This window comes from Mustela erminea, chromosome 2, assembly GCF_009829155.1.
Source record: "Mustela erminea isolate mMusErm1 chromosome 2, mMusErm1.Pri, whole genome shotgun sequence".
Classification (NCBI taxonomy): Eukaryota; Metazoa; Chordata; class Mammalia; order Carnivora; family Mustelidae; genus Mustela; species Mustela erminea.
The window spans coordinates 10,927,013-11,071,191 of record NC_045615.1 but is presented as its reverse complement, the minus strand read 5'-3'; the positions used below and the strand labels follow the sequence as shown (position 1 = coordinate 11,071,191).

Below are 144,179 nucleotides of genomic sequence, written 5' to 3'. Positions count from 1 at the left end.
ACGACCCTGAGATCATGACCTGAGCCGAAGGCAGCGGCTTAACCCACTGAGCCACCCAGGCGCCCCTTTCATCCTACTCTTAATCTTAAAAAAAAAAAAGTAGCATTATTCTCTTTTTCCTGTGTATTACTTTGTTGTGTATTTAATAGTTTGAAGACGGTAGATCTTAGAGCTGGGAAATATATATGTATTTCTTTTCAGGATTATGTCCACATTTTTTTCAAAAGAAAGAGTCTTAACAGCATAGCAAAGAGCTGAATGGTTAGCTGAAGCTGAACCATCTCTGGCATGGGAGCAGGAAAGAGAACTTGCTCACTGGAGTGCAAACTCAGAACATTCTCAAGTTTGCTGGGAGCGAGCCAAAACACTCAGGCATGTTTCTTTTAACCAATGACAAACTGTCTCTCTTTTTCCTCCCATGTAAATAAGGTTCACAAACCGGAGGAAGTGTAATCATAACCCATCGGGAGGGAGAGCGGACATAGGGATTGAGTCCAAGATTGCTGTTACCCTGTGGAAATGAAGGGGCATTGTTCATTTTTGGCATTTTGAAAATAACTCGTAAGACAAGACTATCTGTACAAAGCTTTATATCGATCAAAGTATTCTCACGTATATTATTTAACTTTCACAACCTTGATGTAAATAGCAAAGACAAAATTGAATCAGTAAAATTAAATGCACAGCAGAACTTTGGGTTCCATTTTGCTTTCTAGGAAGCTCTGAATAATCTTTGAAACAGAATTGCTGTTCTCTTGGATAACACAAGAAATGATTGTATGCATGCAAAGAAATAAAAAAAGAGTGGAAAATTATATTAGAGTTAACCAAACAGATCCACTTATATGCAAACAGCAATCAGCAGAACAAAGTAAACTTCACTGGCAAATCTTACGACTCATTGTCAGCACTAAAATGTCAGGCAAATGATATACAAACCTGTATTCTTGATCTCTTAAATTAAATAGTTCTACTTTCCTGAAGGAAAAGGAAAGGTTACATTGCCTGAAGAATTGAGCTCTCATTAACCCTTTCCTCTAGGTAAAGAACACCACCACATATCTCTGTCATAAAGTAAAAAGTAGAGTCAAGTCCAGTTAGTGAGAAAAAGAGTATGAGAAATATTTTTTTTAATTTTTTTTGAAGATTTTATTTATTATTTGACAGAGATCACAAGTAGGGAAGAGAGGCAGGCAGAGAAAGGAGGGAGACAGGCTCCCTGCTGAGCAGAGAGCCCGATGTGGGGCTCCATCCCAGGACCCTGAGATCATGACCTGAGCCGAAGGCAGCGGCTTAACCCACTGAGCCACCCAGGTGCCCCGAGTATGAGAAATCTTAAGAAGAGAAAAAGAACGAGGAGAATTGGCAAATGTTGAGAAGGTTCAGGAGAGGTGGGTGGAGGGATGGGTGCACTCAGCGAAGGAAGGGGATTACAAGTACACTTACGCTGATGAGCACTGAGTAACACAGAGAGTTGTTGAATCACTATATTGTACACCTAAAACTAGCACTATATGCTAATTATAGTGGAATTTATTTTTTAACATTTTATTTATTTATTCATTTATTTGTCAGAGAGAGTGAGCACAAGCAGGGGGAGCAGCAGGCAGAAGGAGAGGCAGGCTCCCCACTGAGCAGGGAGTCCAATGCAGGGCTTGATCCCAGGAGTCTGGGATCATGACCTGAGCAGAAGGCAGATAGCTTAATGGACTGGGTCACCCAGGCGTCCCAATTATAGTGGAATTGAAATTAATTAATTAGTTAATTAATTTCTAAAAAATGTTCAGGGGAATGTGGTACTTAAACTCTGTATTGAGAAATGGGTAAAATTTAGATAATCAAACAGAGGAACAAACAAGATGTTCCAAGTAAAGGGAAAAGCATGTCTGGGATACGACTAGTAAACCAACTTGCATGATGTGGAATGATCACATTATGGACAAATAGACATAAAGTTACCTAAGCCTGGACAAGCCAGAAGGAACCACAAGGTCCTAGACAAAGGTGAAGTTAAAATTTTATTTATTCTTTTGAAAATGGGGAAGTTGAGACGCCTGGGTGGCTCAGTCATTAACCGTCTTCCTTTGGCTCAGGTCATGATCCCAGAGTCCTGGGATGGAGCCCCATCTGGAGCTCCCCGCTCCACAGGAAGCCTGCGTCTCTCTCTGCCCCACCCCTGCTTCTGTTTCTTCTCTCGCTGTGTCTCTTTCTCTGTCAAATAAATACATAAAATCCTTAAAAAAAAAAAAGGGAAAGTTATTGATGGATTTTAATAGGAAAATGACATCATTAAAGGCATTGTTTGGGAAAATTAACCTCATACTGGTATGCAGTCTGAATGAGGGAAGGGTGAAACCAGAGGCTGGAGGACTAGTTAGGAGGTTACAGCAAGTGTCCCCTTAGAGGTCAAGGTCTGACCTTAGCACAGGGAATGGGAGTAAGAAGGCAGGAGGCTGACTGCGGATTGGGACTGGCACCCAGCGTTTACAACGTGACGCCACTGTCTGAGTTTCATCTGATCCTCTTAAACTGCCCTGTGAGGTGAACACGAAACAAACTGCCCAAGGTCAATGTACCAAGTATTTGATAGGTGTGTCACATTGAATACACCCTCTGTACAATTACCTCTGCCAGAGAAGCTTGAATAAAGATCAAGGAGGAAAGAAATACGTTTTCTTTTATCACCAGGAGATTTAGCCTGGCCTGTGAGCAAACTCCAGACAGAACTCAAAATTCCTGGATAACTAGGCTACCCATACACCTGTTGAGGCTGGTCCCTTTTCTGAATTACTCAAAGAAGTATTTCTTAGAAATTAAAAAAAAATCATAGTAAACATTTTATTATAAATATATTGAAAGAACAAATCCACTGAAATTTCTAGATGGCCTTACATTTCTTTCTGTACTCAGACCTTGGTTCTCATCATTCACATTCTGTGTACACAGGCATCTATCTCATGTCTCTTTTACTAATAAGAAAATGAAGCCTTGGGAATGCAAGCAACTTATCCAAGGTCAAGCTGGTTTGTTATAATGATCTAAACAAAATTACCATTTTGTCAATTAAGCCCTAGATTATTTCCAGTACACACCACCAACTCATGCTATCTAGAGATCATTTATTTTTACTTAGAGAAAAAGAAAAAAGAGTGTGGCTGATAATAATGAACTATCTCTACTATTTTATGCTTATTTTGCTATAAGCACTTCTGAATATTGAAATGTCTTCTGAGAGTTCCTCATCAAACATTTGATTTATCATTATCTGAAAGAAATAGCTTATTATTTTTCGCTCCATATATCAACAGGATCATTTTCCTGACTTTCATTATCATCAAGGGGCCCAGGCCTCTGTTAAAATCAATGATGCTCATCTCGTTAGTCATGAAGACATTGCACAATGCTGGATTCTTCAAGATGTAAGGGTGAAAACAATGTATGTGTCTTTCTTTCCCCATTAAAGCTTAAACCACTCATTTTATATATCTGCCTTTAAATACTCAATTGTATAGGCAATTTGAGTTCTAATTGTGCTAAAGAAAAGAGTTCAATAACAATGGATTATTCTCACCACAGGGAGAGGATAGAAATGAAATAGAAAAGAGCTAGCAAACTCATGTTACCCACACAGTTTCATGGAACTATGAATTTCTAGCCACAGAAAATTACAATATTTATCATACAGCAGAAACTGTTAAAATTAATGAATGGAATTAATTGAAGGGCTAAATGAAGTTTCTATAAAACTGGAATGAGCAAACTGGTTGCAAAGAAGTGTGTCTATAATAAAAAGAAGGAAAATTCTGTCTCCAGTAATCAGTTCACATTTACTTGTGGTTTGCAAGATCCCTAAATTATGAGATAGAACAGTTTCTGTAAAGGTTTACTTACAAAATAAATGTTCTGATAAAAATAATGTATATTTCAAATAATTCTTGCAGATTAAAAAAATTTAAAAGCTTGATCATTTTGATAACTTTGGAATAAAGTCTGCTCTAGGGGTGCCTGAGTAGCTAGGTTAAGTGGCTGCCTTTGGCTCAAGTTATGATGTTGGAGTCCTGGGATTGAGTCCCGCATCGTGCTTCCTGCTCAGCAGAGTGCCTGCTTCCCCCTCTGCCTCGTGCTCTCTCTTTCTCACTCTCTCTTTCTCTCTCAAATAAATAAATAAAATCACACACACAAAAAAGTTTGCTCTATTTAAGAATACCACCCTACTGCCTGGTTCACAGAAAGATGATGAAATAAACTAACTTTTATTTGACTGACACATTGTAAAAGAAGAAATTAATGATATTGAGGGACTCTTGGAGGTCTGACAGTTGTTTTTCTTTTTTAATGTTTCTTGGGAGTTGCATGTACAATGTAAAGTAGACTTATTTTTAAACAAAGAACAGATATACTCCCAGTAACACTCTCACATCTAACTCGATCTAATTATCAAATTGATTGACAGTTTATATTAGGATACAGTAGGAGAGATTCCTGAGGAACATGAGCACAAAACCATTTTCTCATCTATAACTTGATTTGTGAGTGTAGCATTGGTGTTACCAAATGGAAAAATGTGGACTTTTCCTCCATACCACATTCAAAACTTTACTGACCTGATACTAGACACATCAAAAATTAAACTAGAACCTCAGACAGATTTGATGCTGACTGGAAATCCATGATATAATCTTACCAACATATGAGGATCTGTTGTACAGGATGCAATCTCAGAGTTTAACATCAGCTGCTCAAATATTTGCTCTATAATGACTCCTCCCTGCCCCAAACCCATCTTATGAGCATGAGTCAACCAGGATATGCTGTCTGTCTCCAGTAAACATCTTCTGGGAGTGGCGAGGAGCCTTCAGGTGACACTGAGGGTGTAGGACATTTCACTGCAATGTCAGTGCATGACTACGCACAGGTAAAATTTGCTTCCATCAATAAGGCTGACATGATTGCAGCTGGCTTGGTCTGGATTTGCTCTGAATGTGAGCTTCTCCCTCACTTCCGGTTCAAGTTACAGAGACCACCAAAGAAGGAATCAGGAACCTGGAGCATAATTTAGTTGGGGGATCTCAGAGAAGAAAGGATGAAGCGGTCAAAATGAAGGACATAATGTCACTGGATGCAGGAAGAAACTTTTTCTCTGAATGAAATTTTTAAAAATGACACTTGACTTTGTAGTCAAATTTGCAAGAAACTCAACTGCTTTAAAAATACTTGTGTGAGAAGAATGGTTTAAAAATAGTTTTATAAGGCACCTCCATTTAAAGAAAGAAACTTACATCATCATGATCTCTCGTAGGTGAGAGTCATTGAGTATGGAGGCACAGTGATGTATTTGATTTAGGAAAAGTCAAGACTGAGTACAGATAAACAAAGATGATCTGGAATATTATTAGTTTAAATTGAAGGATTGAACTGAAGAATTTTATTACAGATTAAAAATAATAGCACACTAATTGAGTGAACTTTGAAACAATGTGAACTTTTTCTTGTGTCTTTACAAATTGGTGTTAAGTCCTGTGCCTTACCAGAAGTCATATGACCCTTAGTGGTTTAGATAAAATTGGATTGAAGCCCATATTTCCATTTGCTACAGAGGTCCAAAGGCACACCATGATTGTTGGCTACTTTCTGGACAGCTTACTACCTCATGACTTCCTCTGCTTCTTGGGTTCTTGTTCCACACATACTGACCGAGTTCTGCCTAATCTCACCAGGGGTATAGAACAGCTCCTCTAGTGTGTCAAACCAAAGCATTATGAGCATATGTGATTTTACTGAATAAAAACGCATCAGTTATGGTACTGTCCTCTCCCCTAAGTCCATTTTTAACTACTTACCAGAAGTTTCTCTCCTGGCTTTTTTTCTCCACTTTTCCATTTTGTTGACTTAGTAAGGTTTGTGTATATAGTCTGATCTTGGTGCGGCTCTCTATCTCTGGCTAGGTAAGAGTTGCTCTTCTCATTATGGCACAGGAGAGGGAAAATCTATGGCCTGCTTTTCAGGAAGGAAGAGGGCTCTTCTTACATTCCCTTTTTCTCAATTGCCTTCAGCTCAAAATAATCAATATGCCATGATGGCTTATTTGGAGGTAGCAAAGATATCCTGATCTCTTTCACAAACAAGTGAGGCATCTTTCTCCCTGCTTTACAGATGAGGATTCTAAAACAATGCTAGGAAACCTCCTCCACGTGACTCTGGATTAAGTGGGGAGGCCCATAAAAATACTCAGTTCTGGTGGCTCCTACTCATACGTTTCACAATGCTTTCTTATATGGCAGCCAAGAGTCAACACAATTCTCTGAACATCTATAATATGCATTTTGAAACTTGACTATATATCATTTTGTAGTATTTCTTAGGAGCCTTTTCTCCCTGACAAGAGAGTAAGATCTTCTAGGACCAGCACTAATTAGTGAACTTCTCCTCCTCTATACCCAAGATTAAGAACCAGTCACCATATTTAACAAGCATTTTTAAATTTCTTTAAGCTAGTTTTACCCTTCTGTGAATAATAGGATAAAACCATCCTGTACAGGGGCACCTGGGTGGCTCAGTGTGTTAAGCCTCTGCCTTCAGCTCAGGTCATGATCTCAGAGTCCTGGGATCAAGTCCCGCATCACTTCGGGCTCTCTGCTTGGCAGAGAGCCTGCTTCCCCCCTCTCTCTGCCTGCCTACTTGTGGTCTCTCTCTCTCTCTCTCTGAAATAAATAAATAAAATCTTAAAAAAAATCTTGTACAGATTTTATAATACATATGGCTTTATTGGTATCTTTAAACTATCAGGAACAGGATTAAAACAAGAGGAATACACATTTGAGCAAATTATTTGGAAGCATCATCACTCAGGATTAACTTTTAGCAAAAATTCTATGAAATGCAGTTTCACATACATAAGTCAGAAAATCCCATATTCCCCTTTTTGTCATTTTGGAACATTCTGAGGAGTTCTTTCCCCAAGGATACCTACAGTGGTCATCAGGAGCCCAGGGGCATATTATGGCCCCTCCCCCCACTTATCCTTCTGAGTTATTAGTCAAATAAAACTATTTAGTTGAATGGTATTAAGAAAGAAAGAAAGAAAGAAAGAAAGAAAGAAAGAAAGAAAGAAAGAAAGAAAGAAAGAAAGAAAGAAAGAAAGGAAGGAAGGAAGGAAGAAAGAAAGAAAAAGTGGGAGGGAGAAAGGAAGGAAGGGGGAAAGAAGGAAGGAAGGAAAAAGGAAGAAAGGAAGGCAGGCAGGAAGGAAGCAGGGAGGAAAGAGAGAGAGGGAGAGAAAAAAGAAAATAGGTTGAAGATAACAGCTATGAATATTTAACCACTCATGATGTATCTTATGCTGTTTCTTTTATTTATATTCTCTCTCTCTCTTTATCTGGGAAAAGGGAAGGGGAAAAGAGGGAGTGGTTAATAAGAGAATGTTAGAAATAATATAACACAGTTAACTAGAACATTCTTTGGCTTTTATTATGTCTTTTATGCCTCCTTCCTCCAAGCAGGCTTAAAATCTTCTATTTCAGAATTTATACTTTTTAGTGCTTTTAATGGGTTTAGACATCTTCCTCTGCCAGACTCTAATCTTTAGCACAATTGATAATTTTTTCAAAAATATTTGTGAAATAATGGATGAATAATTACCAAATCGAAGGAAATTCCTCAGTTTTCCTCTGTAGTTTATCCTAATATTCGAAGTAGTTGGTTCCATGAGGGAGAGTGTGGGTATTGAGTCCCTTCAAAGAAGGCAGGGTACTTTCTCCCTCATTCCACAGGGCACCTGGCAATACCTGGGCTATTTGGATGCACTGTGACATTCCCTGCAAACAAGAACCAAACAAAGCCCTCTTATCTACCGAGTCTTTTGAGTTATATCCTAACAGTTGCAGAGAGGTGATGAAAACAGAGATGCTGTGTGTGCAAGTTCTAAAAGTTGGTTAGAACTTGCACACACAGCATCTCACAACACAAGGAGAGCTCGCCCTCCAAACATCACCTCCTTCCCAGGAGAATCAGCTGGCACAGCCCCTGGTGTTCAGGGAACCCCTCAAAGAGTACAACTGGGAAAAATCAGAATGAGATTCTGATGTTGAATTTGTGTTTCATTGAGTTTGATTGCCTCTTTCCAATGCTGGAAAAGACAACACAATAGAAGGCTAAATTTTCCTTCCTAGGATTTCTCTGCTACACTTTTTCCTTCCACAGAGACAATTTTACAGTCAGCCTAATCCCAACCTCAATTTTTTTTTTTTAAGTGTGGAAAGGCTGATCAATCTCTGCCCCTGAATAACCCTAATAGATACACCAACATGATAGGCAAAATTTAGGATAAACATTTGGATATGCTCAGCGAAGGCAAATCTGTGGCAACTGGCTGACAACTTCTGGTCCTTGGGAGAAGCTGAGGAGTTCAAGTGAAGGGATGAGTTGTAGGATGAGGCTTTTGTGCCTTTGACACAGGAATGAAGGGGATCCTTCAGAGCCTGGAGGAAGAAAAGCATCGTATGATATGGCCTCGAGTGCCCAGTTATGGCAGAGCGAGACACGTGGGTAACGTATTGCCCCTCAAGCGACTGGTCTCCAAATGTAGCCTTTTCATAGATGTTCCAACTGGAACAGCTTTCATTTTATATACTTCTTTAAGAAGAGATCCATTGTGATTATCTTGAAATGGAACATCAGAAACTCATCAACTTTATGTCTTTCACTCACCTGGAGTTCAAAGTATTGTAGCAGCTCTGTTTCTTTTCTGTAAGGAACTGCTCCAGGTTGACCCCGAGTTTCCCTATATGAAGTAAATTGAACAGTTAGGGGTTTACGAGATTTAGCACATGAACCGAACGTCTACATTAAGCACTGTGTTGAGTTGGAATTACTTGCTGTTGGAAAATGAACTGCTATAATAGTTCAGAGTGAACACTGAGTTTTGTCAAAAATCTGTCACTTTCAATGACAATGAAAATTACATTTAAGGAAGAGAGCTGTTTCTGGCTTTGCAAGATGTGGTTTCCTCTGTCTCATATAAAATGAATCTGGGGAAGTAATCAGGGAATGTCAAATGCCCACTGATGAAATCGGAAGGTTACTTAAGAATTACAAGTTGAGGGCACCTGGTGGGTCAGCTGGTTAAGCGACTGCCTTCGGCTCTGATCATGATCCTGGAGTCCTGGAATTGAGTCCCGCATGGGGCTCTCTGCTCGGCAGGGAGTCTGCTTCTCCCACTGACTTTTCTCCACTCATGATCTCTCTCTCTTTCAAATAAATAAATAGAATCTTAACAACAACAAAAAAAAATAGAATTGCTAGTTGATTTCTTTTTGTTTTGTAGTCACTTTTTAATTTCATTTCTCAGAAACAATGCGCATGACTCTTTCTGTGAAAGCACAATTACCAATCGAAACTGCATTAGATTTTTAAGCTGTTGAATTGAATTTGGTGCTTTGACACAGTCGTTTACTAAACAGTTTAACATCAAGCTATGGCAACATGAAGACACTCTTAGTGGGTCTGTAGCAATAGCAAAACTACCTCAGCTCGTCTGCAAATAGCAAATAGCTCTTGCTCTTTGTAAACAAAAATATTTTCACACCTGGTGTAATGTTGCCTTTTTTGTTTGTTTGTTTGTTTTTAAATGTACATCTTCATGAAATAAATATGAGACCAGAAGGCTCTATTTTAGCGAAAGAGGCCATCAAACCAGGTCTAGCTCCTGAGGTGGAAGCATGGAGGTCTCATTTTCTCAATTCCTTCCCTTCACCCACACAGCGTTCTTTTACCTAAGAAGGGCGGTCAGATTTTATGAACATAAGAAGGGCAGTCAGATTTTATGAACAAAACAGGAGAGGGAATTGAAATTACTGAGCCTAAAGCAATAGGATTTTGGACAGTGGAGAAAAATCGCCTGGGAAATATTATAGCCTTGTTGTCAGAATCTTGGGGTCACAGAGGAAGTTGAATAAAGAGGCCTACCGGGACCCATAGATAAAGTAGGGATAGAAATAACATATGGTAAGAGCGTGAGAGGAATCTGTCTGCCTCTCAAATAATTACTGTCATTTTATGCACACAGGTGGACAAAAGAGCAACAGGCAACCAGTTAGTCTAATACACGATGAAGACCTTTACACAGTTGTAACAGTTACCAAGCTTCTCAATTACCTCTATGGTGCTGAGTATAAATATTTCATTTCAAAAATATTTTTTTCAAATGTTTTAAATCCTCTGTGGGAAAAGGAAGAAGAAAGAGGAAGGGGAGGGGGAAGTGGAGGAGAAAACAGAGAACAGCAAGCTAAGCCACTAGAGGTACAAAAATGTACAGAACTCGGTCTGCATACATGAGGAATTCAGCCTTTGAAGGAAAGTATTATAGATAGGGAGATGGACAGATCAATTACAATGTAGCCTGGTAAATGCTATCACAGAGCTGGGAAGAGAATGCTCATGGAGGGCAGGGCAAGTACTTTTTCTTGAGGGAAGTCAGGGTTCTCACAGTATGTGAGATGGAGATTGAAGAAATAACAGCAATTTGCCGAGGAAGGTGGGGGAGAAAATTCAAGTCACGGGGGACAGTGGGAGCAGCTGGGTGACTCAGTCCATTAAACATCTGCCTTTGGCTCAGGTCATGATCCCAGGCTCCCTGCTCTGTGGGAAGTCTGCTTCTCTCTCTCTCCCTCCACCCATGGCCATGCTCATGCTCTTGCTGTCACCGCTCACTCTTTCAAATAAATAAAATAAAATCTTAAAAGGAAGAAAAAAGAAAGAGAGAGAGAGGGGGGAAGGAAGGAAGGATGGAAGAAGAAAAGAAAATGCAAGTGTGGGATTCCAGTCATGAAGAACCGTCCTGAAGTATGGCGTTTGCAGGATGAGCATGGAGTTCATGAGAAACACAAATTTGGGACAAGCTTCAAAGCCCGGTAGCAACCAGAACTAAAAGGTTCTCCTTGCCGTCTGAGGCAGTGGTTCAGAATCAGAACCACCTGTTAGGAGGGCTTGCTAAATCACAATCACTGGACTCAAGGGTTGTGTCTTCCCGAGGTCTAGGGTGGAGCCCAACACTTTGCCTTACTAACAATTTCCCTGGAGAGTTAATTCTGCGGATCCAGGGACCACCCTGTGGGACAGAGGGAGAGAATCTGATTTCATCCTGAGAGCAGTTGAGAGGCAGTAATGAGAAACGATGGAGAACTTTATGAGAAAGACATAGAAATCACTGGCTTTTGTTTATAGTGTGAGATGTCACTAGTGTATGGAAGTCATAACAGGAAAATAAACTAAGTATTATTAAATTTTCTAATTGAGAGATAAGTAAGAGCTTTCTACCTGGTAGAAACTGGAAGAAGAAAAATAGCTAAGAAATATGTCTTAGGTAGAAGGAACAGGTTTTGGCATCCTCTTGGATTTGAGAGTTGAGAAAAAGAAAGAAATGAGGAATGACAAAGGAAGTCTACGCTTAGGAGAATAGGAACTTAATGGGATTTCAACTGAAGGATCCGTTATAAAACACTGGAGCAGATCTCAAAAAGGAAGGTTAGCATGACTTCTATTTCTAGAAATATTGCTTTATGGATGGATACTCTTAAAAAACATCCCCTACAGTGCTGGATTAAAATACAAATCCTCTTTAGTGCAGCAAAAACTTGATGATATTATAAATGGTGGTTATGTGTCATTATGCTTTTGTCTGACCCAGTGAACATACACCACCAAAAATGAGTCCTAAGGTAAACTATGGACTTTGGGTGGTTATGATGAGTCAATGTACATTCATCCTTAGTAAAAGATGTACCATTCCAGTGAGTGATGCTGATACTGGAGGAAGCTGTGCATTATGGGGTAGTGGGGGGAAGGACAGATAGCAGAGAATGGGTGGGGAATATGTGGGAAATCTCTGTATTTCCCTCTCAGTTTTGTTGTAAACCTAAAACTGCTTTTAAAAATTCGTTAAAAAAATCAAAAATTTGATCCCGGGGTCCTGGGATCGAGCCCCACATTGGGCTCTCTGCTATGCAAGGAGTCTGCTTCCTCTTCTCTTTCTCTGCCTGCCTCTCTGCCTACTTGTGATATCTGTCTGTCAAATAAATAAATAAAATCTTTTAAAAAAATCAAAAATTTGTGACATAAGGGAGTAACATACATTTCAAATGCTATACAGAGCTTAAATAGGACATGGGACAAAAAAAAAAAAAAAATACCTTTGGATTTGGTCAGAGGTCATTGTTTTCCAGGAAAAAAAATAGTTTTCCTCAATGAAGAGAAGATAAGCTAAACTATAATCAATTGGGGAGTGTATAGGAGTTAAGAAAATGGGTACATAAAATGTGACTGCATTCTTTTTTTTTTTTTTTAAAGATTTTATTTATTTTTTTATTTCACAGAGAGATCACAAGTAGGCAGAGAGGCAGGCAGAGAGAGAGGGGGAAGCAGGCTCCCCGCTGAGCAGAGACACTGATGCGGGACTCGATTACAGGACCCTAAGACCATGACCCGAGCTGAAGGCAGAGGCTCAACCCACTGAGCCACCCAGGCCCCGTGACTGCACTCTTAAGAACTATGGCATCAAGGAAAAGGCAGGATAGAGGAACTTGGTGGAAAGATCAGATCAAGAGAAATTGTTGGTTGTCATTTGAGGGTAGGAAAGGGATTTTAGCGTATATGGAGGCAAGTGCCAGTGGAAAGAAAACATCCAAAATCTTTAAATTAGATATAACTGATCCAGCAAAGCCCATAAGTAGGCAGGAAGTAATAAGAGATGTCTGCCAAAGAATGTTCCTTTTTCTACTCTCTTCCCTAACAGGAGTAACTAAACAGTTGTCATTACTGACACTCTTTGAGTAAGTATTGGATGTGAATCTGGCTTTAACATTAAGTTGCACCTGATCTCTTTCCTTTTTCGAAATCAATCTCATGTCATTTCTCGGTCCTATCCCATTGTGCTGCTGTGAACCTTAGTCCTTCTGAGAATCTGTCTGTCCAGCCCCGAGCTGTGCTCTGCTTCTGGGGTCACATGAAATGACATCAGGGCTTCTGGTCATCTGCAAAGATCCTTACAATTACCAGAGTTACCTCTTGATCTATCATTGTGGCTCCTTCAGCTTTGGCAGATTTTAGCTCCTCTTACACCATAAAAACTTACCATGAGCCTCCTTACCTTCTCCCTGTCTTATATACATTGACCCAGAAGAGCTAAAGCCCTCTTACATCCATAGTCCCTGAGGACATCTAGTCATATGGCTCTTCTCAACTGCGGGGGTGAGGGGGCGCTGGAGAACATCAGGGAGCCGCCTGACCTTCACCCTCCACCCCCTTCCAGAAGCCCTACAATGCCCAACCCCTTGGGGAGTCTTGCCAGCTTTCCAGGCACTGGCATGAAGAAGGATGCCGACCCCTGTGCTCTCTGGGTCCACAGGCCCCCTCCCTCAGCTTGGGGGACCCTCTGTGTACTCCGGAGGAGTTCCTTTATGGTCTTTTCGAGGCACTCTATCTCTGTCTTCAAATGACACTCCACCTTTTTCCTGCTTCCTGCAAAACGTAAGTTCTCTGAAAGTTTAAGGCTTTGAAGAACCAAAAGACAAAATGATTTGCAAACCAGTTTCGATTTCTGTCCTGCCCCTAAACTGCTGGAGACATTGAGAAGAAGCGTGGAGGACAGAAAGATAGCAAAGTATGGGGCCGGGGTTGGGGTGGACGAGATACACATACACATCCCGTGCCAACATGTCTACCACAAGTTTTACCTTTATTGGCTCTTTTAATACTCACACAACCACACAAGAAAGACAAGATGATTTTCCTTTTATAAAGGAGAAAATTGGGTCTTAGGGAGATTATTTGTCCAGCGTTTAAAAAGTAGTGCATGGTAGAACTAAGAATTCAGCTAAATAAGTTCTTATCCCCAAATCCCTCCAATTAATCACTCCACCCAACCTCTGCCTTTATTTTATAAAGACAAAATAATGTGGACCTTCACACACATCTACTGAAACAGCGAAGACCTCATACAGTCTGCCTTTTACTAATGGTTATGTGGATTTTAAAGACATGGGTTAACCTTATTTCCCAAAGAAATAAATAAAAATGAAACTGAATATATTTATTTGAAAATCACTGTCTTTAGGCTTCTTTTAAAAGTTTTATTTTTATTTGAGATTTTATTTATTGTCAGAGAGAGAGAGTGAGCTCAAGCAGGGAGAGCAGCAGGCAGAGGGAGAAGCAAGCTCCCTGCTGAGTAAGGAGCCCAATGCAGGACTCGATGCCAGGACTCTGGGATCGTGACCTGAGCTGAAGGCAGATGCTTAACTGACTGAGCCACCCAGCCATCCCTGTCTTTAGGCTTTTTGAGGACAGGATTAATACTTCTATTTCCCACCACCCTAAATGCCTAAGACATTTCCTAAAAAGAGTAAATGATATTTAGTAATTTATATTCCCACCTATAAATATAGCTGGACCAATACTCAGGAAGACACACTTCATGCTAGAAGGCTGCATGTTGACATAGAGAAGGCAGACTAAATGTCCTGGGAAAGCAGCGTCCCTCATTATTGCTGCCAGAAAATGATGTGCTTATCTTGAGACACTAGCACTTTTTTTATTTTAGGAGCACTCCCAAGGGTATTACCCATTCATTGTGTGGCAGGGTCGGCTATCTGATACCTACCTCTGAAAGGCAGGGATAGAGTTGGAAAGCATAGAAAAATCATGATAATGACTTAGGGGAAAAAAAACATATATGACTATATGCGTCTTCTTCTTCTTCTTCTTCTTCTTCTTTTAAATTTTAATCCCCTTTTACTCAGTAACTCAACTCAACTTTGAAAACTGAATCTGATGGCCTTTAATGTGTCAGCTTGGCTGAGCTAGGTTCCCAGTTACCCAGAATCACTTACCTAGGTGTTGCTATGAAGGTATTTTTTTGATGTGATTAAAGCCCCTGATCAACTGACTGTAAGAAAAGGAGATTATAAGACCACCTGAGTGAGCCTTATTCAGTTAAAGGGACCCAGAAGCAACTGAGGCTTCCCAGAAGGTGAAATTTTGCTTGCTTTGGATGGAAGTTTCAGCCGATTCTAGAGAGTTCCAGCCTACCCTTCCCGACAGCCTGCCCTACAGATTCCCCACTTGCCTACCCGCCCTCCACAAACACATGAGCCAGTTTCTTAGAGTAAGTCTCTGAATGTACATCTGCTCCCGGTTCTGCTTCTCTGGTTGAACCCTGACTGATAACTCTTAAGTAAGAGAAATAATCTGAAATTAAATAAGATGCTCACTGGAGCATTTTCATAATGGCAAATTTAAGTGTGCAGTATTATGAGATTAAAGTAATTATGGTACAGTCACTGGATAGGTTTTTAAGTTCTATGCATGAAATTTTGGTAATATAGAAAAAAATGTTGATGTACAGGATATAAATTATATGGAGGATGGTCATGGTTATGTAAAAATGTATAAAAAAAAAAAACAAAACCTAGAAGAAGACTTGTATTAGAAGTTGTCTTTGGGAAGTGGAAGTATTTATAATATTTTAATATTTTAAACTGGAAAAAGGAAATACTAATCTTTTAAAAAACTGGCCATTTATATAAAGCTGCACATTCCTTCAGAATTAAGGACATTTCCAAGTATACATAATTTTAAAACTACTTTTTTAAAGTCCCTGGTGATTTTTCAAAGAAGTCTTGTGTCTTGATCATTAGAAAAATAAGTACACAACAGTAGAGATAAGATTGTTATTATGATTCTGCTTAGTGAAGAGGTACCTGAAATTAGATTTTGAGCTGGACATGTTTCCATCAAAACGAGCCAAAATTTTAGCAGTTGTTATAATAGGCCTAGATTCTAACACGTTGGTTTCTGTGCATAAATATTACCAGTTCTGGTCACATCCCCATCTGTGTGAGTTCCTGCTGCTCCCTGTGTGTGTATGTCAATACGTCTCCCTCTCATAAGCTGACTCTGAAAATCAACAGTTTAAAAAAAATCCACACTTTTTGTCAGAAAAACTGTGGGGAAACGGGACAAAGAGACAGAGGGGGATCAGAGCAACAAAGCCACGAGATTAGTTAAGTAGATAAGTCCATCTAATGTGGATGTGTAGGAACAAGGTATAAAATGAATTTCCCATGTTCTAGGATTTGTCCAATGAGGATTAAAAACTCAGTCACATACCTTAGTCCTAGCTGCCATATTCAGTCGTTTACCATCTAATCTATTATCACTTCTTAAGCATGTTTTATACATACATTTAAACAGACATGAAATCTAAAGCAGATACCTCTAGAGCAGAACCCATTGTTTTATGTTATTTTATGTTTCATGTTGTGTAAGTACCTATTCTATATATCACGAACAGATTTATTGTACACATATGTGTTTATAATAAGAATATTGATATTTCAATTGGTTAAATATAAAATTATATATGAATTTTTATATTTAAAATCATATACTATATGTATGTGTGTATATACATATGCATATATGCATGTGTGTGTGTGTGTGTGTGTGTGACATATATATGACATGAAAATGTGGATTCCAAATATGGGGTCAGTGGGTATCCTTTTCTTTTTGCTTGCCTTGTGTCTCCAGATCATGCAATGACTCCAGATATTCAGAATTGAAAGGAGTCAAACTTCGGAACATTTTGAGATCCTGCAGCAGGGCTGGGGCTACTGATGTCCTCAGAGGCATCTGTGTACCTCCCTCCCCCAGCACTGCTGGGGGCACCAGCTTCTTTGAAAAAATATCCTGGGGAGATGTGCTCTTTAGTCAGCAACCCTGAACTCTATGAGATCATCATCATAATTTCATACAGAAACTTTGGAAGAAGTCAATAAACTTTGGCAATGTGCTGTGGGCATATGAGCTTGTTAGAGAACACATGTAGTGATCGTGAAGAGTTGATGACAATTTGGGATCTTCTTTTTTGAGGCATCTGTTTTCATTTATATTCAGTTGTTCATCTGCTATTCATTCAGGAAGGCTTGTTAGTAGCTTGGACATATTTAAGCAGTTGACTAGTTGACTCTACATAGAAAACTAAAATACAGATAATGGTCAGAGAAGATTAAGGCAGAATTCATCATATATATATATATATACATATATATATATATATATGTATACACATACACACACACACACACACACACTACATTAGCAATTCTTTTCATTGTGGTCTTATCGTTTTTATTTGCACTGGAGCACATTATGAATAATGTTGTGGTTCTGAGGCAAGTGGACCATTGAGTTCTCTGATTCATAGGCTAGAGCTCCTGTGTTCGAAAAGTGTCCAAGCCTGTGCTGTGGAATGAACGTGGGCCTTTATCCCGGAGCATCAGATAGACTCACTCATAAGTAAGGCATTATTTTTTGTTAAGGCAAGTAAGGCTATTTCATTAAATGGAATTCAAAATTTGTTTCGAAACAGAACACTTGGATCACATCAGTCTCTACACCCTTCCACCTCTATGACTACAGTTTGACTCTTCTGGCCACATTTCATTCACTTGTTCATTCTTAAACAGGACACCAAAAGCACAAGACATAAAAGAAAGTCATTGGTAAATTGGACTTCATTAAAATGAAAAACATTTGTTCTTTAAAAAATACTATCAAGAAATGGAAAGGCAAGCCAAAAACTGGGAGAAAATATTCACAACACAATATGTCATATGAAAGACTTGTATCCAGAATATATAAAGAATTCCTACAATTTAATAATAAGACAAGTAACTAAAAAAAAAAAAAAAAAAAGTCAAACTGTCTGCCAAGATGGTTATAGAAAACCTGCCAGCAGCTTATGAGTGTGATCTCTGGCACGTAATGACAACTCTGTCTCAGAAACAATGGTAGAACACAAAAATCGTCAGAATCTCTTTCCAAGTGGAGTCCACCTCCTTCCACCACCATACTTGAAACCTGGTAGGACTTGTGACTTGCTTTGGCCAACAGAATACACTAGAGGGGCACCTGGGTAGCTCAGTGGGTTAAAGCCTCTGCCTTCGGCTCAGGTCATGATCCCAGGGTCCTGGGATCGAGCCCTGCATCGGGCTCTCTGCTCAGCGGGGAGCCTGCTTCCTCCTCTCTCTCTCTGCCTGCCTCTCCACCTACTTGTGATCTCTGTTTGTCAAATAAATAAATAAGGTCTTCAAAAAAAAAAAAAAAACAAAACAAAAAAAAACCACTAGAAATGAGGTTGTGCTAGTTCCAAGCCTGGGCCTCAAGAGATCATACAGCTTCCACTCTGGACCTTTTGGAACCCTGAGAGTACCCAGAACAAGTCCCAGCTTATAGGCTGGAGAATGAGAAACGCTGTAGAGACGCTCTGGTGTCTAAGCTAAGGCCTTCACAGACCAGTCAGGCTTTGACTTACAAGGACCAGCTAGCAAAGCCCCGCCCAAATTGCTATCCACAGAACCATGAGTTAAATTCAGGGTTGTGGGGCACCTGGGTGGCTCAGTCGTTGAGCTTCTGCCTTCTGCTCAGGTCATGATCCCAGGGAGCTGGGATCTAGCCCTGCGTCGGGCTCCATGCTCCTCGGGAAGCCTGCTTCTCCCTCTTCACTCTCCCTGCTTATGTTCTCTCTCTCACTGTGTCTCTGTCAAATAGATAAATAAAACCTTAAAAATTAATTAATTAATTAATTAATTAGGGTTGTGGTTAGAAGCCATTAACTTGGGAGGTAGGTTGTTAATCACAATGAGTAACTGATACAGACATCTCATCAGTGAGATGGGATAACACAAGTATCTACAAATTGGATTGTTGAGATTTTAATGAGATATGTAGTCTGACTGAGTAAGTAAATACTGCAGTAGGTACAATAGCAATGATTATTGCTATTGCAACTTTTGACAAAGATTGCTTTGTGGGAGAGGAGGCTTTTTCAAAAGGCTGGCACTTCACGGGGCTACTGTATTATCTGATAACCTTTAAGTTTCCATTTTGAAAAAATACACTATGAGCTGTATAGGCTGCAAATGACTCCTGCTGATGAGAGGTAGAGATGCTCTTCTTCTAGATGATGGCTGTTTAACGTAAATACATTGTTGGTGCAGAGAGGAAGAAACTTTACGGTTCTTCTCCCTACTGATCTAACAGCTCATATTCTTCTATCAAATTAAGCTTTTGTCTCATATGGCATCAAGTTGAATCAAACAGATGTACGGGAGGGAGCAGGGGAAGAAGAACGTGAATTAAATATGGTTAAAAAGATAGTTTCCAAGAGGACTACATGGAACAAGCTTGAGCAGAATACCTTGATTGTTGTTTTAACATTAGTTGGGACTTTCAGCTGCATTCCATTAAATGTTATCTCAAACAATCAAGTCATCAGAACATAATATTTAGAATTTTATTCCAATGCATCTTTTCATGCCCCCAAGCCCAAACTATGAAATATATTTCTTAAATATATTCTTAAAAACTCTAAGTGCTGATCAAACACTAATCCTTTTTAGTCTTCTTTTTTTGCATAATTTTAAAATTTTTACAAAGTCTTTCTCAGCAGCAAGTGCATTAACTGTTATACTAACAAGTGTTAATGTAGTTCCTGTCTTTTCCCGAAAGGACTATAAAACCGCAAGGTTTTTAGGATTTAAGGCATAGATATAAATATTCAACCCAGGTGTTTCTAAATCACCTTCCAGAATCTTAAACGATGCTACACTTAATAGCTCTGGCAGAATGTCTTAAGAGTGTCTCCTGTTTGTATCTCGCTATGCTACATCCAGAAGAAATGCATACAATAAAGCAAAGCCTGCTGACATATTTATTTTTAGGATAGTTCTGTCATATGAACTCTATAAGCATATTTGAAAATCCAGCTGTGGAAAGGTATGCATACTAGATAAATGGCTATTGGGAATTTGCCAGACCACAAAGTTAAACTATATGTCGCCAAGAAAAATTCTAAACCAATGTTAGAGTAATTCATCCTTTTAAGTTAAATCTTCAATTAACCACCTAATTTCTGTCAATATCAATATAGCAATCTTTTTTTATGCCTATTAAAAATAAGAAAATAGATTACAGTGTTTTTCTGAAACACTCCTAAATGTGATGTCTTTCCTGGCTTTTAAAAGTCTTATCTAAAAAGTGTTTCTATAAATAAAAATGTCCTCTGTGCCCAATGTAATCAATTTTCCATTTTCAGTAAATTCCCAAGAACTCTACCCTCCACAAGAAGTGTTGGCTCAACATCCTGGTGGATTGTTTCTATTAGCAAATGCATTATTTAGAGAGGAATGTCTCCATGTGTTCTAGATCTCAATTCCAAGAAGGCAGTAGTTCAATCCTAAGCATTATTTCCCTCCAGTTAGAAACAAAATGGCATTTATTCCTCCAAAAATAGAGTGCTTGAGCCAGAATTTATGGATATGTTCAAACTGAATAATTTTCTTTTTAAACTAAGGCACACTCTGATTCTAGCCCTTTGTGTTTCATGAAAATAAAAATTACATCTAAATTATAACATTTATTCTTAATAGCCCATACAATCACATAAATACACATAGATAGAAAAAAAGTTTAAAAGTAGATACACCAAAACATTAACAACAGTTATTTCTTTGTTATGAATTTAGTACAAATTGCTTTGTACTTCTAAAAATTATCAAAATGAAAATGGTCTTCTTGACATATTGAAAAATGAACATGTGGTATATATTCAGAACAAGAACAGAAAAGATTATATATTCTTATATAGCCATTTTATAGAAAATATGAAAGTTGAAGCTAAAATAAGTACTCTTATCTAAAAAATTCAAGTTTACATATTCTTTTTGACCTAAGGTTAGAGGATGTTATTTGTAACTCCTCCAAACTCATCTTTAAAAATTTAACAGGACAGTTCAGTAGTCTGTTTTTACTATAAGTCTATCTTAAGCAATAATGTTGATAACCTGAAGGTTAACATATATTCATAAGCTTTTTTTTTAAAAAAAAAAAAAACAGAACAACATAATCCAAAGTCTTACCCTTTTTTGAACTGAAAACACACAAAAAAACCCAAAAACAACAACAACAACTAACCCTCATGTAATACCTTTTGAACTTTTCCCCTTCAGTTTCTCACAGCATTACGTTTTCAGTTCCCATGAGTAAAGTACATTCTGAAAGCTATAAAGTATGAGAACATTATCCTGGAAGCAAAATGTTATTGTTAAGTCACCAAATATATTTCAACATTGATCATTTCAGAACTTTGAAGATATACCAAAACAATTAAAAAATAGGTCTCCTTCAACTTTAGCTTTTACAACTTAAACAATCCACTAAAACTTTACCATGAGGGAAAAGGCTAACAACTTTTTTGAAAATTCTTGTGATTAACTCTTGTTAAAATGTGTAATTTTTGTGTGTTTGAGCCAAGTGCTTTCCTGGGTATTTTCCTACTCAATCTGATTCACCTTCCTAAGGAAATCAGAAAGTATATAATAGCCATTACTCTTTACATTCCAGTCTTAAATGATAGTGGTTTGTCATAACTTTTTCTACATAACTTCAGATTTAAAAAGCCACTTTCATATGCTGTTAAATGATACTTTGGTCCAAGGAAGTCAAGAGCAATTGATAACCATCTATATAAAACTCAACTGGCTTGAGTTGTAGAATAATAACACAGTACAATAGTTTTGCATGTTTCAAAGTGTTATGGTTAAAAATCATAGTTATTGAATAGTTCTTCTTTGCCATGAAAAAAGAAAGGAAGTGCTGGGGCACCTAGGTAGCTCAGTTAGTTAAGTGTCTGCCTTCAGCTCAGGTCATAATCTCTGGGTCCTGGGATCAAGTCCCGACTTGGGCTTCCTGCTCAGCAGTCTGCTTCTCCCACTCCCTCTGCCTCTCTCTCTGTCCTACTTGTGCTCATTCTCTCTCTCTCAAATAAATAAAATCTTAAAAAAAAAGAAAGAAAGAAAGAAAGAAAGAAAGAAAGAAAGAAAGAAAGAAAGAAAGAAAGGAAGAAGATTTTTCCTAGAAATTACACACAATTTTCTGGATACATCATGATACCCATCCAGTCTCTAACAATAATAATGGTATTTTGGTTCATGTAAATGGAAAGTCTGAAGGTAGATCAGGCTTTGGAGGAAGCTTCCTCTAACAATTCAAATACTACTTTTATCATTGTGCCCTTTAAGATACTGGCTTTTTCTTTGGGTTCACATGGCAGCTTTTCACTCAGGCACAAATAACTATCAGCTCCAGACTCTAATCCTCATACTTCATTGCATAGAATAAGGGAGAATCTTTCCTGGTAACTAATATGGATAAGGAAAGAGGTTTCTCTTTCTCAGAAAGACCAAAATCCTTAAAACAAAACAAAACCAAGCCAAAAAATCAAATTCCTTGTCCACAGTTGGGTTACCTCCTCACCTATCAATAAGTATCTGAGAATAAGTAGAATGAGTTATAATGTAAGAGGACCCGCACCTGAATACATGTCACCTAAACAACGTACCTCAGAAAGGGAAGGCATTGTTGCCCATTAAGAAATATGGGTAGGAGAAGAATCAATGAAACAGGATGGGATTGGGAGGGAGACAAACCATAAGTGACTCTTAATCTCACAAAACAAACTGAGGGTTGCTGGGGGGAGGGGGGTTGGGAGAAGGGGGTGGGATTATGGACATTGGGGAGGGTGTGTGCTTTGTTGAGTGCTGTGAAGTGTGTAAACCTGGTGATTCACAGACCTGTACCCCTGGGGATAAAAATATATGTTTATAAAAAATAAAAAATTAAAAAAAAAAAGAAAGAAAGAAATATGGGTGAAGTCCCCAAAGGAAGAGAAGCATGAGAGCACACAACGAAGTGTCTACTGTATCTATCAAAATTACATAGATTATTTTATATTAATAATTGTTATATTTCCTCACTTTTCAGAGAAAACAACAACAAAAAAAACTTATTCTATGGTCTTTAACTCCATGACCAAAATGAACAATGTACCATGTTTTTGACTTGAAAATAAGTCCCAGATGGACAAATCCACAAAACCTGTGTTTTCCTATGCCTAGAAGAGCAGAGAAGACAGGGGTAGTCCAATGGCATATCAGAAACCATCTTAGGTAGTACTAAGAAAATGCATTGTATTTGCATCTCTTAGGAGAACTTTATGAAACCAATCCCAGAAAATAGGATTTATGCAGAAACAGTCATTCTTTGGGGTAGACATGGCACTAAATTGAGATCAGTTATATAAACAAGACCAACAAATCAATATGTTTATTTAATTATCTGGAATTATAGGTGGGAGGTTATTTATCCTATTGGACACATTTATAGACATAGCTCTTTAAAAGGGACTTTCCAGAAGCCTAATATTAACATTCTTTGGTGCATATCGTCCATCCAAGACAGAAACTTCCTCTTTTCCATAGCCGGCTAGTCAACCATTCTTTGATTCTATTTCCTCACTATTTCTCTTTTCTGTCTCCCTTTTGTCTCCAATACTATTTCTCTGCTGTAGGTCCGTGTCTCTCCTGAAGAGTGTAACCGCTCCCTAACCAGGCCTTGTACCTCTACCTTTGTCATCTTCTCATTTCCCTTCTAAAACTCACCTCGGGGAATCTTTGTAAAAAGAAATTCTAGTCCCTATGGCTTCCCGTTGTTTCGCAAGGTAAAGCTCCTTAGGTTTATATACAAAATTCTATCTCTCCAGTCTCACTTCTCACCAGTAATTACTACCATTTTCCTTTTTTTTTTTTTTTTTAAACAATTTCATGCAATGTGGAACTCCTGGGTGGCTCAGTTGGTTAAGCACTTGACTTCGGCTCAGGTCATGATCCCAGAGTCCTGGGATCGAGTCCATATCAGGCTCCTTGCTCAGCTGGGAGCCCACTTCTCTCTCTGCCTGTTGCTCTCCCTGCTTGTGCTTGCTTCCTTGCTTTCTGACAAATAAAATCTTTAAAAACAAACAAACAAAAAAACAGTTTTATGCAATGTTACTATGAATACTGTAAGTATTTGCTGAGAGTCATGGGGGTCAGTGCTCAGAGCCCCTGGGGCTCCTCTTGGAACCTTTTTGTTTCCTACCAAATCCCTGCAGTCACTTCTGGAATCTCCTGAAGTTCCATGGTGCCCAGTTTGGGAACTAGGGCTGAGGTAAATTTCTCTGTCTAGGGGAAGAAACCAAGGCTCAGAGGTTTAGAACTACTTGCTTCAGGAACCCTTGACCAATGCCATCAGGAAGGAAACTATGGGGAAATATGCTGGAGTGGGATGGGTGCTTAGATGGTGGCCTTGATCTCAGGCTTTGTCCACCTCCAACAAGGCCACTGCAATAGTTTGGCCCCACGGGTATGCAAATTGAGGTCTTCAGCCAGTGTGACATCACACCTGACCTTGTACCCTTGGCATCTAGACTGCCAGCTCCCCTTCTCAATCTCACTGGCTTCACTGCGGATATGAATAACATCGAAGAAGGAATTTGAAGACTGGCATCACTTTCTAAGTGACTCTATTAGGGAAAACCACTGCTGGCAAAGCAGAAAGGGTGGATAAGAGTGGTGTAGAAAACTTGGGTGTGGAATGATCTGGCCCTTCTCCCTGACTGGCAGTTTGAAATCTTTTGCCAGTTGGGCTGAAAGTCTTTCCAGGTGGCATGTGGAAAAAGAGACCCCCTCCGGCTTCTTATGAAGCAGCTAAACAGCTCTCTGGAGTTGGTCAGGCTGGACAGCTTCGCCATAACCTCTAGCACATGCCTCTTGTTAACCCTACGTTTTGTCCTTAGGATCATCTAAATTATGTGAGAGATACAAAGGTGTTGGTTTTAGAGCGGTTAAACCCCTTTAACATCGGCATTTTCTCAGCACAGGTCCAGAGAGTTGGCCCTCAGATACACACCTGGACTTTGGCTTGGTGGGGGTTGGGGAGGGACAGTCACAAGCTGCATCTTCTTCACACACACACTGGCCTTAGCTCCTGTGCCCAGTTCACAGAGTCCTCAGGATTGGAATTCCCACTTGGCTACAACTTGGCTGTTTTCCCTTCCTTGGTGAGATTTCTGGGCCTCTGCTCATCTATGATTTCCTTTACGCATCAAGTCAGTGAGGTAATAAATTCCCTTTTATATTTAAGCCATTATAAGTTAAGCTATTTGTGCAATAGATCCAGGATGCTGAAAATATGGTCAAGTAGCTTCCAGTCTGACATATTTGCAGGGCTACCTTCTGTGTGAACTGCCAATCCTTCAGGAAGCCCCCATCTTTCCAGACAATAATTCAAGTACTTAGTATTAATGTCAAATTTATTTTCTGTCTGTTATGGCTTGTGCATTTTTGCATTTCAAAAACCATTCCCTTACCCCAATGTCATAAATGTAATTTTTTATATCAGTGCTTCTCCAACTCTAATAGGCATATTTTAAAAATTGCAGATGTAGCTCAAAGGTGATGTCGATACTGTTTACAGATCTTACTTTCCTGTTTTTATATCTATATCTTTGATCTACCTGAAAATGATTGTGAATGGTGTAAAAAGAGGCTTTCCCTGCATTATTGCCTATATTGATAGCCATGTATTCCTACAACTATTTACTGAATAATCCATCCTTTCCCCACTGATCAGTAATGTAATAGTTGTTCTATATCTTATTCTACATACAGTCTATTTGGGGGCTCTCCACTCTAACAGTCTGACTGCCCTGCACTACAATTGTTTAAGAATTCTAATCACTGTTATAATTACTATAGTTTTATAAAAGCCACACCCCATTTTTCCTCAAAATTGTCTTAGTTATCTTTGGTAGCTTTTCTTTCTTAAACTCTATTATCTTAAATTCTGGAGGAAAATACTGAAGGTTTTGATTGGAATTAACTGTGCAGAAATTATAAACTGGGTGAGAATGGACAATCTTTATTGAATATTCCTAGCATGAAGATGGTAGATCTCTCCATTAATTTAGGCTTTGTTTTTATTTTACTTAAGTTTTATAATTTTCTACATGAAGTTCATGCATCTTTTTATTACATTTGTACTTATGTACATTCATAGGTATATAAATATATACCTATCCATTCATGGCTCTTCTATAGAAATAAAAGTGATTTTTGTATATAGATATAATACCCCAAATCCACCGAATTCTATTAATTATAAAACTTTGTCTAATTGATTTTAGTTTTTCTACACAGCCTTTCTCATTGCTAAAAATCAGTGATAAGGAGAAATCTTAAGTAAAGAAGCAGAGTAAGAAGATTCCATAAAGGAACAAAGATAAAAATGACAGACTTCTCATCAGAAATAATGCAAAACCAAACAACAGTAGAGAGGCATCTTTAAATTGCTGAAAGGAAGAATAACAAACCTGTTCACCTAAAATTATATACCCAGCAAAAACATCCTTTTCTTTTTTTTACATCTTTTAAAAATGAAAGTGACTGTTTCAGAATTCATCACTAGCAAACTAGTGAGAAGTTAAAGAAATCCCTTCAGGCAGAAGGAAAATGATACCAGGAGAAAATGTGGCTCTCCATAAAAGAATAAATACCAGCAAGGGCAAATACATGGATATACATGATTAAAAAAAAAAATTAAACCTCTTTATTTTATTTTTTTTAAAAAAGATTTTACTTATTTATTTGAGAGAGAGACAGAGCACATAAGCAGGGGAAGCAGCAGACAGAGAGTTAGAAGCAGGATCCCTGCTAAGCAAGGAGCCCGACCTGGGTCTCCGTCCCAGGACTCTGAGATCATGACCTGAGCCAAAGGTAGACGCTTAACTGACTGAGCCACCCAGATGCCCCTAAACCTCTTTTAAAAAGGAGGATGGATTAAAACAAAATTAATAACAATGTTCTATGGAGTTTATACCACATGTAGAGGTAAAATACATAACAAAAAGCTTGAGAGAAAATGGAAGTATGTTATAATATTCTTGTTGTATTACTTGAATTAGTGCATTATCATTTGGAGGTAGCCTGTAACAAGTCAAAGATTTATACTGCAAACCTTAGGGCAACACCAAAGCAAAAAAAAGAAAGAAAGCAAGCAAGAAAGAAAAAGCCAATGAAAGAGGTAAAATAGAAACATTAAAAAATTAAATTAGTGCAAAAAGTTCAGGAAAAGCAGCCAGAACAACAAAAAAGGAACTAAAACCAAATGGGAAACAGAAAACAAATAAGGTGGTAGATTTTAAAGCCAACCATATCCATAATCAAATTAAATGTAAATGACCCAAACACTCCAGAGATTTTCACATTAGATGAAAGAGCAAGACCAAATTGCCTATTACCTTCAGGAAGTTCACTTTAAATACATCCCAGATACTTGAAAAGATGGGAAATAATTACTGTAATAATACTTTCTAAAAGAAGGCTGGAGTGGCTATATTAATGTCAAAGTTGATTTCAGAAGAGAGGGATATTACTAGATAAGCAGGGCCATTTCATAATGATAGTCAATTTGTCATGAGGAAATAGTCAAAATGTTTATATATCTAATAACACATTCCCAATAAATGAGAGAACTAAAAAAATTTTTGTAGCCTCCAACTATAATTACAGTTGGAGATTTCAACCATGCTTCTCTCAATAACTTATACATAAATCAACAGGATGTTATTAAAATTTAGAACTAATGCTCTTTAAAATACATTGTTAAGGAAATGAATGAGAAGGATTGGGAGAAATCTTTACAAAACATGTACCTGACAAAGGACTCTTAAATCTCACTAGGAAGATGACACTAATTAAAATATAGGGAACATGGGGGGCACCTGGGGGGCTCAGTGGGTTAAGCCTCTGCCTTCGGCTCAGGTCATGATCTCAGGGTCCTGGGATCAAGCCCCCGCATCCGGCTTTCTGCTCCGCAGGGAGCCTGCTTCCCCCCTCTCTCTGCCTGCCTCTCTGCCTACTTGTGATCTCTGTCAAATAAATAAATAAAATCTTTAAAAAATATATATATACACACGTGTGTGTGTGTGTGTGTGTGTGTGTGTATGTATGTATATATATAAATAAAACGTATATATATATAGGGAACATGGGGCACCTGGGTGGTGCAGCGGATTGTGTCCAGCTCTTGGTTTTGGCTCATGTGGGGGATTTCAGGGTTGGGAGATCCAGCCTAGAGCTGATTGAATTAGTGCATTATAATGCACTAATAATAATGCTCAGCCCAGAGCTGGGTTTAGATTCTCTCTCCGCCCCCACTGACCCTTCTTCCGGGCTCTCTCTCTAAAATAAATGAATCTTTAAAAATAAATAAATAAAGGGAACAGCTCTGAACCAAACTTCACCAAAGAAGATATATAGATAGCAAATAAGTATATGAAGATCAACATCTTAGAGAAATGTAAACTAGAATTACCCTGAGACACCATTATGCACAGCTTTAATCGGGTCCTTTTCACTGCGCTGTTGAGGGAAAGATTACCACCCTAACATCATGGGGATGGCCCAGCATAGGACATCTAGTACAGGAGAGATGAGGTCAACATCAGTGTAAGTTACATGTACACACAGCCTGGACACTGCGTGCCACCGGCAGGGCCACACATGAGTAACTCCTGAAAACGGAAAAATTAGGGGCTGTGGGAGGTAAGCTTCTTAGCATTATGAGGTGCCCCCTGGTTACCGCCTAAGGGTACGACTGGCTTCTCTGAATAACTGTCTGGCACGAAACTGGAACCTGCTACTCAGGGACAAGCAGGAACTGTGCCTGGTCCCCCTGGGAAGGAGGGTGGTTTGGCAGGGGAACCTCAGCCAGGGCAGCAAAGTGGGGAGAGCAACTAATGACAAGGCCATGTGAGGCCCTCCGCATTTTACCAGATGTCAAGACCGCACATGATTACAGCCTTGCATTCAGTCTTTCATCACATGCACCCACTAAAAGGTTGATGAAACCGAGTGTTGGTGAGGATGCGGAGAAATGCAACTCCTAAATTGCTGGTGGGGAAAGTAAAATGATAGAGTCATTTTGGAAAAGAGTTTAGCAGTTTCTCAGAAAGTTAAACATAACGTTATCATGGAACTCAGCTATCATTCTTCGGTATTTATCCAAGAGAAATGAAAATGTGTATTCAAAGATTTGTATTCAAATGTTCAAATAGCCTTATTCATAATATCCCCAAACTGGAAATAACCATCAACTAATGGCACAACACAGAAATTGGGGTATTTCCACATAGTAAAATAACTATCAGCAATATTAAAGGAATGAACTGCTAATACACATAATATGGATGATTCTCAAAAGCCAAACACTATAGGGTTGCATTTACATGAAATTCTAGTGATGGCAAAATTAAAATGACAAAATACAAATTAGTGGTTGCTAGGGACCAAGGACGGAGGGAGAGGAGTAATTACAAAGACACATGTTGATTAGGGTGATGGTTACAAGAATGTACACATTTCTCAAGGCCTAAACTGGTGAATGTGATTGTATTTAAATTATTCCATGATAAGACGGATGAGAACACATGGGGAAAAAAACCCTCAAGTCCTTAGGATTCTAATCAGCAAAATTACCTCAGGGCGGGTGCTGTTTTAGTCAAATTTGAGACTCTAAATTTTTTTCTCTTGTCTCATGGAATTTCTTCTTATTTCCTGTGATATTTATTGCGATCTTTTCTGTTGAATATTTGATGATGGGTTGCAGGAGTTTTTAAAATTTCTAAAATATCTTGTCTACTATATTGCTGCAAGCAGAAATCTCATTTTCTCAAATTCATTGGCTTTTAGTGCTTTAAATGAGACCTATGTACTTCTGTGCAAAATTTCCTCACCTTTTTTAATGGGAGAAATTCCAACTAGCGCTAAAAAAAAAAAAAAGAAAATTAATACTTAAAATATGGAGAATTTTTTTAAAAGTTGCCAACTTAGAAATTAATGCTACATACTGTATCTCACATTTAAATACATTACCAGATATAGAAATTTAATAGCTAAGTAAAGGTTGATTTTAAATTGAAATTAGTTTAAGATGTTGAATTTAGAAATCAGTAAAAGTTTTCTACGAAATTTGAACCATATAGTAACTTGGGGGTTAGAGGGGGTCTAAGTGTTCATTTATCAAACCACAAAATGAACTGAGAATGCCCTACCAAGCAGGCATGTGCTAAGTGTGGTGGATACATCAGTAAACAAAACTCAGGATGTTTCTCACACAGAGCTTACAGTATAGCAGGGAGGGCAGACCTTATGAAACAATTGTGAATAATGGCTTTAATAATGTACAAACTAAAATGAAGAAAAATCACAGGGTGCTTTAATAGTATGTAATGGGAAGCTTAAAGCATGCTAGGGACTTAGGGAATGTTACCTAGAGGAATTTATGTTTCATCTGAAACCACGGGGTAAGTAGAAGTTCCCTTGACAAGGTAGACAGAATAGGAAACAAAGACTTGGGTTGTGATGCCTGGGTGGCTCGGGTCAGTTCAGCTTCTGACTTCAGCTCAGGTCATGATCTCAGGATCCTGGGACTGAGTCCCTCATCAGGCTCCCTTCTCAGCAGGGGGAGTGCCTGTCCCTTTGCCTCTCTCTGTCCCCCTTCCCACTTGTGCTTTCCTTCCCTCCTTCTCTCTCTCAAATAAAATCTTAAAGAAAAAAAGAAAAAAAAGGAAGGAAGGAAGACAGAGAGACAGATTGGGGATTAAGGAGCATTTCAGGTAGATGAAATAGTGTAAGGTCATGGAAAGTCCAGCACATTCAAAAACTGAAAAAGCAGAGTATATAAAGGGCAAAAATGAATCCTAACCCAAAAGGTAAGGGAAAAAGGAATAGGACATAATGATTCAAGAAAATGTTGCAAAATTGAGAAACAGATAAATGGAATACTGAAATGCTTTTAAATTTTAACCCTTTATTTTTTTTTCTTAACCTTCATTCAAGTCTTCAACTGTGGCATTGTTAGTTTTCTAGTTTGAATGTCAACAGATTAACAATAATCAGAAATTGAAAACACAAGTGATTCTAAACTAGTATGAATCGCTTACTGAGAAGATGACATACTGACTGGGTAAGTTGATGAATGCTTAATGGCTTCTGCCTTCCTTTCCTCTCTACTCAAACCCAGTCTATCGATACTGCTTCTTAAATATATTTTCTTAAATATAAGATGCATTTTTTTCCTCTCTCATTTTAACACTTCTCAAATTGGATTGTACAAAACAGATGTTTTTATTTTTTTTGAAAGTTAGTAAGACCATTTATCACTAAATTTTAATTTAAATGTAAAATATGGACTCCCAAAGTTACTTTCCATATATTCAAAAAGGTGACTCTGGGACATAATACTGAAAAGTTAATATGTTATGCAGAGGAGGATTGATCATTACACTTTGGGCAACATAATTAAGGTAAAAAATTGGGAAACTTCTCAGCAGAAACATACCAGTATCTTCTCAGACAGAAGATACTGGTATGACCTATGCATGTTTAGTGAAGAATCATTTCTAAAGAGACACCAAACACTAATTTGTACAGTTTACGCCTAATTTTGGAAAAAGAAGGTTTTAACACTCACACAAAATTCAACTGAATAAAGAAAAAGAAAAGTGCATTCAAAACCCTAAACTATCCATTTGAAAGGGGAAGGAACCCAAGGTATTAAACATGGGTTATAAAAAGTTGCATTTAGATGAAAGCAATTCAAAAGAATCAGAATTTGAAAGCTTAGATTCAAATGATGATTATGATAACAAAACAAGAGGTATGTAAGGGGAAACTAGTGCTCCTCAAATTCAAGTTACCTACAAATTACTTTGGGGTCTTGGTGCAGTGCAAATCTGATTCATAGATGGTGTTGAATGGCTGAAGACTTTGTGTATTTCATTAAGATTCCAGTTCAGGACCAATTAGTAAAATAGCAGACGAATTATTAATGTAATATCACCCCCCATGCAGATATTAATTGAAGATAGTCCTTTTTTTTTTTTAAACATTTTATTTGTTAATTTGACAGACAGAGATCACAAGTAGGCAGAGAGGCAGGCAGAGAGAGACGGAGAAGCAGGCTCCCTGCTGAGCAGAGAGCCAGATGCGAGGCTCGATCCCAGGACCCTGAGACCATGACCTGAGCTGAAGGCAGAGGCTTAACCCACTGAGCCACTCAGGCGCCCCTTGAAGATAGTCCTTAAACAAGATCAATTTAAATCCAATTTAAGAGTCTTAAATGAGAAGAACTGCACATTCTCAATCCCATTATTTCCCTCCATCTCCACTGTTAGGATAAACTGAGTCAGCCTTACTATCTCTTTGGTAGATGACTGTAATGGCCTTCTAAACAGTTTCTCCCCCTTTAGCTTTGCCACCGCTTACTCATTCTTCAGAATATAGCACTAGAATAAATGATTCAAAAACTCAATCTGGTTAGATATTTTGCTCCTTAATTTTTCCACTAAATTCAAACTGCCCTGGGGCCTCTATGAAGGGACCGCTCACCACTCCCCTCCCACCTCCACAGGATGCAGGCTAGTCTCAGTGAATTTCCTTCAAATGACTTTCCTCTCAAGGACCTGGTTTACACTAGCCCTTTTGCTTAAACCTTCCCTGGCTATCCCTCATTCACCTGTTAGGATTTACAGTAACAGCACAGATTAACAGCACTTCTTAGAAACCTTCTCCCTGTCCCCCACCCCCCCACCCCACCCCCCAGATTAGTCAGATGTATCATACTTCCTTTTAAGTACTTATTAGACATTATTACTTACTTAACTGTCATTTCCTGCTCAGTTTTTAGCTCTGTGAGAAAAGGAACCATGTTTATCTTGTTCTCTGCCTGGGGCCAGTGCCTAGGCTCACCGATTGAGACCCAGTAAACACTTCTATCAACTCTGAGTCTATATCATTCATTAACATATCAGCAAAGTATGATGACCCTTTTCTAGAACATATGCTGATTAGATCTTTCCTCCCTCAATACCCTCCTTCCATTGAAAGGATATAGCACAAGGGGCCAGACTGCAACTTTCAACTTAATAAAATCTTACTTATCTGCAAACCTTGATTATAATTGCATTATAATTTGATATTCATTCAGTCAACAAATGATGACTAAGTACTACTTAGTTTGTAATGAATAAACAAACAAATAGTCAAATGCTAGGCACTAGGGGGAAATAAACTTCAGGGAAAAAACCTGAAAACTGACAGAGCCAATAGAGAGTAGTCACAAACAAACAACTATGGAATTGGAATAAAAATCAAAAGTATAAACATGACACTAAAGCCATAAAGAGATAGGAGCATATAATTTGGCTTCTGTAGTTGAGAAAAGCTTTTAAAGGAAGGTACAGAGAAAAAAGCCTTTTAAGGAAGGTACAGTGTCTTAGAAGATAAGCCAAACGGAGGGAAAATCATTCTCTGCAAAAGAAATAGTGTGCAAAAGGGGCGCCTCGTGGCTCAGTGGGTTAGAGCCTCTGCCTTCAGCTCAGGTCATGACCTCTGGGTCCTGGGATCCCCCCACCCAATCGGGTTCTCTGCTCAGCAGGGAGCCTGCTTCCCCCACCCCCTCTCCCTGCCTGCCTCTCTGCCTACTTGTAATCTCTGTCTGCCAAATAAATAAATAAAGTCTTTAAAAAAAAAAAGATTAAAAAAACAAAACAAACAAAAAGAAATAGTGTGCAAAAGCACAGCTAAAGAGTCCTAAGTATACAGACAGTAGATGTATAGATGATGACTCTAGAAATGTAGATAAGACTTTAAAGAAAGTGAAGACACTGTCCAGGGTAAGAAGTTTGGGATTTGCTTAGCAGGAATAAGAGAAATTTAAAGAACATGTTAAGGAGCAGCGTAGCATAATCAAAGAAAAACTTCAAAAAACACACTTTCCTAGCAGTGTGGCTACATTAAAGGAGGCAAGACTATAAGCAGAGAGATAAGTGAACAGTGCAAACAAAGAACAGAAGTGGGAATGCAGTGGCAATGGGAAAGGAGTTTGATGGGTAAAATAGTATAAAGGGTAGGATTTGCAGTGGGATTAGGAGTAGTCATCTGGCTGAGTGAGATTCTGTATTGTGTTGATAGCAACTGTCACGTTGTAAAGCAAGCAAAAGACGAACCACCTGAATTAGGATTTAGAGAAGCTCATACATATTTTTTTTTTTACTAATACATATTTCTTTACCAAAGTGAGGGATGAGAAAAATAGAAAGTGAGTCAGAAGTAATGTGCCTAAAAATGATCAATCATGGCACCATTTTAATTTGAATGAGTTTTACACTTTTATAATAATCACTAACCAGTCAATATTTTATTTTAAAACTTTTTCATAAATATCCTAACAAGGATACATTCTTAAAGAAACTCAGAAGTTAGTTTCAAAGGCAAGAAAAATAACTAAAGAAGTAGAAGCACTGTCTAGTGAGGACCCAGAAAGAAGGAACTTGGGCGGGTAAATTTTACTCATACACCACAAAAGTGAAAAGCGGTAGTAGATGGAGAGCCCTATGGTTCCATCCATTGGGATGATCAAAAGACATTTAAATAACAGGTATAGAATAATTCTAGTGCATATCCATGTGCATGTCTTTATAATTCTAGTGCATGTCTTTCAGGATTTCAACACCAAAGAAACTGGAGAGCTATACCCAATAATTTCATAAATTGATTGCTGTCCAAGTAGTACAAATCAACTTTAGGAAACTGAATGATTGGGTTTACAAATTAGGACTTAGGCCACGACATTCAGCTTTCCCATGTCTCTAAGTCCCACAGTTCAACTTTCTTGGGTAATTAGTACTGATTCTCTGCTTTTTCTTACCACCTATCCATAATATAAAATTCAAATAATGTACACGTTTGGGATACTTAAGTCTTCTGTTCTTAATTTGAAATGTTGAGTTGAGCATTTTGCATCTAAAACCCTTTTCACAAAAATCAAATTAAAATTTTCTATTAGTTGATTTAGTTGGCTTCAGAGAGAAAAATAAAAATATGATATAGAGTCTCCATTCCTACAACTATTAGCTATAATGAAAACCATTATAAAATTAATATAAACTTTCACCACCATCATCCCAAATAAATTTGCAGTTCTCAGTGTGCTACTGTTGTCAGTACTGGTTTTCCAGCTTCCTCCTCTCTGTGAATAGTATAAGAAACTTGCAGTTCTCACTAGAAACATTAAAACTCAAGTGACACAGCAATTAAAGATTTAATTTTGTAGTTTAACTTTAAAGTTTTACACTACTCCACCTCTTCACCCTTTCTACAACTTTCAGCTTGAAAGAAAGGACAGATGAACTTGGGGATTGTTAAAAAGTAAAAATTAAATCTATAATGTTGTTATTTAAGCTCCAAAAGTGTTGTAGTTTGTAAAATTGACAAGGTCCTTTAATTTTTAATGCTTCCCTAAGTGCCTGTCAATTATATAAAGCTGTATGTAATGAATGTTATAAAATACTGTTCCAAAGTCTTTAAGTTTTATTTTTCAGTGAATATATTTAGTCCACATACATTATGTTAATAATACTAGAATTTAAAAAAAAAAAAAAAGAGAGAGCTACTTTTTCCAACATTTTAATCCTTATCTTTGTCTAGGATTTTCACACTGTTTAAATTTTTTTTTAAGGTTTTATATATTTATTTGACAGAGATCACAAGTAAGCAGAGAGGCAGGCAGGGAAAGAGGGGGAAGCAGGCTCTCTGCTGAGCAGAGAGTGGGGCTTGATCCCAGGACCCTGAGACCATGTCCTGAGCCAAATGTAGAGGCTTAACTCACTGAGCCACCCAGGCGCCCCAGGATTTTCACATTGTTGATGTTACTTTTCTTTAATCTGTTCTAACTAGTATTTTACCTCAACATATTCTTTATGTAACTGTTCCTATATAATCTTTATCCAGACCTATTCACAAAATATAGTACACATAGAGCAGCACACGCTGCAATGTTTTTGTTGGTAGTATAATAAATACATTTTACCCAGGTTATGGGAGAATTAAGGGAATGGAGTTAGTGAAAATTCCAATTAAGACTTTAATAACGTAGCTCCAAATAATCTCTCCAGGATTCTCTTCTCTCACTTTCTCAAGGCCCTCAAGTTAATCAAAAAGGGTTTAAGGTTACAAGCCACTTACCAAATTATGAGAAAAAACTTTTCTACTATTTCTAGAAGAGCTAAGAAATTATTTGACTCTTTCTTCAATAACTTCAACAAAGTTAAAATAGCTTTGTTTTCTGCAAAGATTATGTTGTCAGGGTAGTACTGAGATTCTTTGTAAGTGTAGATGTATAGCGTTAATATGAGTTGATTTATTCCTTTTTGTTTCGAGTTGTTACATAAAAATATTTTTTAATTGGATTCCAAATTTCCACTTGATAATATAAGACATCTTTCACTATATTTCAATAGCTATTTATATTTTGCATACTGTATGTAAGTTCAAATTAAAGTAGTTTCAAATAATCTAATTGTATATACAGTTGACCCCTGAACAACACAGGTGCTGGGGAGCCTACTGTCCATGCAGTCAAATCTGCATTTAACTCTGGACTCCCCAAAAACCTAACTACTAATAGCCTACTGTTGACCAGAATCTTTTCCAATGACATAATGTTGATGTAACACACTGTTTTTGTTGTATGTACCACATACTGCATTCTTTTTTTTTTTTTTAAAGATTTATTTATTTATTTGAAAGACAGAGATAGAGACACAGAGCATGAGCAGGGGAAGGAGGCAGAGAGAGAGGGAGAAGCAGATCCTCCACTGAGCAGGGAGCCCCATGTGGGCCTCCAACCCAGGATCCCAGGATTATGACCTAAACTGTAGGCAACCGACTGAGTCACCAAGGCACCCCATACATGGTATTATTACAATGAAGTAGGCTAGAGAAAACAACAACAACATTATTAAGAACCAAACCCTTTGGCTTTGGTCATGGTCCCAGGGTCCTGGGATTGAGTCTTTCATCGGGCTCCCCGCTTAGCAGGGAGTCTGCTTCTCCCTCTCACCCTCTCAGAGCTTTCTCTCTCTCTCTCAAATAAATAAAATATTTTTTTAAAAAAAGAAAGAAAAAGAATCATACAGACGAGAAAATACATTTACAGTACTGTGTTGTAAAAACAATCTATGTACAAGTGGACCTGTGCAGTTCTGGGCCATTCACACCTGTGTTGTAGAAGGGACAACTGTGTATGTATGCTATAAATTGAGTTTTTCAAAAGAGAAAATATAAAATAAGTTTTTACGGGAAACCAGCTGTTTTAATAGAAGGTAAAATATTGACACATGAACCACAAGGTGGAGCTATAATTCCATGATGGTACTGATAGTTTAGAAGTTAATAGATTTTTCTTTTACAAGAAAATCTTTTAATCTTGATTTCTGTAATTTTTTTTATAATGGAAAAATCTAAGTGGGTTCATTAATCCTAGAAATATTTGCTGAAATTCTACTAAATTTAAGCGTGTATGCTAACTTTTAAAATACATAAATTTTAACGACTAAACACATTAGAATACTAAAAATGCTTTATTTCTACAGCGAATTTAATGTTAATATTAACTTTTAATGTTAGTCTCATGTGATAATATCAAATTACACACAGAATATGAACAGATAATAAATAAGTAAAATGCAATCAGATGATCTAAATAATAATAAAAAAGGGGAAAAAAAAACCCTCCTTTTTTCCTTCCAAATAATGGAATCAATTTTCTTAAAAATTTCTCAGAGCCGTTATTACATTTTTTACGTATAACATTTTTAAAAAGATCATTTGTCTAGTAATGTAGCTAGTAATTTAAAGTGAATTTCATTTTTCTCTTGATTTAACTTCATCTAAGACTTTTATTCTCTCTAGAAAAATATGTAACTTCCCGTCGCTTAAAAGAAAACAAAAAACCATACTGTGTATCTTGTAATATTGGATGGCCACCATCTGTGTCTGTACTGCTGGTCTTAAAATGTGTTATGGAATAGAGCACTAAAATACTCAACACACTTTTCGTGGTGAACTTTCTGACCTGTTGCCAAATACAAAAAGAGAATCAGACTCTCACTTTTTCAATGTTAACTAAAAATGTATTACTGCTTTTTGATTAGCCTAAAATTGTATTTTCATTTAATTGTCAATGAGCATTTTTAACTTTTCATTACAACATATTAGTCAGTACAGATGGCAAGATGGTATGCATGAGAGCCTCCTGGGTACAATACGCAAATCCCAGTTGGAATGTTTCCAACAGGATGTAAACCATGGTCCACAAGGCTGTACTTTAAAAAACATATTACTTAGCACACTGCCAACAAATGTCAACACAAAAACACAGTGGTGTAATGACTTCACTCTCTAAAAGAAATGTACTGGCACATAAGTTTTTCTTAAAAAAGTAAAACCGAGTAAAGAAGTGTAATCATAGCATAAAAAGTATTTATTCAATATTGAAAAAACTCATATACCAAATGAAATTCAAATTCTTCATAAAAACATTGTAGCATATTAAAATTTATAGAGAATTCTTAAAATATACAATATGTACAGTAGCCAAAGTCCTAGAGAAGTTGATGCAGAAAATTCTATAATTAGTGATTTGGACATTTCAGTAACTCTGCGGTTTCTTCAAACCTGCAATACAACAAATAAATCATACTAAGTAAAAAAAAAATTCATAATGAGGCATAGGTTTAAGTGGCTGAAATTAGGCTTTTAACCTAAAATAAATTTCAGTATTTTTCTTATTTAAAGGTATAAACAGTAATTAAGTATATACTATGGCCAGAGGGGAGAAATAGCAACCAAAGTGAATTATGAGTCTTTAATTCTTAAGCCCAAGTTATTTTAATACTTATCAAATTTAAAAAATGATATAGTTCATTAAAGTAGTAGACTTCATAATAATCTTACACAAGTTCATTTCATATTTCCTTTTAATTGCTCTTTAATACCCATTGGTAGTTTCACATTTGTACAAGAAACAAGTATCATTTTTAGTATTGTTTTACCAATAACTGTCTGAAAGACTGGCCATACTCTAATAATATTTAAAATGTCTCCAAACCAACCACCGACATATATTAAATATTTTGCTACATTAGTTATCAAAAGTACATAATACCCTTGATTAACTTTCAACCACAAATATCTTTGCACTGCTTAATCCCACAATTAATTCCATTAACAATGTTTTACATCACTTGTTGGAAACCAAAACAGTGACTCATCTCACAAACACGTAACTGTAGGTGGATTTATTACCCACTGGAGTCCTGAAGGGAATCCCACACCTGATTGAGAGACCTTTAAGGTTTGAAACACACATGCACTTTCCATATATACTGTAATCCTATACAATTCCCTATAGAGAAATGAATTTCTGTTGCCCCTTTCTGTTACTTACATTTTTTTCATCCTTTCCATTTTCTGGATTGTTGTTTCCTTTAATTTAAAAAGCAACAAATTTAGGCAATTTCTCAAAGTAAACCATCATCAAAGATGGACCATGAACATATAAAACACATTCTAAAACATTGCATTAAGTACTATTTACTTATCATAAAGAATTTTTACGAGAGATTAAGATTTACAGTTCCACTATTTTTTCTTGTCAATGGCATCTACAACTAAATCTAATGCTTGCTTGTTCTGACCTTAGAAAGGAAATCATCTAAGCAGTTGCCAGTTTTCTTACCTCTGAATTCTCTTTCAAACCACAGTAACTACCAGCTGAGGTTCTGGGAGTTGAATCTGATGACACTGTATTATAGCCAGAGGATAAAGGAATACTTGTTTGCCTCTCCTCTTTGCTTTTTCCATCTGTGGAGAAATTTATTTTTAGGTTAACTTTTCCTTTCACCGTGGAGTCATATCTAAAAATTTCATGTATATATTGAAGAGAAACAGACATTTTAATATGAAATGACTACTAGTGTAGGCCCAGATAAATTTCTATTATTCTTTTAAGATAATGACTTAGACATAGAGATCTAGATGTTCAAAACAGGCCAATAAAAATGACCAAAAGGTACTATTACCTTTATCACAGCAATCAATTGAATAAATAGGCAAGTTCACAATTTTTAAGTATAAGCTACTGACTCAGGTATATAGTTTTCTTAAAGTGGTGGTAACTATTACTAACACTGACTGTACTTTTTGAAAATCAAGAAACATTGTATCCTAAATATGCATGGAAAAAAAAGGGGGGGTTTACAGATTGTTTTTTTCCTAAAGAACTGAACAACTTTCCAGTTCCAGTATGCTGATACCATTCATTCAATAAACGATGGTAAAGTTTTCCTACAACTCAATCAATTATAAAACATCATAAATAAGACAGGCTGCTATTAATATAAAATCCAGCCCTATGTTTTAGTCAAGATACATATGGCTCCAAAATCAAGGCAAAAAAAAAAAAAGACACCCATTTAAGCTAGTATACATAGGACAATTTATTTTAAGCCTACACAGACAACCTCACTTAGGAAAAAGGTTTTACCACCTGAGGACAGAAACAACTAGACTTTTACTTTCATCTCAAAGGGAGAAAGGCTCTTTTGTCTACTTCTATTACTTACTTACTCCATTCCTCTGCTTGTTTATCAACATGAATGTAAACAAAATGGCCACCCCATTCCAGGCTCAACATCATTTGACTGACTTAGTATCCTAATTCTAAATCCCCAAGGGAGAGAAAATGATCTGGCTCAACACCTTTTGGATTAGTATTCCCTGGGTTGGGTGTTTACTTTTGATCCAGTTGGGTCGAAATCACATGGTAGATTAGCTACCCCCAGGTCTTTTAGCAGGTGCTGCTGGCAATAGGTAATTTCAAGTAATAACTTGACACTAGGCAGGAACTCTATCTACCACTCCCTAATCTTGGGTTATTTTCTATGAATAGAGAGAAGTGTCCTTGAAAGGGCACTTCTGAATTAAGCTGTTCAAAAATAGGTGGGTTTTGAGTCCAAGGACAGGAAATAAAGAGTGGGAAGACAGAGTAGAAGGTGAAGGAATGGCTCTGTCTGCTCTGTTTTCTGGGGCCTAGCCTTGTAGGTATCTATCTAGCCTTCAAGGGTGTACCTCATGATGAGAGAAACATGGTAGTAGGCAGGCTAGGGGGCTATTCAGAGAGCCATATACAGCACTCCAGAGATTACAGGGGCATATACTGAACACCAGCCATATGTGATAGCCAGATCAGCTAAGTGTGTATTACTTTCTGTGACGATTTTTCCTATTGCGTTCCTGAGCCTCTAGTAGAGTCTTCCTTGTACAAAGGTAATGGTTTCTTAGCTGTGCTATGGGAGATTTGAGAAAAGAGTGGTAACTAAGCTCAGGCTAGAAAGCAAAGGGGAGAGTAGTGGCCCCAAAGGGGAGTTTCAGAGTCACCACTAATAGACTTCCGTGAAGAAAGCTGAACTCTAAGATCTAGATTTTCTAGCCAACTCTCGCCACATGACCATTAAGCTTTCACTGCCAACTTTGGAGAATTATGACCTAAATGCATTAAGAGAACTAGTTAGGTCCTTTGCCATTTAACTATACAGGTATCTCCCACTTTGTCAGTTTTCAAATTATACACTTTGCTTTTAACAAAAGACCCATATTAGTATCTATTTGCTAACCAAAAGAAATCAAGGAGGATGTTGACTTTTATGAATAAAGGTGAAAAATGAAAATAGTGTTCAGCATTTGTTTTGCAGCAAGTCATTACAGCGGCCTCACACCCTGAGCAGCGAGAGTGGCCCCGCCAAGCGGCTTCCCTGGAAGCTACACACTCAGCGGCTCAGCACCAGGCCTCCACAGCTCTGAACTGCTCCTGTGAGCAACTGTGCTTTATCACAATTTAACTGTGCTTCCGTTAGCAAGATGTGTCCTTAGGTATCAGAAAAGTCTAAGAGAAGTCATTTTGGGGTCTGGGAATGGTTAAAGAATTTTTATATAAATTAGTGGTAACTGTTTCTTTGTTTTATGCCATTTAGGCTTATGAAAGTTTTCACAGTAATGCTCTTCTGATAGCAGGGAAACCTGTAATTTATAAACTAGTACTTCCCAATCACGGAAAAAATTATGTCCAACTGATTTCTGGATATTTTGTCTTAAGTGTATCATACACAATTTAATATTTTCAAAAGTGAACTCATTATTTTTTCCCAAGCCTTCTCTTTAATTCTCTATTTTATTAAGGATTTTATTATTAATTTAATAAATTATATTAAATCATATTATTTAATATTAATCATTAATTCAATAAATTGTATTATAAATTGATTTTTATTATTTTATTATTAATAATGCTCTACTTTATTAAAGTAACAATTAGTTACTTTGATAGTTACTTGTATAACCAGCCACACAAGTCAAACATAAGTGATCAGTCTTGACTTTTTCCTCCTCCTTCACCACTTCTACTTCAATCAGCAATCAAGGCCTATCAATTCTAACAGCTAAATAAATTACTTCCTCTTTATTCTATCATAGCCTTGGTAGACACCCCCATTATTCTGAAATAAAGATAACTGAAAGACCCTTCAAATTACTCTCCTTCCCAGTGTTACTTTCCTGTAATGAATCACTATTCTGTTTTAAGATGATTTTTCCCTGAAACAAATCTGATCATTATTAGCTTTGTTAAAAATCTACACATAAATATGATTTTGTCTTTCTACTCTTCGGCTTCAGTTTCCTTCATATACCCACATATACCCTTCCTTCTAGTCATACTGGAACCACACTCTTGTGATATCATAACTTTATTTTCTTGGGAGGAAAAAGGCACACACACACACACACACAAAAACCCCAAAGGAAAAACAGAAAGAGCCTCAGTGTCATGGCCTATCTAGTAATTAACAACTAGATCACTGCATCCCCTCCTGAACATAAAAAATTTCACAGAAAATGAACATCATCTGAAGTTACTTCACTACCGTGATGAAACAAAATAAGACTGCTGTCACGTATGAATATAGACAAGGACAGAATGTAAGTAAACACACAAATGACCAGCTATAGTGCTCTCCCAACTAATATGAGTGCTTCTTTCCCACTGAAAATTTCAGCTCTTTTTTTCATTCTTTGATAATTATCAGTCATTAAACTGTTCCTGTTTCTTGACAGCACCCAAACTAGAAGAACCCTTGGCTTCTTTAAACTGTCTCCAAAATCACCCCACATAAGCCCAATCCATAATAAAAACCTCTTCTCACTGATTTTACCAAGACAGAGAGATGCCTACAGCCATGGACACACTATTTCTGATAAAAGGGAAACAAATCAGGAATTTCACAAAACCATTCCCAACTTAATACTAAAATCAGCTTAGTGAATTATTGCTCTCAACTTCTGAGATATGCTTCCATGTAGCATATATATGTAAGGCGCAAAGTATAAGAATTTATATATAAGTTTGACTATTTTAATTGATCACATTTGGATTATAAGCTTTGAGACCAGACATTTACCTTGTTCATAATCTATAACCCATTTCAGATGTGGCCTGTCTGCCCATCAGTCTAAGTCACAGCACAGTGGCTTAAACTTGTATATATTTTAACTAAATGGGCTAAAGCTATGTTCTATAATAACATTAATAAAATTATAACTATGAAAATGCAAAAGCAAAATCAGAAAAGGCAAGGTTTGTCTTTTTTAAGATTTTATTTATTTGTCAGAAAGCACAAGCAGGAGCAGCAGCAGATAGAGGAAGAAGCAGGTTCCTTCCTCGCTGAGCAAGGAGACCCATGCAGGATTTGATCCCAGCAACCTGGGATCACAACCTGAGCCGCTTAACCAACTAAGTTACCATCCCAGGAAAAGGCAAGGTTTTGCAAATAGCAGGCATTCAGGATTCTTTCACTATATAAAAAATTGAGCTCTATTATACACAGATATTGGAGATAGAAATACGGGCCTATTTTCTGCCTGCTAGACAGAATACAAGGTTAAGATCTTGATTTCAAGGACCTCACAGTTAAGCTTTGGAATTTTTTGAATAAATGAATGACAAATGCAAAGAGGAAACATTTTACCAAATCTGAAATGTGTAGTCTAATAAATTTAGTGCCCAAACCACTATGTCATATAGGATATGTAAGCTGGCTTTTTTTATCAGTGCTTGGCTTCAGTAGTCTGTAAGTTCAATACTGTTTTTGTTCTAGGGGTGCCACAGTTTCTAAAAAATAAGGCTTGGGAATATAAAAATTATCAAACACCTATGTAAATCATCCTCCTGAAAACTCCTTGCCATACCACCAATACCACTGCCATAACATTAGAACTTACCAGGACTCAGAATATCCATGTCGTTACTAGATTCGTAGTCTTCATTCATTTCACTGAAGTCTATATATTCATTATTCTAGAATAATAAAGATTAGTATTTAGAATAAAATGGAGAGAAAAATGTACTCGTTTTATATTCTTGCTGTTAAGCATAGATATAAAGATGACATAATGAATGTTTAAACATTTTTAACTGAACCAGAAATTGAAATCCTAAGTAAATAAAAAAACAAATTTCTTAGATTTGATAAGACCATGGCAAATTTGGTTAACCGTTTCTATGAAATTTATAATTTGATCAGAGTAAATGAATAAAAACAGGAAGTCATGATTTTAATTTTTCCTGTCCATTTTTTCTTTTCCCCATAAAAATAGGCCATTTAGGCTATTAAAGAATATAATCTCAAGCTTCTCATAAAAATCAAACATTAGGGCGCCTGGATGGCTCAGTGGGTTAAGGCTCTGCCTTCGGCTCAGGTCATGGTCTCAGGGTCCTGGGATCGAGTCCCGTATCGGGCTCTCTGCTCGGAGGAGAGCCTGCTTCCCCGCTCTCTCTCTGCCTGCTTCTCTGCCTACTTGTAATTTCTCTCTCTGTGTGTCAAATAAATAAATAAAATCTTTAAAAAGAAAATCAAACATTATCCTACCTTATTTTATTTTTATTTATTTATTTATTTATTTATTTTTTTTAAAGATTTTATTTATTATTTATTTGACAGAGAAAGATCACAAGTAGGCAGAGAGGCAGGCAGAGAGAGAGAGAAGGAAGCAGGCTCCCTGCTGAGCAGAGAGCCCGATGCGGGACTCGATCCCAGGACCCTGAGATCATGACCTGAGCCGAAGGCAGCGGCTTAACCCACTGAGCCACCCAGGCGCCCCAGTCCTACCTTATTTTAAATGCTTAGAGCTGTTCAAGTATTAACAGCTCTGAAAGCGGAAGCTAGAGAGTCTTGCTAGGTTATCTTAGTTGATAAAGAGAAAAACAATAACCACAACAGCAACAAAATAGGCTGTATCTAAACAGAGCCTCATTTCAACTAAGTATCCACTACCTTAATATTATCATAATTAGCTTTTCTAAAAAGAATACACACTTTACAATGAATGAAAACTTAATTGTATCTGAGATCCTAGAAATGTTAAGGAAAGAAAATACCTTTTTAGACAGAAGCATTTCTGTTTCAAGAAGAGTGATACGACTTAGAAGATTAGTCCACGTTTTTTCATTTACCATCACTTTTCCTTTCATTTTTTCTTCTAAAGAGTCTAATCTACTCTCTACCAAAGTCAGTTTCTGAAGCTTTTCTTGGCATTCAACAAGCATAGTCTGTAGCGCAGTAATCTCAGGATTGATTTGAACATCCTAAAATGAATAGAGAGGTTAAAAATTATACTACACCAACTAAAATTCCCTTAAAATTCAATGTATCCCATTTTTCAGTGCACTGTGTTATCTCAGTAGTTACAACAGGCAGTATAGTGTGAGAATTGAGTGCTATCTGGAGAGACAGAATGCTCGGACACTGAAACTACCTCATCTGAGGTGTATGACCTTGGGGTCTCAATTTCCTTATATATGTTAAAACAAACAAACAAACAAACAAAAAACAACCCAGTACCTACTTTATGCGGTTCCTGTGAGGATTAAATTAATTTGCATGAAGCTCTTAGAACAATACCTGGTGGTATGAGAAAACTGTCACGAACTTTTTTATAATAGCTCCTAGCACAAAGCTAAGAGGGAGTGACAAAGAAATGACAGTGTATTGAGACTGTTCAGTTTGCTACAAAAAGGAATTAAGCTTCATGACCCTGTGTTAATTTTTATAAGGGACAACTGTATACTGTGATGTAGAGAAGTTATAAGAAAGAGAAGAAAGAAAAGTTTAAGCAGGAGCAGTGCAGATTAGACACTATAACAGACACACACACGGACACTATAATAGAGTCTGTGACAATAAAGTAATAGGAAAGGTATTCTTAGAGTGAGAGAGGGATGATGAGGGCCCAAAAAGGAAAATGAAATGGCATGAGTATACTAGTTTCTCCATTCATTAAGGACAGGCATAGATAAACAGAGAACCCTCACTGTACAAAGTAGTATATTACAGTCTCTCACCAGACTGTAAATTCCCTGAATCAGTAAATTCTTACCCGTAACACCTGGTCCAGTACCCTAAACATAAGCAGCAAATAGTATCTGTTGATCCTATACAGTACACTTATTTATTCTTAAATAATGGTAAAAGGTGTTATATTTTGATTCGTGACTCAAAAGGTTAGAGGCATTCCAAAGTTTAGATGCTGAAGTTATCATGTACATCAAAGTAAGAAATCCTTGCATCTGTTAAAGAAGAACAAAATTCTTACTTGTTGTTCAGACTTGATTTCAGGGAACTTTACTTCAGGAATCTCTATTTCAGTAGTCTTTAAGTTACACACATCAAATGTTTCACTAACATCTGTTACTGTACTTATCGTATCTTCAGGAATGTTAACACCATCTTCGTTATACAGGTGACGGATCACCACAGCTTTTTTCTGCATAAAGGAAAATACGTCAGAGCTGCTTCAATGGTTTCCTCATAAAGTTATTTTAAACACAGACATGATAACTTTTCAGAAGAAATATCTTTCTTCCCTTTAAGATTTACCAAAGTTTAAATAACATATTAAGATATCTATCAAACACTATTGATTAAACTGTTATTACTATTACTAATATTTTGTGTGATGAAATTGTGGTCCTGATTTTTAAAGCATTCTTACACACCAGAAAAACTGAAATACCTATTCAATGATGTCTGGGATTTGACTCATATTGTTTCAGATTTGGGGGGAAAGATGCTAGAAAAGTGGTTACAATAAAGATGAAACAAGATTAAGGACAGGCTGGAACCCCTCGGTAGTTCAGGTAGTTAAGAGTCTGCCTTTTGGGGCACCTGGGTGGCTCAGTGGGTTAAAACCTGTGCCTTCAGCTCAGGTTATGATCCTAGGGTCCTGGGATTGAGCCCCACATGGGGCTCTCAGCTTAGCAGGAAGCCTGCTTCCTCCTCTCTCTCACTCTACCTGCCTTTCTGCCTACTTGTGATCTCTGTCTGTCAAATAAATAAATAAAATCTTAAAAAAAAAAAAAAAATAGAGTCTGCCTTCAGCTCGGGTCATGATCCCAGGGTCCTGAGATCAAGTCTCACAACAGGCTCCTTGCTCAGCAGGGAGCCTATTTCCCCCCTCTGCCTGCTACTCCCCCTGTTCCTGCTCTCTAACAAATAAATAAAATCTTTAAAAAAAAAAAAATTAAGGAGGGGTTGATCAACTTCTAATAGTGGGAATAGGTAATTTTTAAAAGATTATTTATTCATTTATTTGACAGAGAGAGAAAGAGAGCAAGCAGGGTGAGTAGCAAGCAGAGGGAGAAAGAGAAGCAGGCTTTCTGCTAAGCAGGAAGCCCGATGTGGGGCTCAATCCCAGGACTTGGGATCATGACCCAAGCCCAAGGCAGATGCTTAACCAACTGACCTACCTAGGCTCCCTGGGAATGAGTACTTTTATGAATGTTTGGAACATCCCATAATAGGTTGCCACATAATTTACATATAAATAATCAAGAACTGGCTCCGTGAAGGGGACCATTGCAATTTTTTTTCTAATAAACAAGCCAGAAAATATTAGACCTTCATCTAATAATTCAAACTTAATAATGACAAAGAGAAAGTCCTAAGAATAAGGCATGAGGTCAAACTACGCACTCACACAAGCCTTTTCTGCCTACTTCCTCTACTACAGACAGACTGCATATGCACCACAAAGATGTCATATAATGTACGATAGAATTCACAAATCATACTCTACAGAGAAGATACTGGGAAAAGAAACCATTTGCTTTAGTACTGACTCAATCTCTACCCATAAAGTAGTGACTCAAACTTTTCTAAGTTGGAAAGATTATTTATTTCCAACTTTTCTAAGTTGGAATACTTTTAAAATTTACTCAAATTTCTGTTAATTAAAGATCTGGGACACTGATTAAATTTTGATTAATAGGGAGACCTGGGTGGCTCGGTTAAGCTGCGTTTGGCTCAGGTCATGATCCCAGGGTGCTGGGATCGAGCCCTGCATCAGGTTCCCTGCTCGTCAGGGAGCCTGCTTCTCCCTCTGCCTCTGCCTGCCACTCTGCCTTCTTGTGCACCCCCCACCTCTGACAAATAAATAAATAAATAATCTTTCTAAATAAATAAATAAATAAATAATTTTTATTGATGACAAAAAATACTTTGTTCTAAGAAAACTAAAATAAACTTAATGCCTTTAAGTTTTGCACCTTATAGGGGCAATTTAGATCATTATTCAGCCCCAAAACTGAAATAGAAGATTGAAAAATATATTTAGTTTGATCAGCTCATACTTAGTAAGTGCTTACAATGTCTGTGCTAAGCACAGGAAGGTTACAAAAAAAGCTGTATAATAAAATTCCTGTTCATATAAATTCTAGTTGGAGAGGGACACTATGTATATAAACCATTTAGAAATTAGAAAATAAAATCATATAAAACTAACAAGAGTTAGATAAGTTAGAGATTCAAGTTTACAAGAAGTATGGGCACTTATTCAGAAACAATGTGTCTTTTAATTCCTTTTCTTATTGCTCTTTTACATGTTGCAAAATGGTTATATTTTATCTCAGCCAGAAACTATTCATATCTTTGACCTAATTACACCTTGATTATTTGATATTCTATCTTTCAATTTCAGAAATGGTTTGCCCAAAGTGAAAGACAGCTGAAAATATACTAATTGTTATAAAGTAATATTTTGGCCTCAATGTCTCTTGGAGATAGAAAAGCTATCTCTAAAGGCATTAGATTCATTCATCCACTAGTGCTCGAAGGAGACAAGGGTAGGTTATTTATTAACAACAAAAAAAAATGTTCAAAAACCTAACCCAAAACCAGATTATATGTGTAGGGACTATCAATCACTGGATAATATATACCCCTGGTATAAAAATATGAACATATGCAAATGAATCATCATAACCTATCACTATAAGTAATGGTATGCTCTTCAAACATTCCCATGTTTTCAAAAAACTAGATACATAATTAAGAGTACATGTCAAGACCACATAACATAGCCTTCCCAAATCACTGTTATTCTACCTGGGCAATGAGACAGAAGTAAGCATTCGAAACATAAAGAGAAACATTCGTCAATTTTACAACTCTAACCTCTTAAAATGTGAGGACTGTCCTCTGGATAATATGGTATACGTTGTTAAAAATCTTTTACTATATCTGATTATTTTTTAAAGATTTTATTTATCTGTTTGACAGAAAGAGAGATAACAAGTAGGCAGAGAGGCAGGCAGAGAGAGAGAGGGAGAACCAGGCCCCCACTGAGCAGAGAGCCCAATGAGGGGCTTGATCCCAGGACCCTGAGACCATGACCTAAGCTGAAGGCAAAGGCTTAACCCACAGAGCCACCCAGGCGCCCCCGACTAAAATGTTTTACTAGGCTAGCTACTAGTCAGAAAAGTGAAACTCGTACACTGATTAATTAGGTAGATAATTCTTAGCACTGACACATTTTCTTTCTATTTTCCTACCTTTCCTGAAGTCATAAACCTGCCAGTGATGTCAATGCCAACAGGTTCTGTAGATGTCTTCTCAGTGCTTGAAGAAGGTTCTGACTTAACAGAACTGACTTTCTTTCTCTGTTGTGAGGGAATCTTAAAAAAAATAAAATATTAAGACTTTATGTGAAAGCTGACATATATTTAAATTATATTATTTAAATTTTCATATATGAAATACAGCTGCCAAATGATAAGAAACTAATGAGACATACATGTCTTTTGAAAACTAAGATGTGAAGAAAATGTGCTGTCAGAACAGTTAGCTTAGGACTAGTAGCTCAAAGTCACAAATGTGTAAAAACAAGTGACCAGTATTTAAAGCAAACATTCAGGTGTACGATTATCCAGTAACTGTACATCTGTGTTAGTTTGCTATCTAGGGTACTGACTTCATACATTAAAATAGTGGGCTACTTGGAGTAAGTTAAAATCAATTAACAAAATTACCTTCTCAAGACTACTCAATTCCTTGTGCTTTTTCATCACGCAATTCAAAATATCACAAACAATCTGAATTTTCCATTCTGCAAATCCACACTGGAGAAACTGCTTTTTTGTCAAGATTGGTTTATAATTAAATTGATCACGAAGAAGCTGTAAAGAGGGAATAGACCAAAATCCAAAAATCATAAATGGCCACCCAGTCAGGAATGTAATAACACCTTTGAGAGGAAAAGAAGGACCAAGCCATTAGATTAAGGGTATTAAAGAGATTCATAGGGGTAATATGAGTCATAGGTAGGAGATAGGTATTTACATAGGAAACAGCTAGTTAGGAAGTAGCAGAGAATAGATGACTGTCTAGGCAGATGAAAAAATATAGACAATGATCAAAAAGTTCAAATAGCCTCATTGGTACTAGAAAACTCCTTAACTTACTAGATAATAAAGAATAATACCATACCAGATGTCACAAAAATCATAATTTAATTCCTCCACAACATGGTCAGTGGGTCTCTGTGTTTCAATGTCTCGTTTGTAAAGTAAAAGAAATAGACTAGTCCAGCATTTTTCAAAGCCTATATTGTAGAACCCTAGGATTTCTTAGAAGTGCCTCTTAGGTTTCCATGGAAGTTTGCTGGGGTTAGAGTCAAAGACAGGGAAGACTAAAAAGAGACTCTACATATAAAAGGTACCATTTCATCAAATGCAATTTGTTATTTATAAAAAATTAGATTTGATAAATGGGTTTTGTTGTTTTAACAGAAGTGAGAAAACCAGTGCTTGAGTAAAAATTAATGATAATATGGAGGTATTTTTTAATCGTGATAAGTTCAGTGTACATACAGTATAAATATAGATACTGGACTAGGTATAAGACATAGTCCCAGACATCAATGAACATAAAATCTCAAAGCTGTAGTTTCCTCTTACTAATTATGGTAATTATAATTCTATAAACTACAAATTTTACTCAATAAAGTCACATTTCTAAATTCTGCCGATATGCCAAATTTTACTAAAATTCTGATATAAAAAGAGCAAATGGTAACCAATGACAAGTTTTTATCAACTGCCACTTATTAGATTATAAAACATAATGGGAACTTAAATTATCTTGATTATAATAGGGACTGCGTCTAAATGAGAAATACATATCAAAATACTGTCAAATAGATGTGGTTCACATATAATTAAGGGGTTATAAAACATTACTCTTAAAAAAAAACATTCAATGACTTCTGAAAGAATTATTTCATGAACTAAAAAATACCTTATAGACGGTATCTATAAAGCGCAAGTCATTCTTCGCTATGAGCTCTATATTGGATTCCATCAGAAGTTCTGCTACATAAGGTGAATATGAGGTAAGGGAATAGCTGATGATGGGCAAAGATGCTGCTGTATCTCCCTTTACCAAACTGTTCAGGAGAAAAGGGAAAGATATTTAATGAGCATAATACCACAAACTCAGATAAGAAAGGGAATATAAAATATGGTGTCAATAATTTGTAAATTAACACTACAGCCAAATAATTAGGAGATACACAAAACCCTTTAGATTCCATCTCCTACTCTAACTCACTATAGCCAAGTTACTATGAAATAAGTTCATTTACTTAAACAGTTAACTCTTTAGTAATAGTATAGTCTATATACCACAGTATTTGAGTTTCCAAAGCTTAGCCTTACTGGTTCAGTCCATTTTCTCTAATTAAACAAATATACCACTTGAATATACTTGCAAACACTTGTTATATTACCTCATTTGCTCTTTATAATAAACCTGCAAGGGTAAAATATTATGAATTCTACGTTACAGAGGGGAAACAGGGCTGGAAAAAGCATCTACTGTAACTCGGCCGATTAGTTTGCAATCCTCCACTTGTATCAAGCTCAGCAGAAATCTGTGCCTTGGCAGAGTATGCTAATTTCTCCAGCCTAGAAAGGTATCCCATTCTTCTTGGCCTGTTATTCCCTCTTATGAACTATTTGGCAGATCTCAAGCCTCCCAGAGAGCCACCCTCAATTTTCTGATCCACACTGATATCTCACAGAATGAGTCCCAGGGCATTCAGTGTCTGATGCCTTATGCTCTGTCTTGTACTCTTTTCTACTTGTCTACATGTGGACCTTATTTTCTCAATGTGAAGTACCTTCACTGATTCTCCCACAACAAAGCAAGGAGGTATTTCTTCAATTAGCCAGTTATATGTGTTCGACTGAAGTAAAAATGCACTTATAGAAAACATTCGTTTTCCACAAAATTCAAGACATACATAAATTTCCCCATCCTCACCTGAAACTTTTTTAAAAGACAGAGAACAAGTATACAATGATAAAATAACATTTTATTTTTCAGGACAAATATAATTGTTTCTTTTACATTTATGCATATGATAATACTCTACCCAATGAGAAAACTATTCTAGCAACCTTGGAAAATAGGAAATGAAAATAATACTTTTGAACAGCAAAATCTGTCCATTTTATGCACATTAAACTAGAAGACAGCCAGGGTCTACATTTAATACCACTTGTTTTAATTCAAAAATCTTGATTATCTAGTTTCTAGGGAATTTGATTAGAAATAATAATAAACAGTTATTATAAACTAGTAGACTAACAAACAGGAGATGCTGAGAAAAAGGTTAAAAATGAGTAAGAAATATAAGAATCAAAACACATGTGGTGGAGTGTGTATGTGGTGAGGGGGGGCACCCTGAATAAGCAGCTGCAAGTAGTGTGATTTATTTCAAAAGACCCTGCAGAGTACTATGTTGTGAAACAGTCTAAAAATTATTATTCTTAATGATACTCCTGAGTCAGCTAGAAAATCAAATATTAAATTCCAAACTCAAAAGATAGGAGAATAATTGGTTCATTTTCTAAGTATTCGTATCCAGAATGTATCTTAAAATGATGCTTCAAATAGGAAGAAGAAAATGTGGCTATTCAAACTGGTTAAGTCTCAGCGAGACAACAACATAGCATGTCTCTGTGTTAAGGAAGCAGGATCTGATCGGTACATGCTGTGGAGCAACTTCTGATTCTCACACAGAAGGCCTGGAATTGGTCTTTAGAGCTCAACTTTCTCCCATGGTCTTCATTATCCTTTCATTTTGCCATCTCTTGGGGTTAGCTCTCCCTATGGTCCATCCACATGTATACGTAAAGCACACCCCTAGAACATCCACCCTTACATGTAAAGCACATTATTCTAAGATTCTCTTTTTTTACTGTTTTAACTAATTTTACTCTACTATTTGAACATATAGTTAATCTGGACTTGTCACTTGACACTTATTCATTGAATGTCTAGTTAGCTCTAAAGGCACAATTCTAAATGTGGGGATACTGCAGTGAACAAAACAAAGTCCCAGTCTTCAGCTTATATTCTAGTGGGGAATACTTTATTTGACAGAGGGAGACACAGCAAGAGAGGGAACACGAGGAGGGGGATTGGGAGAGGGAGAAGAAGGCTTCCCGCTCAGCAGGGAGCTGGACAGACGTGGGGCTTAATTCCAGGACCCTGGGATCATGACCTGAGCCAAAAGCAGATGCTTAACGAGTGAGCCACCCAGGCGCCCCATAGTGGGGAATACTTTTAATCAATAATCCCAGGTAAGAGGAGAAAAGAAATATGAAGGGGTAGATGATGAGAGTACCATATTTAGATCAGCATGAATATAGAAGAAATGCAAGTTGCTACATACTATAAAAGCAAGTAAGTCATATTTGGAAAGTGAAAACTACAGCAAAAGGTTCAAGTGGGGTCTATTAAATGAGTTAGCTTAATAACAGTCTTAGCATGTGGTGTAAGTTGTCATAAGAAACCCATCAACTAGAATCTTCCAAATCAAAAATACCATCTAACTGAATGTGAGAGGATAGAAAATTATTTAATTAATGAGATCCATTATACTTTAATGAGTTTACAAGTTGTACAGAAACCATACCTTGTACAGCTGTATTTCGTGGTTCTACTTCTAAAAGGTGTTTTAAACCTCTTGAGTTATAATTTTTCACTGACTCATACTTAGCAAAAAAATCCTATAATTCCCTGCCTTCTAAAATATTTTAATCATTTCAAGGAAAATGTTTTAAACAACCCAGTAAAACCTGTCTCCACTTAGATACACCCTCAATGTCCAATCTTAATTCAAATCATTATCAAAAAGAACACAAATTAAGTTTGATATATAGCTCACCCAACACAATCCACCTCTTGAGGATAATTTAGTGAACGAAGAACTTGTTCTAGGTTCCGCAAGCTTCTTTTTAAGTCACCTGTTGCCATTATTTAACATTATATTCGGCTCCAGCTTTTGAAATACTCTAATATTTCACCTAAAAATAAAAATCCATAAAACACTGGTTAAGTCTATTTCTGAATCTTTTATATTTTGTTCACATCTCTTACACGCACTTACTATACTTATCTTAGCTATTTCTCCACTAACATCTTCCCTACTGGTCCAGTGCTATCGTCTATCTACAGTATATTCCCAAATGTAAGATAATGCATTTTCCCCAAATACTTTTTCCTTACAAAAAAAGAAAGTTTGCCTTATGTTCATATTCTTACAATGTGTCTCATGATAGTCTCCCTAATAGTTTATTTTTAACAAAGTACCATTTGGGGAGAGAAATCAACCTAAAATAATCTCCATCAATGACTATCTTAGATGCTTATAATGGTTACATAATAAGATCAGTAAAAAATGAAGACAAAGGAATTTATTACAGATTTAGTCATTATTCCCAGGGCTTTGATCTCATATAGTTGCCAATAAGATGTTTTGTTTAAAAAATAAAAATAGATTAGTAAAAAAAAAAAAAAATTAGAAATGCTTGTAAAATATGGCAGATTAAATGCATGTTATCTTTATTTCTTTTGTTTAACATCACTAAAATGAAAGTAAATGATTAAAAACTATATACACTCAACAGGGCAAAATGAATTAGAGGGGATTCCACATGACAGAAAGTATCAACAAAGTTTTGGAAGATGGAAAGCAGATGATTAAGTGAAAACCAACCTAGCAAAGTAGACAGGCTAATTTTATCTGCCCATTTAAGAGGAAACAAACAGCCGCAAGATAAGTCCAGAAATGAAGGGCCTCTAATGCTTATGAAAGGCTAAGGGGTAAGGCAAAGGGGGTTGAAATAAGGATGATTATTTGAAAGTCCATGTAGGAGCTGCTAAACCCTAGATTTTTATTTTCTCTCCCCCCATACCCCATCCCACATACTTGGTTCAGCTAGGCAACTATCTCTCTGCTTCCCCAGGATTACCAATGAGCTTTTAGATAATATCAGATCATCATCAAATTTTTAAAAAATAAGTTGTATTTCACTTAATTTTAAAAATTCTTTCCTAAAAAAGACATTGTCAAGAGAATGAAAAGATAGTTCACAGACTGGGAGAGAATACTTACAAAAATACATATTGAATAAAAGACTTGTTCCCAAAATATACAAATAACTCCTATAGGAGCAAGAAAAAAAAAAAAACCCAGCCAATTAAGAAATAGGCAAAATATCTGAACATTCATCTCACCAAAGAACACATACAGATAACAATAATCATATAAGATGCTCAGTCTTACATATCATTAGGTGATTGCAAATTTAAAAAAAGAAAGAAAGAGACCTATTATAATGGCTAGAATCCAAAAAACTGATGATACCAAATGCATATGGGATATGGAACAACAGAAACTCTCACGTATTGCTGGAATAAATGTAAATGGTATAGTCATTTTGGAGGGCAGTTTAGCAGATACAAAGCTAAATAGTCTTACCAATACAATCAGCAATCAGGTAAACAAGGTATTAACCAAATCAAACTTAAAAAGTATGTACCTATAACATCCTGCACACGAATGTTTATAGCAGCTCTATTCATAATCACCAAAAAGTGAAAGCAACCAAAATGTCCTCCAATTGGTGAATCGATGAAAAGAATCGTGGTACATCCATACAACAGGATATTAAGTCAGCAATGAGGAAATGAGCAGCGACAAAAAGACATGGATGGACCTTAGTGCATCTTCCTAAGTGAAAGAAACCAGTCTGAAAAGATTATATACTGTACGATCTTAATTATATGACATTCTGGAAAAGGCAAAACTGTAGTGAAAGTGAAAACAATACACCCCCCCAAGGACTCAGAGGGAAGGAGAAGAGAGGGCTGAATAAGTAAACGTAGGGAAATTTTTTAGAGTAGTGAAAGTATTCTGTATGATACTGCAGTGGTATATACACAACAGTATGCATTTGTCAAAACCTATAAAACAGGATAGCACAAAGAGAACCCTAATGTATGCAACCTTTAAAAAACCATTTAGAAGCTGGGAAAAAACCTCATAGAAGAGGATGCATGGAAAAGATGTTAACTAAGTAACTTTGGAAATGAGTGCAAGGCTAAAGACAAAACCACTTGCATATAAACACTGTATGCTGGTTTATAAACTATATGTAAGTTTAGAAAGTTGTTTCCCATTTACTTATGCATTAATTCTGATACATCTGTGCATGAGTTACTACAATTCCAGTAACACACACTGGGAACTGAAAAATTAAGTAAAACAAGGCAGAACAGAAGTAACGTTTCTTATTGCTAGAGTAGGAATTTATAGATCAGTAAACAGAAGAGACTAGAATGAGCCATGCCTGCCTAATGCATTAGTTAGAAAATTCCAGTATGAACTCATGTTCAGCTTAATATAGATACAAACAGTTATATACTGAAGTATTTCTCCATAAGTGCATATAGACAGCTAGTATATATACGTATTGCCTTCCTCTTCCAGCTGAAAGTGATTAAAAGCAACAACACCCCAGCAGTAAAGAGCACACACCTCACATTCAAATCTTAGTGTGTATAATGTTCTCCAATAAAAGCAACCAGGACTCCCTGTAGAAATGGTAAATTCTAAGGCTGGGACAGAACATATACAAGATGAGTCTAAAGTATTACATAGTTCCAGAAAGTGAGAAAGTATACACAAAATAAACCAATCCCAATATGGGGGGTATGTCAACAGGACACAGGAGACAAATGAAACAGTTCCCAATGGTCAAAAGTAAAACTATCTGAAGGACAAAATAAACTGAATACTATTGGACTATAATCCAAAGTATAAGCAAAACAAAAAATGAATTACTATAATGTCAGTGTATTAACAAGTAAAAGAGAAAGTGTTATCCTATCAATATATTTCATAAAATTCAACATTCACTCATAATATAATTCTTAGGACATTAGAAAAGAAGGAATTGTGTGCATTTGATAAAGGATATCTACCAAAAAACAAACAAACAAAAACCTACTGCAAACATCAGGCTTTATGGTGAAATAAAGGAAACTTTCTTCCCGAGACTGAGAATGAATTTTGTTCCCTCCCATCATCTCTCTTTAACCTTGTACTAGAGGTCACAGATAGTACTAAAATGCAAGAAGAATATATAAAAGGAATAAATGCTAAAAAGGAAGAAATAATATTGTCCTAATTCACAGATGACATAACTGTATATAATAAAAGAGTCCAAAAGAAATAAGTGAATTTAGCAAGATTGTTGGATAGAAGGCCAATACATAAAAACTAGTTGTACTTCTCTGTATCCCTCAAGTAATTGTATAATTTTAAAAACAGATTTCTATGTATAAATCAAGTAGCCTCAAAAGTATCACAAACATGTGAATAAATCTAGAAAAGAAGTATAAGACCTCAAAACAAAAAACCCTAACTTTACTGAGATGAATTAAAGAAGCAATAAATAGAAAAAATATACAACTTCTTTAAGGATTGGAAGACTCAAAAAATTGATCCACAGATTCAATGAATTTCCCCCTCCAAAAAAACTCTCAAGGTTTTCTTTTTTTTAATGGAAATTGACAAGCTGATTTGAAAATGTATCCAGAAATGCAAAAGATAAAGGATAACTATCAATCTTGATAAAAATCAAAATTGGAGGACTTAACCACTGGATATCAAGACTCATTATAAAGTTACATTTGGAATTAGTGAAAATGTACAAATAAAACAATGGAACAGAAGAGTCCAGAAAAAGACAATGCTTATATTGACACTAGATTTATAACAAAGTTGATGCTGAGTAGCCTGGAGAAAAGACGGTCTTTTTCAATAAATGGTACTGTATCAACTTAATACCCAGATAGAATAAATAAATCTTGACCCCTGATGTAAATGGTACCTCATATCTTTTACCAAATTAATTCCAGGTTTGTTGAAGATCTAAATATAAAATGTAAGACAACCAGGCTTGCTGGAGATCATAGAGAAGACTATCTTTGATCTTTAGGTAGAGAAAGATTTCTTATAACTGTTAAGATGAATCACATTAAAATTAGCAACTCTGTTCATCAAAAGACACCTTCAAGAGAGTAGAAAGATAAACCACTGAGAGAAAATGTTTCTATAGAACTATAAAACCAACAAAAGAAATTCATATCTAGAATATATAAATAATTCCCTTCAAAGCAATACGAAAAGGAAAGACAATAATAGAAAACGGGAAAGAGACCCGAACAAGAACTTCACAAGAGTAAATATGTGAAAAGATATGCAATCTTATTTATCATTAGGAAATTCCAAACTAAATCCAAAATGTGAAACTACAGAACATATGAAACTCATACAATGCTCTGGAAGGGTAAATAAGTATAATTACTTTAGAAAACTTTATGGTGCTATCTACTAAAGCTGACATATAAAGGGCCTATGAAACAGGAATACAACTCCAGAGAACATATGTATGAAACAGTATGGTATGTATATCTGCACCAAAAGACAGAAACAATATTTGTAAATATTAAATATTTGTAAATATTAAATATAAAATTTGTAAATTTTAAATTCCAAAGAAAACACCATAAGATTATATTTTTAAATGACTCATTGCATGGTGCAGGGCTTTCATTAGATTCTCGAAGATTATTCTCAAAAGAGGTTCATATAATAAATAAATATTGATAGGTAATTAAATGGTTAAGAATCTGCTAGAAAGAGCTAAAAGGCTTCTAAACTAAGTTTAGTCAATCAGTAAGGCAGTGCCCAATAACACACTTAAAAAGATCTATTTGTAACTGTCCATGGACACTCCATAGAAGGAAAATATATAACAATACCTTGAATAATGAATCCTCTGGGAATGAAGCTCCTTTAAAATGAAGTCATTGACATTAAAAACAAACAGAACAATTCATAAATCAGGTAGAGTTAGTATAATCTTCTTCCCCAGTCAACATTCTAGCAGTTGCACAGGATACAAAATATTCCCTTACACACTTTCTCTGTATTTATGTATAACTAGAGGTAATAAGGTCAGCAATTTGCAAATCCCAAATTTAGTAGGCTTTCTATTTTAAGCCCATGGCCACCAAATTCTGCTTCCCCCCCTCTTTAGGAACACAGTACCTTCCTGTTCCAAGACTCCTCTCCTTTAGGAACATAGTAAAGAAAAGGTTATTGAGTATAATTTATATGCTCATGCATGGATTCTAGTCAGTATTTTTCAGTTAATCAATTACTACTAAATATTCACATTTTTAGGTAGAGGGAATGTCTGCCAAATGGGAGATAACAGGAAAAAGAAGTGATCCTGAAATCACATTATACAAAACATTAGCCAAGAAAATAAGCCTTATTAAATATCTTTTAAGATGACTCAGGGATAGATGGACATAAGAAAGCAGTAAGAAAGGACTTCCCAAGACCAGCCTTTACTTTCCTGGGAAAGATGAAGTGGGAATTAATCTGGTTGTAACTGCAAAATATATGTATTCTTAGGTACTGCCACTGGCCAATATAGTAACTATTGTATTAAGTTCCAGACCCACCTATCTTAATATGACTCTTCTAGGGGTACCTTTTCCTAAGACATTCTGTAACTTTAATATAAATTGTATCTCCCTCTGTAGACTTTAATTCTTCCAAATATATATTCCATGTTTTTAGTACATGTAATTTTGTTTTACTTAGCACTTTATGGTGTCTTTCCCTTCTCTGAAGTCCTGGAACATAGATCAATGTCTCATATTATTTCTACCTCTGATAATGGACTTTCTGACAACAAAGTATGTCCTTGGAACACATCCTCTTCAGTATCAGCAGAATAAATATTTTTGAAGAAGAGTAAGATACAAATACAGGTTGGATCTGTAGGTGAAGGAGGTAAATAATAGAACAGGATAGAAAAAATAAAGGGATTAAAAAGAAGTGAGTATTATACAAAAAAATGATAGCCACTATTCTACATTTTCATGAGACTTTGCTAAATCTACTATGAAACTGAAAAACACTAAAACCAAGATATTAAGACAATCTACAAGTCATGCACATTTTAGCACAGTACTTTCAGAAATAAAAAATAACTTACTTTTTAAAAAAGGATTAATATTTTCACTTTATATTAATATTTTCACTTTATAGCCCTTATTAAAAGAAGTTAAGGGGAAAGAGCCATTACTCTGCTTGTAGCACAGTTTCAGCCATTAAGATGGATTCAATATTTCTTCCCAGCATCCTCCAGAGAATTTTCTCTGCAGGTCAGACCTGCTCAACTAAACTTATTGGGGAGACGTAGTGAAAAGGGTATACAATAGCAGTTTACGATTTTTAATCTAGCTCAATCTCATTGTGATTATAAGTCTTAAATGATTCCTCCCAATGGAATGCCATTGAACTCAGAGTGATTTTTTTTCTTCAGAACAAAGCAAGTACACTGACTTTAATGATTATAGTCCATGGCTAAGAGTTTGTGACATATCTTACAACACTACGTATTATCTAAAAACCGTGTATCAAAAATAGAGTAGATAGGGGTAAAGTTCAGTTTATGAAATTTGCTCAAAATGCAGTAGGGGAAATACTGTTCTAAGAGTTACGTAGAAAGGTCTGGAAAAGGAAAAACACAGAAGATTGGGCGAAAAACAATGGGGGTCCGAGACAAGAATATAGCTCAATAGTATTGCTGTGTTCACATATAAAACTGCTCAAAATACAAAATATTTGTGGATAATTTTAGAAAAATAGTCTTGTGTACCCATAATTTCGGAATCAAAATGCCAAGATGGATTTTCTTCGCAGCGAGAGGGAAAAACTGTTAAGTTGTCTAGAAGGCAGAGATATAAGGAAACTCAAAGAAATGCAGGCAAGAAAAACTCACTACTTCGACCTCTTCTACTCAGCGTTTCGGAGGAGTAGGATCCTTTCCTCAGCTCATAGGTTCCAACTGAAGGAATCGGTCAGTAATTTCCCAACCCTACCCTAAACTAAGAAAATTAGATGCCACGATTCTTCCTATTTCGCTGTTTATCATCACACTATACCAGTTGGGTTTATAGGCAAGGTATATCTAGGGCTCCCCTCCCTCCATTTGATTTAAAAGGATGAAAAGGCAGACCTGGTCATTTGCTCCCTTCCGTGGTTTCGGTAAGGGCTACAGAGACAGGCTTCTTCCCCTGCTTAACCTGGGGCGCACTCTCGCCAGCTTCCCCAGCAGCCGCCAAGCAAAGAGGGCCCCGAAGGCCTCTGGCCCCTCACAGCCGGGAGAGAGGGAGGTAGCATATGCGACCAGAGATAGCCACCGGAGCCCAGCCTCCAGCAGCTACTCGCTGCAGCCGGACACCTGCACCTCCGCGCACCCCTCGAGTCGACCGTTGGTATTTAAACAGTGGGTCAAAGCCCGCCACGCGCCGCGGGAAGACCTTCAAAGCAGCCAGCTCCTCGGTGCTTCACGATTCCTCGCTGCAGATTCCACACCACATTTGTCCAGACCGCTGAGGAAACTTGACTCTGCGGAGAGGATTTTCAACAGCCAGTCCGACCGCAAATTTCAGATTAAAAGTTTTTCTAGTGTTGATGCTTAAAGTGGCTCGGGATGCGATGTGAGAAACGGAGAATCTATACCGAATCGTAAAGACCCGGAATAAAAATGCTTCTTCTCTAAGGCTCAGAACCCTAACGTCACTTCCGGCAACAATAGGAAACGTCAAAAGTCGGACCGTCGGTCGCTCTGGCTGCTGCAGCTTGAGGTGCGCTGAGTTCAGAGGGATCCTGTGCTTCTTCTGCTATTCTCGCTGCTGATACCTCCACCGGCGTGAACAAGTAAAGTTTGAACCGCCATCTCCATGGCCTGGGCACCAGTTCCCGGCTGAGCCATTTTCTTTTTGACTAAAAGCCCCCGCCCAGAGGCCGATTCGTCGCGGCGGCGGTGGGGATCGCAGGTCGCTCAGGTACAAGATATTTCAGAACTCTTGCGTCTTTTCTCTACATACCCTTGCTTTTCTTCTTGGAAATAAAGACAACCGGTGTTTGCCTGTTGGCAGAAACTTGCCAACCAGCAAGACTTTGGGACCAATGGCAGTGCAGAGCACTTTGAGTGACAGTTGTAGTGGCGTGTTAAAATGTAGACTCTGTATCAGGAGGCGGGAGTAGGTGTGTTCCTTGTGTTTCTAGGCCACTGGAGTATAGGTTAACTTGGGACCCAAGGTGGTGTCCCGGCCTCTTTAGGAAGTAAAGCCGACAATAGTAAAGATTACTCTTTTCTAGCCCAAGTGTTGCTTTTCAAGTAGAGTGTTTTCTTGATGCATAGGCAGTTTTCGGTTCTTTACTTACTTTTCAGTTATGTGAATGCAGACACTTTTACTTAAGATCATGATGGCTTTGCCGGGTACTTCAGCCATCAAACTTGAGTTACAAATTTGACAGATTATTAATTTATCTCTTGTTTGTTTCTTTGTAACTGGTCTCTACTCTCTTCTATGTCGGGTTTTCCAGTTAAGTATTATACATAAATTCCAATCACCATTCAAGTTTTTTGTTTTTATTTTTAGGTTCTGTATGTAATTAGTAGTTTAATGACTGAGGCTACTTATTTTAACAAATTGAACTTTTATTTTCAAGGATCCTAGATGTTTCTCTCCAAATCGATATATCATGATCTTTGCTACTGCAAAGTGAAGCTAATTTATGTTTTTCATTTCTGCTTGCTTTCTCCTTTTAATATTTGGAGTATGGTGACCATATTTATGGCATAGGAGGGTTTTTACTTCCCTAATGGCTTACAAAATTGACCAGATCTAAGAATGAAGGAAAATTTTATTGTTTTTCAAGTTGAGTGGGAAACTTCCCATTTTTAGCCAGTTAATTTGATAATTTGTCTGAGAATCTGTATTAGTTATCTATTGAGGGTAAAAAATTACTCCAAAATTTAGCAGCTTAAAACAACAAATGTTTATTATCTCACAGTTTCTGTGGGTTGGAGATTTGGTTACAGCTTAGCAAAGAGCCTCTGACCCAAGGTCTTTCATGAATTTGTAGTTTAGCTGCAGGTGGAGACTATGATCCCATCTGAAGGCTTACTGAGGGGTAGGAGGATCTGCTTCCAAATGCATGCACATGGTTGTTGGTAGGCCTAGGTTCTCCACCACATGGGCTTTTCACACAATGAATTGCTCCCCTAGGGTGAGCAATAAAGAGTGCACAAGACTGCCCATACTCTGCTATGACCTAATCTCAGCAGTGGTATCTCACCACTACTGCCATTGTATTAGAAGTGAGTAGGAAATCCAACCAGAAGTTTTGGGGGCTATCCTCTAGACTGCCTAACCCAGCCTGGCTGATAACATTTAGGAGTTACTACATAGGGATAACTGAGCAAAAATGCATCCAAGAGAAGTGTAGTCAGAGAAGGAGCAACGTCAATTTGTAAAAAAAACAAATTTGTGCAAGCATTATCTCTCTTGGAAAAAAAGTTGTTTTTGTTTTTTGTCTTTTTTTCCCCTACTGATTATCGAAGAAGCATTTACTATTTTTCTTGGGAAATTATGCCTCATGAGGGATGATGTGCGTGAGAGGAATGTTTGTATTTTTAGGGTCTACATGAGCAAAGCATATCACAACTGGAGATTGTGTATTTCTTACTCGTCATTTTATATGGTTGACACTGTACCAAAATAAACATGACCGTTGGTAGGTCTTGAGGAGAGAGGTTAGAAAAGCTAGAGGTAATGCTTTTCTAGTATAGAAAGAATGCAAGTCATTGACTGTCTTTTTGTTGGTGTGAGATCAAATAAGGATGGGAAAGGTGTATCTTAGAACAGAAGTGTGTTTTTTATGTCTGTTTTCAGCATTATTATTCGGTGGCAGGTACCACCTTCTATCAGCATTACCTGGCTGTCCATCACCAGCACAGCTTCTGTCAGTGAATCACATAACCTTCTTACAAATTAAACGTACATATAGGTTTTCAGGGCTTGTTGTGACACTGGAGGATGATCTATGGTAAAACCGCATACACTTCTTCCAGGTTTGAAAGATGATGTAAAGTCTTACCGGTTAGTAAAGTATTAGGTTTATCTTTTATAACTTAAGTGCTTAACACCAGCCTAAATGTGTCAATTCTCAAAGTATAAGTTTGACTTTTAAGTTGAGATTCCCTGTCAGGTTTACGTATTTTATTTATAGTAGGTTACAGCCAATTAATGAATGTGATTTGGGGCCCTTATATATTTGCAAAATTTTAAACATTTGCTTGAGAAAATAACACAGTTGAGATGCTTCCAGCCACGAAATACCTTATGGTACTAATGGCTAAATAAGTGAAAACATACATTGTAATTTATTATGTGATCAAATTAATAGGGAATGTTTGTGTGTTTACTGTGCTTTTGTGTAGATTGAGTCATTTTCCTCTTTTCATAATATAAAGCCATTGATTTACCAAGAGATTATCTTTTTTGAACACAGCGCATTGAAGTTAGTCATGCAAACTTAATGATTTTACGGTTTACTATTTATCCAAGTGCTATGTTCAGCTATTCTACATTTTGATTCAAATTTGGAAACTGAGGCTAATCCTTTGGCTGGCCTGTGATTAATGCATCAAAATCATTGTCTGTGAAATACACATCTAACTGGTTGCTTTCTCATTGAATTATTTTACTATTTTAAAACAACTTTAATTAAATATATCCACTTCTAGGAATTTGTATTCCCTTTTATTTTCTCTTTTATTTTCTTATTTTTATTTTTTATTTCTCTTTTATTTTCTTATTTTGTTTTTCTGACAAGTTTATTGATGTAAATTCGATAATAAAACTAAAGCACCCTGACTTGATTAAATTTTACACTGTATTTGGGACAAATAACTTTAGTGACATAGAGATGATAAAACATAACTGTGGTTTCAATGTTAGGCATTGGGTTTAGTCATGAACATAGGGGAAAAGAGATGAAAAGAACAGATGCTTACACACACACATTCACCCTTCCATCACCTCTTCATTTTATTTATTTATTTTTAGGATTTTTTTTTTCACTTAATTTTTATAGAATCATAGAATTTTATAGCTGAAAGAGACCTTAGGGATTGATCATCAGGTTCAAAACCTTTGTTTTACAGGTGAGGAAACTGAGACATAGAAATTTAAGTGACTTTCCCGATACAGTTGGTAAAGAGGAGGAGCCTGAATCAAATCTAGGTTTTATGTCTCTTCATTACTAGATATTTTCTCATCTCATTTCTGACTTTCATTATACTTAGGCTGTCCTCAATATTTTAGTATTTTGTTTTATTTGTCTAAAAGCTGTTCCGTGAGAATTACGGTTTTTGTTTTGCTTTGTTTTTTTTTAATTCCTCAACCTCCATAGAAATGACCATTTTGATTAGTGAGCATGGAGTGTGCTGTGCCCCAGGGAGGTGGGTTGGGATATGGTGCTGTGGCAGTTGCTGATTACAAGGAGTTTGAGTAAATAGTGCAGTTAAGTAAGAACCAGTAATGCTGGTGAGAAGAATAATTGTTTTTGCTTTAAAAGTTAAAACAAGTGAGAAGTATGATAAATTTATTTTATTTAAAGATTAAAACAGTGGGGTGAACTTGCCAAAAAAATTTAAATAAGGTTAAAATTCTCAGCTTTTGGATTACATTTAAATGACACATTTTAATTTTTGCATTTGTTTAAATGCCATTTGGTAAACACTCATTTTAGAATCAAATTACAGAAACTGGAAAAAAGCTTCAGAAAGTAATATTATAAATCTTTTTGAATTAAAAAAAAAATCCTACAAATGGTATGCCTTTTAGTAACACAAACTGCTCTGGCAGAACCAGATCTTTAAATTTAATGAGTGGGGTTTTTTTTATGTGTTTAACGTACCTTGTGACCTCTTAGTACTTAGCTATTTCCCTTTTTCTCCTTAGGCAGACCTGCTTGTGGGCTTACCCTTTCTTCTTTCTCTACAGTGGTTGCCATTCAGTTTTAGGGGTGTGATTGGTTATCATGTTTTTTTCTTCTTCTTTTTCTTCTTTTTTTTTTTTTTTAAATTTCTCCACCTATTGTGTTCTAAACTACTTTGGTGGTCTGTTCTTTTGGAAGTAGAGAAATAAATGCTGGGCTGCCCACTTGATTCTAAATGTATTGTAGAGAATATTTCATCAGAGCATTTCTCATATTCTTATTCCGTAGAATAATATCACATCACAAAGATTTTTAAAACCGAAAGTAATCAAAATCTGATTGTTACTTTCTAATTGAAAATCTCTAAAAAGATAGAAGTAAGTGAATCTCCTTGTCTTTAAGTCTTTATAAAATTAACATTTTAGAGATAACATTTCTGGCACACATTTTAGATCTTTATCTAAGATAAGAAATGTCTTATTTCTAAATTCCACTGTTCAGATGTTTAAGAATTACTGAATAAAACTAACTTTGATAATGAATTTTTTTTCTTTTTTTTTTATTTATTTTTATTTCCAGCATAACAGTATTCATTATTTTTGCACCACACCCCGTGCTCCATGCAATCCGTGCCCTCTATAATACCCACCACCTGGTACCCCAACCTCCCACCCCCCGTCCCTTCAAAACCCTCAGATTGTTTTTCAGAGTCCATAGTCTCTCATGGTTCACCTCCCCTTCCAATTTCCCCCAACTCCCTTCTCCACTCTAAGTCCCCATGTCCTCCATGCTATTATTTTAATTAGTTTATTTGTATGTCAATCCTCCCACACCAGTGCTTTAACAGTGTTTGCTCAGGAAGAGACTGATGAAATTGGTTTGCTTCAAACAAAAGTATTTAAACACGATTGCTTTTTTGATCCCCCAGACTCATTTCTATTCTTCCCATCTTCCACATGTATTTTCTACTTAAATGGTGGGTAAACCATTCTTTATTACATAGAGTCATCTCCACAGCATGTGCTATTTGAATGCTTGGTGCTATGGAATTACTAAAAGCACTAGTGCAATTACCCTTTTCTTATAGAATAGCATTTTATTTGATGTTTAATTTGTTACCTAGACACATTTTGATTAAAGTTGCTTACCATTTTGTAGATAAGCTTCGTATTAGATATTTAAGGGCTATTAATAAATCCTATATTGTGCTTTTTTGAAAATACTCTACTCTTGAAAAAAGTAACAAGACATTACAAATACAGTCAAAAATACTATCTATTTTAGAAACATAGCCATCTACTGCATAGAAAAGTGTTATGGTTCTTAGAAACTTTAATAAATTGGTGGCTAATATAGTCATTGGTGATTAATTTACACTGCCTTTAGATAGAAGTGTCATTGTGTGATGTTATACCAGATTCATGTTGTCTAAAACTGTATTTCACTTTTTAAAAATGAGAAAACTACTTCTAAAATCATGTCAGAAAAGTATTATTCTTTCTTGGATTTTTGCATTAGAAAAAAAAGTGAGTCAGGACCTACATACTGTTTTACCAATTAAAAGATGTCTTTAGGGGCACCTGGGTAGCTCAGTGGGTTAAAGCCTCTGCTTTCGGCTCAGGTCATGATCTCGGGGTCCTGGGATCAAGCCCCACATCAGGCTCTCTGCTCAGCAGGGAGCCTGCTTCCTCCTCTCTCTCCACCTGCCTCTCTGCCTACTAGTGATCTCTGTCTGTCAAATAAATAAATAAAATCTTTAAAAAATAGATAGATAAAAGATGTCTTTATATGTTATCTCAATTGAGACACACAGCAATCCTGTAAAATAGGCAGGAGTGATTTCCCCCATTTTATAGGAAACAGAAGCTCACAAACCTTGTTTGAAATATCTAAGGTCACACAGAATATGATATAATTGGAGCTGTAACTTTAAATTCACCCTCCAAGAGTAGCAGTGTCAAGAAATCTTACACATTTTTCTCAAGCAGACATCATATAACCTGCATTCTCTAAACTCAGCATAATAAAACTAGAAATAAACTTCAAAAAGTCAAAAAGGCCTGAATACCTATTTTTTAAAAAAATAAGCTCTTCCAAATAATTATTACATCAATGCACAATGAAAGTATTATTACTAATGTTGCTGTTATTTTAATGGAAACCAGGATATGTAAGAATTTAGAAGGTTTAAACAAAACTTACTCTGATTTTTAAAATATTTTTGATAAAATTATGTCTGTACCTTAGAAATGATATCAGTTGAAGCAATCCAAATTTACATTAGTTTATGTACTTGGATGTATAATTACCTCAATAAAAATCAAAGTTTTCTCTTTAATGTGTTTTGCATTTACATGTTTATTAGATCAAGGAGGAGGCACACAAACATCAATCCTTTAGCATTTATACATTTACCCAATTATGATACAGCCTATGTAAATAGTTAAAACATAGTGTTCGTATCTTTAAGGATTTGTATCCTTGATCAAGTCTTCTTTTGACTTATATGGTAAATTCCATGAAATCAGAGAGGATTCCTAGGGTGTCTTTATTTTTTTTAATTTTTAAAAAAAATTTTTAAGATTTATTTATTAGAGAGAGAGCACACAAGCTAGGGGAGGGGCAGAGGGAGAGGGAGAGGGAGAGAGAGCTTCAAGTAGACTCCCTGCTGAGTCGCAGAGCCCTAGGTGGCTCTCAAGACCCTGAGATCACGACCTGAACCAAAATTGAGAGTCAGTGCTCAACCAACTGAGCCACCCAGGCACCCCTGATTCTTTTTTTTAAAGCTGTTTATTGAGGTATGAGTCACATACCATAAAATTCAACCATTTTAAGTATACAATTTGTCCTCTCCTTTTTTGAGGTAATTGTGGATGCACATGCAGTTTCAAGAAATACACAGGTAGATTTCTTGTACTCTTTACCTAATTACCATGGATGGTAACAATGTGCAAAACTATAATATACTATCACAACTCAGACATTGATATTAATAGTCCATCTTTTTATTTATATTCCCCCAGTTGTATTTTTACTCCCATGTGTAAATGAGTATATGAAATTCTGCACAGGTTCACGTATCTGGCATCACAGTCAAGGTACTGAACAGCTCAGATACCACAGGGATCCCTCATACTACCCCTTTATGATTATAACCACTTTCCTCCTGGGTAATGATGGTGAGCATGTCACCATATGCTTATGTGCCATTTGTTATATCTTTGGTGAAATATCTGTTCATGTCTTTTGTCCCCTTTTTAATTGGAATTTTTTATTTCTTTACTGTTGAGTTTTGAGGGTTGTTTATGTATTCTAGATACTAGTCCTTTTTCAGATATGAGGTTTTCAAATATTTTTTATCAGTCTGTACATAGCTTGTGTTTTAATCTTCACATGGTCTTTCAAAGAGCGAGGTTTTGGCTATAGAGGTGCACCTTGTCTGTTTTTACTTTTATGGATCATGCTTTTCATGTCAAGTATGAGAACTTCTTGCCCAGTCCTGGATCCTTAAGATTTTCTTCTATGAATTTTAGGTGAAGTTTAGGTCAAGGTTCATCTAAATCGGTTTTTACTTTTATCATTGCTTACCATTCATCCATTTGTTCAACAAATATTTACTGAGCACTTTATAGATCTAAGTACTGGATTTATCCATGTGGCCTATTGTGTGGAATCAATTCCTCATCTTAGTACTTGCAGTCAGTTCTTACTTTGCATGGTACCATGTTAATTGACATGAGCATATTAGAGATGTGGCCTCACTTTACACGGTCCCATGGTTACTATTAATCACTACCCCAATACTGTACAAAGCAAGGACTGCCTCTATACAGGCATACCTAGGAGATATTGAGTGTTTGCTTCCAGACCATCACAATAAATTGAACATCACAATAAAGCAAATCAGATGAAATTTTTGGTTTACCAATGCATATAAAAGTTGTTTACTCTATACTGTAATATATTAAGTGGCAATAGTATTATATCTAAAACACGTACATACCTTAATTAGAAAAAACTTTATGGCTAAAAGATGCTGACCATCATCTGAGCTTTTGGTGAGTCATGATCACTGATTACAGACCACCATCACAAATACAATAATGGAAAAGTTTATATTGAAAGAATTACCAAAATGTGACATAGACTCAAAGTGAACAAATACTGTTGGGAAAATGGTACTGATGCACTTGCTTGTTGCAGGGTTGCCTGAAACCTTCAATTTCTTAAACTCACTATCTGTGAAGTGTAGTAAAGCAAAACACAGTAAAACAAGGTCTGTGTGTATATACATTTTTTAAAATTTGTATTTCTTAATAAACTAAATAATAAACTTTAGGGATTCCTGGGTGGCTCATTCAGTTAAGGGGCTGCCTTCGGCTCAGGTCATGATCCCAGCATCCTGGGATCGAGTACCACATTGGGCTCCTTGCTCTACAAGGAGCCTGCTTCTCCCTCTGCCTCTGCCTGCCACTCTGCCTGCCTGTACTCTATCTCGCTGACAAATAAATAAATAAAGTCTTAAAAATAAATAAACAAATAATAAACTTTACAAAGCACAATAGATAGGTGAGTTTTAAAGTATTGTCTTAGTGAACATATTTGAGTAAATAGTATTCTGTAATTAATATGCTTAAAATATGAATCTCGACAATTGCAGCATTGGTTTTAAAGATCTAAAAAATAAACATACTATTCACAAACTACTTTAAATTTTTAATTACTGGTCTTCTAAATATCTGTAGTAGAAATTTCCCCTTATTAATTGACAGATTTATTTTGTGACACTGCCAAAGGAACTTTGACATGTTGAATCTTTCCGTGAAGTCTTAAAGTTTTCATTTCTAGAAACATTGATCATGATTAAAGATGGTAGTAGTACTTAAGTGCCAAAAAGTTATCTCTCTTATAACTGATTGATGACTAAGTATTTGCCAAACTTTGTTTATATATATATATATAGTATGTAAATCGAGGCCAAGTTAGTCGATGCTTCTTACTTAATGTATTTACTAGTTTTTTTCTCCTAGCAAAGGTAAATGTCATCTCTCCAAATTTCACAGATCCTAAATTAATGAAAATTAGAAGCCAGACTGTAACAACTCAGGTAATTAAATCCAAAATAATTGGATGTACTCAGAAATGAAAAAAGCAACATGAGATTATTATTTAAAGAGGGTTGAGAGATGAATACAAAACTACCTGTTATTGTAAATTACCTGCTGTGGGATAGGTTTTCTAAACGTTATCCCCTCTAAATCCCATGGGGTAAGAGTTATCCGTTATTGGGACATGTGGGTAGCTCAGTAGGTTAAGCGTCCGTCTTGATTTTGGCTCAGGTCATGATCTCATGGGTTGTGAGTCCAGCCCCATATTGGCTCTGTGCTAGGCATGAGATTCTCTCTCTCCCTTTGTCTCCCATCCCCCATAAATAAATCTTTAAAAAAAATTATCCATTATTTTACTGATGAGGAAGATGAAGACCACAGACTATGGGTAAATCAGATTCTGTGTCGGAGTTTGAGCCAGATCGTTTTTCACATCAAAGCTTATGAGAAGAGAGCTGCAGCTGGGAACAACAATGGAGGTAATAAGCAGTGATAGAGAAAAAAGAGATGAGAGCCAGTGATGAAGAAACAGATGGTAGATTGCCTTTGCCATCTGTGGGCTCAAACAGTTCTGGGCATAAGGTTTGGTGGTTAAGATTAAAGTCTTTGGACTCAGACAGACCTAAGTTTGAATACTAAATTTTACATTTGTCAGCTAGGAGATCTCAGGTAAAGTTGCTTAACCTCTCTGGGTCACAGTTTCCTCAGGTATAAAATTAGAATAATAATTTCTACCTATTAGGATTATTGTGAGGATTAAAATGAGATCATATATAAAAGCTTTAACAGAGTGCTTAGCACAGAGAAAGTATTAAATGGTGTTTTTTAGTACAAAAACATTATTATTGTTTAATATTTTTATTAGGTATTATATACATAATATGTACAGAAGGAGGGAACATAGCCAGGAATTCCAAGCCTTAAATATGAACCAAAAAAGTTAAAAAGGGTATTTTTTCCAACTTTATTTAAAAAAATATCCTCCATTCTTTAAAATTTTCAACCAAAAATGGCAAAAATAAATCTTGCTATTTTGGTATTTTCTTTGATAGAGTCTCCTACTTCTCTTAAGCCATAATGCCAGGCATTTATTTCTTGGTGATGATTTTCAGTGTGTATTACACTAAACCCTGGAGCGGTAATTTTTAAACTGCATGTACACCTAACAAAGAACTTTTTTCAAATTCACATGCCTGGATTCCACACCAAATTTTTGTTTACAGAAAAGTTGTAAGAATAATAAAAATAACTAGTATATACTCTTTACCGATATTCATCAATTTGAAAATTTTTCCAAAATTATTCTATCACTCTCTCTGTGTAGAGATAGATATTACTGTTCTGCACCATTTGAGACTAGGTTGCATATATTATGCCTTAATACTTCAGTGTGTTTCCTAAGAACAAGAATATACTGTGATACAGCCACTGTACAGTTACCAAATTCAGGAAATTTAACATCGATACAATATTTTATCCAGTCTTCAGCCCATATGCCTAGTTTTTCAGTTATCCCGAAAATGTCCTTGAACTATTCCTCAGCTTTTCTCTGGCTTCACAGCATTTTTGAAGATAAAAAATTGAAGATTAAAAAATCCATTTGGGTTCATTCCTCTGATATGCCTCATGTTTAGAGTCAGCTTACATATCCATGTTTGGCTGGAATACTGCATAATGGATGATTTGCCCTTCTCAGGGTATCATGGCCAGAAGCACATGTAGTCCATTTGTCTCTTACTGATAAATATTCATTTTGATCGTTTGGTTAAAAACTATCTTCATAATTCTGGTAATTAATGAGTAATATGTGAGAAGATACTTGATACTTGGAGATGCTGTAAGTATTCCATTCTTTTTTTTTTAATATATTTTTTAAAGATTTTATTTATTTATTTGACAGAGAGAGATCACAAGCAGACGGAGAGGCAGGCAGAGAGGGAGATAGAGGAAAGCAGGCTCCCTGCTGAGCAGAGAGCCCGACGTGGAACTCGATCCCAGGACCCCGAGATCACGACCCAAGCTGAAGGCAGCGGCTTAATCCACTGAGCCACTCAGGCACCCTAAGTATTCCATTCTTGACCAGATTCCAGATCCAGCATCCACTCATAATTTTTGCCAGAATTATTTTTCCCACAATGATTATAAAATGATTCTTCCAACCCATTATTCCTTTTATCTTTATTAGTTGACATTTTCCTGTAAAGGAGACCTTTCTTTTCTCCTTTATTTATGTATTTATTGATCATCAGTGTAAACTCTTGGATCCTTTTCTTTTATGTGATGGATTTTAATCTATTACTGTCCTTATTTTATTTTGATGTTCAAATTGTCCTGGGTTTGACCAATAGAAGCTTTTTCATAATAGCGCCTAGCATCCCCTTTGACATTCTCTAATTGCTTTTGTTTTGTTTTGTTCTGTTTTGGTTTTGTTTTGATTTTATTTTTTTTAGCTCACTGGACATTCTTTTTTTTTTTTTTAATGTTTTCTTTTTTTTTTTTTTTTTAATTTCTTTTCAGCGTAGCAGTATTCATTGTTTTTGCACCACACCCAGTGCTCCATGCAATACGTGCCCTCCCTAATACCTACCACCTGGTTCCCTGAACCTCCCACCTACCCACACCCTCCCCTTCAAAACCCTCAGGTTGTTTTCACTGGACATTTTTTTTTCCTTAATTTTATTTATTTTATTATTATTTTTTGAAATTTTTTAAATTTATTTTCAGCATAACAGTATTCATTGTTTTTGTACCACACCCAGTGCTCCATGCAATCCGAGCCCTCTTGAATACCCACCACCTGCTTCCCCCTTCCTCCCACCCCCCACCACTTCAAACCCCTCAGATTGTTTTTCAGAGTCCATAGTCTCTCATGGTTCACCTCCCCTTCCAATTTCCCCCAACTCCCTTCTCCTAACTCCCCATGTCCTCCATGCTACTTGTTATGCTCCACAAATAAGTGAAACCATATGATAATTGACTCTCTCTGCTTGACTTATTTCACTCAGCATAATCTCTTCCAGTCCCGTCCATGTTGCTACAAAAGTTGGGTATTCATCCTTTCTGATGGAGGCGTAATACTCCATAGTGTATATGGACCACATTTTCCTTATCCATTCGTCCATTGAAGGGCATCTTGGTTCTTTCCACAGTTTGGCAACCATGGCCATTGCTGCTATAAACATTGGGGTACAGATGGCCCTTCTTTTCAGTACATCTGTATCTTTGGGGTAAATACCCAGGAGTACAATGGCAGGGTCATAGGGAAATTCTATTTTTAATTTCTTGAGGAATCTCCACACTGTTCTCCAAAGAGGCTGCACCAACTTGCATTCCCACCAACAGTAGGAGATGGTTCCCCTTTCTCCACATCCCCTCCAACACATGTTGTTTCCTGTCTTGCTAATTTTGGCCGTTCTGATTGGTGTAAGGTGATATCTCAATGTGGTTTTAATTTGAATCTCCCTGATGGCTAGTGATGATGAACATTTTTTCATGTGTCTGATAGCCATTTGTATGTCTTCATTGGATAAGTGTCTGTTCATATCTTCTGCCCATTTTTTGATATGATTATCTGTTTTGTGTGTGTTGAGTTTGAGGAGTTCTTTATAGATCCTGGATATCAAACTTTTGTCTGTACTGTCATTTGCAAATATCTTCTCCCATTCCGTGGGTTGCCTCTTTGTTTTGTTGACTGTTTCCTTTGCTGTGCAGAAGCTTTTGATTTTGATGAAGTCCCAAAAGTTTATTTTGGCTTTTGTTTCCTTTGCCAAGGAAAGAAGTTGAAAGAAGTTGCTGTCTTAAAAGCTATCTTGAAAGAATTTGCTGTGGCTGATATCAAAGAGATTACTACCTATGTTCTCCTCTAGGATTCTGATGGATTCCTGTCTCACGTTGAGGTCTTTTGTCCATTTTGAGTTTATCTTTGTGTACAGTGTAAGGGAATGGTCGAGTTTCATTCTTCTACATATAGCTGCCCAGTTTTCCCAGTACCATTTATTGAAGAGACTGTCTTTTTTCCACTGTATATTTTTTCCTGTTTTGTCGAAGATTATTTGCCCATGGAGTTGAGGGTCCATATCTGGGCTCTCTCTCTGTTCCACTGGTCTATGTTTCTGTTTTTATACCATATACAGCAATACCATGCTGTCTTGGTGATCACAGCTTTGTAGGAAAGCTTGAAATCAGGTAACATGATGCCCCCAGTTTTATTTTTGTTTTTCAACATTTCCTTAGTGATTCGGGGTCTCTTCTGGTTCCATACAAATTTTTGGATTATTTGCTCCAGCTCTTTGAAGAATACCGGTGGAATTTTGATTGGAATGGCATTAAAAGTATAGATTGCTCTAGGCAGTATAGACATTTTAACAATATTTATTCTTCCGATCCAAGAGCATGGAATGGTCTTCCATCTTTTTGTGTCTTTTTCAATTTCTTTCATGAGTGTTCTGTAGTTCCTTGAGTACAGATCCTTTACCTCTTCCCTGGACGTTCTTAATCTGCACTTAAGAAACACTGCCTTAGGATTTTTTGGTAGCCCTTGAGGGGGTCCCAAGTAGACTAGAAAGGTTAATGTTGGGAGAAAGGTGTATCTTTTTGCCATATTTATATGTTACAGAGCTTCAGTTGGTTCCTTGTCTAAGCAAACTCTCAAAAATGTATAATATTGGGGTGCCTGGGTGGCTCAATGGGTTAAACCTCTTCCTTCGGCTCAGGTCATGATCTCAGGGACCTGGGATCGAGCCCCACATCAGGCTCTGCTCATCAGGGCGCCTCCTTCCCCCTCTCTCTCCGCCTGCCTACTTGTAATCTCTCTCTCTCTCTGTGTCAAATACATAAATAAAATCTTTTAAAAAAATGTAATATGTAGAGTTCATGATTTTGTTTGTTAGATTAAGATTAAAATTAACTTGTTAGCTTTTGTCAAAGAATCTCTGGATGAAATCAGCAAAAAATAAGCCAAGCAATCCTTGTGCAAATGCTTCAGGCACACTTTAATGATTGAACTTTGCATCTTTAAGACAGTAACATGTTGAATTGTAGGTACACCTGTATAGAGCTGGTAGCCCTTGCTTTAGGATGATTGGTTTGATAGCCATTATGCTGGGCCACTATAAATGTTAGAAAAGAGGGGGAGTCTTTTCTCTAGGGTTCAATTTCTTTAGAGGAAACCCTTTTTCATTCAACCTGGATAAGGGAAAGGGGTTAGAGGATATGTCTAATAATTTTAGACACTTTATGCTTTTGTTTTGTCATCCCACATTATTTCACTTAATTTTCATAAAGATTGTAAAGATGGAAATAGTGACCCAGTAATCCCTTGATTTTTGTTTCTCATTTTAGTCTCATTTATTTCCATACTTGCACTCTTTGGACCCCCAAAAGCCTTTTGAGGATCCTCTAAGGTACATAAGCTTCTGCTTAACTTTCTGCACTATTCCATACTCTTTCTGCTTTTTCTTCAAGGCTTCTTTAGTAACCACTACTCCTTCCACTTTCATATGACAGAAATCTATTGGAATGTTTTGTCCACTCAGCAGCCTATTTTCCCCTCTCTTTTAGGCTTAAATTTTCCCTTTTTAAAAATTTCTTTTCTCTCATCTTAATAGGAAGAAAAAGTGATTAAATATATGTGCTCAATCTTAAAATTTTAACAAGAAGCTAGGAATTGACTGTAAAAGATTTTTCTAAAACCGAGTTAGAATATTTTTTTATCTACTGTTGTCTAATAGGTAGCTCATAAATCATATTAATGAGATGGTATGCTACCATTTATATTTATCCTGGTCCTGGCTTAAGGCTTATTCCTCAAATCACATTAGCATGAATCAAAATAATTTTATGGCTTAAGACTATTAAAATCAAGCTATGTAATACTGAAAGAGCTTTCTCAAAAGGAAAAGCACCATATATACATCATAACCTGGATGTAACATGCCTAAAATATTGTCAGGTAGAGGTGAGGCACATCATTAGAGGTGATAGTGCCTGTTTGCTCCATAAATGGACCTTTAGCTAAGCAAGAAGATTTATTCACTTTTATTGATAATATTTTTCAAAGACTGTTTATTTTTGAAAAATGCTGGAATCCTCCTAATGTCATGTTAATTTCCATTTATGTTATCCCAGCTACTGTGCCATGGTAGCATAAGAGTTTAGGAACACAAAGTTAAATTTGAAATGTAAGATAATAAACAAAAATAATAAATTCCTTATGCATGGGATCAAATTAATAAAGTAGCTGTCTCTTTCAGCTAATGTGACATATTTATACACACTGCCGCTGAGTTTTCAAAGCTGTTCTGTCACATTACCCATCCCATAACCAGTAGTTCCAAGTCTTTTGAGTCTTCTATCCATGTGAGACATTTGCATATACATGTACTTATGTACATGAGTACTTGTGCAAGTAGTACAGAATTGAATATAAATATTTGGCCCTTGCACAAAAACAGAATGTAGTAGCTCTGAGACATAGGGAGCATTACTTGACTATTATTGAAAATGAAAATTAATTAAATTGAAAGACATGTTCACATAATTCTAGGAAAATAGAAATTCTTGCATAACATTCATTTGCATGTTTGGCCATTGTTTTATTTGAGATTCTTCATCCAATTTAAAAAGGCGTTCTGAGATTTTTATTTATTTATTTATTTATTTGCATTACTCATTCTCTGGAAAAACAGAAATTTAAACTTACTAAATAGTATCTAAATCTTCGTTTATCATTCTGCAAAATAAGAAAATATAGCATCCTAATTGCCTTGTTTCTTTTTCTGATAATTTTTTCTTTTCTCTGGAAGGAAGAATTTCAACTTTAAAATCTTGTGTGGAATTTTTGTTAGAATAATTTCTCCTCTGTAATCTACATAATTATGAAATTTTAATTTATTTCCATCAGCTGAGAAATAATGAAGCACGGTTTCTAACTTTGGAGACCAAGAGAAAATATTTGTGGTTTCATTTTGAAGGTCCTTAGCATTTTATAAATCCTCCGAACACGATAAACTTTAAATAAAATAAATTCAAATTTGGAGGAAAAGGCATCAGATATTTTAAATTGTATTCATTACAGTCGATCTTCCTTATTTGCAGATTTTGTATTTGTGAAGTCTTGTACTCACTAAAATTTATGTTTTTATACCCCAAATCAATACTTTTAGCACTTTCACAGTCATTCTCTGACATACACAGACAGACCTGCAGAAAATTTGTGTCTCTGATGTGCTGTTCTTGCATAAGGTCAAATAAGGCGATGGCTCTGCTCTCTTGTCTTAGATCTCATATAGTGAACAAGTGTCCTTTTTGTAATCTATTTAGTGGCACATTTTTTACATTTTTGTGCATTTTTTGTTGATGATTTCACCGTTTTAAATGGCCCCATGCTTACTGCTGAAGTGCTGTCTAGCGTCCTAAGTGCAAGAAGGCTATGATGGTTCTTTAGAGAGAAAATACCTGTGTCAGATGAGCTCTGATCAGGTTTGCTGAGTTCAGTGATAATGAATCTACAGTGTCTATTAAACAAGATATCTTTAAACAGAAATATGCATAAAACAAGATTATGTATTAATGAGTTGGCAAAAATGTGGCCAGAACCTTCCAGGAACCTAACCCCATGTATCTCCTGGGAATAATGGTTCAGTATTGGCTAATTCACTGTAGTGACTTTATAGAACATAACTACCAGGAATTACAAGGATTAACCATATTTCTTTTATTTGTACATTAAACAGACTAACTATGCTCTAAAGAGTACAGTTTCCTAGAAGTATCTATATTCCTCAATTTGTTCTGAGTGAACAGATTATTGGCATTGTTTTTATCACAAAAATCCGTACTTACAACAAAGTATTTATTTCAAATACAAAAAAAATTCTTTTGAGTTTAATATTTTTTTCAGTTTGAAACTCTGTATATTCAATGATTCCACTATGCAGCTTGATATTTATTGGACTGAATTCCTGGCACAAATGACAGAGAGTACTGTATGTTTTATGATGTTATGTTTTAATGCTGAAAATCTTTATACTAAGATTTTTATTAAAACTTTAATAGAAATCTGAAGATTTTATACTTTGAAGTCAGATTTTTATTGATTCAGTTCAAAAACCTATTTTCAAGAATTTTGAAATCATGTAAGACCCCAGCATGAAACTCTATCATATTTTATATCTCTTAGAGACAGATGTTGACTCATTACTAATAATAACATAAGGATCTGTTTCATGCCATTCTTACTGGCATAAGACATGCTGCAGTTTTAAAATTCTGTGGAACGTAATACAGGCTTTTTGGTTTTTCAGGTTTGGGTTTATCTGGTTGATTGGTTGGTTTGGTCATCAGTACGAAAGAATGGGATTTATGAGCGAAAGAATAACCATGGCTGATCAAGTATCAATATGAACAAATGAGTTTATTCAGCAGGCATAACATCTAGATAACTGAAGTATCATTAAATTTTACCAAAGTTCTTCTCATTTTCATTTTATGAAAATATGATCTTGTCACAACAAACAAATAGCCAATATTGTCATAGCTGTGAGATGAACTTTATATGCATTATCTCATTCAATTCAACAACCTTTTGAACTGTAGGTATTATTATTATGTAATATGCAAATGATCCCATTACATATGAAGAAACTAAATCTTAGAAAAGTCGAATTCCCCAAGATCCTGTAAATAATAACCAGTGGAGTCTGGATTTAAACTCAAGTCTGTTTGATTCCAGAGTCCACAACATTGTTCTCCTTCCATGACTTCCTATACAGCTTCTGCAGTGGATGGCATGTCGTTTTAAGAATTTTATCACTTTTCTGACAGTTCCACCCACATTCCACATCCCTGTTACTGTAAGGAGAATGGGGATGGAACTCTTTAAACACCCTTTCCTTTCCCCAGAGCATAATTTTTTAATATTAATCTTCCTTAAGTGGTTTATCATACTTTGTTTTTGCCCAGTATGAAGAACTGCTTTAAAGGGAAAAGGATATTCCAAAAAGGCAATTTGTGGTGTTATTCATCAATAAGAAAATAGAAAATGCAGTTTCCTTTGTCTAAATTATGTGTATATGAACCTCAAACTTCCACCCTCCCCATCAAGGTTTTGTTGTCCCCCCCACCCACCAAGAGCCAGCTGCTAGCTTTACCTCTTTCTACCTGCCGGATGCTTTCTGAATCACATTATCCAGTGCTCAACTTAAGTGATCCCCATTAAAGTCCAGAGCCTAGGGAAATCACCCTGATTCTGTGTTCCCTAGCAACATCTCTGAGAATAACAACAGCTGCTTAACAGCTGCCTAACCAGAAAGATGCTGCAGGGGAAATATACAGAAATTGATATTAAATCCTTTAAATCTTGAGACTTCAAACATTATAGTTACCATGTTGTATTATTTACCTTTAGTGATACAAAAACAAAAGAGAAAACTAAATGTGATCATCAAAAAAAAAGGACAAGATATGCTGAATGACCTTAGCAAGCAAGGTGATTCTAGATATTTTCTTGCTATGATAAACAGGGAAATAGCCATGATAGAAATAACATACCTTTCTTTATGATTTTGAACATTAAAAGTTACATTTGTGTCAATTAAATTATACTTATGTTGTAATATGACATGGCATTGTTTAAACACTTAGCAAACTTAAAATTCCTTACAAATTTTTGTTGATATTCTTTATTTTTTGTTAATCATTTTTACTCTCTCTGTAATTTGCCTTTTCCATCCAGAATGTCAAATAATTGGATTCATACATTATGTAGCCTTTCCAGATCATTTTCTTTCTCTCAGTAATATCCATTTGTTTCCTCCATGTCTTTTCAGGGCTTCCTAAGCTCATTTCTTTTAGTTCTAAATATTTCATTGTATGGATGTACCAAGGTTTATCAATTGGCCTATTGAAAAAAATCTTGGTTGCTTACAAGTTTTGGTAGTTAGATTAAAGATGTTACAGACATTTGTGTACAAATTTTTATGTGGACAAAAGTTTTCAACTTACTCGGGTAAATACTAAGGATCACAAATGCCGGATCATATGGTAAAGAAACTGCCAAACTGTTTTCCAAAATGGGTGTACCATTTTGCATTCCCATACCTTTGCCTGTATTTGGTATTATCAGTGTTTTGGATTTCAAGCATTCAAATATATGTATAGCATTGATTATCTCATTGTTTTGATTTGAGATTGTAGAGTAACACATGATGTAGAGTGTGTTTTTATAAGCTTATTTACTACCTATATATCTTTTTTGGTGAGACATCTGTTGATCTTTTCCAAATTTTTAAGTAGGTTGTTCTCTTATTGTTGAATTTTAAGAGTTCTTTGTATATTTTAGATACTAGTCCTTTGTCAGATAAGTGTTTTGCAGATATTTTCTCCGGCTCTGTGTCTTGTCTTTTCAGTCTTTTAATATCCTATATTAAAATGCAAATTTAATTATTATAGCCTAATCACTAATTTAAAAACTGCTACCGTTATTGTAGTATGTATGTTAGGGATAAAAGATTATTTTTTATGGTTTCTTTGTAAAAATAAATTTCCCCACATTTAAAAACTACTATGGAACTATGTTCCTTTTCTTTGAACCCCCTATCCCTTTATACCTTAAATTCTTGGGATTCCAAGCAGTTCACTGTGAAGAAGAGTGAAAAATTATCCTGGACTGTCTTCCTGTTCTGATCAACAAGTAACCCATTACAGTAGTCATTATCTGAATAATAGCCAATAACTCAGTAAACATACATGTGAAGCATGGCTTTTTAAATACTGAAAAAATAATATCTTTGACAATCTCTGAAATTCCTAATTTTTAAAATTTCTAGTCACCCTGGGTGTTTTTTATTTTCTTTTTTTTTTTGTTAGTTCTCATTATAAACAGCTAATTAAAACTGTTTTATAGATAGGCCATGCTATGAAATTTATTTTATGATTTTCTATGAAAATCAGTCCCCCTCCCAATTTTTAAATTACACACACACATATTAGTAGCCAACTCAGATTTATAAAACAAGAATATTTTGTTTGGAAAAGGGATCATGAAAGTACCTATATTAGTTAAAATCTCTTCCTAGTTTTATGTTTCTCTATTAATTTATTTGCCTAGGGAAAATTAACTTATTTTAAAGCCAAGATCAAATAGAAAGTCTAGGCCAGTAGTTTCCTAACATTTGTAAACTAGCTAGTCCAGTATTTCTTAACAGATAAATGTAGAGCCGCTCTGGTTGGAGGTCAAATGAAGGTAGAGGAGGCTGGAGTACACTCTCTTCAACCTTTTCCCAGGTACCTCTAAGGAATCTACAGGGCTATATGGAGAAGAACTGGAAAATTAGACTAAATTATGATTTTTATTTAAAGTAACAACAAAACCAAATAGTCATTACTAAGCTATTTATCATGGAGTTCTAGGTGTCTAATTTATAAGGTTTCTGAATTAGACTTCAGGGCCTATGTTACATTTTATTACAGTCTACAACTTAAGTGTAGACTGGCAAGAATTAAAGGAAAAGCCTGTTTCACAGCTGTTATGCATCTGGGAGTTTGTTTAAAAGGGTCTAGCTTAGCTTAGCCTGAGTTGTGATAAAAAGCAGGGTCTAGAGGCCTTTTAACTAAAGTCCTGTGCTCTGATCAGAGCTGTATTTAATACGGGCCCATAAGTCCACATAATTATAATTTGTAAGAGTCTTTAGGACATCAGTAACTTTTAAATCTTACCATGTGAAAAATGATTATGTCACCTGTGGACTTTAAAAGTAGTTAGCAAACTGGGATAAAAGTGATGATCAAATCAAATATTTCTGCAACTTTCTCTGTCCAAGTTTCATACTTAACGATGTTCCAGCTATACTTTGTAACATATTGCTCCTTTTAAGGTGCTTTAATGAGGAATGTTAATTCTGGTAAATTAATGCTTCGTGTCACAGTTAACCGTACTACATTCTGGCTTTCTCCCAGGCTTGCAGATGGGTCAGGGGCTGTGGAGAGTGGCCAGAAACCAGCAGCTACAGCAAGAAGGTTATAGTGAGCAAGGCTACCTCAGCAGAGAGCAGAGCAGGAGGATGGCTGCCAACAACCTTTCTAACACCAGTCATCGTAAACAAGTCCAAGGAGGCATTGATATATATCATCTTTTGAAAGCACGGAAATCTAAAGAACAGGAAGGATTCATTAATTTGGAAATGTTGCCCCCTGAGCTAAGCTTTACCATCTTGTCCTACCTGAACGCAACTGACCTCTGCTTAGCTTCATGTGTTTGGCAGGACCTTGCGAATGATGAACTTCTCTGGCAAGGGTAAGTTCAGCCTAACATGTTTGATTCAGATATCTCTAAACACAGTCATGCTTAAATGTTTTTATTACTATTACACACACACACACACACACACACACACGTGTATTATGATCTATTTCTTTTTGATCTTGGTTTGTATTTTAACTTTCTTTTTATTAAAATCCAGAAAGATAATGAGGCATCATCACAGTCAAATTTGATATTGGTAAAAGAAAGACAGTATAAAGGTAAATGACTCTACAGTTAGAAGTTACAAGTGAAGAGATGTCAGTTTATTCTAAAAATACAAGTTGTTGGGGTGCCTGCCTGCCTCAGTCAGTAGAGCATGCAACTAACTCTTGATCTCAGGGCTGTAAGTTCTAGCCCCACACTGGATGTAGAGATTACTTAAAAAAATAATAAAATATCTAAAAAAGAATACAAATTAAGTGAGAATTTATAATCCAAAATTTAGTGTTCACACCCCTGATAGAGTTTGTGCTTCCCATATGAAGATTGTGTGTTGACTAATTTATATACTTCTTTCTGTCACAGAGGTGCTTGTTAATATAAACTGGTAACTATTTCATCTAGTTTTTATTTTTTCTAACCAACATTTCATCAATGAAGTAGGAAAATAGTAGAATGCAAGGAGATACTCTGCTTGCTGAAGTGAAAGTGGACTATAGAAATTATAGCAGCGATTATATCAGTTTAAATTTAACCTATAAATTTAAGAATGTTTGAAATAGAATCTGTTTTATGTGTAACTTCAGTCTCCAATTACTCCTTAAATAGCGTCATATACTTGAGTCATAAATATGTTACCAAACTTAGAAGAATCTTTGGGATCTTCAACTTCTGGTGTCTAAGGTTTATTGATATCTCATTATTTCTAGTTATTTAAAACATGTCTAAAAACAAAGGTCTTTTTGTGACTTTAAATAATTTCCAAATGAAAATCTAATTGAAAGAATTAGTAAATTATCCAAATAACCAAATTTTCACTTTTTGGATGCTATTGTTAATAGTATTTTCTATTTTATATTGTAATTTTTCAATGCAATTATGTAGGAAATCAATTAACTTTTCAATATTAATCTTATATACTGTGAGTTTCTGATACCCAATAATGACATTTCTAACTCTGGGCTTTCTGATGCTACAGAATTACAGTATTAATTATATAGTTAATTTCTCAACCTCTAAATAGATAAAAATCATAAGTGTCATCCTGTTGCTCTCATTGTCTTGTTATAGTGAAGGTACTGTGAAAGTACTACTATTAGTAGTGTTTATGGTTATTAATTTCTTACTCAGTAAAAGAAGAAATAAAAATACTTTAAAACTGGCTCATTAATTATTTAAAATTTCTGCATTTTAGTATTTCCAGTAAACTTAATTTGTAATCCTATATTTGAACTCTTAAGAAAGTTTATTTCTAAGCTTATCTGAACCCAATCAGAATGTCCTCTTTACCTGAGATTTAAATCTGGATGTTCATTTCTGAAAGAAATGCTTCCTTTATTTTTACCACATAATTATGCCTATTTTTATGACACTTGTTTTTTTTTTTTTTTTCTTAGTGGTAAAGTGTTTCTATTTTAAATTGAAGGCCAGCTTAGTTTTTATTTTAGCTTTAGATGTGTGAAACATTTATTAATGTTGAGAGGTTCTATTTTCACATCACTCAGTAATAAAAGTCAAAACCTATAGGACTAAAGCTTCTGCTAAAATATTGACAATTTTCTAAACAAGCTCCTAAACTCACTAAAACTCACTAAACTCAAATGAAATCATGGATTTCATTTGGTTGGTAAAAATAATGCAAGGACATAAATAACTATTAAGATATTGTCATTAAATTACATATTTTACTCACTGTGCTCACAGTTTTTGATGTTACAGGCTGAGACAGTAACTTTTTCTTGTTGCCCTACACATTGTATGTGTGTAACATGAAATTTGAGTCAAAAATCAATAATGACTATCAGAAAATGATAACTATTTTAATATCTATCACTGTAAGTAGGTGTTTTGAACACACAAAAATCAGAAAATTTTGATAGTGTCATTAAAAGTGTACTAAAATATAATTGCAGTATTCTATATCTCTAGAGTAATGTACTTTTAAGATTTAATGATCTATAGTCTAATGATCCAGAATTTCTAGGCATTGTAATAAGATAAAATAAGATAAAACTTAAGCATTCAAATAATAACCAGTAGCTAATGCCTTTGTACAAGAGTTGGACACGACTATCCCAAACTGCAAAAATAGTATGTTTTGCTATAAACTATTAGCATTTTAGGTTTCCTAGAATTTTTAAACAATCATGTATCACTGTGATGTTAAAATAAACAAACAAACAAAAAAGTGTTCTGAAGCAGCATCTTAAAAGCAGGTACGCTTAATGTCATACCCAGCTTTTGATGTATGTACTAAAGTTAATAGCATTGTACTTTCTATGTTTATTTTGCCTGTTATCAATATATATATTGTTAAAAAAAAACAACAACAAAGTTCTTCCCCCAACCTAACAATCTTTACCCTCATTCAACTTTACTTTGCAATAGATCATAGTAACTTAATCCTATTTAGCTTCTTGGTTAAGATTTCTAGCTCTGGAGTAAGACTTCTTGGGTTCAAGTCAACTTTATCTTTTATTGTGTCTGTGTTTCTTTATCTTTAGCACCAACATAACATTGCTGTAAAAATTAAGCAAGTTAATACTCGTATAATGTTTTAAATAGTGCCTGACATCTAATAAGCACTGGGTAAATGTTTTAAATAAATAGCTACCATTGCTATTATTAGTAGTAGTTTCTATTTAATTTCAAATAGTGCTCATGAGTATTATTAATCTTTAACTCATGTTTATTAAGTACTATCAGAATTGCTAATTTGAAGGCATTTGTCAATCATACTCTAGTAAACAAATAAAAAACAAGTACAGCATTAAACATTTTCAACTTTTGAGCTATAAATTTCATGTTACTCTTTTATCGTGAGTATACATATTTAACTTAGGAAATTAAATATAGTAATGTCTTCTTGTCTGATTTTATCTTTTACAGGTTGTGTAAATCCACTTGGGGTCACTGTTCCATATATAATAAGAACCCACCTCTAGGATTTTCTTTCAGAAAATTGTATATGCAGCTGGATGAAGGCAGCCTTACCTTTAATGCTAACCCAGAGGAGGTAAGTGAAGAACTTGAGTATTTGGAAGAGTTGAACTTTATTATGATCTTACTGCAGCTTTCCAATATAATAAACTTGCAAGTAAAGTAACAGGTCATTGAATATTCCTGTTCAATGAGGAAATGACTGAGAAGTCCACTAAGTAAAGTTAATATTATGTAACATAGTCATTTCTCTTTACCTTATCAACTCACATTTTAAATCTTTCTACCTGCTCATGTTGTGTGGCAGCTTCCGTGACATATATGCAGTCCTCTGCTGGACCTGATTACAATATGACTGCATTATATGTGTAGAGCACAGAATGTTCATCAGATTTTATCTGCAGCATTTTCTTCCTGTTTTATTTTTCTATTTAGTAGCGAGGCTGTTTTTATCAGAGACAATCACAAAGGACATTGTTCATTTGTGACACATCAAAATGTTGTCTTCTTAATGCCTTTAACAGTCCCTGTTGCCATAGAAACTGCTTATAGATTGGCATAAAATTGAATAATTTTATCAAAATATCAAAATATGAAGACCATGCTTTCACTGATTTTTTCCCCCATTCTTGCTTTAATATATATCCTGAAAAGTACAGATTCTCAGAAATGCTGTTTTTTTCTTTTTTCCTCAGAAATGTATAAATGTCTACTAGGCTTATTTTTAGAAATCTAACAACTTATACAGCCCTCAGAACTACTACTTATAGTTGAATATTTTTCTGTGGAAAAATTTAACTGGCAATTATTTTGATTTAATTTTCAAAAACCAACTTTTTTTTATTTGTTGTAGAGGTATTAAAGGACTATGTAAATTATGCAAATATATCAAATATATGCGTGTATATACAAATGTATGCATGTATATGCAAAATATATCAAGTTCTTTAGAATATCTTAACTTTAGCTATATTATAATTAAAAACCTGTTTCTCCCATGTAAAATATTTGAATATTGTACAAATACTGATTTTATAAATATGCATATAATACAAATGACATTTTAAAAATTGATTTTTACTTATTAAATACGATTTCTTAACTTCTCCTTGTATACAAATAAAAAATATAACACCATTGCAAAGCTTTACTGAAACACCATCCATTATCAGTTAAGTCTTAGCACCACAAATATAACAAAATCTATATATTATAGAGCCTAATATACATATTTAAATTAAGAAATCTGTTATCTCACTACTGTTTAATAAGAGTTTTGACATTCAGATTGAATAGAGTACTGATAGTTAATTTGGAAGGCAAATGAATAGATAAACTGTCATAAATTTAGGTTTTATAACTTATCCCTTGATTGTAAATTTTTTTCTGCTGCATTTTATCATAAAAGACACTTGTTTTTACTTTATTTTTTGTCAAATCCAAGTTCTGTTCCTTCTAAATACGTAGAAACAGTGAGCATGTCACTTTTTGATTTTGCACTATGGCATAGCTACTCTGTACAAGATATTCTTCTACTTAACGTATTTGAAGAATGACATGATTTCAAAGACTTCGTTATTCTGTTTGCTAGCATTTGACATTACTTGCAGCTAGTTAAAACAGTTCATATGACAAACTTTATAGTAAGATACATATATCGTATCACTCTCTTAAGTTAGTGAAATGATGATTACTGGAGAATCTTGGCAGAATAGTACAGTATTTTACTTTAGATATGTAAGGAAAGGCAGCTGTTGTAAGCTTCAGTCTTACTATGCCCAATTTATTAAGGCATTCTGGTTCCTGTCATGAATTCTACTGATAATGAGTAGAACTGTCATCTTTAATTCATATCACTTGCAATGTTACATTCTAACGAAAGTAATAACTTGGTACATTCTAAGGAAAGTATAACTTGGTAAGTACTGGTATATTTACAAAGCAGAAAAGTTGGATGTAACTGCTGGTATTAATTATGGTAAGTAGTCATTCCTTGCTAAAGCAGTACCAATTTTTAAAACAGATTATAAAGCCATCATTTTTATGCAAAGATGAAACCATAGATAGACCCTCATTTACTAGAATATGATATGGATAGTTTTAAATCTCTAAGTTGAAAAAGCTAGATGTCAAAATGTGTTTCCATCTTTGCAGCTACACATATCAGATTATAGAATTCTTGTTACACCTCCTCTACTGTGTTTGGAGGAGTGGACAGAGAAGAAAGGTAAAATTAAAAGACCTCTTTTTATCTAAGAAAACTTTTTAAAGTTTTTTTAAGTCAAATGTTTGCTAAGAGAGGGGATTGAAGTTATTAAACTAAAATAAGATTTTTAGATCTTCAGATTTTACTTAACCATCCTACCTTCCATTGTTATTGAGAGTTGGCTGTATTTTCTTTTTCTTCACTCCCTTGCTTGACTTAAAGATATTCTGGAGCATTCCAGAAAGTTGAATTCAGTCTCTGAAAGGAGCTCTCAAGAGGCATAGAGCTGAACCTTTGACTTGTGGTTCCAGAATTCTGATTCTATCCTTTTATGAACATCAGTAGCTTAGCAGGTATTACCTGATAACAAAATAGAATCCTATCTTTACAGAATGCACCTAGGTTATAAATAGGCAAAGAAGGACATTGAGATAAATACACTTGTAGATGCAGAGAAATGAGGGAAAGTACTTTCAACGACTATATTCTATACTTTATTTTGTTGACTAACATAAATAGTGTCACTTGGTTGTTTATCCAAGTCAAGCCTTCAGAATTAAAATCATGTAATTAAAAGAGTTATCCTAATAGATGTTTTTATATAAAACTAAATCTGTATGAGTCATACTTTAGCCAGGTCTTAGAATGACTCTTGTCAAGTTTTTTGAGTGTTAGAAATCAGGAAGTACTTTTTATTTGGAGGTTAATATTTTTCCCCTCTAATTGGAGCAGTATCGTCAGATGTGTTGTTTTGGGTTCATTTAAGCCTGAGAAGTAAATTAGTTTTGATGATATGTGTAAATATAAGTGTTTATTGTAAGCACCTGATATAAGATGTGTTTAATTGTTCAGTATTATAAAAAGTCTACTTTTCCATAATCTCTAGTTCTGTACTTATCATTTTGATAGCAAGCATCATTAAAGTATTATAAAAATAAGAATACTTACAGCCACAGGGAACAAGATTCTCCAAAGGACATCGTTCATGTCACGGATATGGGTAACCAAACTCCACAGCAACTGCTGGCAGTGGCTCATGGGGTGGGGGAGAACATCCGCCCAGTTTGTGGTACGATTATCTAGCACGCTGTTGTTATCTGCATGACCTGTGATCTCAGCTGTATGTAAAGTCTTGATCTTGTGCATGAGCTTGTGTACTTTGTGGCAGGTGACCACATTCTAGTAGAGGAATGTGCTAAAAACCATCTGTTTACATTAGGCTGTATTTCCCCTGCATGTACAAGTTACGTGTGTTGATTTTATTTTGCTAGCAGTATTATAATAAAATAATTTATCCTCTCAACCAATTAGCTATATTCCTTGAGCTCCATTTGGTATGAAACATTTTTCTTGATCTAGTTATTTTTAAATTTCGAGTCCGAAAAATTGAGGAGCAAACATGGTTTAATTTCAATACATTATAGGTTGTACTTTTGTTTATGTAAATATGTTTAAATTTTTTTTTTAAATAATATTCTCAGGAGACCTGGGTGGCTAAGTCAGTTGAGCATTGGACTCTTGGTTTTAGCTCAGGTCACGATCTCAGGCTCTGTGGGATCGAGCCCCTCAACAGGAGTCTTCTGGAGAATCTTCCTCTGCCCTACCACCAACCACACTCATGTACTCTCTTTCTCTCAAATAAATAAATAAATCTTGAAAAATAATAATAATAATATTCCCATTGGGATCAGTTAAAAACAGTCTTAACTATTATATAAACACAGTTTTCTTGCCTTCATAGAGGAAGACCCACATGCATGCATATAATTTTCTGCATAATTATTAGATTGATGTGGGTTAGAATCTGTTACAAAAAATATTTTAAATTGAACCTGTGTATATATTTTAGGTGGAAATGCATATGCAATTTATTTTCATAATAATGTATTCTTTTTGTTGTTGGACCAGCTAAAATATAAATGGGAAATTTGTAGTTTTCCATTTTTAAAAGGAACTCAGGAGTTTATACTCAGATATTAAATCTTACTGACTTTTTGCTCCAGTATACAACAGCAAAATGTTTATTACCATTACCTCATAGAACAGCAACAGTAATGAAAAATAACTTTTATTTTTATTCCTAGACATAGAAAGCCCTGATTGGTGTAATCAGAATACAGATAAGCATTTTCCAAATGTATTGTTTTGAATAATTATTCCACAGGTTAAATAACATAGTCAAAGGAGTTCCCAAGTCTAATAAATTTGACCATGATAGGTTATGATTAGTCGGCTTATTTAATGAATGACTTTTCCAAGTCTTTAATACATTGTTGCACATTGTGAGTATGTGTTATATGTAGTAGTATCCAAATTTATTTGACATATTGTTAAATTTATTTGACAGTATCTTTTTCTTGTTTTTTCCCTTTGGTAAAGTAACATTCCAGGGGACACATTCTGCTATATGCTACTGTAGATTATCTGCATTTTACTATGTGTAAATAAGTATATGTACCTAAATGGATAGACACCTAGCTTGAATACCCTCTTGTTCACTGACAGTTATCTGATGCCTATTTTACGGGTAATCTTTTTTCTTTTGAAAGTCTGTGAATTTGTATTTGTTCTCTATCCTTTTGTCTGATAGTATTATAAAACAAAAAAATTAAAACTGAGAGTTGTGCCTTGAAAGACTGAGAGATTTATCTATGTTCTGTATTTTGATTGTCATCTAATATGTTACAGAAAATGTTACTTTGTAAAATAAGGGTAGGGCAACAAACCTGATAGAAATATTGAATTCAAATGATTACTTTTAGACATTGATACAGGCATTTATATCAAATAATTTACACAGATAATTTATCATTACACCCTTGATATCTCATTCTCTATACTAACTCTAGCTCTTGCAACACATTTTTCAGCAAAGGCTGATAGGCCACTAGGATGCTTTTAAGTTTGGCACATATACTGCCCACTTTCTCCAGTATGTATCACATAGGGTGTTTTGGCTGGAACAAACAGACAGTTTAATAATGGCTTAACCACGTATATTTACCTCCAAAGAGACCCATATGTGGGTATCTGAGGGTTATTTCAGTGATCTCCTCACAGACTCTCAAGGTGTGTTGTTGACTTCTGCTTTCTTTTGATAGTAAGTTGGCCACCACCACTCAAAATATCACATCTTGTATGAAAGTATCCTCATCACAAAGATGGGGGCAAAACAAAGAAACTCTCCTCGAATTTCTTATGCTTATTAGGAAGAAATATCAGGAGCCTTTCATGTACTTCTCCTGATTTCTAATGGACATACTGAATCACATGAACATTCCTAGACCTATTGAGAACAGAATAGATGGAATTACTAATTGGTTTAGAGTTACCATGATTTAGCAACTGTGGCTAAGATGCTAAAGCAGTGAAGGGAGTGAAATGGCTTTGAGGCAGGCCCAAGCATCTGCAGCATGAGTTTCACTAGTGGGCCACTTACTGAATTTGTTTTTCTGCTTCTTTTATTTCTGGGCTCTACTGGCTTCGAAGCCTTAGTACCCAAAGGAGGACTATTGATAAGTGGCACAACAATTCAAATTGGTTGCTGAGACTACCTACTTGCGGTTAGAGGTCCTCCTGCCACTGATCAAAAATGACAAAAAAAAAAAAAAAAGGATGAGGGTCAGTAATTATGCTGTGGTTGAAGTAATGAAGCCTAATTATCAGTGGAAAATAGTTTTCCCACAAAGTGGGGAAAACAGAAGGATAGAAGTGGAACTCAGGAGATGTCTTCAAGGTCTTTCTAATATTTACACTATATCCTATCATAAAAGGAATTTTTAAAAAAATCACATAGACCTGTATGGACAGAGTTTAAATCATATCACTTAGACTACTCAGATACTCACGTAGACTACTACTAGATAAAGAACTTCAGGCAGCTGAAAGGATAGCTCCATTCCCAGCCTCAGGAGTTATACACAGATTATTCCAGGGTAATCATGATAATATTATTCCTCTTGGCTTGGCGTCCATGCTGTCTAATTCTGACCTGTAAGATTGGAAGAAACATGTGCAAAGAAAATTTTAAGTTTCAAAAAAGAGACAGAAGAAGGTAATACCATATCTGTGTATATGTGTACATACCTGTACATGTGTATACTTCTGGGACTAATGTATGAGTGTATAATGATAGGAACAGATGCAGCCATGAGCGCTATTAACATAGGCAAATAGGAAGAAAGAATTGGGTCCATGAGCCTAACAACCTTGGAGCCAAAATACTTTGAAATATCTTATTGTATAGGAAAGTAAATCCCTTTACTTTTTTGAATAGGGGTTCCTGTTGTTTGCAATCAAGAGCATCCTAATGCATCATCATCATCATCATTACATGGACTCATTAAGAATTTGATACGTAATCCTGAACACAAATTATTTTTATAAGAATAAACAGTGCTAATTTTTGTTAGCAAATTAATTTTATCCCCAGTTTGCTGATGAGAATCTAGTCAGAGCAAGGGAACTAGTTGACACGGAGAGGAGTCCGTCACTGTATACTTGAAAGGCTTTCTCTATTGGAATTATTTACCCGAGAAAGCTAAAATACTCAAGTTAATTGGCAAAACCCTTTCTCTTGATTTGTATTAGAGTCAAAGTGAAAAACTATGCCTCTCAAACACTGAATATTACCCTCTGGCTACATAATTTAGTATTTTCAGTCTGGTTATGATGAGTCAGGTCATACTAAACTGGAGACCATTCACTTTTTTGAGAGCAACATGCATGTATATGGTACGTATAGATGGATATATCTTATCTCTTTTTAATCTGATCCATCATGTGTTAATTTTACATTTAAGTAGGTAACTTTATCCTGTGTCTTTCAGGTAAACTTTATTTTACACACTGCCCTGACCATAATAGATCTTGACTACCCTCCCCTTTGCTTGTCACTGAATCATTCCAGTATGTGGTATACGATGAGTCCACAGAAGTATGTGGACTTAGGGTAAACCCTTTAGAAGCTTCAAAGGGAAACAAATTTCCCAGGCCCTCTTTCATCTTAATATAATTGAACAAGAGATTCAGACCTAGAATATTCTATAGCTTATTCATCAGTCAAACCAGCTGATGCATTTTGCTTTTGTTTTCCCCCTAGTACGTCATAGGAGATACTGTTACCTCATTTAGTGTGAATTATCTAGGGTAAATATAAACAGAAATTAGTGGACAATGTATTAATCTAGGACTTTCAACTAGAAGAAAGAATAAAGGTAGAATATTTTAGCACCACAGCAACCATGCTACAAATTTTAAAATGTGCAGTGCTGAAATGAGCAAAAAAAAATTTTTTTTGCTGCAAATTTAGATGCCTGTACCTGGTGAATTTATAAATTGTATTAATATTTTAAGTACAGTTCAAATAAAAATTTGTTTACCTTTTATTTCCTTGCAGTATCCTGACCATCTTAATACATCCATATTCTTCGTTATCTGCTGTGACCAGTTTCAGTGAAACTTGACACTTTCTAGACCTAAGTTCTCAATTTTAATGTCCAAAATTGGACCCATCTTGTGTCCAGTCATCTTGTGTAGAACACATCTTGTCCTACACATCTTGTCTGAATGTAGCAATTGTGAATACCGATACCACAGTGAATCTCACTCTAAAAGATGAATTCTTTATCAGAAATCTAAAAAATAATATTTCCTCAGTTCTTGGATGTCATCAGTTGTACTGCATCCATCAAATTAATTGCAACTTTTTAAAAAATACTTTATTTATTAATTTGACAGAGAGAGACATTGAGAGAGAGTACACAACCAAGGGGGAGTGAGCGAGGGAGAAGCAGGCTTCCCGCTGAGCAGGGAGCCCAATGTGGGACTCCATCCCAGGGTCTTCAGGGCTAGATCCAAAGACTCTGGGATCATGACCTGAGCCAAAGGCAGATGCTTAATGACTGAGCCATCCAGGTGCTCCTAACTGCAGCCTTTGAAATATGAAAATATAAAGGAAAAACTGCATTAATGCAAATGTATTACCAATTAACTGTAGTATACATTTATTCCTAATATTATTTAACATTTTCTTTCATGTCATAAATATTTTGAAGATGCCTTCTTTATAATAAAAATGTTAAGATCTTTGTGAACCACTTTGGCCTTTAGCAAGTAAAGATATCATGACCTCTTGCTTTTTATTATTTGTACTAGGGACTCCCAAGTTTTGACAGTTTATAATTTGAGGCATTTCAAAGTATGCTGGAGTTTTGACCCAACTCACAAGTTTTTGTTGTGGTTATGTTCTGTTCTTTTTTAACCCCTTAGTTTAATTATAAATTCTTAAAAGTCGATAGCTTCTCTTGAAAGCCACCTGGAGGCTTTGTACAGATTCAAACATTCATTCAGCAAATATTTATTAAGTATCTCTCCACTTACTAATTATATGACTTAGACCATGTAAATTATTTAACCTCTGGGCTTCAGTTTCCCCATCGATAAAATGAAGACAATAATATTTGTGATATACAGTATGTTACTGTGAATATTAAATAGTGTATGCTAAATGGTTAGTGCCTCTAAGTGCTTCCCAAAATGTAGTTTTATATTTATACTAGAGGTACAACTATGACAACTTAAACTATGAAGAGCCAAACATTGCTGTAGGCCTTGGGGTTCATCCTCCCTTAACTTTCGGATGCTAGTAGATAAATATATTTGACACCTGAGTAATGTTCCTTCATAATGTATGTATCAGTCACACCAACATCTGCTAGCTTTGAATGATGATACCCTTTACCTTTAATTTCATTTTCTAGCATGTGATGAACACTGTTTTGCATATACAGTAACTTTTTGTGTTAGTGGTGATGCTTAGTTTAATCTTTTTAAGGACATTTTAAACAGTAATTAGGCGTCCAAAATTACGTTCAGATTAAAACCTGCGTCGTGTCTGAATATAGGTAGGATGAACAGATACTGTAATTACATGAAGAAGTGTACACATGTGCTGGCAGTTATTTAAACTACTGTTTAAATTCCAGCTTGCTTCTCTGTTTGTCTTCCTTGAAGACTTGGAGTTTTTTCTTAATGTTGTTTATTTCAAAATTGTTTCAGGGATGTCAAACTATATTTATAAATGTACATATTAGAATCTAGGTAATATGAGAAAATTTTTATTTATCAAAGTGAAGTTGGTCACTTAAATCTATTTGCATGTGATTTTTATTAAGCAGGAATTCTAAATTAGCCAGTATTGTATTCAAATATGTCACTTTCTCATTAGTTTGAATTATTAATTGTACCTCCACCTAATAGAGTTTTATTTCCAGATTTTGACTAGAATGCTTTCTTTTTCCAAATTATAGACACTTTAGAGAAGTAGGGACCTTTCCAAGTAACTTACTTTAGCTACCAGCAACTTATCAATAATATTAATAGTAGTAATTTATCATTAAAAATTAACATCATGTTCTTCATCTTACTGATCTATCCCAGTCAGCAGAGTGACACTTTTGGGGACTATTAGAACTCAAAGTGTGATGCTTTTTCTGATTGAGTCTATTAAAACTAATTAATAGGAACTAACTTTTATTTGTTATTTAAAACCTAGATATGACTTTTATGTGATTTTTGTCTGATGTCATTGCTTTCTTGCCTATGAAAAAAGAAGCACAATGATCTGTCTTACATTTCTCCATTTCCCCTGGACTCCATTAGAAGAATTTTCATTTTTCTTTAGATTTTTGAACTATCCCTCCTTTGTGTGAGATTTCCCATTAACATCTTCTGGCTAGAAATAATTTAGGGTGTATGTATGATTATTCTTAGCAGTTCATAAACATTGTACACTCTGATGTATGGGGAAAAAAAAACACCCATAAATTGTTTTGGAAAGCTGAAATCCTTGCCACTTCAAACAGGGTCTGTAAATAAGTTGATTTTATTCCATATTTCATACTTAAAACTGAACAATATGATTCTTCATTATCCTCGAGAATGTCTCATTCTGACCACTTTCAGTAATGGTATAAGAAGGAATTGGGTGACCAATGCACCAACGCAAGATGCTTATACTAGGGGAAACTGGATGGGGTGGGCAAATTGAGGGGTGGAGCCAAATGGGAACTGTCTATACTTTTGTTCACATTGCAAAACTGAAACTGCTCTAACAAATATAATCTGTTAATTTAAAAAAAAAAAAAGAAGAAGAAGGAATTGACTGCAGTATATCAGCACTGTCTCGTCTCAACTGTCACTTCTCCCACATAAGCATGGATGGACGGTGTGTGCTCTCTATTCTTCCTAGGAACAGACAAGACTGGAATCTGCTGTTCATATTTCAAACTGACATCAAAATCATCTTAACATTTCTGTCCCAATTGTCATGATGTCCTTTCCTCTTAATTATAACTAAGTCACACAGAGGCTTCCACTGAATAAATAGCCTACCTGTAGGCACCTCAATAAGAGAAACACTTTTCTTGTCAATTGTGTAGTCTCTCTATATAGAACAACTTTAAAAACCTTGGCATAGTTTTTACTTTAGTCTTGGACTCTAGTGACTAGGTTAGGAATAACAATTGCACTATGCATGAACAGCTTAAATTAACATGAAAAAAGCAATATGTGTTATTTCTAAAGTTTATGCTGAAGGTCATTGTTACAGCAGAGGAAAGTGGTATGAAAACTTACAGATGAAAACCCTGCAAAAGTTTGTGGGTAGAACGAAATGAAATGACAGAACAAAAACTTCCATGCTTAGTCTTAACTTGCTTGTTAAGTAATCTTCTGCATTTACTTTGCTGCAACTAAAAAGCAAGGTGTTAATTTAATTTAATTTAATTTAATTTAATTTAATTTTGCACTATATATATATATATATATATATCCCCATATGGATTTCACCTGTTCAAGTTCTATGTGTTTTTTTCCCTTAACTATAGAATGCATATTCTCTGATTAAATAGGGAGAGTGAGAACTGCCAACTGACCAAAAATTAATAGATTTTGCATCTTGCTTAAGTGATTCTGAAAGCACTATAAAAAAGAAGAAATAATATCACTATTAGTACTATTTTCAAACAAGACAATAGGATTACTCCATTTAACCTATAAAAGGCTGACTTCTCTCTATTGTGCTATTTTTTACTAAAATAAATATCCATAACATTTTTTGTGTCTCTTAATTTTTACATTATTTTTAATGTGAAAAGATGACATTTCAATTGTTCATTTCACTGTGGCTGCAATACATATTTGAATATTATTATATCTCTTCTCATTGAAAGAAAAGTTAGAAATCTAGATTGAACTATGTATTTATATATAAAATAACTATGTTATTTTATATATATTTTATTTTACAAATATTTATTGTTAAAATTTAAAGATTGTTATTTTAAAAGTCTTCAAATGTCCTTTAAAAATGTGGTGTCCAGTTTGCTTTCTATTATGTAATGCTCTAATGATATGTTTGTTACCTGAAAAATAGTGATCGTGGTTCTGGATTTTACATTGTATACAAAAGCAAATTGGAACAAATTTAGTTAAAGTGAGTTTTTTTCTAAATATCTATATTATGCTGTTCTCTAGGAAAACAAAGATATCACCAGTTTTGTTTTTGGAGTGATTTCTGTTATTGATACAGACTGCTACATAATGTTTCTACCAACTCTCTGTGCCAGTAGCCAATACTTTCAGTACAAGTGGTCAGTGTTTGTTTGTTTTTTTTTTTTTAATTAAGAATGTATATTTTTAAAGTCAGTTTTAGGTTTGCAGCAACAGCTGGTTCTTTTTTATTTGGTTTTGCATAGCTGTTTTTGTAGAATTCACTCCGTTACCTGTTTAATTTCTGATCCTGAATATATGTATGGTAGACTTTTGCTTCTGACCACACCAGATAATAATGGATAATAATGATTTGAATTAAAAAAACGAGACTTTGTTAAAAGGGGAGAGAAAATGTGGGTATTAATGTAATAGAAGGAATGAAACATAGAAGGATCTTAAAACATGAGTTGTGTGCAAAGAGCTGTTCTTAAAATAATAAAAAAAAAAAGATGACTAATACCTAACATATTTTTCTTTTTATTTTTTAAGTTCAATTAAGTAACATACAGTGTATTATTAGTTTCAGAGGTAATTTAGTGATTCATAAGTTGTATATAACACCCAATTCTCATTATGTCACGTGCCCTCCTTAATGTCCATCACCCAATATCCCCTCACCTCCAGAAGCCCTCAATTTGTTTCCTGTAGTTAAGTATCTCTTACGGTTTGTCTCCCTCTCTGATTTCTTCTTACTTTATTTTTTCCACCCTTCCCTTATGATCCTCTATTCTGTTTCTTGAATTCCACATATGAGTGAAATTATATGATAATTGTCTTCCTCCAAATTACTTACTTCGCTTAGCATAATACCCTCTAGGTCCATCCATGTCCTTGCAGATGGTAAGATTCCATTTTTTGACGGCTGAATAATACTCCATTGTGTATATACATACCACATCTTCTTTATCCAACACATTTTTTTCCTTGATTCTAAATTCCTTCTTAATATTGGTGTAAACTATCTGTTCATGATTTCTTGAATTATTTGTTTGCCTCCTAAACAAATTACATCAAAACAGTTCACCACTGTAATTTGATTCTGTAAGTCTTGAGGCTCTCATTTGCCTAAGTTTTTAATAACACACTCTATGGAGTCTACTGTACAAAATTTAATTTTTTTAATTACTGTAAACATCTGTTCTATCAAATCAAACAAAAAAAATGAGATGGGATGAATTACATTAACATCACCCTACTTGCTTGGCACTCCTTCTAGTAGGAGTTTATTCCTAGTAGATTCCCAGTGTATCATATGTGAAATTAAAGAACAGGGAAGAGGAATTTATTCCTAGTAGATTCCCATTGTTGATAGAAATCTTTACCACTTCACGTGGGATCCAGTTCAGCTCTTTTCCAACTATTTCTAGATGGTTTATGCACCCTAAGAAAAAAACCAATATGTTCTGTTTTCTGCCTTTATCAGTTTCTTAATATGCCTGTCTCTGAACCAGCTCTAATGTCCTCTCCTCCGGTCTCAGAAAGCATTACCAACTCCTTAAGTCTACATTCATGATCCAAGATTTTTCCTTCCCTCTCTTGATTGGTTTCATTACTTTCTAATAATTCTATCTTCTCTATCACTTAATTGGTTACTCTGCTTCTTCCATCCTTATGGCCATTGCATCCAATCAGTTTCAAATCTCGGTTATTTCATTTTTCATTTTGGTCTGATTGGTTTTAAGCTCTTTTATCCCTGCATCAAGAGACTCCCTTGGTGTCTTCTATGTGTTTCTCAAGCCCAGCTAGTATCCTTATGATTATTGCTTTAAAGTCTGGATCAGGCATATTACTTGTCTTATTCACTTAGATCTCTGGCCATGACTTTTTCTTGTTCTTTCTTTTGGGATGAATTTCTCCATCTTAGCATTTTGTCTAGGTCTCTGTCTTTGTGTTTGGAAGGCCATTTATGTTTCTTGCTCCTGAGAGTAATGACTATGAAAAGGAAGTCATATACTCTCCAGGATCTGGTGCTTCGGGAAGTATCTTTGGTGAGTACTAGTGTACTCTGCTACAGTCTTATGGGCTGCTCTGTCCCTCAGGTCAGTCCTCTGCAGGCTCTCTCCTTGCCTACAGTGGGAAGTGTTTGGACCTAGGCCAGAGCATGGTGAGTTTTGGTTCCACTTGTATTTTCAGTCTTTCTCCTGCTCCCCTTTTCTCTACCTTGCCGCTTTCATTATCTCTTATTGTTTCTTTGCCAATCTTTTCCTCTCCCTGTTGATTTTCTTTTTTGCATCTTCTAATATGCATGGGTCAGAATTGTCTTGAAAAAACAGTTGTTTCTCTCTTTGACCTTCAGTGTTCTTTAATATTTTTTTCCTCCTTTGTACTAATAAATTTTTCAAGTAACTGGGCTATCAGTTTCCTTACCTTGAGCTCATTCCTTAGCTTTCTTCTTAGCCTTGAGCCCCCATCACTCTGTGGAAAGAGACCCCTTGAAAGGCACTATTTTCTTTTCTCCCAGTCACCAAATCTACTGCCTTATTTCTCATTTTCATCTCCTTGAGCTACCTAAAGGAAAAAGGATATTAGCCATGTTCTATCCTAGACACTCTCATATCTTCACAGTAGCCACTTAAATAAGATTTTTACTGATTAAGAAACTAATAAGGTTTGGAAAGTTTGAGTAAATTATGTTCACAAAATCACAGAACCATGATTTGGTCCCTCTTCTAATTATACTAGGTAATTATACTTTCAGTTATACTAGGAATTGCATTGTATACCCTTTTCTTTACATTTCAAAGACTTTTAGCCTCTGGAACATTATTCTGTCTCTGCTTTCTTCCATCTCTGCCTCCTCCTTTACTGATTCTTATTATTCAGTATCCTTAGTTTGTACTTTCAACTCTCACTTTTTTCTTTATGTCTTATTACACTATCAGATGCCTATTTCACCTAGTTTTACCTGTCATCATCCGAAGGTAACATTTTGAAGTCCAAACTCATTACTGTTTTGTTTAAATCAACACCCTCTTAACCTGAGTTTTCCCCCGTCAGTCATTTCCCTTTTTGTCTAAGCCAGAAACATCAGTTAACCTTATCTTTCACTTTTCATTATTCCTTGACTTGATAACCACCATGATAATAATATATGCCCTCACATCATATTTTCATATACATACATAGCATATGTGGGTTTTTTCATATGTTTTTAGGATAGATTATTTCCTTTGCATTTGTGTTGCTTTAAGCCCGAACAGCTGTAGTAGCTTACTGTCTAGTTTCCCTTTTATTATTTCTCTTTATAATACTGTCAAATTTATATTGCAGGCCATTGCTTCATCATATAAGGCTTCCAGTTACATATGAGGGAGAAGATAAACTCCTTACCTTAAAATTCAGTGCTATTTCTGCTACAGTCTACTTCTAGACTTGGCTCTCAGACCCAAGATAGTTCCCCTATTTTCCTGAAAATGGCCTGATTTTTTAATCTTATAATGCTTTTGCTCATATAATACAACATTGACTAAAATTTTCATCTCCAGTGTTCCCCTCATTTTGAGCTATTTAAACCACTCCATCAAAGTAGGTATTCCAGGAAAACTTATCTAAATGCCCTGTCCCACAGTGATTTTTTCCTTCCAATGAACTATTGAAATACTTGAAATGCAACTGATTTCTGTGCATTGATTTCATATCCTGACACTTTACTGAATTCCTATACAAGTTCTAGCAGACTTGAAGTGGAGTCTTTTGGGTTTTCCACATATAGTATCATATCATCTGCAAAGAGTGATAGTTTGACTTCTTCTTTGCCAATCTGGATGTCTTTAATTTCTTTTTGTTGTCTGATTGCTAAAGCTAGGACTTCTAGTACTATGTTGAGTAGCAGTAATGATAGTGGACATCCTTACCATGTTCCTGATCTTAGGGGAAAAACTCTCAGTTTTTCACCATTGAGAATGATATTCGTTGTGGGTTTTTCATAGATGGCTTTGATGATATTGAGGTATATACCCTCTATCCCTACACTTCGAAGAGTTTTGGTCAGGAAAGGATGCTGTACTTTGTCAAATGCTTTTTCAGCATCTATTGAGAGTATCATATGGTTCTTGTTCTTTCTTTTATTAATGTATTGTTTAACATTGACTGATTTGTGGATGTTGAACTGACCGTGCAGCCCAGGAATAAATCCCACTTGGTCATGGTGAATAATCCTTTTAATGTATTGTTGGATCCTATTGGCTAGTATTTTGGTGAGAATTTTTGCATCTGTGTTCATCAGAGATATTGGTCTGTAATTCTCGTTTTTGGTGGGGTCTTTGTCTGGTTTGGGCACCAAGGTAATGCTGACCTTATAAAATGAGTTTGGAAGTTTGCCTTCCGTTTCTATTTTTTGGAACAGTTTCAGGAGAATAGGTATTAATTCTTCTTTAAATATTTGGTAGAATTCCCCTGGGAAGCTGTCTGGTCCTGGGCTCTTGATTTTTGGTGACTGCTTCAATCTCCTTACTGGTTATGGGTCTGTTCAGGTTTTCTATTTCTTCCTGGTTCGGTTTGTTTATATATCTTGAGGAATCCATCCATTTCTTCCAGATTGTCAGATTTGCTGGTGTATAGTTGCTCATAATGTGTTCTTAATTTGTATTTCTTTGGTGTTGGTTGTCATCTCTCCTCTTTCATTCATGATTTTGTTTATTTGGGTCCTTTCTGTTTTCTTTTTGAGAAGTCTGGCCAGGGGTTTATCAACCTTATTAATTCTTTCAAAGAACCAGCTCCTAGCAAAATAAGTGAATCAGAGAAAGACAATTATCATATGATCTCTCTGATATGAGGAATTTGAGAGGCAGGGTGTGGGGGTTGGAGGGTAAAGAAGGAAAAAATGAAACAAGATGGGATCGGGAGGGAGAAAAACCATAAGAGGCTCTTGATCTCACAAAACAAACTGAGGGTTGCTCGGGGGAGAGGGGGTTTTGAGAGAGTGGTTGGGTTATGGACGTTGGGGAGGTAATGTGATATGGTGAGTGCTGTGAAATGTGTAAGCCTGACAATTCACAGACCTGTATCTCTGGGGCAAATAATACATTACATGTTAATAAAAATAATTAATAGCAAAAAAAATACCTGAAAAAAAATTACATTACTGGAGCACCAATCCTGTTAGCAGCAAGAAAGATTGACACATTTGTCAAGTTATAGAGTAGATTTTAAATTTTTGGATTTTTTTCCAAATTAATATTTATGGTTATAAGAATATCTCTTTTCTCTTTTCTCTGACTCAGTTGGTTAAGCATCTGACTCTTGATTTTGGCTCAGGTCATGATCTCAGGGTTGTGAGATCAAGCCCCTAGTATGCACTGAGCATAGAGCTTGCTTAAGATTTTCTCTCTGCCCCACCCCTGCTCAGGCAAATGCTCTCTCACTCTCTCTCTCACATTAGTAAGGAATTTTGAATTTGTAATATGAATATTATTTACTTTTATGATTTTCCAGAGAAATATGAATCTTAATGTTTATAGCCAATCTGTTTTCATGATATGACTTTCATTTATCCCACTGTAACTTTCCTTTAAAACTATTGAAAAAAATTAAAAATAAAAATAAAACTTTTTTTATAGGGATGCCTTGGTGGCTTAGTTGATTAGGTGTCTGCCTTTGACTCGGGTCATGATCCCAGTAGGATCAAGTCCACCCGGGGCTCCTTGCTCAGTGGGGCTCCTTGCTCAGTGGGAAGCCTGCTCCTTCCTCCATCTGCCACTCCCCCTGCTTGTGCTCCCTCTCTCTCTCTCTAGATAAATAAATAAAATCTTAAATAAATAAATAAAACTTTTTTTTTTAAATAAAATCCATTTTGGTCAATTGTCTTCTTCCAGATGACAAAGCTTCCCTTTATGCTATGGAGCCAATTCATTATAGGACTGGCACCATCATGATTTATATGTTATATAAGTTTATAAGTTATATGACAAAAATGTCATAGAATTATTGCCATGTGAAAGAGGAGGAACTACACCATAACTAGGAATCCAGATAATTCTACAAGTTGAACAGTGTAGAGTTTGCATAATGGAGTTAAAATGTATACAGATTAAGCAATCAAACTAAACTAAGTAGTAATAATTTGAAGCTTAAGCTTATTTTGGAATGTAAAAAAAAAAAAAAAAAATTGAATCAAGCAAATGACAAACCACTGGCCCTGAACAGCTCAGCTATAATTCCAAGTGTGGTCTTCCTTATATAGCACTAACCTCCTTTTGTATTATGGACACTCAGTAGCCATACTCCTGCATCATCTAGAATAGGGATTCCCAACTTGGAGTCCTTAGATGGGCTTCAGGCATTTAATGTATATTTTAAAAATGTGTATGTGCATTATTCTGGAAAGAAGTTCTTTACTTTTCATCAGCTTAAGATCTTCACTAAAACCACATACAATGTTCTTTTTCCTTATGATAAAAGCTTTCAGATGTCTCAAAATCTTGAACTTCTTAAGTATCTTCTTTAGGCCTAATATCAGTACATCCTTCAACTCTTCCTTATCTAACAGGGATTCTATACCCTTCAACAATTTTATGAGGTCCTGATTTCCTTTATCCAGATAAATTCTAGTTTGTCAATATACCCCACAAAATGTGACATCCATAATCTGACACTTTTGTAGTGAATTATGTGACCAATAGTGAGCTACTGCCTTCTGTTTTTTTTCTGGAAACTATGTTAGTATAGACTAATACTAATGTTCATGATTTCCTTTGTCTATGAGACACCACATGCATACTCTCACTCTGCTGAGAGCTCTAGTCCTGATTAGTAACATGCTTTGTGATGTGGTGATCTCTCTGTACCATTCTTTTAAAATTATATTTGGGGCACCTGGGTGGCTCAATCAGTAAGAGTCTGCCTTCGCCTCGGGTCATGATCCTGGGGTCCTGGGATCAAGCCCTGCATCCAGCTCTCTGCTCGGTGGGAAGCCTATTTCTCTCTCTCTCACTCCCTCTGCTTATGTTCCCTCTCTCGCTGTGTCTCTCTGTCAAATAAAATCTTAAAAAAAAGAAAACACTATATTAAAATTTTTTAAAAATATGTATACCATATAGTAAACAGATGTAGTTATTTAGTCAATCTCATATTGTGTTTTCTTTTGTAGTTCATTAGTTACATAACAAGATAAGAATTTGGATGGTTGCAGCTTGGTTATTGAAGAAAATTATAATCTGATCTCATGCCTTTTCCTATTTCATACCCCTTGACCCGTCACTTTGATAGCCCTTCTGAAGTAATCTTCCTTTCCAGAGAAATCCCAGGCTTGAAAACTGATACCTCCTTTTCTCATAAAGTCAACAGAGTTGGCTTATTTCAAGCTATGTCCCTCATTTTCAGGATTGGGTTTAAAGCTGTTTGTGTTCTTGCTTACACCTCTGTATATGATTGATTTTGGAGACTTAGGTGAGAGATTAAATTTTTAAAACTTGTATTCCTTAAAAATGAAAATTATCAACAACATATTTTTAGGATGCTTACATGAGGCAAATACCAATGCTGTTTTGTAACTAAGGAGCATCAAATGATATTAAAAGACATATATCATGATTAGGGAATTATGTACTATTTAATGGATCATTTAGGTTTTTTAATATTTTGTATAATTCTAAAAATTGATTATAATTAGTTTTGCATCTCTTAAGTATTGACTTATAGGTAAGCATAAATAAAGAACTTATTAAATAATTAGTTGACATTCCTTGTGGTTTGACTAGCTTAGATTCAAATTAAGCACTGCAAATACTTCTGAAATTTTGTTATTCTCTCAAATGGAGGAATTTTGGAAAAAATCAAAATACAGTTTTTACTAAGTAGATGAATTAAAACATACAGTCAACTCTCGATTATTCAAACTAATGGAGGAAAGGATGGAACAAGCATTACTATTTCTTTAGTTCCTACCCCCTCAGACAATTGCTGAGAGCCTTATTCCAGACAAATTCTTTGGCTTTCCATCTTGACCATGTTGTATTTCCTACCCTTGTATCCAGGATGCAGTCTGAAATACCGCTTACATTTGAGTTGACCAGAAAGTTTCATGTTTTCACATTCTGTTCTTCTTAGACACATTTTTTAATCCAGTGCTTTAGCACTGCTTTTGTGCTATTAAAATTCACATGAGAAACTGATAACATTGTCATTAGGATATTTTCCTCATGGCTCATAAAATTAGTTTTATATTAAAAAATCTTATCTTTGAATTACAATTTACAGATAATTATAACCTTTCAAAGGCATTACCTCATGGTACCAAACTGCTTTTTAATTTTTTAATACAAACATTTTATGACACTTTTTTATCTGAAGAGTGTGTCATAAAAATTCTTCCAACTTTTTAAATTCTTAATGGTTGCAATATTTCTGAATACTATATGTGTTTGTAAAAGGGAAGAAATGCTGAAGGAATTTATGTGTGAAAACACTACGTTGCGTGTATATAATACATCATTTTCTCTACTAATTAACTGCACACAGTGTGCTATTATCCAGACATAAGTATTCATGGGAACGCATGTATCTGGATAACTACGAGTTGAAATAAACACACCTGCCTTTTATTTCAATAACTGCACATTCAAATCCACATAAGGTATTTATTTGAATGTGACCTCCATATACATGAGAAAACATTGGTTTCATTGTTCAATTTTTTGTTGATGTTTTGTTGTTGTTGATTTAAATCTGAAATAGGTACAAACTGTGGATAATGCTTCTCTGGAAAACTTTGCATGCAGGGAAAAGGAAATTCAAAGATAAATCCTATTATAAAACATTGCAATTGTTTTGTCTTATATTTTTCCTCACTATATGTTGAAGCTAAATTCTTGTGTAACGTAGCAATGCTACACGTTAAAGCCAAAGTGTGTACAGACAATAAACCCACCTGGAACTGTGCCTACTTTAAGTCAAATAATTTAATTATCTTTCTTTACAGAATAAAATTGTTGATCTTTGATTTGGAGAATCTTTTTTTCTCAAGAAGCTTTTTCCTTGAATAGTGTATTAGAATATGTCTAAGAAATCTTGTTTTCTATTAGGCAGTGGAAGTGTTTGTTTCAAGGCTTATTTTAAAGTCTGCATAGTAGTTTCCCCTGTCCCCCAACCACCATCACCATATAAGCCATATTTCTGTATACTTAGTTTTAACTGACATGAGCCAGAAAATTGAATTAGGGTGACTTTAGGAGTCTTAACTTTGAATTTCCTACTTTTCATTGCATGTAAACTCTCAACCACATGTAATAGTTTCAGCTCAAGTTCTAGCTTGTATTTTGCATGTTAAAGCTATAAAAAGTCTATTTATGCTGGAAAGAATTTATGGCTATTGTTCCGCTATCACCTAATTGATAAAATTTATAAATAAAGACTGACTTTATTTATGTAGACTTGTCTTTCTGCCTTAGGGAGTGAACTACTTTATGTCCAAGGGTATCCTAGATGATTCACCAAAGGAAATAGCAAAGTTTATCTTCTGTACAAGAACACTAAATTGGAAAAAACTGAGAATCTATCTTGATGAAAGGTAAAAAGAAAAAAAAAATTTTGAGTTTTCATCAGAAATGAGTTAGATAATGCTTTTAATGAGTTAAGCTTTACTTTTAAAACTATACCATATAGCGGTCATCTAGTTGAAAAATTTTTCTCACAGCTATTTATAACTGCCATTATAGTCTGACAGCAGACAAACAGTATGTAAACAAAGTATGGCTGTGTTCTAATAAAATTTTATTTACAAAAATAGGTAGTGGGCCGTATTTGGCTCACTAGCTATAATTTGTCTATCCCTGCCATAAACAATTGGTAGAAATTAAAGATTATGATCATATAATCATGGTTGAGCTCAGCAAGAATTGAAGCGTAAACAAAGGATGACTATGTATTAGATTGTCATTGATAAAAAATACGTGTACACATACAAATATTTATACACACATGTACACACATACACTTACACAAATATTTATATAATTGTAAATAACCCAAATGTATATAAGTAGAATTGTTACCTCCATAAGATGAGGTACTGATGAATCATTAAAAAGAATGACTTAGATCTGTGTGTAAAGATATAGAAAGCTGTTCACAATATACCGGATGAAATGAGAAAAGCAAATACTAGAAAAATATATACTATATGTTGACATTTTTTAAAGTCTACATAAATAGTTGTTAACTCTGGTGGTGTGGATTGCTGTGAAAAGTGAAAACTGTTATTATTTTCATAGTTAAAAAACATAAAGAATTCTGTTGCTGTTTGAATTTAGCCAAAATACACACACACACACACACACACACACACACACACACACGAAAAGAAGGCGCCCCTTTTAATATTGCAAAAATTTTTTCTTCATTTTATAATTAGAATTACTAGTTTCACCTTACTTTGTTATAACCTATTCACAGAAAATCTAAAAATTATTTAATGTCTCAAATAATCAGAGTTGGATTTTTTAATTTTAAGGATTATATATACTTTGTAGGATTAGCTGATCTGAGAATCAATAATAAAGTATTTTCATCCAAAAATATAACTTATGAGTCCTTATCATTTTTTTAGTAGAGAACTGTTGACTAAAGCTATATCTTTTTCTTTTTCCACTAGGAGAGATGTCTTGGATGACCTTGTAACGTTGCATAATTTTAGAAATCAGTTTTTGCCTAATGCACTGAGAGAATTTTTTCGTCATATCCATGCCCCTGAAGAGCGTGGGGAGTATCTTGAAACTCTCATAACAAAGTTCTCACATAGATTCTGTGCTTGTAACCCCGATTTAATGCGAGAACTTGGCCTTAGTCCTGGTAAGAATATGTATAGTGAATTCCTTCCATTCCCCTTCCCACCTGTAGGTAAAAATAGTAGTATATGAGACTTTTTTTTTCTCACCATGGGGAAACATGCTTTCAGTCATTACAAGTATTTCTTTTACTACTTGTAGCAATGAGTAATTCTATAGACTACAACATTTATGTGAGTTTAGAATAGTTTGTCATGGCTGTCATCTATATGTAGTAAACACACTGTTTTAGGAAGAAAGATTTAGCTATAGATGCATTAAAATTATTCTTGATTGAGAATTGGGTATTACTAATTTAAATAAAAACTTGAGAAATTATTTTTAAAGCTTTTCATAGTTTATATATTACATAGGTTAACACCTATAATTTTTCTACTAAAATTTATTTTTAATACAACTAATTTTCATAATGTGTGTATGAGTATATATCTACGTATGTGCAATATAACCTGAGTACCCTGTGTATTTTTTTCATTTGATAGAGCTTCACTTTTCTCTTCATCTCAAAAATTTTATTGTGCTTATTAAGTGGAGATTACAAAAACATTTACCCATCATATGAAATTGGTTGAAAATGTTTTTATAAAACATAATATTTAACTTTGCTTTATTAAGACTGCAGGATTCTGAAATAAAAACCTAATACTAGCAAGTAGTTGTCAAAAATAATAATACAAGTATCTTGAGGTTTGTTACTATTTTGATAGTAAACATCAGATACTGCCTTGTGTAGATATAAAGACGTTTTGTTGTTGTTGTTGCATACTGCTCAGGTTTAACAATCTTGTCCCTAAAAATTTACTTTTGAAATTAATACATAAATTCCATGGACCTTAAAAATACATATCTCAAAGGTGGATATTAATTTAACAATCTTATAAATTGTTTACATTTTATTTTGAAGGACTGTTAATGCATGTCTTTGTCATTAAATATTTTCCAGTTAGATTTTTATAAAAACATCCTATGTAAATAAATATGTGGGTTTTTTTTTTTTTGAATAGGAAGTAGTTTTTTAACTACTATACTTGTAACAGTAAAAAAGTACAAATGTATTTTATGGGTCATTGAATGGGAGTATCACATTTGAAAGCAAGATGAAAATAAAGCCAATTCTGAAATTTTTAAATTTGGAATGAGCTTTTATTATAAATTCCCAAACTATTCTAAAATGCTTTGGGAGTTGAAGGAAATAGTCATTAATTGGTGGTCAGTTAGGATGATCAACTATCCCTGTTTGTCTGGAATTGAAGAATTTCCCATGACACAGGATTTTCAATGCTAAAATTGGAAAAGGCCCAGACAAACTGAGATGAGTTAGCCATTCTATGTTTAGTTATGAGCCAATCTCAATTTATTTATATTATGAAAAATTTTGCATTAGGTAATTCCTTTGGGACCACATTTTTCAAACCACCTAATAATTTGAGGTGTTTCTTTTTAATTCCAGATGCTGTCTATGTACTGTGCTACTCTTTGATTCTACTTTCCATTGACCTCACTAGCCCTCATGTGAAGAATAAAATGTCAAAAAGAGAATTTATTCGAAATACCCGTCGTGCTGCTCAAAACATTAGTGAAGATTTTGTAGGGCACCTTTATGACAACATCTACCTTATTGGCCATGTGGCTGCATAAAAGCACAATTGCTAGGACTTCAACTATTAACTTCAAACTAAAGTTACCCAAGGACTTATTTAGCAGATATGGGGGTTACATTAGTGCTGGTCATTCTAGCCTCTGTATACAATCAAGCTCAAGAGTACATCTTTTTTTTCCCCTTTTACTATTTTCTTTTTTAGTAATTTCCTTGGGGAACTAAAGAATTTTGCAGAATTTTTCTTAATTTTGCTTATCATGTTTTGCACAAAGCAGAGCCATTGCCTGACACAGCTGTTTAAGAATGTTCAACTGACATTATACTCTAAAAGATGGTATATTTGTGCATTAGATTGCTTGAAAAACTACTCATTTTCATTCTTTTTTAAAATACCATGTAATGTGTACATATTTAACTGAAGAGATTTATAATCATAATTATTTTATTGTAAAGATTTTAACTAAAGCCCTTCCTTTTTCTCTCAAACTGAGTTCTGAAATTTATTTGATTCTGATATGAGCTTATTACTGTCTTCATAAAAGTTGAATCTGACTTGGATAAAGACAAATACCAGTTTCTCTTTCCTTTGAACTTTATAAGAATATAGATTTATTACTAGTAATAAGCAAAACAGGCACTTATTTTTATAATATAAATTCGTCACTCGACTTTCCATTTTTAAAAATGAGTTAGTCATTTCTCAGTAAGTCCTTTAAACTATTTGAGATAGCAAAATATGTTGAAATATAGGATTCCCATACATAGGAACAGAACGCTATTAAAACTTACATCTCTTGTAATTATTCAAAATTTGCCATTCTCTTAACTTGATAATTTCTGTTTACAATCAGTTGAGAAAGGGGTATTGTGAGTCAGTCATCCAATAATATTTACCAAGGACCTTCTGTGTACTAAACACTGTGCTAGGTAGCAGCAATACCTAGACATGGGCCTTGCCTTCATCGATGTTACATGATTGATAAGGAAAAATACTGCTTCTTGGAGAGCATATGTATGAAGCATAGCTTAATTAACAATTATTTAATTATGAAACACTTAGCATTGAAATGATAAAGAAGAATATATTTATATGGTAAGTCAAAAGTTTCCTGGAAATATTGCTAAGTGAAAAGCATCAGCTTTGAAATGAGACACTATGTGATGATGAGTAGAGCTGCTAGTTTAGGGGGTAGAACTTGGAAGATTAGAAACTTTTTACTGAATGTGTACAGTCCAAGCTTCTTTCCATATCTGGTCCTAAGTAAATAGTGGTTGATATTATTACAACTGCAAGTGATGTCCTATAGAATTTTCAATGGCAAGACATAAGGTAGTCAAACAATTCTGGACGTCAAGGGGACTTTTAGAACGGAAGTTCTTGAGGAAAATACCTAAATTTTCACATGTGCATAATATTGAATTCCATAACAAGATACTTCTTTGTAATTTTTAACTTCAAAATTAATTTATTGGAAAGTTTCAGAAGACCAACAATAATAATAACATTTTATCATTTCCATTTTCCCATTAATCTCCTTTTCTTTCTCTCTCCCCCCACCCCATCCCTATCTCTCCCTTACCATTTGGTTCTTTCTACCTCTGTTTTAATTTTACTCTCTTTTCTTTCCTTCTTTATAGTTTTTTGTATCCTCCATTTCACAGTTTTCCCCTTTTTCGTGTTTTATTTTTTCCACCCTGACCTGATTACAAACGTAGATGGGCAGTATTCTTTTTTTAACATTTTCTCACGAAAATTTTCAAACATATAAAAGTTAAGATATATTTTACAGAGAATGTATATATATAACCACTATGTAGGTTCTACAATTAAAATATTACTGCATTCACTTTAGCACATATTTATCCATCCCTCTATCCATCAATCCACCTATCTTTCTGTTTAAATACAGGTAATACAAGTTTCGGACATCACAGTACTCTTTCTTCCTATAGAATTCAACTTGTATATTGTTAGCTAAAGATCTACTTTTTTAAAAAAAGTTTTTTATAGGTAAAATTTGCATTCCATGAAATACATAAATGTGAAGTGTACTAATCCATGAATCTTAATAAATGCATACACTTGAATAAACCAAGCCCGTATCAAGATATACAACTTGACACAACCTATTTACAGTTAATATTTGTACCACTTCACATAAAATATAGAAACCTCGTAACCATACAGGATGTTTACCCACTTCTTCCATTTGTTATCTTAGAGTTGTTCTATGAATTGCAGATAGCATACAGTACAGACTCCACACCATAATAATTTACTTTGAGTAGTCGTGTACACTTTAAACAAGGGGAAGAAAACCTCAGTTATATTGACCCACATTGTCATTTCCAACACTTTTTTCCTTTTGAAAATCCAAGTTTCCTTGTAACATCATTCATGTCCTCCTGAAAAATATCACCACCTATATGACTGTTCAGGTATGCTGGCAATGAATTATCCTAGTTTCCTTATACATGAAAATGTCTTTACTTTGTTTTCCTTTATGAAGAGTGCTTTGCTGCATATATAATTCTGAATTGACAGTTTATTCCCACCCCCCTTTCATACTTTAAAGATAGTCCTCCACTGTCTTCTGGCCTCCATTGTTTCCGGTAAGAAGTCAGTATATTGAAATTGTTTTCTCCCTGTGTGTATAAAAAAAAGAAACTACTTCCCTCTGAAAGTGAAAATTTTGTCATATATTTCTCAATCTCATTTTTCTTTCCTCCCCTTTTACATATGTGCTAGAACTTTTGATATCATCTCATAGATTTTTTTTTCATCTTTTTTTCCTCTTCAGTTGGATTATATCTGTTGATCACTGTTCTAGGTCACTGACTTTTCTGTAATCCCTTTTAAGCTCATTCAGTGAACTTTTTTTAACTACTATACTTATTAATTCTAGAAATTCCTTCACGTTTTTATAATTTATATGTCTGTGCTGCTGCGATTTCCTATCTTCATTTACTGCAAGCACATTTTCCCTTACAACCTTGAACATAGTTAAATAGCTGCTTTAAATCTTTATCTGCTCATTTCATCTTCTTCAATTGCCTCTTCTTTTGAGAATAGACTATATTTTCCTGTTTCTTCATATGTTAGTAATTTAGACTTTGTCCTAGACACGGCTAATAAAATATGTAGAAATCTATGTTATAATACACTTCTCCAAAGACTCTTTTTTTAAAGCTGGAAGTTAACTGGCAGAACTCAGTTGCAAGCTCTTGCTCCCCTGAAGTACTTCAAATGTCCGTTCCCTTCTTTAACCTGGAATCTTTTGTGTGTGTCCACAGTTTAGAGAGAAGCCAGAGTGTGTGGCACAATTCATACACAGAAATTAGGGAGCTCACTCTTCTTTTCTTGCCATTATTTCTTTTTCTATTTCTATTTCTATTTCTATTTCTATTTCTATTTCTATTTCTATTTCTATTTCTATTTCTTCCTTTTCTTGCAGCTACTGTTGCCCCAAACTCTGCCCCAGGGTTCTTCAAGTCTGTAAAACTAAAGGCTCCAATGATTCAGCCGGAGGGCTGCCCTCAGGCAAAAACTATAAAATGGGAAATTCTTCTCCTATCTTCTTCTTCCAAGTACTCTCTTCAGTGTCAGCCTGAAAAAAAAATATTACTGATCAGCCTTTATTGGGTTGCTTTCCATTTCTATACTTTGTCCAGAGTTTGTGGTTTTATCTCTTCAAGGGCTTTTCTGAAAGAGCCGTCGGTTGAAGTAGACCCCTCCTGAATTGGGCAGTATTCTTTTTACTACTTTCTATACTTACTGAATAGGGATTTATTCCTGGCATCTTAAAAACTAGGTGAGTATAAGTTTACATGTTTATTTTTTAAAACCCCATCATAATAAACATTTACTGAATGCTTAACTTAGTTCATTGTTTTCCGGTGAGGTCCCACTGGCTTTTGGAGAAGGATGTTCATTATGGGAGACTGCTCCCTACAGCAGAGAACATCAACATGCCTGGATTTTGCCTGCTAGATGCCAGTAGCATCCCTCAGTTATTGTGACATACAAATAATGTCCCCACATGTTTCCAAGTGCCTAAAGTTTGGAACTAGTGGACCTTCCTTCTGATATAACAAACTTATCTTTCTAAAACACAAGCTCCTTTTGACACTTCTGTTACAAGTACTCAATTTCTACAAAATTTCAAGTACTCCTTTCTACAAAATTAAGCCTCCTCAGCATGGCATAAAGGGTTGTATAATCTGGGGGCACGAGGGTGGCTCAGTTGGTTGAGCATCTGACTCTTGATTTTGGCTCAGGTTGTGATCTCAGAGTCCTGGAATTGAGCCAAGAGTCAGGCTCCCTGCTCAGCAGGGAGCTAGCTTCTCCTGTCCCTCTGCCCCTCCCTACCTACCCATCCACACACACACACTCTCTCTCTGAAATAAATAAATCTTTAAAAACAAACAAAAAAGGCTATACAATCTGGCCTCAGCTTATCTTTCTTTCAAGCCTTGTCTCCAACATTCCTCAAATGTGATGTGATCTGATCTTTGTCTTTTACAAGCTGGTCTTTCTGTGGTGTCTTGCTCTCCCTTCTGTATCTGAAGTTCCCCTACTCATCATCCAAGATCCACCTCAAATATAGCTTATTCAGCAAAGCTTTCAAAGACTGGCTTTCTATTATAAGGGCTAAATTAGGTAAGTGGCAGAGGACTTAGGAGGAACGAATAAAAAACAAAAACTGAAAATTGATGGTGTTTAGTGATTTTGAAGGAACCAAGTTTGATAAAAGGGTCTAGTTTTCCTACTATCAAAGGTAGCTACTAAGAGAAGCAACCAGTGGAGTGATATGGAACAGATGTGATCCCCAGTTATTTTGAATTTGAAAGTAACAATGGAATTTTGGTTGCAGCTAGAGAATAAGGCTAGGAAAAAAATCAGGTCTGGATAATGTAAGTTTGGAGGTCTTACTGGTATTTAAAAGGTATTTTGTTAAGTGAAGCACTGGAGAAAGCTCCTCTAGAAGGTTTGTTGAGTAAAAAGAAATGTTTGGGAAACACAGCATTTTAGGTTTTGGTAGAGAAAATGAGGGTTTGTGAAGACTATAGAAGGACCAGAGAAGAATGGTGGCCTGAGAGCTAGGGAAGCCGAGTTTCAAGAAGGATGCTGAGTTTGCATTTGGTGCTGCTCAACCAAGTAGTTTTTTTTCCCATCTACACTCAAGCTTCTTTTGTCTACCTTTTCCACTTAAGGCTGAGTTCTTTCATTACAGTAGTGCTAATGGCTTTTATATTGTCTCTGACCAAATATTCTCTTACCCAACACGTAATCTGAGCTCTGCTGAAACCCACAAGAGTACTTATGGTCCTCCGCAACTCAGGCCTGTCTACACCTTCCCTCCCCACTAAGGGCTGTGCTGTTTCAAGGCCAGAACATACCATACCAACTGCTGCTTGTGCATTTTTCCTATGCATGATTACCGGTTCTGTTTTCTAATATACAGGTTAATTTGTGGGGTTTTTTTGGTTTTTGTTGTTTGTTTGTTTTTGTTTTTGTTTTTTTTTAAGAAAAGAAGGCAAAGAAAAAAGTGCTCAGAAACTTTTGAGTTCTCCAGATTTATCATTAGGGTTTTTCCCAAGTACATTTTTTAAAACTAATACTCTCTAATCTCAATGAACCCTGCATTTTCATTCTTCCATTAATTTTGCTTTTTTTTTTTTTTAATAATTGTAACCGCTCCCTCATATTTACCTGTTGAAATGTTATTTGCCCTTCAAAGTCCTCTTAGATTCTTTACTCTCCAGGGTAACTGTTCCAGTTCTTTCAGGTGGAAATTTTATTCTTTTATCTGCCTCAGTACCTAGCATAGACCTTGGACAACTGAATTATTTTAGATCTGGTTTAGTTTGTACATAAGCACATAGGGAGATGGTTTTACTATGTCCACTTTTTAAAAATATATTTGGAGCTTTCAGTTGTACACAACTTATAAATTGGAACATATTAGAGTTAACTTCTTAAAAATATTTAAAAACTCATTCAACCTCTATTTTATTCTTGCTATAAATTCATCTCTAGAGAACTTCTGATCTTAAATATTTGGATGAATCACTACTTTAGGACTGTCTTTTTTTTAATTTCAAGAGTTTAAGCCATTGATCTTTTTACTTCTCTAAATTGATCTTTTACATTTTTTACAGTATGATTAATATGGTGCTTGATGACAGTAAGCCTATTCAGAAGTCTTAACATTTAAGATAACAACTTGTTTATTGTAATTTGAGTCTGTTTTCCTGTGTTTAAAGTGAACTCCTTACATGTCATACTGTTAACTTCCTAGTTCCTTTTTAAGCATTCATAACTGAATATGTCTATTGTGAGAAGCCATCCTAAGGAAATAATTCAAAATAAGCAAAAGGCAAAAGGCGAGACTTATATCATTAGTTCTGCAATTGTTTTTAATTTGAGGGGAAAAAAAAAAAAAAAACAACTGGAATGCCCAAAACTTGGGGCTGTTCAAGGAAATAACTAGCAGATATTTGAGAACATGCTATGTATGAGACACTATGCTAGGCACTGGTCAAGTAGACCAAAATACATCCTCATCATATATAATCGTGAAGCTATGATGTTTATAAATAATGTAGAAAGCAGTTACAAATCATGATGAATACCAAAAGGATATGAAATTATGCATATATGTATGTATGTGTATGTGTGCACACCACACATTACAATTACTATGTAAAATGCCACAAAAATTTGATTGGAAAACAGACACTAGAGTAAAATGTACCAAGGTATGGATAATGATCTCATTTCTTCTTTCAAATATTATTAAGGATCATATATTTTCAATAGAACTAAATAAATTCCCTGAACTATTCAGAAAATAAAGATAAATGGTGTCCCCAAATTAACCAATATAGTTTCCCCCAGAATGTTTCCCTGGATTTTTATTCAAAATGTGTTTTATTTTTAAAAGACACTTGGTTGATCTGTTAAATGATTTCTGGACAAATGTTTTGTTTTCAAGCTTCAAAAAGTGGATTGTTTTATATTATTTTTGTCTCATTGAATTAAAGGCCAACAAGAGAAAGATACCAAATCTTTACTGAGGAAATTTTCATTTGTTTAAAAAAAAAAAAAAATGGCTTTCTTCTTGGTGCGGTTGGACAGGAAGGTTGGATTTAATTTAAAATGATTAATGAGATTTTGTCAGGCTCCTTGACTTTACCACCACTGCAGTTCGTCAGTGCAACAACCCGGGGAGCCCGGACGCCACTCTGTCGCCCAAAACCACTCTCCAGGGAGAAAATTAACTGGCAGAAGTAGTGCCAGGTACACGTCAATGGCCTTGTCTCCTGGGTATCGACAGTTTAAAAGTCTGAATCAGAAATATGTAAGTTTTGGGGATACACATACCTAAGATAATGTTTTCACTCATAAATATTTCAGTAGGGGAAAAAAAAGAAAAATTTAAGTTGTTGATGCTTTCCAAAGGAAACTGTAAAGCCCAGCTCTTCACTAATGTCTCTCCTCCCCAATTTATTTGAAAAATTAAAATAAATGAGGATTCAATGATCTCAGGATATTTTCTGCTTTTCTTTCTTTCTTTCTTTCTTTTTTTTTTAAGAATTATGGTGAAGCATTCTTAGAAAGCGAAATCATTTTTTACTTTTGAAAACACGTCTTAGCCTTCAGCATGACCCAGTTTTATTATCAAGTTTTTAAATTAACCTGAAAGGTTGTGATCTGACTTAACACTCCCTTTTATGCTTATTTGTGTACTTAAGTTTAAAACTAATCAATATGATTAGCTAAAGCCAAATTACTGCATGTGGTTAGTTATGGATGGTTAAAGCAATACATATATATTTTTTTAAGATTTTATTTATCAGAGAGAGAGAGGGAGAGAGAGCGAGCACAGGCAGACAGAATGGCAGGCTCCCTGCTGAGCAAGGAGCCCAATGTGGGACTCGATCCCAGGATGCTGGGATCATGACCTGAGCCGAAGGCAGCTGCTTAACCAACTGAGCCACCCAGGCGTCCCAAAGCAATACATATTTTTGATTTGGTGTTAAACTGCAAAAGAAAGCAATACCAGTGTTGATGATCTTCTCTAAAAGCCTGTCTGAAAGAGTTCAGGCAAAAGGAATTTCTTCCAACAAAATCATAGTGAAGGTTTGAGGATTTGATAGACATTTGAAGTTTACCTTTGTAGAAGTTTAACATAATGAATATTCGCCCATTTTTATCCAAACAAAACATGAACAAATAATGCTTTCATGTTAAAAGTTTCGGAGGAGTCCTGTCTTCTAACGATGAATGTATGCAACCAGAGGAGACAGACCCTCTATCAGCGCCAGACTGCCAAGGAATCTGCTTGCACTTCTGCTGGAGGCAGCCTGAGAAAAGCACAGAGGGGTGGAAACTTCTAGAAATGTTGATTAAGGCCACTGCTCTTACTGAGAAGACAATAAAAGGACCAAAACAGAGTAGCTCTGGCTATATACCAGCACATTGTCACCCATCACATTGCCTCATAGTGAGTGTCTGTTAGGGCAAATGTCATTTTCAATTCTGAAGCCATCGGATCGTTTATTGTATCTCTAAAACACTCAAAAATTATATGCACTGTTTTTAATAAGTATCAATTTTAGTGTTGTAATCTAGCTGCTTCATTGTGTGTGTTTTCCCCCCTTAAGTGGAATGCAGTATCCAATGTAGGTAATCATGTTTATGAAGGGATTCAGTTATTTTATTTTACTTTGGAGATACTTGTTTTTATTGCATAACTCAAATATACATATTTTCTCCTTCCCTTAGTTAATCTTGGGACAAAGAAAATAATGCATAGTATTTTCCAAAATGCCACCCAAAAAACATTATGGGCCTTGTCAATAATAAGCCAGAGAAATGAAAAACCCTTGAGTGAGGCCAAGCTCAGATTAGATGAGGAGAAATCAGTGCTCTTGTAACAGCGTTCCCTGAGTAGCATTTATCATCATGATGAGTTGGTTGGTTCTGGGTTCTCAGCCTCAAAATTTGATTTTATCAACAGACCTCAAGCAGTGTATTTTTCATGGCATTGATTTTTAAATCTAGAACTGAAGGAAATGTTACAAAGACAACTTACTGAGCGTGATCAGTACATTTTTTCTCTTTACCAGCCTCCAGAAAGTTGGTTGAGGATCATGGAGTCAGAGCAAGGAAAGTTACCAGAATCAAACACTGCATGTTTTGTAACAAAAACACTCTGAATGTATCACACTCTCAATAGAGATGACTTTTGCACATTTTTTAGAGTTTGACAGCTGAAGTGACTTTGCACTAGGTAATGCCATCTTTCTTTCTTTCTTTTTTTTAAATATTTATTTATTTATTTTTGAGAGAGAGAGAGCGCATGAGCAAGCTCATGAGCGGGGGAAGGGCAGAAGGAGAAGCAGACTCCCTGCTGAGCAGGGAGCCCAACAAGAGGTTGACCCTGGGATCATGACCAGAGCCAAAGGCAGACTTTTAACCAACTGAGCCACCCAGGCTCCCCATATTTCTTTTATTTTAAACCATTAAGTGTAATAATGCTTTAACTTTTCCCTCTTCACCGGTTTCCCTTTTCATTGACTCAAAGTGTTTCTAATACTTTTTTTTTCCAAGTTTTTATTTAAATTTCAGTTAGTTAACACAGTGTATATATTAGTTTCAGGTGTAGAATATAGTTTCTAAGACTTTGAATTGTTATTACATTAATTTCTTTAAAACCTTATTACAGGCATGGCCTACTTCCTAAAAGCCATTCTCATTCATTTTGTGCTTTTCTCACTCTTTAAGGGAAATCTCATTCCTCACGTATTCAAGTTCACTATACCTCCCCCCAAGTACCTATAACGTGGCATAAATTTAGGACATTGTTTTACATTATAGTGATGTTTTAATTTAAATGTCCAAATAAGCATTTATAGATAGCTCATTTTTTGTGAGGAAGGTATTAGCCAGGTGCTATGAAAGAGACAAAAATGAAGAACACTGTCCCTTACCATCAAAGGCTTCAGTGGGGCGAAGGCAATCTTAATTCATACAGTTCTATAATATTTTATATATAACGCCACAGTTCTGCAGTGGTCTGAAGAAGTTATGTGACTTTTGGAGGTTCACATGAACATTTACAGGGATCAAGAGAGGCCAACTCCCAAGTACATTTTGTACATTATTAACCTTAACGAACAGTAGGAGAAAAATGTGCTAAAATATCGTAGAAGAGAAAAAGACAACCAGCACTTTAGAAAGAGTGAATAATTAGCACTCACTAGCTCAGAGATGTCAGGGTGGCTCAGTGGGTTAAACATCTGCCTTCAGCTAAGGTCATGATCCCAGGGTCCTGGGATTGAGTCCTGCATCGTGCTCCTTGCTCAGTGGGGAGCCTGCTTCTCCCTCTTGTCTCCTGCTCATCCTACTTGTGCTCACTCTCTTTCTCTCTCTGTCTCTGACAAATAAATACATAAAATCTTTAAAAAAAAAAAAAAGAAAGAAAGAAAGAAAAAAAACCACTCAACTAATTGAGTGTGAAGAAGGAATGTTACTTCAATAGGTGTGTTACTGGTTCCAGGGAAACAGCCTGATCCAAGCCATGGCAACACTGCCGAGGAGGAGGAGTGTGGAATGGCCAGTAATCTGCTGGAACTGGAGGATAAGGTGTGAGCAATGAGTTAGTGGAAGAGATGACCAGAAAATACACACTGAAGAGAGTTAGCTGAAATAGAGAGTTAGTACTTTAGTTTTGTAGGCAATTGGAAAGTTTCCTGAAGAATGGTGTCATGTCCGATCTGTGATTTAGGAGGATTCTTCCAAAACCAGTTTAAAACATGAAGTTGAAATGCAACAGAATGTAGAGCATTCAAGGAAATCAGTGAAGAGGTCCTTTTACTTACACGAGTGAAATATGGAAAGCTGACCTTCAGCATCGATACTGGACATGGAAATGGGGGAAAGTTTTGGGAGACATTTTGGAAGTAAACCATCTTGGCTACTAGGGGCTGTTGGATAAAAAGAGGAAGAAATTAAAAAGTACTCCAAATGGTCTGAAGGAGGTGTTGCCATTACAGATAGAGGGGCAAAGTTGAAGGGCAAGTTTGCTTGGCTTGAGTGTAAGTAAGGTGGTGATTAGAAGGAGAGAATGATCTCTCTTTTCTCAGTTAGCTGTAAAGTACGAATAGTACAATTATGTGAATTATTTTTCAGCAGTTTAGTTTAGTGCAAAGGTTAGAGATGCATGCTGAGATAACATTTTGGGAGAGTACTTAGCATAAAAATGTAGAAGAAGTAGCAGAGGAGGCACATATATTGCCATGATCAGTTAGCACAGTGTGTGAAGAATTGTAGGGTCTGCATGCACCTGGATGGCTTAGTCGGTTAAGTGTCTGACTTAACAGGCTCCTGGGATTCAGCCCTGCATCAGGCTCCCTGCTCCACGGGAAGCCTGCTTCTCCCTCTCCCACTCCCCTGCTTGTGTTCCCTCTCTTCGTTGCCTCTCCCTCTGTCAAATAAATACAATCTTAAAAAAAAAAAAAATGCAGGGTCTAAAGAAGCAGTTGTTGAATGAACACGATACTGATAAGTGTTCTCAAACCACATATCTAAAAATCTCTAAGTACTTCAATACCATGCCTTAGACATAAAACATTCAACCTGTTTCAATGTAAAAATCTTTCCCAGTACAATTTTAAAACTAAATAACCAAGGTACTGTCTGCTCAGAAAATATTCCTCTTGGACATGTGTTCCACTATTCAACAATTCATTGTACATTGATAGACTGTCATTGAACCTATAATTGGAATACTCAAAACAAAAATTATCCTAGAGCAAAATTAAATCTTGCCCTGGTGAGTAAGACCCATGCAAATCTGCCTCTACCCCCCACCTGAGTATTTCTCAGAAGGCCTAGAAACTCTGATTAATTGTTTTCACACCTCGCTGGGGCTAAGGGTTACAAAGCTTCTCCTAGGTTACGGCTCATTGCTTTCATTTCTTCACCAGGATACTGCCCGCTAATACATTTATACAAGCTGTCACAGAGCCAAAATGGTTCTGTTCTCTGCAGTCCTCACCTCACTGTCTTAGAATAGGGGTCTTCTTAGCAGAAATAGGGAGTGGGGGAGGAAGAGGAGTCCCCTCCTCACAGGGCTTAGCCACAGTCTTTGAGGCCCTCCCGACTCCACTGCTTCTCCCTTCAGCCACCAGTGGCTAACTTTTCCTCCCAAAGCCCTTCTCAGCGTGCAGATCAGCCAGACATCTCTGAGTTACCAGCCTCACCAATTTCTCCAGCTGGCCCACACTCGGCTCAGGACCACCCCAGTGTTCCTCAGCCTCTCCAGCCAGGCACCTGCCTCATAACTTGGGGGACTACAGAGTTTATTGTCTAAGCCAGGACACTTTGGAGAGTGCTAAAATGCTAAACCAGATGGTACTTCAAGACAACAGGCATAAACTAGGAAGTATGGTCACCCTACCCATGACTATAATACAATGTGATAAATACAATAATAAAACTTTAAACGCTTTTCAGTGGAAATATTGTGAATGTAATCGCCAAAGGGTCAAAATTTGTTTCCAATCAAGAACATCCCTAAATTATTTCCCAGTTGGCATCCACGATAAAAACCATACCATTGGGCTTGTGCCATGCTTCCCAGCAGAGCTCCAGCTCTGGGAGGAAATCACCTTTCAGCATCTTGGAAATATATTTTGTGACTTAGGATTCTTGTCGAAAAGAGCTCATTTTGTAGTTTGGTCAGCACTCTAAGGAATGGAGTCTCAGAAATCTCTGGGATGACTGAGCAAATATTTAATTGACAATACTGATGATAAAATCAAAATTACAGAGAACTTTTATCTTACTGCCCTATCATGACTACTCTGCTAATGGCTTTGTATTCCTTAAGTCATTTGCTTTCACAAGTACACTCAGAAGATACACGTGACTTTAGAGGTCACCATATATTGGCTATAGTGACATAGATGTACGTGCCTCCCTTTATCTATCTAAAGACAACCATCCCTGAGAAGATGGGGGAAGAATATTCCAAAGCAGAGGGAGCAGCAAATGCCAAAGCTGTGAGACAGAAACATTCACGTACAATCGAATGTAAGCTTCAGGAAACAAGATGCTGTTTCATTCATGTCCTGATTCCAAGCACCTTAAAAAATCACTGAAACATAAAAATACATCACTAAATATTTGGAGAATACAGGAACGAATGAATGAAGGGATACATTCATTCAGGAAGGCAGGCAGGTTTTGAGAAGAAGGCAGAAGCCCCATCTTGCCTGGCCTGGTAGGTGGGTAGTAAGGCATTTGGATCTTATCCAAGTACCATGAATAGTTACAGAAGGATTTAAATAAAGGAGTGATGTGGTGCGATTTATGTTTTTGAAATGATACTGTGACTGCTGTGTGAGGAATGGATCATCGGCTGGAGCAAGAATGAAAGTAAGGGGAGCAGTTGTCTTCAGGCTTCTGAGGTTGGACAGATGACAGCCTGGAAGGCTTGGAGAAGGATGGTGGCCAGAGGGATCTTTTTTTTTTTTTTTTTAAGATTTTTATTTATTTGTTTGACACAGAGAGAGACAGCGAGAGAGGGAACACAAGCAGGGGGAGTGGGAGAAGCAGGCTTCCCATGGTGCAGGGAGCCAGATACGGGACTCGATCCCAAGACCCTGGAATCATGACCTGAGCCAACGGCAGATGCTTAACCCAGGAAACCCCTTGCGGGATCCCAAGAACTGGATGCTGCTAGGATTTTGGCTTTAAAAACTAGGTAGGTGATGGTGCCACTCACTTGAGTTGAGGAACATTGGGAAGGACTATGTTTAGAGAAGATCTAGGGGAATTTATCCATTAGGAAAATATAAAAACTAGCTAAGAATTAGGAAACTTTATTATAAATGTTGAGTAAAAGAAACCCATACTAATTGTATACAGTAATTACAACTCTGAAAAAATATGTTCGTGTACTGAAAAAATGAGTAGAAAATACGATTGAATGAAAGCTTTGATTTGTTGAGGACTTTGTGGTTTTTAAAAATTTTAGTTTAAAGTTTTACTCTGCTTATTATAATATTAGGAAAGTAAAATTCTGGTTAAGAAGAAAAAAACAAACAGTAAGTCCATAAGAAGAACCTAATATGAATGCTGCCCAGAATATAATTTCATTATAATAAATTCATTAAAGAATTTTATAATGGGATTACTTTAAAACCACTAAAAGCTGTATTCCCAGGTCTGGAAATCCAGAGCAGAAGTAATGAGGGGTCAAGGGAGAAGGAATAGAGGTAGAGACCAATAAATTTAAAAAATTTAAAAAATAAAATCGAACTCAGATTATTGATAGAAAATTCTACTGGTAAAGACTTGAAGAGAAGGAGATTCCATGAGCTCCCATTATAATCCAGTCCATTACTCATAACTCTAATTTCTGTAAAAATTTTCCACCTTTTTCTAACGTAAATTCAAGTCTCTCTGTGCTTAACTTTGAGGCTTTTTCTTGTGACACTGTCAGTAGGGATAACAACTAGCTGCCATCTTCAGTTTGGAGCACTTTACATACCTGAACCACTCGGAAGTGTCCCCTTCTATGTTCATACAGAGAAATTCTCTTACAATTAAAATTATATTAAAAATACATTGTGGGGCTGTGGATGTCTCAATCTGTTAAGTGTCTGCTTAGATCTGGTCCTGGGATCGAGTCCTGCATCAGGCTCTCTGCTGAGCTTCCCCTCTCTCTGCCTACTTGTGATCTCTCTCTCTCTGTGTCAAATAAATAAATAAATAAATAAATAAATAAAATTTAAAAAGGAAAAGAACACAGAGACTTTCCTTGTATGTTGGAGAGAGCATCTTCATATAGACAAATACTTTAACATCTCACTTTCATATTTAAAGAACATTCATCTGGAAACAAAGACCCTGACTTCATATAGTAAAAAAGCAGAGGAAAACCTCCAACTTTATGTTTAAACAACACTAGAAGTATTTTTCATGGTGTATAAACCATTTTTTCTAATAAGAAAATTATTTTTATCTCCTTAGGAGATATAAAGATGAATAAAATTCCAATTTCACTTGGGAATAATATCTTAATTTATCCTAAAGAAGAGATTTGATTAAATGAAATTATTTTGTTTCTTCACGGTAAGTGTGAGTCTCATTTAAGGGGTCTCTGAAAACAAAACATGCATGATTGCATGTATGTATATATTGGCATATGTGTTTGACTACTTATTAACATGGATGTTATTCCAATATGTTAATGTTTTGGACGATAACTCCCTAAATTTGAAATCGCTGTGTGATACCTAAATTTATCTCTGTACAAATTGAATAAAATTGATCCTAGGCCTTGTGGGACCTTATGCAAACCAAGTTTTTCAGACCCTTGGGTATCTTCCTATAATCCACACATCCGAGAATAAGAGAAATATGCAAAAGAGAAAAGCAAAATTTCTTAAAATAAGCTAGGGGATCTTGTAGACAGACTTCTGTGGAATGTAGCCGGCATTGGAATGCTATGTAAACTGAAAACAAAATGTATTCTTACCATTAGCTGTTAGCTGTAATGCTCAAAAAGAGACATTTGAAGCAAAATATGGTGGAAAGTTTCATAGAAATAGGCTCTTCTTTGTACCGAATTTTAGTCCTAGTGGTCAGTTTTCCACACTTTGCCATCTAGTGGACAACGTGAAAACTACAGGATTTACCCCCCCTCCCCCGCTCCCCCCGCCCCTGCCCCCGCCCCAACTATTGATACCCAAACTCTTCAGAAAGAATTGCCCAAATACCTTGGGCAAGGATTTTGCTTGTTTTGTTCATTGGTGCTCCAAGAATAGTGCCTGGTACTTGATGGATGGTCAATAAATAATTGGAGGTAACTTCATTAAAGACTATCCTTATGGAGAATGTAATTGAACGTACATTTACAGTATGATATTGGCTAAAAGTGTTTCCTAACTAAATGGAAAGTTCCAAATTTCCAAAGTAAATGGTGGGTTCTATGTTGCTGGGTTAGAGATATATCTACATAACTCATTAGGAACAGGAGGTGTCATCACTGAATCCAGATAGTTTAATTTAGATGCTGAGAACCTACTTCTCTTTCACCCCAGCAGCTCCAGATAAAATTAAATCTAGCTGGAAAATGCCCTTTCTTATTTGTCTAAAAACCATGGCTGGCTTTCTTCTTGCTTTGGGCTGTGATGTTTGCTATTCCATTTTTCTGCTGCCCCAAATTATGAAGCCCTTCTAGCTGTCTACTCAAAAAGAGTACATAGGCAGGCAGAGAGAGAGGGAGAAGCAGGCCCCCCACCCAGCAGAGAGCCTGAGCTTGATCCCAGGATCCTGGGATCATGACCTGAGCCAAAGGCAGAGGCTTAACTCACTGAGCCACCCAGGCACCCCTCTTTTGGAAATATTTTAAAGAGTAAAACATACCCCTATGTTTTAGCATCTTAAAATTTGGGCAGGAAAAAATTCATTAAGTAATCTACCTCATATTTTTTTTCTCAGAAGGATTATATTCCATTCTAAAACAGCAAAATATGTATACACATAACATATGGCAGTATGTTAGTAGTTCATTAAAAGACCTTAATCATTTTTTTTTCAAATCAAGCTAATCTTAGATTGATAATATCCTAACACAATAATAGGTTACAAATCTTTTTTTTGGCTGAAATTCTATATTCCTTATGTAAAACTCATTTATATTGCATAGAATTAAAACTCTCTCAAGGGCTTATAGTTTTAAACAAATATGCACACACATTCAAATAAATATTATTCCAAAGCAATAACTTTACTTTGACCCAATCAATAGGAAATGTAACCTCACATACATAGCCTAGTACAGAAGACATGTTAGAATAACAGCTCTGATAAAGCACAATTTTTTTGAAATGATAAAATAGAACTTATGAATTAAAATACTCAAGTTTCAAAGACTTTGAAAATGGAAGTTACAATGCAATTGCTTCCTAAGGTATTTTTGCTCTTCTGAGAAAAAAAAAAGGCTTAAGTAACATTTTTATAAGTATAATCATTTTTTACATATCTGTATAACTGAGTATAACATTCATATGCACATACAAAATAACACACACAAGAAAAAGTTTAGAATAACATTTTAATTTTTTTAGTGTATGTGAAATCGTTTGCTTTTTCTCAGCTATATCCCAGGTCAAGATCTATAGCATGTATTTGAACCAGCTATCTATCTTATTTTCATAAGAGTCTCAGGAGGCAATAGTCAGACATCGTTACTTCAACCTTCACCAAGGCAAAACAGTACAGAGCCCGGGACTGTAACAGACAACATGGCCAGGGCCCTATTTCAGTTCCTGTTACATTGAAAAGACTCCTGCAGGTAAAAGACTAAAACATTCTTTCATCGTTATAAGGTTAGTGACCATTTTAATGGAATAAAAGGATTATTCCTGCTACACTGGGGATAGGAGGTTTAGGGTGTGAGTATATAGGAAAGATGTCTTTTCTGTTTAGGCTTGTGCTGTTCACAAGCTCTCCTTAATTGGAATAAAGCTACCTCTAGGATTTCAATATTAACATTTATAATAAAAGCTAGTGCAGACACAGATTGTACAGACAGCCTGTTCAAAGAATTCAATGGACATTTTTGTAAACATCAAGAGAAGGCAGGTAGGTGATTTTCACGGGCTGAGAGGTTTTGCCTTTTAACATCAACAATATAGTACCATGTATATTTGCTCTGTCATTGTGACTGAAATGAAATTTTACATTTAGTTTACTCACAGGGATGATGTGTAACATTTTTAAAATAAGTAGGGGTTTCAGAATTAATTTTCTTGCCTAATGTGCAGGATTCCCAACTAAATGCAATATTTCTTAGTTGTGTGGTTTTTGTTTGGAGATAGTTATAAAATGAATTTTTGACCTGCTGGGTTGAGAAACAAATAAGGAGGAACCCAGAAAGGTCAAGGGAAAAGATAGTGAAGGTCAATTATTCACACTTGTAAATTATGAAAGAGAGAGACAGAGAGAAGAGATAACCCGACAAATATAATCTCTGGAGTTTTTAAAGTACTTTCAAATAATCGATCTTTAGATTTTATGTTTTCATAAAATTTGCTCTTTCAACCAAAGCATTCCTCTTTTGGGAGGGAAGCTTTTAAAAGTAAAAGTAAAATTAAACCAACAGAAGTGATATTACAATATTAGCTTAGACTAAAAAATAAGGCTTCCTTTCTGTTGCAAAATAAATATAACACAAGTAAATTATATTTCATAAAAGTGTAAAATTTACAAGTGACAGTTTCATATGGCCGTATATGGAATGTATGAAAATTATGTTTTACAAGGAAGATTATACAGCATTTTAATCTTGATTTTTAGTGTTTTCTGACAAATACTCCTTTGTTACTTGCCAATCTATCTCTAGGAATAAGAAGAGGAGTTTGCTTAACCTGAAGAGTTAGTTGTTATTTCTTGGTTTAAGTGGGGTAAATTCTGATTTCATTGAGGAGAATGTATTATAATAATTTCTAAAATATAACCAAGTTTTTAGTGATTTGTGTATGTGCCAGGCAGTTAAAACATTTCATTTCAAAATAGCCGGGTATATTTAAAAGTCCAATATACTATTTGCTCTCATGGTGTTATAATTTGATAGGGAAGCAATTTTCCTGCAAAATAAAGTTTTATAACCAAGCGTCGTCGATGTAGGAAATCTGTGCAAACGACTGAAATAAATTTTATTAAATTGCAAATTTAATTTCATTGTAACTATTCATATAACCCATAAAAATTATGTGAGCGTTTTGTACATGGTTATCTTAAATATTATATGTGTCCTTCTAAAAACTTTCAGTTCCTTTTTCCTTTCCCTTTAACGGTGTGTTGGCGTGTGACTAGCACAAACCATACCCAATCTTCTCCTGCATCTTACATGTACCACCGGAGATTCCAAATGGAATAAAAAATCGGTTAAAGTCTTTGACACAATTGGACTAATATTTGTGAATAAGGGAGGGTTGTCGCCTTTAGATTTTTTTTTTTTTTTCGCTGAACCGTTGATAGATTTTCTTAGCCTCTTAATTGACTTCCACCAGACCTAAGTGGATTGTGTGGCCTTAGAAGATTTTGGTGGTGGGAGTTGGGGAGATGCCTGTCTTGGCCAACTACCTCTCCCGGCCCCTGGTTCTACCTGCAGGGGGGTGGGGGTAGGAGAAGTGGGCGGGAACCAGGCGGTAGAAACAAGAGGCAAGTAGGGAGGGGAAGCGGGGCAAAATTCTTCCAGGATTCTGGGACCTTATCTCCGAGGAGCACTTACAGCCTCCCTTATCTCACGGTCTTCCTACTGCAGGGCCTGGTGCCCAGAGTCTGGCAGCTTTTCCCGTGTCACTGCTCCCATGGTGGGTGTGGGGGTGGAGATGGGGTTCGGGCACTTAACACTAAAGGGAATGACAGAAACCTGTTACGTCCCAATCCGTTTCAAGGCCAGGTCTGCGTAGCCTTCCGGAACCAAGACAATCAGAAAGTTGGAAGGAGTAGCGCGAACTGCGGTGGGGGAGGGAGAGTACCCCCGTGTCCGTCTCCAAAGGAAAATCCAGAACACTGGTGCCAGTTTAATTCTTTAGCATCTTCCTTAGTTGTTTTTGTTTGGAAAGAGTTATGAAATGAATTTTTGAACTGAGAAACAAAGGGGAAGGAACCTGGAAAGATCAAGTCAGCGTTCACTGTTCATGTTAGTGTTCTCGTGGCCTTTCCGGAGGCCTGCCCAGCGGAGGCATCTGCTTGAGCGGCTCAAGCTTCAGGGAGGCGGCCTGCGGAAAACTGAAGGGCGAGAGAAGGGCTTCGGGATCTGATTGCTTTAAAAAAAAAAAAAAAAAAAAAAGTTATTTGTAACCGGATGGAACCAGTTTCTCTCCTTCTTCGAGAGCGCAGTTTGGCCGCTTGCCTGGCGCTGGGGCTTTAGGCGCAGTCGCTGGTGGGTTCTGGAGAAGTTCACATCTTAAAATAAATGACCAAGGATAACTCTTTCCCAAGGCAAACGGCCCGTCCCCAACCCCGCTATCAAAAAATGCGCGTTGAACTCTAGGGCATTCTGTTCCCACCGGCCGCGTGCGGGACTTGGACTTGGACGCGTGGTGGCTTCTCAGCCGCCTGCGCACGAGCTCTGCGGGCGCGCGGCCTCCAGGACCCCCTACCAGCCTCCGGCCTAGAGTCCCTAGAGGCCCGCGGGCCAGACAGGTCAAAGAATGCATATACTTTGAGTTAACCGAGGGGTTTGAAATTGAATCCTACCAGCAGGAAAAACTGCAATCTCTTCGCCCCGGAGTTGTAGAGCACCGGGTGGAGAGGTTAGGGAAAGGTGTGTAGGTTGAAGGATCCTTCCCCTGGGCAGAGCAGTCCTGTGTTAACTCTGCTGCAGCTCCCAAATACAGTCTAACGATTCAGGTTTACGGCCGACTTTTGTCACCAGCGCATAAATCACTGTCAGCCCGGATAGAGGGTGCAGAGCGTTCCCGCATGCCCTGGCTACTCTGGCCCGAGGCAGGTTAACTGCAGGGGGCTCCGCACGAAATTTCCGGACCCGGAGTATTTACCCCAAATCTTTCGAACCTTGTCGCCTTGGCTCCAAATAGGCTCTTCGCACATACACGCCAAAGACGCTGGGGGAGAAGGTTCTAGCAATAGATCGCGTCTGCTCGCGATGGCCTGATTTTCGTTCCACAATCAGAGCACGCAAGAGCACATCGTCAGGTCTCATTTGGGGCGAGGTTAAAGTCACGGTCTCAAAGACACACGAAGCTGTCATAAAACTGCGGCTTGATCCAAAATCTCTTGATTCCCGCTCTCCTGCCTGACCCCCTCCACCGTTCCGCCTCTCCAATTCATTGTTTTAGAGATGACAGATCTAAGGATGCTCTTAAAGAAGGATTCACTATTTACTGTCATGGAAAATTATCAGCCTTATTTTCAGTGCGATGTGTCCAGTTCTTGTCCCAGGAATGTACTTGAGATCTTTTCTTACTCTACTCACAAATACAGACAAATGGACTGTCAGGCAACTCAGACAGATATCTGGGTGTTAGACACCCAGGGCACCTCCCCGTCTCTTGGGCCTCTGGGCAAAGTGTTACCGGCACCCATCTCTGTCTGGGAAGGAATTCCGCGCACAGCCAGAGGACTAGGGGCGAGGAGGGTCGAGGAGGGTGGGCTTGGGCTTAGAGAAATCCTGTAGTGAGGCAAGTGGGCAGGCAATCAACTTTCACCTTCTCCTAGCAATTTGAAAAGGGACTGGTTTTCGTCCAGCCAACGGTACCCTCAGGCGTTCAGGGCCTGACTTTATCGTGATTATTTCTCACTATTCACATTATTTTAGGAAAACACACACACACACACACACACACACACCCCTCCACGCTGTGAGTAATGGAGAACACGAGTCATTTCGAATTCTTTGTCAAGTTTCCTTTATTTGTTTATTTTTTAAAATCTCTGTTAGAATGTTGAGAGTACCCAAAGCATTTATTTCTGAAGAGGCCATGAAGGTAGTGGTCTCTTCCTTGTTCTTTTCATTCAAATTCTCTCTTCCCTGCCTCTCTGCCTCCCAGTGCAAGAGTAGAAAGAGAGAAACCTCAGCCTTCAACTGTCAACTGTTTTCCAAACACCAGATTAATGTTCCCCAGGACTCGGTAGTAATGTGACCTTTCTGTTTTCAGATGTGTTTTTCAACATGTAATCGTTTGTTTGTTATGCCTCTCAGCGTGGAATAAGAAAAGCTGGGGGAAGGGGTGCCTGTTGCCAGAGGGGGGAAAATGAATTTAGAGCCTGTTTTTGTTCTCTCCTCAATACAGGAAAGCTTGAAGAATTTTATTTTTATTTTCCAGAAGATAATCCCCAGAAAAAAAAAATCCACAATACTGGAACTGAAAAGAAATCTGACCATTTGATAAGCAACAATTTAAAAACAACATACCCCAATAAAAATCTGATAAATTGATTTATTTTTAAATGAAGGGGACCTCTGAGGTACTGGTAATTCCCCTCCCCCCTTTTTATTTAGGTAGTTACATGAGAAGTATTTAAAAATATGTATATTTTCCAAGCTTGTTACTTACGACTTGTGTCCCTTTGGGGATTGTTATACTTCCATAAAAATGTTTTTATAATCTGAGAAATAGGAAACCTTTGATGTGTGTGTGTGTCCTTAAAACTCTAAAATTTATTCCTAAAATAAGTTTTAGGAATGAAACTTATTCTTCTAAAACTTATTCCTAAAAAGTTTTCAAAGGAATATATTAACCAAAAATTTGATTTCTAAACAATAGGTTCTGAATCAAATTGACAACACTATTTAATTGGCTATTTGGCAGCCAGTATAAATATTGGATTATTGTTGCTAATATATTAAAATATCAAAGAAACAATGAGAGTTTAGGCCTTGTTTTAAGAAATACCTAAAGAAATAAAATAGCTATTTGGTTAACAACGACAACCAGACATCAGACATCGTGTTTTAAAATAGTATTTAACTGTTTGAGACTAAGTCCTGTTAGAAAATGTTTTATCCCAAACAAGAATTTAAAAAGCACTTCACCCATACTCAAAAGTGAATTCTTGCTAGAAATATGTCAGTTTTAACTTGTTTTCCCTCCATAAAATATTATTAGGCTGCTTTCATGGTTGGTGATTAAGTATTTCACCAAGAACCAAAGACTAAATTGCTGTCCCCACTTAATCAATAGCTTTTATTGCTGGCATCAACCTCACTAATGGCCCACTCTTGCCCCCTCTACTCCTCATTTCTTCCTTTCTCTCATCATCGCTTCCAAGGCAGCCCAGTGTCCCCCCACCCCCATTAAACTTGGAGAGAGCCTGATTCTCAATCTGGGAAATTATTTCCTCGACAAATCGCTTTATGGTTGACTCTCACCCTCTTCTTCTTTCTCTCCTTCTCTAGCCGACCCTTTACCACCGAGAACAATTGCTAAACCCTCACTGCCCACATGGAGGCTTCGCCGCCGCTTGACTTTATAGGCCCTTCCGCGGTTTTATGATTGGTTGCTGTGGTTGGAATGTTTATAGATAATAAACAACTAATCCATTTCTTGCCTAATGAAGTGCACCACCCGCGTACCAGTTTAACACCCGTAACTAGCTCCAGGATCAATTTGATCCAGTGAGTTGTGAGTTGCGGGACCGAAACCACCCAACTTCTCTCCAGATTCATATCGAAGGCGAATATCCCAAAGTCAGCAGACCGCGTTTTCTCATTTTCCAACTCCTCTCCCCCAATCTCCCCACCCTCCGCTCGGGCCCTACTTCATTCACCCTCTCTTCTCCCCACCGGTGCAAGGGATGAAATCCAATGAAGGGATGCTTTGGTCGCTTTTGTTGGCTCTAAAAAAGCGAGACCCGGGTCTGGAAACCTAGACGCCCCGCGACATCAGCGCGCCCCCAAGGACCCGGCCCTCCCAAAGCTGGTGTCCGTGGCGGCGCTTCATGTGTCCAGCTCAGCATCCAGTGTCAGGCAGCACACAGCCTGGCGGGAGTTTGAACCGCCCTGGTTCTGAAGGAAGATGGGCCCGCGGACCGCGAGAAAGGCGGGCGTTTGCCAGAGCGCACGCTCCTGCTCCCCGACGGCTGAAAAGGACGAGCTCTCGGCTGGGAGGACCATAGGTAGTAGGAAGTTCACAGTCTAGTTAACACTTCGGAATCTAGTCTGAAATAAAGAAAATGCATGTTTATCCTCCCAAGAGACCAGGAAAACGTGGAGGATCTGCCGAAAGCGTTCCAAGAACAGAGGAAACCAACGTCTGGCAGAGATTCTTTTATACACATTATGGCAGCTGCACATGGTCTCCGTCAGTAGCCAGGACAGGGGGTGTGATGACGATGGGGGGGGCGGGGTCCCAGCACCAAACTCGGGCATCTCCTGCTGGGTTGCGGGGAGAGAGCCAACTGTCGAGTTTGGTCTGTGAGTGACCCAGAGGACGCTGATGTTCGCCACGGGGCACTCCCTTTCCCTAAGCATCCCGAGGAGGAAAGCCCAATGGGTCTCAACCGGAAGGTCCAAGTTCAACAATTCCTGCGCGAGAGCCCTTTCCAAAACCCATTTATCAGCTGTATTTTGAATGAATAGATTTCTTTTATTTAGACAGTAGTTTGAAAGTTCTGCAGTTCTGCGTTTATAAATCCAATTTTACAAAGCTAATGTTTATGTCGCCTTCCATCTGAGCGCCCCCCTCCCTTCGCGGGATCTCTTCTAAGAACCCAAGGAAGGAGCCTTAGAGCCACTCACTGTCCTCCGCATCCCACGTGTGATTTTGCTTCTCTTTATTATAAAGAGAAGGTGGAGATGTTGTTGAGTCAGAATTTATTCTCCTGGGTGGGCAGTTCTTTCACTAGTCTTGGTTTACAAATCCCTTTGTTCCCTGGTGGTGGTGGTGGTGGTGTGTGTAGGCGTGTGCAGGCGGGGTGGACTTCTAATAGTCTATCATTCAATTAACAAGTAGTTATTGAATGCCTACTGGTCTAGGCAATGGGGACACAGCAATTAAAAAAAACAACAAAAACCTTTCCTGGAGCTGCCACTCAAGCAGGGAAGATTAGGTTTACATTAGAACTCACTTTGCGCTGGACCCAAGAGAATGTGGTTTTAAATAAAAGCATGAGGCACAGTCCCAGCCGTTGAAACCCCTCTTTTTGTCACCTGAAGGTTTTTTTGTTTGTTTGTTTGTTTTATGTGTGTTTTAATCACACTGCCTTTCCAGTCTTTCTACAATGTACCTGACCCACTGGATAGCAGATAACACTTTCCACCTCTTTCCCCTCAACAGAGCCATTTCCCTGTGCAACGTGTTGGTGAGAGGGGTACTCCAGGCCACTCTCAACTCGTGTTGACCATTATTCAAGACATGAAGTCAACAATTCAATAATTTTAGTATCCCCTAAGGAATTTTGGTCCCATGAATCTTCAGTGACCCCAGGCCAACTTCAAAACAAAAGCAGACCAGGTTCCTCAGTGAGAGAGGGGATTTTCTTCCTTCATCAGCCTCCGTGTTTGGATCCTCTACCCACCTGGGATCTCATTCCCTTCCTGCCCTCAGGGCACAGAGGTGTTGCCCCGGGAAGAATTAGCAGCTTCTCATTGGCCGCCAGAACTGGCCAGGTTTCTGCAGACAGTGACCGATTTTGCTGGAAGGTCTTTTAGCCCCTTGCTCTTTCTCAGTTAAAAACCTCCTTTTCCGTGGGGAGGAAAGTTGCCCTTTTAATACCAGGACAAGGAAGCTTTCAGGGCCTGAGAGGTTTGGCTTGGCCTCCTGCCCTCGCACTGCGCGCAAGGATATTGATTTAATTACCCCACCGATGAAGCAGAGAATTAAAAAACTCTCCTCGAAGAAAAACTCGAATACAAAAAAAAAAAAAAAAAAAAAAAAAAAAAAAGGCGAGAGAGAGAAAGAAAAAAAAAAGAAAAGGCAAAAAGCGCACCGCGACCTGCTTGATTATTTTCTCTGACTTTGCTGTTTGATTTGAATCTGCCTCATCAGAGATAAAAAATAAATAACACAAAACGTTGACTGGTTCTCTAGCACTGAATGTGTGCATGTTGATATAGAGAAAAGAAAATAAAGCCTGGTTACTTAATGAAAGAAGAGGTAATTTGCGTAAATAGAGCTTTAGATCAAGGAACAGAACGCGCAGGAAAAGCCTGCCGCGACCAGCGACCATCGTACCTTCGCAGAGGCGCGGGGACTAGGAAGCGGCGAGCGAGCGAGTCATCGCGGACGCCCCCCACCCCACCCCCTCCACCAGGCTCGGATAGCCCTGAGAGCCTGGATGGAGCCGCACATCAAAGGGCGGGGGAGCCGGGCTTAATTTTATTTGATCATCAAAGGAATGGATAAATCAGCAAGGCATTGATGTCTGCATGCTAGGTAGCGCTGAGACCTTTACAAAGGTGTTTGCATTTCCGTGGGACTTTTTCTGACAGACAGTAGACTGTGCAAAACAAAGGCTCTTACCTGCGGGAAGGCACAGCTGTTCCTCGTGTCTGGACCATGCCGGGTACCGTAAAGACACAGTGCGCGAACTTTCTACAGACTTCGGACCTCCCGTCCAGGGGGCCTTTCCCAGAGAGGTGGCGCCTGAAGACCGTGGGGTCCGGAGGGCGCCTTATTCTTCAGCCTCAGATAGAATCAGATAGAATCAGATAGAATCCTAGACGGCTTTTGGGTGGGTCCGCGAGCCTGTTCAAGCATCACAGCCTGCAGAGGGGAAAATGCCTGTGAAAGCCCCCCTTTAACTGTAAAGGGATTAGGTTGCATTGTCACTGTGTGCCTCTGAAATTTTCATGTACAAATGTGGGGACGATCGGTAAGAAAACCCTTGCCAGAGTTCCGGTTTCGTTTCATTCATGTTCTCTGCCACCCGTCCTTTTGCTCCTGAAATTGACAGGTACGGAAACCTTACACAGTATTTCTCATAGACAGTCTTGTTGCCTTCTCCGTTTGTAAAGTTAAGCTGCCTGCAAACTTGGCTTTAGAGTTAACCAAGAATCACCCTCTATTCAGAAGCGAAAAGTTGCTGTGTGTATACAGGTATGTTTTAAGGCAATTTCCTCCAGTGCAGGCCTGAAGATGTGGAATAATAATTTGCACCAAGTGAGTCATAGCTATAATTCCATTTTACTTATCACTTTAATGTAATGTAAAAAGCTAGACCCGGTAGGCTTTTTTCTCCCTTAGCTTTACAAATTGTGGAAAATAAATATTCTGCCTATACCTTGCCACAGGAAGGGAGAATACAGTCAGAGAGCTTATGCCATTGCATTTTACTTTTGTACCCTAGAAGAGTCTTTATCAGCAACTTCCAATGCAAAAATAGGGGCACAAAATGTTAATGTGTATAAAGAATTTTGTGAGCAGATTTGATGGCTTTCTTACCTGAATTTGGGGAAGAGTGGACACGTTTTGTGAAAGAAACAGAACTCAGGATGAATATATGTTCGGTATTATTATCTGTATCAGTGATGACAGAAGCCTTTTAGAGTAAAATTCAGTTAAAAGAAAAATACTTATCGTTGACATGATCAGAAGAGTAAAGCACTCATATCAGAAAAGAAAATTTCAGGGTGCCTGGGAGGTTCATTCCGTTAAGCATCTGCCTTCAGCTCAGTTCATGCTCTGGGAGTCCAGGATCAAGCCCCCCTCTCAGTCTCCCTGCTCAGCAGGGAGTCTCCTTCTCCCTCTGCCCTTCACTCTGCCCCTTTTCTCTCCCTCGCTCTTTCTCAAATAAATAAAATCTTTAAAATAGAAAAGAAAAGAAAATTTCTGCTGATCTGAAGGTAGGAGCTCTGCTGACCAAGGGGAGGTTCAAGTGAGAACTGCCCCCCACTTTTTACTAGACATTAGGCCCTCCACACTCTTGACTCAAGAGCCTCAACTCTGAGAGCCTGGGTTCCCTGACCTCTGTTGCTCAGGATTCCATTCCTTTACTTCTTGTCCTCTCCACTCTCCAGCCACAGGGTAACTTACAGTTCCCTAAGTGGTGACTTAGGTAACATTCTTCTGTCCCCTCCCCCACCAAAACTTACTAGGTTTTCTCCAGGCCCCATTAGGTCCCAAGAGCTGGTAGATAAACTTATTCATATGGAAGTGCTAATGGATGGCTTAATGTTCTCTCCTGTCCAGTCTACTACAGTTCTTCTAAAATTGATGTTTTCAATTCTGGTGGGACCAGAAGTGGACAGTCTAGTGGGCTTTGTCATAAGGAGAGATATTTGGAGGAGGTTGCTAATAAACGCCCTTTCAACTATAATAGTCTCTTATCTATCTTTGGTTCTGCTGGCCTGGAGTCAGGTCTAGTAGTGAGTGAATTGTTACTCTCTAAATTCATAGCAAACCCCCTTTTCCAAAACGAATTTTACTTGGTAGTCCAATACGTGAAAGAAATTTAAAAAGAGGGGCGCCTGGGTGGCTCAGTGGGTTGGGCCTCTGCCTTCGGCTCAGGTCATGATCTCAGGGTCCTGGGATCGAGCCCCGCATTGGGCTCTCTGCTCAGCAGGGAGCCTGCTTCCCCCTCTTTCTCTGCCTACCTCTCTGCCTACTTGTGATCTCTCTCTCTCTCTGTCAAATAAATAAATAAATAAAATCTTTAAAAAAAAAAGAAATTTAAAAAGAACTGCCTTGGTGGCTAGGATGGTGACGAACTTGTAACCTAAAAATTAGGCTAGTAGGGAGCCAGCACCTCTATCTCTTTCACTTCTTGGAAGTCAAGTTTGAAAATCATTGTTTTGCATGAGGCCAATATGGAAGATGTAGACATCACTGTAGACAGAAGAAATAGCCAGTTGGAAGTGGAGAGTGATTGTATCAGAAGAAGTATCAGTGACCATGAGTGAGGACCATCACATACATGTATGTATTGTGTGCAGAATTAATAGATCCCATATTCATACATAGATTCATAAGTGTATTTATAAGCAATGATTACTGGAAAGTGTCCACTTTATATCTCCTTGAACCAAGGGTCTCATAATGTCACCATCTGGGTTGAGGAACATACATGAGAAAATCACAAGGCAAGGTCTGGGAAGAGAGCCACAGGAGTGAAACGCTGTGAAAGTTGTGGAGATATTTTTCTCTGTTATCCCCATTCGCAACAGGTCAGACTGTACTGATAACAGCTGCAGAAACAATTGGGGACCTTATTCATAAAATCAAAGGCACAATGCCAGATGGCAACCAACCAGAGGAGTTGGGGTTGGAGAGGATTACAAAATGCTAGTGAAACAGGGAACAAGTCCGTTGGGGAATACACATCCTTGGGTTTTGGCTAAAATGTAGAAATCAAATATTTCTGTGTGCAAAAGTGCCATCACACAGCACAAAATGAAAACAATAAGTGTTTGTTAATGAGGAAGTTTATTCATGGAGAAAAACAATTTTTGTAGTAAAGAGTTTGACGGGCTGTTCAGGCTGCTCTGTCACTTTTCTTGTCTTTCCTCATAATCTCTATGTAATCCAGAAACAGTCAGTAAAAGGAAAGAATCTCTGCTTCTTTAATTACTGCCAGGAAATTTGACAACTCCTACCTCAGTCTCATTGGCTAGCCCACCTATAAATAGACCACTTTTTGAAAGACAGCATAATTATTTGGGTACACCTACTTCCCTAGCTATATATCATGCCTATCAAAACTAAGTGCTTCCAACCTACCTTAACAGTGTCTTCCCATTTTACTTGAGCAGTAGGCTTAACTGTTAAATTTTATTTAATTTTTTAGCTGGTAAATTTTCAAGCCATTGATGATGATATATACCCACAGTCTGAAATAAAACCCGAAACAAAATTTTTCAATATTAAGAATAAAGAATAAAATCCCTCTTTGTGATGAATCGGAATTATTGAATCCCACTTAATCTCACTCACTCTTGAAGATTTTGTAACTTGCTACAAATTTTATACTTAACGAGACTCTTCTAGGTGAGAAGGCCATAGAAACAAAAGTGAGCTTATGATAACTTTGTATGTGTAGGTTTTGTGGGGAAGGAAATATGCCATTGAGAAAAGTAGCATACACCAGAATTCTATTGCAATTCTGATGATTTAATGAGTTACTAAAATTCTTAAGCCTAAAATACTAGTATTTTCCATAGATATCTGAGGACAGCAATGCAAATTTTTTTAAAAACTTCACTGCTGTTATGGATAAAATAATTTAGATAAACTTTTTAAAGCTAGAATTTTACTTATTGGTTCCAGATACTATTTTCTGAGAAAAATTGGACCTTTATAATTAATATTTAAACCTTGAGCATTGATTTAAGTACAAGATTAGTCAGAAATATGCCAATTGAAGGAATATGTGTGGAGCACACGTTCAAGTTCTTTTTTGTAGAGTGTGAACTACAGGAGACATTTGGCACCTGCTAGTTACTTTAATACAGCCAATTTGACAGTTAAGACCCTTTAATGGATTTCAAAGGGTTCTGGCTTATCTTTTCTGGTTCTCTATTGACCCAGTCATCCATTCGATTAGAAATATGTATTTTATTGGGCGCCTGGGTGGCTCAGTGGGTTAAGCCGCTGCCTTCGGCTCAGGTCATGATCTCAGGGTCCTGGGATCGAGTCCCGCATCAGGCTCTCTGCTCAGCAGGGAGCCTGCTTCCTCCTCTGCCTCTCTGCCTACTTGTGATCTCTCTCTGTCAAAAAAAAAAAAAAAAGAAATATGTATTTTATTATGTACTGGGTAATGCTTTAAATTAGTAGTGCTGGGTGTAGTGTTTAGTTATGAATGAAACTTACTCTGATTCCAGGGCTTGACCCCTAGGTATCATTTTATAGCTTTTTACTAATAAAAAGTATTTGGGGGCTTTATTTTTTCACAGTTTGGTGTATGTGTTGAAAAGAATAGGAGCTGTAGGGCATTTAGAAAGCAGTAACAAGGTGGGTGGGCTCTCTTGTCGTTTCTAATATGAGCAACATGAAATGGGGTGGATACAATGATGAAACAAAAATATGAGTGCAAACGTGCCTTCAGTGAACTTGGAAAGCTGCAGGAATGGGAGATTTCAAAAAAGAAACAGAATCATCCATTACAAATCAGTGATTCTGTTAATCTTGTATCAGCAGATGTATCAGAACCAAAGGAAATATGGTAATATGTGCTTGTGTCTGGAACACATTAAACTATTGCAGTAAAACAATGCACATCTGCATACGTGATTAGTCATGCTTTAATTTTCCTTTAATGGCTGTGTATGGGGAGGAAGTGTTTGAAAAGACCCACTTCTTACTTTTTTATCCTTTTTAATTGAGGAGGAAGATAGTGGAGATTCAGTCTTACCATTGAATAGTCTATCCCCAACTTGAAAGAAAGAATTGCACAATCAATCAAGGAATATTTGTGTGACAGACAATTCTATAAGGAAGCCAAGGCACACAGTCTCCATAAGTGGGAAGATAATATGTAAGTATTTAAGATGTTAAATAACTATAAAGGAGATAAATAGCTACATATTTGCTTGGTACAAAATGCTAAACAAATTAAAAGGCAGTAAATTTTATTTGCTTCTAATAAAATATCTCTAGAAGGATACATGAGAAGCTGATAACAGTGGTTGCTTCCAAGAGGGAACCTAGCTGGTTGAAGGAAAGGGTTGAGAGAGAGACGTATTTTTTTTTTTTTTAAGATTTTATTTATTTATTTGACAGCGAGAGATCACAAGTAGGCAGAGAGGCAGGCAGAGAGAGAGGAAGGGAAGGAAGCAGGCTCCCTGCCGAGCAGAGAGCCCGATGCGGGACTCGATCCCAGGACCCTGAGATCATGACCTGAGCCGAAGGCAGAGGCTTTAACCCTCTGAGCCACCCAGGCGCCCCAAGACGTATTTTTTTTTTAATGTGCTTTTTGCACCCCTTGCTTTTTGAACACCAAGAATGTATCATAAAACTGTACCCAAACTAACAAAATAAAAGAAAATAAATAATCTCATGGTCAGTTTCTGAAATAAGGGTTCAGGTGGACACCACTATACTTGGAAATTTTTGTTGCACCTTAATGAAGACATAGTAATCTGGCCCACGTATTAATAGGTGATAATATTTGAATAGACTGAAATGAGGAGGAAGGATTCCATTAGGCAGAAGCCCTCAGGAGGAAGATACAAGACTCTTGTGGTCTTAGTAAGTAGATCAGGAAGACTATGGCAAGAGATTAAGGGGAAGATTATGAAGGTCCTTGAATGCCAAGATAAGGAGCTTAGACTTAATAAACAGCAAGAAGCTTTGGACATTTTTGAACAGGATAAATTGGTCTCTGATTAATGTTTCATATTAATTGAGATGGAAGATATCAGAGTCTAATATAATCTTCCAGGCAAGGAGGCTGGGGTGTAGACGTTGGGGTTAGTTTGTAAAGTTCAGAGCAAAGAGACTGGGAAAAGGTCACAATGATTGGAGTGTGAAGAGATAGGAGAGAAAGAGAGGGTCCCCAAAGAACTTATCCTCATCAGCATCTGATTCTTAAGAATGAGGACTGAGGGGGGTGCCTGGGTGGCTCAGTGGATTAAAGCCTCTGCCTTCCGCGCAGGTCATGATCCCAGGGACCTGAGATCGAGCCCCGCATGGGGCTCTCTGCTCGGCAGGGAGCCTGCTTCCCTCTCTCTCTCTGCCTGCCTCTTTGCCTAACTCTTTGCCTACTTGTAATCTCTGTCTGTCAAATAAATAAATAAAATCTTTAAAAAAAAAAAGAATGAGGACTGAGGAAAAGTTATTTTATTTACTGATTTGTAAGTAGTTATTGAGAAAGTATAGACCATGTATCTTCGATGAGTGTACATTTTCATGAGAGTAGAGGGGTAGGAGTAATGGTGAAAGTGGTAAGAAAAAAAGGAAGCATTTATTAAAATTAAATAATCCAGTATAATCAGTATTGTTTGAATGTTTACTACGTGCTAGCAAAAATATTAGGCAGTGAGGATACAGTGTGGAGCAAGATGACTTAATCTCTGTCTTTATGGATTTTATAAATCCCTTGTGAATACAGACATGAAACAGGGAATTAAGGTGAGTGGCTTATGTACCACAGAAGGAGAGGACTGAGTGCTGTGGAAGTTTACAGCATGAAAAGAAGGATAGAAATGGGAAAATAGCTGGGAGAAGGTGGTAGAGACACATGAAGTGTTTTTTTTTTTTTTTTTTTTTTTTTCCCCAACTGGATCCAGGTGTCTTTGAAGGCAGATTGGAAAGAGTCCATGATGAGGACAAGAGCAGGTAATTGATGAGGCAAAGTCCTTAGGGAGTTGAGAGGAGAGAGAATGAACCCCAGGTGGAGAAGTTTACCTGTGAAAGGACATTTTTTTTTTTTTCAGCAAGAAAAAAGAAAAGAAAACTGTAATATAGAGGGAATGCTGTTTAGAGGTTGGGAAGAAGAAAGGCAGTATTTAAGCTTGGTTACTTCACCCTTCGAGTATAGCTGGAGCTTCAAGAATCTGGGTTTGGAATCACTATTGTGGGAGTATGCTGAGATGAGCTGGGTTCATTCTGTTTCAAGGTTCTAGGCTGCGCTGTTAACCCCATGGCAA

The 144,179-nt window shown here is 36.3% G+C and overlaps 2 protein-coding genes and 1 long non-coding RNA gene across 7 annotated transcripts in view; 1 reads left to right on the top strand and 2 right to left on the bottom strand.

The window, feature by feature from the left end:
• Positions 1-9,178, bottom strand: part of LOC116584226 — a 9,780-nt gene extending 602 nt beyond the window's left edge. The window contains exons 1-2 of the long non-coding RNA XR_004283100.1: positions 8,704-9,178; positions 7,636-7,811 (exon numbers count right to left, since the gene is read on the bottom strand). This is a non-coding gene — a long non-coding RNA (uncharacterized LOC116584226). The remainder of the gene's footprint in view (positions 1-7,635; positions 7,812-8,703) is intronic.
• A 29,109-nt stretch (positions 9,179-38,287) lies between these two features.
• On the bottom strand, positions 38,288-62,030 carry CEP44 (centrosomal protein 44). 5 transcript variants are annotated; one of them, XM_032332231.1, is made up of 13 exons: positions 61,672-62,029; positions 60,316-60,425; positions 59,396-59,427; positions 54,450-54,588; positions 51,512-51,659; positions 50,245-50,391; positions 49,768-49,890; positions 46,533-46,703; positions 45,319-45,525; positions 44,163-44,238; positions 39,568-39,692; positions 39,277-39,314; positions 38,288-38,504 (listed from the first exon to the last, which is right to left on the bottom strand). In XM_032332231.1, the coding sequence occupies exons 4-13, from the start codon at positions 54,536-54,538 to the stop codon at positions 38,462-38,464; spliced, it is 1,167 nt and encodes a 388-aa protein (XP_032188122.1). In that variant the 5' UTR covers positions 54,539-54,588; positions 59,396-59,427; positions 60,316-60,425; positions 61,672-62,029; the 3' UTR covers positions 38,288-38,461. The 5 variants fall into 5 exon arrangements, with proteins under 5 accessions (XP_032188122.1, XP_032188123.1, XP_032188121.1 ...); XM_032332232.1 differs by lacking the exon at positions 60,316-60,425; XM_032332230.1 differs by lacking the exons at positions 59,396-59,427; positions 60,316-60,425.
• A 192-nt stretch (positions 62,031-62,222) lies between these two features.
• On the top strand, positions 62,223-113,763 carry FBXO8 (F-box protein 8). The gene is made up of 6 exons (XM_032332235.1): positions 62,223-62,503; positions 83,513-83,849; positions 86,907-87,033; positions 108,105-108,223; positions 109,307-109,503; positions 110,950-113,763. The coding sequence occupies exons 2-6, from the start codon at positions 83,521-83,523 to the stop codon at positions 111,135-111,137; spliced, it is 960 nt and encodes a 319-aa protein (XP_032188126.1). The 5' UTR covers positions 62,223-62,503; positions 83,513-83,520; the 3' UTR covers positions 111,138-113,763.
• The last annotated feature ends 30,416 nt before the right edge of the window (positions 113,764-144,179 follow it).

What these genes read in the sequence shown, in the direction of transcription:
- FBXO8 (XM_032332235.1), top strand. Translation starts at nt 83,521, where the DNA reads ATGGGTCAGGGGCTGTGGAGAGTGGCCAGAAACCAGCAGCTACAGCAA. An exon ending in GATGAACTTCTCTGGCAAGG is followed by an intron (nt 83,850 to 86,906) that starts GTAAGTTCAGCC and finishes TATCTTTTACAG; the next exon opens with GTTGTGTAAATCCACTTGGG. An exon ending in TTAATGCTAACCCAGAGGAG is followed by an intron (nt 87,034 to 108,104) that starts GTAAGTGAAGAA and finishes TTTCTGCCTTAG; the next exon opens with GGAGTGAACTACTTTATGTC.
- CEP44 (XM_032332231.1), bottom strand. Translation starts at nt 54,538, where the DNA reads ATGGCAACAGGTGACTTAAAAAGAAGCTTGCGGAACCTAGAACAAGTT. An exon ending in TTATAGATACCGTCTATAAG is followed by an intron (nt 50,392 to 51,511) that starts GTATTTTTTAGT and finishes CCCTCTTTACAG; the next exon opens with CTTCTTCGTGATCAATTTAA. An exon ending in AAATCAAGTCTGAACAACAA is followed by an intron (nt 45,526 to 46,532) that starts GTAAGAATTTTG and finishes TATTCATTTTAG; the next exon opens with GATGTTCAAATCAATCCTGA.